Genomic DNA, 121896 nt, shown 5'->3' with positions numbered 1-121896 from the left:
AGGGTAGGAGTGCTTCTCTACCCTGGCTGCACTTTAAAGAACATTGTTATCAGGTCACCTTCCTTAGAGTTTCTCATTTACTTAGGAGATAATTAAGTAGTCAAGTCAGATGGAGTCCAAACATTGGTTTTTTTAAAAAAAATATTTATTTATTTATTTGGCCACACCGGGTCTTAGCTGCGGCATGTGGGCTCTAGTTCCCTGACCAGGGATCGAACCCCCTGCATTGGGAGTGTGGAGTCTTAACCATTGGGCCACCAGGGAAGTCCCAAAACGTTGGTGTTTTCAAAGAAAAGCTTCCCACGGACTTCCCTGGAGGTCCAGTAGTTAAGACTCTGCACTTCCACTGCAGGGGGCAAAGTTTCCGTCCCTGATCAGTGAACTAAGATCCCACATGCTGTGCGGTGCGACCAAAAACCAATATATATATATGTATATGTATAAAATCAAATACAGAAAAGCTTCCCAGGTGATTTGAATGCACAGCCCAGAGGAAAGCCCCAGGACATTTGGTGACATCTGGAGACATTTGGGGTTGTCCCAGCTAGGGAGGGGGCTGCCCCTGGCAGCTGGAGGGAAGAGGCAGGAACGCTGCTAGACACCTACGGTGCACAGGACAGCCGGCCCCAAATGTCAACAGCACCACCACTGGAGGGCGCCCTGGAGGCTGGGGACCTGCCAGGCCCAAGGCAGAGGCCGGGTGGGCCGAGCCGGACGGTCCAGGAGGGAGGTGAGACGTGCCGCAGAGGCCTGTTAGGAGACGGGTCAGAAACAAAAGCAGAGTCCGCAGAAGCTGACCGGGGTCGTGGAGGATGCTTCCTGGGCTTCTGGCTGGGGTGGCCTAAGCGCCGATCGAGCGTGTGTGGTGCCCCTGAGGGTCCGAGAGGCTTCGGGGTGAGATGGCCCAGGGGTCCGCTGGCCTCTGGGCGGACAGGCTCCTTAGTGGGAGCCCCTTCTGTTTGCCAGACAGCCCCGTGGTTGCAGGTCACTTGCTCCCTCTCTGTACAGAAAAGTACTGATTATTACCATCCCCCGGGAACCTTCTCCGGCTCAGAGGAAAATCCCAGCCCGAGATCTCGCACAGGGAGTGACAGCGAGGGGCAGCGTGGGCGTGGAAGGTGGGATGTCGAGGCCTTCGGAGCCGTCGTTCCTGTTCCTTGGTGACACGCCTGCAGTCACGCAGAGGCACGTGGCATCTGACGCCCCCATCCCGCCCCCAGCTCGGCGTCACCCGGGGTTCAGCACCGCCTGGTTACCCCGCCGTCCTCGTGTGGCCCAGGATCGCGGGGAGCTGCGTGTGGGAGACGGGAGGGCGCCTGACGTTTGGGGCGGGGGTGGCCGTACCTCCCTGTCTCTGGGGGGGTGCCCACCAGGCGCGAGGAGGAGGGCGCGAGAGTTGGCAGCAGTTGGGAGCAGAAAGGCAAGGGCTCCTCACCCTCTGGGGACCTGGGGACACAACTCGGGTTGTCCCCTGTCTGTGGTGGGCAGAGGGGCTCCTCTGCTGGAAGCAGGGCTGGAGCCCAGAGCCTGTATGACTGGGCTGGGGCCGCCACGGCAGAGCACCGCCGGCCCGGGCACAGTGTGCGCAGCGTGCTTTCCGGCGGCCTCTGTCCGGGGCCTGCAGACGCCGTCTTCTCCGCGTGTCCCCACGTGCTTGCCCCCCGTGGTGTCTGTGTCCTCATCTCCTCTTCTTCAAAGGACACCAGTCACACTGTCACAGGGCCACCCTAGTGCCCTCCTTTTAACTCAGTTACCTTGTCAAGGACCCTCTCTCCCAGTCCAGTCACATTCTGAGGTCCTGGGGCTTAGGTAGGACCCCAACCTATGAATTTGAGGGGTGGGCACCGTCCAGCCCATAACAGAGACGGAACCAGCAGCCCGAGTCCTACGGTTTCCTTGTTGGGTGCCTGGGGAGACCCCTCAGGGGAATTGACACAAGGAAAGTTCTGAGGAAACTGGATCCAAACCCCAGTGGGCCGAACGCCCTCAGAAAGTTCTCGAGGTCCCTGTGGTGTTCCCTGCTGCCCCCAGCCCTTCTCTTCTGTGAAGGTGACACACCCGCCAGAAAGAAATCTGACTCCCCTCATTGTGTTCCTAAAATAGCTCTCATTATTCCTCCTCTGAAGGTTATTTTCAAACTCTTTATAACTAGATTTTTTTTTTTCTAATGCAGAGAGAAGGAATCAAACCCCCTGACTTTCTATTGGAGAAGCTCAGGTTTCTAACTCAGAGCGGGGGTTTCTCTTTCTTCTCCAATATATGGGCGCCCTGACGCCATGAAATGCTGCTGTTTCAGCTGATAAAAGTTTTGGAGCAAATGTGGACTTTCCTCCGGCAGTTACGCTGAGAAAGGGGAGGCCCGGGCTCCGACGTCAGAATGGCGGGCACTTCTGGGAGGAGCAGGTGAATCCGAGGCTCACGGCCAGCCAAGAATTCCAGAAAAGCATAACGGGAGAGGATGTGCATAAAAAAGAATGTATGCGTGTAACTGAGTCACTTTGCTGCACAGCAGAGACCGGCACAACACCGCAAATCCACTGTGATTCAGTTAGAAAAAACAACTCCAGAAAAGGTGACCCCTGCCGCCCGTGGCCCCTTGGTCCCCGCCCGCGTCCGGGGGAAGCAGCCGCCCTCCGGCCACCTCCTGGGGTGTCCCGCGCCCCCTTCTCCGCTGGGAGCCGCTCGGTGCCCCCGTGGCCCGAGACGCCCCCAGGCCCCGACCTTGCAGGAGGCCAAGCACTGCAGCTCCGAGTGGAGCGGAAACGCGTCATTTCCGTTCCAGAAGGATCCCGCGAGCCGAGAGCGCGTCTGTGCGGACGGGCTCGCGCTGGGTCTTGCACGAGGAGCCCCAGGCGGCCCTGGGCCCCGGCCGGTCCCGCGGGCAGCTGAGGGTCCGGCGCTGGGCCCGGAGCGGCCGTGACCTTTGCCCCTGATCTCGGCCGCTTCTCGGGATTGTGGTTCTGCTGCCGGTGCCGGTTTAGCAGCAGGTGGAAATAGGACAGCCCAGCCCTCGGCGCTGACCTAGGACGTCGTGTGTCACCCCTTCTCCCGCCCTGGGGACTTGGGGGGCCTGCCAGCCTCCGGGGTGGCGGGTGGCGTGTCTCCAGTTCAGGGCTCCCCGCCTGACCTTTCCCCTCCAGCGCAGCCTGGCCATCTCTCTTTCTCTCTCTTTTAAAAAAAATTCTGTTTTATTGTGGTGAGAACACATCACACAAGAAACTACCCTCCTACATTTTTCTAAGTGTATAATTCACAATGTTGTTAATTATAGAAACAATATTGCAGGGCAGGTTTCTAGAACTTACTTCATCTTCTTGACTGTAACCTCATGCCCAGTGATTGCATCTCCCCGTCTCCCCCTCCCCCAGGCCCTGGCAACTGCCCTTCCACTGGTTCCGTGAATTAGCCGATTTTAGGTAGTGGAATCGTGCGGTCCTTCCGAGACCGGCTTACGCACTTAGCATAACGTCCTTCAGGTTCATCCAGGCTGTCGGAGATTCCAGAATTTCCTTCCTTTCTTTAGGGCTAAGTCATAATCCCTGGATGTGCCACATTTTCTTTACCTGTTCACCCACCAGTGGACACTTAGGTGGTTCCACATCTTGGCTGTTGACCACGGTGCTGCTGTGAACCGGGGAGGGTCCATATCTCTTCGCCATCCTGATTTTGATTCTTTTCGATAAATACCCAGAAATAGGATTGTTGGATCATCTGGTAGTTCTGTCACTGACCAGGGTTCTTGGCCTCCTTGAGCAACAGAAATTGAACAGAGACCAGACAAGAGATTCAGGCAAGGCTTTACTGGGGCCGCTGCTGCAGCAGGGGGACTGAGAACAAACAACAGGTCCCCTTGCTGGCTGGCTGGGGGGGGCAGCTGGCTCCTTACGTGGGGTGAGGGTAGGGGTGCGTCCGGGGGTCGGGCGGGAGTGGTGGCTCAGGCGTTCTGCCCACCCCTTGGTGGTGTCGAGTGCAGGGGGCCTGTGCAGCACCCTGCTGTCGCTCCTGGCTCTTCGGAAGTGGCAGCTGGGTTCTTTGGGCCTTTTTGTATCTTGTCCAGAATTTGCCCCAACTGGGCATGCGTGCAGTCTTTTTTCGTCCCTTATAGTTTCTTTGTATTTTGTTGCTTGAGGTGACGTGTGTCCAGGTGTGGGCACTGCAGCAAAGGGCCCCAGGTCCCAGCCTGTCTCAGTTCTATTTTTCATTTTGGGAGGAACCTGCATACATTTTGCATTCCCACCAACCGTGCCCGAGGGTTCCAAATTCAGCCTTTCACTTTCCTGCGTCAGCCAGCGCGGGGCCCCTCGCACCGTCCCTCCCTTGCAGTACGGCGGCCGGCTGGGAAAATCCTTCTCGCTCTGTGTGATGTTTGGGGATCATCTCAGCCATCCTCTCCTCCTCCCGGCTCTTGCTCCCATCCCTGCTTTCCCTGTTTTTTGGTGCATAATTCAGTCTGCAGTTGCTGTCTAATAGATTCTTTGTGCATAGCGTGGTATTAGTGCTTTCGCTGCTTCATCTCCTTTGATCTTCACAACATCCGTCTGACGACGTAGGTACTGTGCTCATCTCTGCTTTACAGAGGATGAGCCTTAGTGAAGTTTAGTGATTCACCTCACCTGCTCATTGGAGGATGATTTGAACTGAACTTTATTCGCACCCAGATCCCTAGTGTTTATCTTAGTTCATTTGTTTATCTTCACACCAATATCTTCCCAACTCTCTGAGGCCCGGGAGGCTGTCTTTTATCTTCCTGTACCAACCCCCCTGCCAGGGCTGGGCACCTAATACCCGCTCAGTAAACATCTATATTTGGAGGATTGGTAGAGCAGGGTTTTTATTCCCAGGCATCTAAAGACAGCTCTGCGTGCACAATTTTAAAGATGCACTGATGATACGAACACTACTGATGTTAATGATTCCAACCCACAAACACTAACAAATCTCTCTCCTTATAAAGTATGTATCTTTTTTTATTATTATGCTGTATTATTTGACCTACATGTTATTTATGATTGTATTGATTAATTTTAAATTCTTTTCCTTTTTTCTTTTTTAAACCCCGCATTTGTTTATTTATTTATTTTTTTGGCTGTGTTGGGTCTTCGTTTCTGTGCGAGGGCTTTCTCTAGTTGCGGCGAGCGGGGGCCACTCTTCATCGCGGTGCACAGGCCTCTCACTATCGCGGCCTCTCCCGTGGTGGAGCACAGGCTCCAGACGCGCAGGCTCAGTAGTTGTGGCTCACGGGCTTAGTTGCTCCGCGGCATGTGGGATCTTCCCAGACCAGGGCTCGAACCCGTGTCCCCTGCATTAGCAGGCAGATTCTCAACCACTGCGCCACCAGGAAAGCCCAAGTATATATCTTTCTGCTTATATATCTTTATATATCTGTCCTTACAAAGCATTTTTACACAATTACTTAGATTCTAAGAGGTAACAAAATGCTATCAATTGTGAATATACTGTCATTTTATGGTAGAGGAAGGGAATTCAGAGAGGTTGAGTGGACTCCTGCAGTTACGAGAGAACCTTGAGGACATGAGAATCTTGGGTTCCTTTTCTTTGGGCCACAAGCACACGCAAACTCTAAAAGGACTTTGGAAATTGTAAAGGGCTGTACAGTGTGAGGATGAGTTATTTTATGAAGCAGCAGGAGAGAAAGGATCATGTAACCAAGCTAGTTAAACCGGGGGAAGAGCGGCACAGTGAGCCATTTTGCTTTGGGTTGTGGTTGGGACGTGGACAGGTTGGGTTTGAGGGGAGACCCTCCGTGAGCATCTGTCCAGCCGTGCGCAGCTGCCCTGACCTCAGGAGAGGGCTTCCAGCCGGAGGAGGACAGGAGAGGTCTTTGTTTCCACTTACTCGTTCGTATTCTGTGTTTCTGCTTTTGCTGCTCACTGAGCCTTAGGGTCCTCACCTGCCATCCTTTGCCCTTTCTGCCTCCTCATTCCTATTCGTCATTTTATGACCACTCCAGGAGTGCCTCTCCCGGCCACCTCCTCCCTGGCACAGGTGTGTTGTCAGGACACCGTGGCCTCACCCTGGTCACTGTACTTCCCGTATCGTCCTGTAATATCCTTGCACTAGACGGTGAACTCCTTAAGCTCAGGGACCAGAGCTCTTTATCTTTGGTTCCCTGAGTCCACCATGGCTGCCTGGTTGTTGAATGACGGACTGATCATTTGCAGGCACCTGGGGGGGCTGGGGGTGTGCACGGTTTTCCCCTCGCGAGGAGTTTCCTGGAGCATGAACTTTGAAGCGTCTGCACGTGAGGCTTTGTCGATGCCTGTCATCAGCGTTGACCAGAGAAGTGCTTGGTGTCTTTTTTCAATTGTGTCAACCCATCCAGTTTGTTTTAAAATATCCTTCAGTTAATTTTACTCCTATTAATTTTTTCAAGTGGAAAAATGTTTTGTATTCATCAATGTTAAAAAAAAAATACTCTGAAGACAATCAGGGCTGTCCTTGTGGGTGTCTCCCTGCAGTTCCAGCTTCCTCCGATGGTTCGTGGATTCTCTCTGGTGTCAACCCTCTCGTCGATGTTCGTGAATCGAGTTCTTATCTCTGACGGTCGTGTCCTTTGAAGTTGGGACATTTCCTTTCCAATCCCCTTCCAGACGTCGTGGCTATCTCAGCAGCCCTTCACAGTCAGCATTCCAAAAGCAGAAGTGTCTGCTCTCTCAAAGCGCTCCTCCTTTTGAAATTTCTATTTTTGTAACTGGCAACTCCGATCGTCTAAGTTATAAACTTTGCCGTTATTCTTTGCCACCCTCACTGCACCAGTCACTTGCACCTACAGTTAATCCTAGGTAATTAGAGTCAGAACGAGGGCTCTAAAAGCCATGCGTTCTTGTTATCTTCTCTGCCCCTGCCTTTATTTATTTATTAATTCATGCGCCGGCTGTTTACTGGGTACTGTCCACGTGCTGGGCACTGTTCCAGGCAGTCAGAATACAGCAGCAGACAGCAACAGACAAAAGATTTGCCCTCGGGACTTCCCTGGCGGCCCAGTGGTCAAGATTCTGTGCTTCCGCTGCACGGGACGCGGGTTCGATCCCTGGTCGGGGAACTAAGAACTCACATGCTGTGCAGCGCGGCCAAAAAATTAAAAAAAAAAAAAAGGAAGATTTGCTCTTGAAGACCTTACTTTCTAGGAGTGAGGGAGACACATGGCAAACGTTATGATCAGCAGGTAGATTATTTCGGACGTTGGAAGGTGAGTGCTATAGGAATGGGGGAGGAAGTTCGAGGTTGCAGCACGAGGTAGGATGCAGCTGGGCGTGGCTTCTGAGCCTATGAGGGGGAGAGTCGGGGGGAAGAGATCCCAGCCACGTAGACCAGTAGGAGAGCTTGGCCGCTGACTGAGTGGAATGGCCCTTGCGGAGTTTCAAGCGGAGGAGAGATACAGCCAAAAATAATTGAAAGTCTCGCACGGGCTGCCCTGCTGAGGACAGACCGAGGGGCGGAAGTGGGAGGGGTGGAAGCTCCATCATCCTGTGCCCGGACGGCCGCAGTGGTGGTGAACAGGCCCCTGCTTTTCCCTGTTGGGGCGGGTTTCTTCGTGCTTCGATGCTTCCTCTCTCAGGTGTGGGCCCGATGACACCGCTCCCCAGCCAGAGCTGCTGGGACAGAGCCCACCCTCTGTGGCCCCCCTGAGACCCGGCCCCTCCCCTACCCCCGTCCCACTCCCACCCTGGGCGCTGTCGTTCTCCCGTGCCTTGTAGCTCTGTCACTTTCTAGCCAACAAAACCCTTTTTTTTGCCAAGTCCCACCTTCTCCTAAAAGCCTCTGCAGCATCTCCTGGGCAGAATGAATCCGTCCGAGCTCTCACACCTGGGGAGGTGTTTGTGCCTCTGACGCGCGCGTTTAGTTCTCAGCTGCGCGCTGCCCACCTAGGCGGTGGGCTCCTGGGTATAAGGGCCCCGTGTTCCTCTTTGCATCTTTTGCTCCCTCGGTGCTGCCAGAAGGGCCTCACTCAGCCTTCGAGATGGTTCTGCTTAGCCAGCTTTGGCGGTTCTGTCTTGCAGATTGAAGCCCTCGTCAAGGACATGCAGGACCCAGAGATGGGGGTCAGAGTGCAGAACCAGAAGGTCGCGGTCATCAGCGTCCCTCACGCCATGACGGGTAATGTATCTTGTGATTTGGTCTTGGCCTGGAACAGACCGTACACAGAGGTTGGCAGACTATAGCTCGTGGGCCAGATGCGCCCCGTGTTCTGTATCTGTGAATAAAGGTTTATTGGAACAGATGCACGTCCTCATTTATGTATTGTCTGCAATGGCAGAGTTAAGTAGCTGTGCAGAGACCGTGACGTGGCCCACAAAGCCGCGTATACTTACTGCTTACTTGCCCATTCGTGCAGGCTCCTTCTGGGCGAGGAGTCAGAAAGGAAAGAGAAAGGAATCCAGTAGGTCCCCTTGTGAAGCCATTCCTCGTCCCCAGGAGGTCATTTTAAAAACTTTTACTGTTGTTTTTTATTTGATTGTCTTGTTTGATTTGTTTTAATAAAATCAAGTAGCAGAAAAAATACTATTTGGCAAAAAAAAAAAAAAAAAGAATTGGCCTTTGTTTTCTCCATCCTTCCCTGTCTTCTAATTAACATTCAGACCCTTCTTGACTCCCCCAAGGGCAGGGCACCTTAGTCTCCTTTCTCTGGGGGCGGGATAAAGGGCGTCATTTCAGGATATCGGCAGAAGGGGCTGGACCCCCAAATAAGAATGCATTTTGATCCGTGCGTTGCGATGGTTTTGTGATTTTGGTAAAATCCGTGCGTTGCGTTTGTTTTGTGATGTTTGCAGTAAGGAGTCCCTTTCCCACCGAGTCGTGTTGTTGGCAGAGGGGGGCAGCTTCTCAGAGCGCGAGCCTGGGACTCGCCGCTGTGCTGAGTCCCCTGTGAGCCCTCGCTCTTGACCCCATCCATGACCTGAGTATTTGTCAGTCAAGGCACTGGGGTCTCTGCAGAGGCAAGCCGGCCGGAAGGAGGCGTGTCCCAGCCAGCACAGCGTCTCTCGGGCTCCCAGAGTGTGAGTGACAGACGGCGGAATGATTGGCATGCGACAGGCTAGCTCACAGAAGAAAAGAAAACTCCAATGGTCTAGACTTGGGAAAGACTAGGACCCAGAGCAGCCTGGGCGCCCCAGGACGTTGCAGGCTGCCTCTGACCCCTGACCCCACCCCCTCCCAGCTCCTGGTTGTCATGAATTCTGGTTGAATTCTCCACTGGATTGGGCAACCCTCGAGGGGAGAGATCTTGTCTAGCTCATCTGAGTAACCCCTGCGCTTAGTGCAGCTGGGGGTCAGGGTGGAAGTTTAACAAAAGTTTATCGAGCGCGTGAATCAATCCTGGTCTCGAACTGTCCAAAGGGCGCTGGACGTTGACTCAGGCACCCTGGGATTGAATCCTTTGGGTGCCTTTCTTTTTTTTTTTTTCCGTGTAGCCCTAGTCTCCATTTCCTCATTTGACAAAGCAGAAGTAGTGATCCCTGCCCCAGGGGGTGCCTGCAGGAACCAGACAAGGCTCTAGTGTGCACTGGCCGGTGCTCAGTGACGCCCCACGGGGCCCATAGTTGGCTGTGTCACCACGATAAGCGTAGGGAGAGATGTGACCCCCCAGCCCTTTCTTGCAGCCGGGGACACGGAGACGCAGAGTTCTAGCATCTTGTCCCCAGGTCTCTAAACGCATCCAGGGCTGAGCGTGGGCTTGAGCCCGGCTCCACCGCTCCGGCGTCCATGCTCTCATCCCCCGTCCGGGATTGCAAGCTGCTTTCCTTCCTGGCAGGTGGGGCCCCTGGTGCCCTGGATTTGGTGGGGGGCCGCCCACCCAGCCACGTTCTGCCTTGTTCATCCTACTCGGGTGAGTCCCAGCTGCGGTCGGAGCCCAGGAGGAGCCCTGTCCTGCAGTATCGGCCCTAATCAAAGCAACCGGGATCAGTGCCACCCGACTCCTCAGAGGGCAGGGGACTCAGGACTTAAGGGGACGACGGTGGCCGACATGGGCTCTGAGAGCCTGTGGTGCTGTCGGCACAGATCACGTGGTGGACACACCGGGGCCCCCGTAACCTCATTCGACCCATTTCAGGAAGCGGTCAAGTGGATGAGAAAACCTTCAGCGCCTTGGTGGGGAGCGCTAACCTGTCTGCTCTCTGCCGGGGGCTCTCTTTCCTGGTCTGCACACCACCATGTAGAGACTTGGGGTGGAGAGTCTAAAACACCCAGTCCTGGGATTTTTAAGTAGGGGTTTAGGTGAAGAATTTTGCTTTTGAATAAGCAAAGCGCTGACTAAAGCCAGGAGCCACAGGGGAGCCTCTGAAAGCCGTCGCGGTGGGCATGTGGGCGTGGAGAGCTGATAGCTGGATATCTGTGGCCCGGGGCGTGCGCAGGAAGGGCAGTGACAGGGGGTCCACCCTCAGCCACACTGCGGGCAGCTCCTTCAGCCCAGAGAGTGGGGGAGGGGCCCTAAGCCCTCCCACCCCCCCGCGGGTGTCAGAAGAAACGCCCCTTGGCCACCCCCAAGTGAGCGAGGAAGTGTCCTTTGCGACAGTCCAGCTACAAGGACACAGGCAGCGGGGTTTCAGACCCTGACCCTCCTCCTTGGTGTGTTTCGTGGGCCGGTTTCCACACAGGCAGGGGACCCAGCTCGGCCTCTGGAAGGAAGGCCGGGGTGGCTGGAAAATATGGTTGTTGGCATTTGCAAGATGACGTCGGAGTTGGGGCACATCTTTCTCCCGAGATGATCCCACCCGCCTCCTGCAAGGAGTGTGTTCTGCCGATGGGGCCAGAGGGCCCGGGCCGAGTGGGAGGCCGCGGCTTCCCTGGGGTCCTGCATCAGCTCTGGACTTGGTGGGACCCGGCTTGCCTTGGCCCTTAGATCAATCTGAACACTTGCTGGGGGCGGAGGGGTGCACATTCCCTCCTGCTCTTGTCCCCGTGTGCCTCTCCTGGTTTCTTCCATGCCGGCCTGCAGTCTGCGTCGCTCCCAGGCCAGCCCCTCGGCCTCGCAGGGCCCAGGGCGAGAGGGCGCACGGAGCCCGCAATCCACGGTCTGAAGTTGTGCATCACCCCACAAAGTGTTCCTAAAAAAGCGGCTCATCTTAACCGCTTCGACAAAAGCGTCATTACAATGACCTGGAAAGCCAGGTTTCGCTTTAGAATTCTCTGACTCCTCAGAGTTCTGCCTGGGAACTTGGGGGTGTGGGAGAACCAGCCCTGCCCTTGGCGCACCCCTTTCCCCTCCCGTCCCTGGCTCCGGGCTCCATTCAGAGTTCCACGGACAGCTTGCTTTGGGTCTGTTTTTTTTTTTTTCATTGTTAAGTCTTAGTCTGTTTACTTCCTACTCGGTGAGTGACAGTCCAGGCACCAATTATTGTAAGGAAAGAGAATAAGTATCACAAGAGAGGTGAAGCCTGAAGGGTGTAGGGGACGTTAGGCTGGAAACCTGGCCAGAGTCGGATCATGGACGGCCCCGAATTATGGGCTGCAGGGTTCGGACTGAACTTTGCTGGGGGGAGGGGAGGAGGGGCATCCCTGAAGCTTTTGAGCAGAAGGACGAGATCACGGCTGAACAGGGAGGAGGCCGGCTGGGCGACCGTGTGGAGGGGGGCGTGGAGGTCGGGGAGGCTCTGACGGTGGCCAAATGCTTCTGCTTTGCAGGGAGTGATGTTCTGCAGTGGATCACCCAGCGGCTGTGGGTCTCCAGTCTGGGTGAGAGCTCGTCTTTTCCTCCGAGACCAAGGGCTGCTGTGTGCGCGTCACCCTGGGGGCATCTCTGGAGGGTAGAAGCTAAACGGGGGTCAGCCCGCGTCTCTGAGAAATTGACATTTTAATTGGAGAGATGAGAACTTCATGGGTAATCAAGAAAGACTTCCTGGAGGGGGTGATGCATACGTACCCTTGGTCACCAAACAAGCGATGCCTGTGAATCCTGGAGGGAAGCTCAGAGGGTCTGTCTTCCCAGCGGGGAAATTAGCAAAGACGTAAACATGGAATGAACCAGGAATGGAGCGGTAACAGGGGAAATGGGGAGTAGTGACTTCAGCTGGGTGTGGAGGGCAGTGGACAGGTGGGGTGCACCTGGTACATTCTTGGATTCCAGATTTTATCTGGGAGAGAGGCAGTGTAACCCACGCAGGGTTTTGCAGCGTGGCGGTGTGTACAGTAATCAGATTTAAGCTGGGATGTTAGGCAGCAGTCTGAAGGATGGATTGGAGCAGAAAGCCTCAGGGACCTGACTTGCCACTAGCGAAAAGGCTGTTGGTACAACGAGGGTCTGGTCTCTGATAGAGGGAGGGAGATATGAAGAGGGAGGGTGGGGAGGAAGCCTCCCCGCTCCTGGGAGGCTGAGCTGTGGGATAGGATGTGGGTTGGGTCATTGGGCCTGCAGGATGGGAGGGCTGGGATTCTGTCTTGATGGTAGAAAGACACCTGCTCTCACTGGTGCCTCTGAGAATGAACCAGGACAGTTATCCTTTAATCACTGCAAATCCAGAACCAAGACTGTGTTTCTGAGCAGACTGGAGGCGGGTGGGAGTTGAAGGGACGTGGGGAGGAGCCTGGGATCTGGACCCAGGGTGCAGACAGAGCTGAGCTTGGGGTAGAAGTTGACCATAAACACAGCCTCACCTTCCTGCCCCTCGGGATGAAGAGGTGTCTGTTGGTCAAGCAGAAGCCTCTGGACTTCTCCAGACCCAAAGGGCCCAGCGATGCTCCTCCAGGATTTCCCCACCTGTCACCCCAAACGCCTGCAGTGGATGACCTGTGGCACCGTCAACACTGGGGTCACTGACTGCCCTCCAGACTTACTTACATTCGGGGGCTGGGCTGGGGGACCCTCCTTTTAGCCGTGGCTACCCAGCTGGTACCTGTCCGCAGCTAAGTTCAGGAGCCACTGTCCCCACTTCTCGGCTGAAGTGCTGTTAGGATGGGGGTACCTGCCCTGAGTTTGGGGTGCTCTGCGGGGGCGGGGCCGTGAGCTTCTGCGCTTGGCCCCTGCTCTTAACTGCCTTGTCTCAACCCCTTCTCCCCAGAGGCACAGAACTTGGGCAACTTTATTGTCAAGTACGGCTACATCTACCCCCTGCAAGACCCCAAGAACCTCGTTCTCAAGCCTGACAACAGCCTCTATCGATTTCAGGTGAGCCTTGGCCTTGACCTTGGGTGTTAACAGGGGATTAGTGTCATCTGAAAAGGTAATTGGTTGGCTTCACATCCTCACAGATCTTCAGAAACAGTGGAGGGGGCTATGGCAGCTTTATGTTTTAAGCTAGAGGGCTGGGGGCCGGGGGTTCACAGCCCAGTGTGTAAGCCTGCTTCCCTGGTTTCTCTTGTAGACACCGTACTTCTGGCCCACCCAGCAGTGGCCGGCTGAAGACACAGACTATGGTAAGGCTCCGCCCCTCCTCCTATGCCTTGGGGAGGGCTTGCCATGCCGCTTACTTACTTGCTGCGTTTTGGTGACACTTGTCTTGCTGTCATCGCGACCTTTATGTCAGTTCTCACCTGTATTGGGAGTGATTCCCAGGGGAGGGACTGGGTCAGCTGAGTGTTCTCTTCACTGAGCTGAGCACGACAGTCTCACGCATAGAGGGGTTTGAAATATGAGGATGATGGGAAATGTCATTGTTTTCTTTTCCAGCCATCTATCTGGCCAAGAGAAATATCAAGAAGAGAGGGATTTTAGAAGAATATGAAAAGGTACAGAGATGCTTTCAAGTATAGGTTCTTATAATTGAGTGGAATATAGTCCTGAGCTGTTTTCCTCTGTTCCCCCCATTAATCGATTCATATGTACCCTCATCCATCCCTCCATCCCTCATCCATCCATCCATCCATCCCTCATCCATCCATCCATCCATCCCTCATCCATCCATCCATCCCTCATCCATCCATCCCTCATCCCTCATCCATCCATCCATCCATCCCTCATCCATCCATCCCTCATCCATCCATCCCTCCATCCCTCATCCATCCATCCATCCATCCCTCATTCATCCATCCATCCATCCATCCCTCATCCCTCCATCCATCCATCCCTCATCCATCCATCCATCCCTCATCCATCCATCCATCCATCCCTCCATCCCTCATCCCTCCATATATTTAGAAGCAGCCGGCTGAAGTAAATTCTCCTCCGTGTTGGGGTTCAGCTTCTCCTGCTGTAACTTAAGGCCTTGCCTCAGTAGCTCCTGGGCGCACAGTAGCCACCACTTTCCTCTTGCTGTCCCGCAATAACAGGACTTCATTAATATGTGTGATGATGCATATTACAGGACGGACACACTTGAACTTGAGTTTGAGACGGGGAGACACGAGTGCAGACTTGTTTTAGGCAGCATGAGTCATACTCTCAAGGAGCACACCCTAACCCTCACAAGGCTAGACTTCTGGGCAGGCGGCGACAATCTTGCTGCTTTTTGCCTTTTACAAACATGTTTGCAGAAAGCCGGCGCCACAGCAGCTTTGTGGGTTTGTTGTGCTCTGTGGCTGAATATTAAGCTCCCATATTCTCCTGCACACTGCCCCCCTCTTCCTTATCAGATTTGGGATACACTTATTAAAAAAAACCAAGCCAACTTGTGGCTTCTGTGGTGAAGGCTTGTGGAGATTCGGTGCCGCCCTGTGAATGACTGCCTCTGCACAGCTGGGCTGGGAGACCGTCTGGCTGGGTCTCGTTGTTGACTTAAGGCTTCCTGCCCTCTGCACGCAGCATAGGTTGTGGGGCTCAGTGTTCTCATTTTGTTTTCCTCCTCTAGGAAAATTATAATTTCTTGAACAAAAAAATCAACTACAAGTGGGACTTTGTCATCATGCAGGCCAAAGAGCAGTACCGGTGAGTCAAAGATCTTGTTGGTCCCCTGGCTGTCTCTCCTCCTCCCTTCCTTCTTTGTTTCTTTTTAATAAAATAAACTTTTATGGAGTGTTTATGTGTTAAACAGTGGGTGAGGCATAGGGAAGGTAGAGGCATCGTCTAGCGAGCCCAGCAGACAAGCAGACAGGCCATGGTGCCTCAGTGAGTTGAGAGCCCCACGTCGGGGTTTGGAGAAGGAGCTGCAGAAACAGCATTGAATCTGGAGGCTGCAGAGGGTGTATCCAGGTGAGGGATGGTGATGGTGGATGGAGGGGAGAGGAGAGGAGAGGTGGGAGGGAGGGTGCTCTAAGCAGACAACCAGAGTCTGGGGGCATGGGAGTGCCCGCCTGATGCCGTCCCTTGGAGCTGGTACAGAGAGTGCAAAGCCCCAAACTGGCGGAACTGAGGCTGGATGTGTTAGCAGGAGCGGATCGGGAGAAGGTTTTGTGCTCAGGGCCGTGGGGAGCCATGGAAGGATCTTAAACATGGGAGAGCTGTCATCAGAGTCACCTGTTAGAGCCCACTCACCGCTCACCCTCATTTGCCGGCTCAAAACTGGGCCTGAAGTTCCCCCTGGGGGCCCTGCCTTGTCTGCAAGGGCCAGCTGTACATGTTGGGGAGCGTGTATCAGTCAGGACGAGGTTAGGCTGTCGTAACAAACGTCACCCAGCAATCAGAGGCATGCAACCACAAGGCTCATTTCTTGCTCGTGTCACGTGCCCACCGTGGGCCAGCTGGGGCCCTGACATGCCTGCAGCCACTCCAGGACTCACGTCACTTCTGCGCACAGTTCACTAGCCAAGGCAGCTCACGTGGTTGTGCCTGCTTCGAAGGAGGGCGCACGGGGCGTGCAGTCCTCCTGTGTGTCCGAGATGCAGGAGGGTCAGGAATACCTGGGGACCAATACCCGTGATCACCAGAGCAGCCGGCCCGGCCTCACTCACCCTGGCAGGTCCAGACCCCAGGAGGTCTAGAGTGGCTGGCACATGGCTGGGCTGGATGGTGGAGACCCCGTCCTCCTGAAGCAGCCCTGGAAGAAGCGTAGTGGTGGGTGAGTCAAGGTTCTCCAGAGAAACAGAATCTCTGTGTATCCATCTAGCTGGAGAGGAGGTGGGGGAGGGGAAGGAGGGGGGAGAGAGAGTAGAGAGATTGAGATTTGTTACAAGGAATTAGGCCACACAGTTATGGAGGCTGAGCCGTCCCCGTACCTGCAGTCGGCCAGCTGGACCCCCAGGAGAGCTGATGTTTCAGCTGGAGCCTGAGGGCAGGAAGAGACCAATGTCCCAGCTCGAGGCCACCAGGCAGAGGGCACATCCCCTTATTTGCAGGAGGATCAACCTTTCTGTTCTATTCAGGTCTTCAACTGAAAGCACCCTCATCCGAGGACATCCTCACAGACACCCCCAGAATAATGCTGACCTATCACCTGGGCACCCCTGGGCCCATAAAATTAACCATACCAAGCAGTGAGCACCGTTACACAGGCTGCCGTCCGGGCAGACAGGAATCCGGAAGGCAGGATGGCTTATTGCTCACGGTGGGGGGGGGGGGGGGGGGGGATTTGTTCTCAGGCCTGAATTCACGCGGAGGCGCATTATGGGGAGAGCTGGCTCTGCCCTTTCGCCGTGAACGTGCCTCTGCCTGGGTGTTTTTCAGACAGAGCGGCGGCGGGAGCGGCGGGGGGGAGGGGGCAGTTTGCTAACCTTTGTCACGTGCACTTGTGTGTGAGGCTCCACTGGGTGGGTTCCGTGCACTGTCTCATCCCACGCTGGGGAGAGGAAATGCCGGGAGCAGTAATTCTTGTCGCCTCTCACATCTGCAACTGGGGAAACGGAGGCTTAGAGGGGTCAGAATACTTGGCCAAGGTCACTTGGTGGGGTCGTGGTCCAGCCTGGCCTAGTGCTACTTCCACTCAGTGGGCGGTTTTTAGTGCCTACTGGGTTCCAGCACTGGGCCGGGCCCCAGGGACACAGAGTTGACTGGGATGTGCCCCCGCCCCACCCCTGACCCCTCTCCATCTTCCTCTGCCTCTCTGCTCCAAGCAGGATGAGCCCATGACCCAGAGGACTGTGGACCCCCGAGCTGCCTTGCAGCACAGAGGTACCCCCAGTGGCCCCCGCAAGCCCCGCCACTCAGGCCTTGGCCTCAGCCTGGGTAGAGCTCTGAGCTGCCCACATCACGGGGCAGCCCCTTGGCCAATTGTTTCTAGACGCCTCGGGATGGGCACTTCCTGAAAGCCACTCTCCTGCTGAGATGCTGGCTCTTCCCCACTGATTCTGTTGCTTCCCTCAAAGGCTGCCTCCGATTTCAGGTTTAGGATCTGTGATGGTTAATTTTGTGTGTCCGCTTGGCTGGGCCAAGAGAGTTGGTCTAGTGCCTAGAGAGTTGGTCCAGTACCCGTCTCAGATGTCACTGTGAAGGTGTTTTTTAGGTGAGATTAGTATTGAATCAATAGACTTTAAGTAGAGCGGATGACTCCCCCCAATGTGGGTGGGCCTCATCCAAACAGTTGAAAGCGTTACGAGACTGAGGTTCCCAGAGGAAGAAGCAATTCTGCCTCTAGACGGGCTTGGACTTGAGCTGCCGCATCAGGTCTTCCCTAGTCCTCCAGCCTGCTGGCGCGTCCTGCAGAATTTGGACTTGCTAACCTCCCCAGTCGTGTGAGCGAATTCCTTGGAATAGATAAATTCTGTCTCTGTCTCTCTCTCTTTATCCTCCTACTGCTTCTGTTTCTCTGGAGAAGCCTAACTAATACAAGTACAGGATCTCACCACAGAATCAGGTGGCCATGTAGTCTGGCTCACGAGGCACCCATTTCGTTCCCCTGAGTCTCTGCGCACAGACCTCTCTCCTGAATCCCAGAGTCAGCATCTCAGCTACAAACTCAACATCTCACGTTGACATCACACCTCAGCCTAACTTTGTCCATACTTGAATGTTTTCCCCTCGCTCCCCAAGCCTTCTCTCCCTTCAGCATTACGCATATCAGTACAACGAACCCCCATTCACCTCTCCCCGACCCGTGTCCTGTGTTCAGTCATCCAGTCCCGCTGGTACTGCTGGCAGAATCCCTTCTGCCACACCCATCCACTTCTGTCGACTTCCATCACCCTGGAGCCAACCTCACTGTCAGCTGGGCCACGGCAGCATCCTCTGCTCCCATATGCCCCCAGTTTTGAAACACAAACAGGATCCAGTCCCACCCTTTCGAGAGAGAACCCTCAGTTCAAATGTCATGTGCTCAAAGAAGCTTTTATTTCTTTTTTCTTGTTTAATTTTTATTGGGGTATAGTTGGTTTACAATGTTTTGTTAGTTTCAGGTGTATAGCAAAGTGAATCAGTTAGACATAGACATATATACAATGTTTTTTAGGTTCTTTTCCCATCTAGGTCATTACGGAGTACTGAGCAGAGTTCCCTGTGCTGTACAGTAGGGCTTTATTAGTTAGCTAGTTTATACACGGAAGTGTGTGTGTATCAATCCCAATCAAATAAGCTTTTCTGATTAGCTGTTATTCTGCACACAATCATCCTGAAACTCCATGGCTCAGAGTGGCAACAGTATTTTATTATCTCTCAAGGGTTCTGTGGGTCTGGAGTTTGGGACGGCTGGGCTGGGCAGTTGTGGATCAGAGCCTCTCAAGTGCTTGCAGCCAGAGGGCTGGAAGGTCTGCCCTGGGCTTCCTCACAGCACCAGGCATATAACACTGCCTACAGGTGGTTGGAAGCCCCAAGGGCAAATACTTCACTGAGGAGGGTGGCAGCTGCCCCACCTTCGATGGCCCAACCTCAGAAATCACACGGTGTCATTTGTCATATACTCAGTTGGTCAACACAGCCACAAACCCCACCTGGTCTCAGTGGGGGAAGACATAGACCCACCTGGCAGTGGAAGGAGGGTCACAGGACTGTAGACATACTATTTAAAAAGTACCACACTGGCCATCCCTGATTCTGCACTATAGTGCACTGAATGTGTCCTCACAGCTCACGACACAATTTGTAATTTTATATTTACTTCTTGACTATTTGTGGAATGTTTAGACCTAAAGGTACTCAAGGAAGGGCAGGAAATATGTCTGTGTGTCAGTCTGCTCAGGCTGCTGTATCAGAGCATCGTAGACTGCGTGTCTTAAACAACAGACATTTATTTTCTCAGAGGTCTGGAGCGGGGGAAGTTCAAGATCAAGGTTGTGGCAGGGTTTGGTTTCTGACGAGGGCTCTCGTCTCAGCTTGCAGACAGCTGCCTTTTTGTTGTGCTCTCACATGGGGGAGAGAGATGGACAGAGAGACTCTTCTGTTATCTCCTATTACCAGGGCACTAATCCTGTCATAAGGGCCCCACTCTCATGACCTCATCTAATTACTTCTAAACCCTAATTCCTTCTTAAAGGCCCCATCTCCAGATACTGTCGCACTGGGAGTTAGGGCTTCAACGTGTGAGTTTTTGGGGGATGCAAACGTTCAGTCCATTACAGTCTATTTGGTTCGCCCGAATTCTCCCAGTGTTTGGAACATAGTGGAGATCAGTAAATACATGATTGCGTCAAAGTGTCATTGACTAAGGGATACTGTTGCTATAAAGATCACAACATGACAAACTAAGATAATTCTTTGTTTACTGGTTCTCTTGAACGCCGTTCATCACCACTCTCCTCCAATAACCTCTGTCACACAAGAGCAAAGCCAGAAAGGGCATTGCAGTAAATTAGCGATCAACTCTATTGCCAAGGTGGTCCAGCATTATGGAAAGTCCACAGTGCCTCAGGCCATCTGCAGCCCACCTTCCTGAGGACACGGGGTAGTCAACCCGGTAGAAAATCCATTTCAGTTGGCAAGGGGGACGTTGGAGTGACAGTGTTTATAGTTAATTTCCAGAGGATGTTGGCAAACACCCCCCTGGAAGAGCACTCCCCACCCACCTGGCTCTCTGGATATTATGTTACTCACAATACATGAGCTGGCACGTAAATCCGCCGACTCTGTCTTGAGGAGGGCGTGTGCGTCATCCTGCGTTGCCTGGGCAAACCAGCATCGCCTAGCGGAGCGCACGTCGCCGTGGCAATGGCGCTGGATGGGGTATGACGATGAACACTCCCTCACCCCTGTCATTTCCTACCTGTGATGGGAAAGAGGGAGACTGAGAGATGAGAGGGAGCATGAATAGCCTTTCACAGAAATCAGCTGGGCTCAGAGAAACCCTGCCTTGCTGCGAACTCTTTGAAGTGACAGAGTGGCACTGACGGCTAGAGAGAAGCCAGAACTCCCCAGGGCCCGCGTTTTCCCCATCCCAGGCTCTGGCATTGCCGTTGCCTCCTGACTCCGGTGTTGATTATGTTGTTTATCAGAGCAGGGAAACATCCGGAAGCCAGGTGGGCCGAGAATGTCGTCCACGCTCACTGCAGTGGAGACGCTGGGGGAGACGGTCTGATCCTCGGGCTGGTCATGGGGGCACGATCGCATCACACGCTGGTGCTCTCGGGGGGAGCTGGACTCGGGGACCAGATCCCTGGTTTGGGTCCCACCTCTGCCCTCTGGTGACAGCACGACCCTCAGTGGGACATTCAACCTCTCTTTGCTTCAGCCCCTGAACTGCAAATTGAGAATTGCTCCCTGGGAGGGTTCGAGTTAATACGTATAAAAGTATGTTGCAGGGTACTTAGCACATAAGGGTGATATTAATGTTCGCTATTTTCATTATTCTCATTATGGCAAAAGCAGAGATTACTTGGGCAGATTGGGAGAGTGGTCCGGAATGGGGCTCAGCAGGAAGGGCGTCCATCCGTGAGCAACAGATGCAAAAGCTTACCGGCCTTTAACGTGGGTTTTGGCTTTTCAGGGCTGGAAAGGAAAGGAATAAAGCGGACAGGTACGCGCTGGATCGCCAGGAGAAGGCGTACTGGCTGGTGCACCGATGCCCCGTGAGTGCCACCTCCCCCCTGGTTTCACCCGTCTCTTCCTGCGCCCGACCACTCCCAACCTTGCTCCCCATCCCCCTTTTGTGGCTCATCTCTGCCTGGAGCTAGAATTGAATCTGCAGGAGCTGTTGCTCGCTGTGGAGTAACATCCACGGGCCTCTGGCTGCAAGAGGAAATTCACCGTCTGGATGGAGTCCGCCCGTGGCCCATCCGTTGCTGTTAGGACTGAGCGCATTTCCGTAGCGGAGGGACCTGAATGAGTCTGCCTCGTGTGAGGGCTAGGACTCGATGCCTTAGAAGAGGAGTGTAAGAAGGAAAAGGTAGGACACGTGTAGGGAACCGGAAGCCGTGCGTCTCTTGCTGCTGTCCTTTTCCTCTCCGGATCCGGTCCCCGGCAGAGGTGGGGGCGGGGATAAATGTGTGCTCGGCCTCAGGGCTTAGAACACGTGGCGTCTCTGGCTTCGGGACGTTAGGTGGCCTAGAGGCACAAGCTGGACATGCGAGATGCGACTTGTAGCGGCTCCTTACTTGGGAGGGAAGCCGCGTCCCCAGCGCGGAGAAGCAGGCTGTAACCGCCGCCCACCGCGGGCGCCTCTGCCGCCTCGGTTCCCTCCCGCATCAGACCCGTGCGCTGCCTGCCGGGCACTGGAGGTGGGAGAAGCGGAAGGAATTCTGCGAAGTGGAGCATTCGGAACACACGTTCCTCGTCTTCCCCCTTTAGTTTTCTTGCCTGACCGGGAACCAAGTTCTCAGAACCGGAGAGCGGACTGCGTCCCTCACGGGGCCAAAGCTTCTGGAGTTTTGAACTTGGAGCCCATCAGACTTGGGCCGTTTCGCTACTTTTCTTTCTGCATCCAAGACAGGCAGCCGTAAGGTGTTCCAGCTGCGAGGACGTTGGTTCCGATACCTTGTTGCCGAGGTTAAGGCCCTGGGGTTGAGGCGTGTTTGCTTTTGCTTGGTTTCAGGGCACCTCCTCCAGTTAGACCACGTGGCCGACGCCCGACGCAGGTCCCCGGGGGCCTGAGCGGAAGGCTGCTTGGCCGAGCACAGGGTCCTGGAGGTCAGAGCCCACACCCGCCGTCCCGCGGGTAGCGCAGGAGCGAGATCTTTGTGTGCGAGGGAGGCAGGCCGTGCTCAGCCCATATTGTCATCACATCCTGAAGCCAGGGGGGACCCTTGGTGAGGAGAATGGCGAATGGTGGATAAGGCTCTCAGGTGGTAAGAGGCGCTGGTGCCCCGTGGCACCCGTGACCGAGGCGGTCCTGCTCCTTGTAGGGTGGAAAACGGCCTCTGTATCACGTGTGGAGACTCCGTGCTGTGGGACGCCCGTGTGCCTGGATCCCTTGCCAGGCGACAGAGTCTGTGCACGCGAGCTGCCCTGGGACCCTCTCCTCCCCTCTGTCCCTGCAGCCAGGAGGTCTACAGGGACACGACGAGAAGCAGATTATCCGCGTTGTTCCCAGGCCTCCCGGGGCAGCTCTCGGCCCCGACGCCGGGCAGGTGGCCGAGTGGCTCTTCCCTGTGTGATACAGAAGCACAGACGTTCAACAGTGTGTCCCTGACAGTGGCTTCTACCACCACCTCCCGCACGATCCCCACTTCCTCCACCTCCATCACCTGCGTTGTCACGGTCACCGTCACCGCAGACCTGAGTGGAGAACTTGCGGTGCCCCGGGCTGTGCGCCAAGCATCGTCCTGCACGCGCTTTCTCGTTCCATCTCTGCGGCCCTACCTGAGAGGCTACGTGATTAGTCCCGTTTTGCTGATGAGGAAGCAGAGGCCCAGGGCTGCTGCTGACTTGCCAGTGACAGCCAGTGAGCGAGCACCGGGCCACCTGGACCCACAGACTGCAGAGCCTTCCCTCCTGGTCTCCATGCTCCTTTGCCTCCGGTGACAGTGTCACGTGATGTTGTTGTGCGTTTAAGGCCTTTTGTCACCTCCTTGGTCACTAGAGCATCACGTGGTTGCTGCCACTCTCACGCACATGGTGCCGGGTTCAGAGGTGCCTGTCCCTCACTGGCGGCACTGGGGGGGGCCACGTGCAGAAGGAAGCCTGCTGTGCTTGGAGCAGACATGAAGCTCCCCGGACACAAAACCTCTCTCCCCGCCCCGGCCCCCTCACTGCCGATCCCCTCGCCCAAAACCGGACCAGGAGTCGGGGCCGGGGCCGGGTGGCCCTGGCTCCTTCTCTCCCTGACTTTCGTAAAGCCTTCAGCCTCTCGGTGGCCCAAGGGCGTCAGGGTGACGGATGCGTCCCGTTTGAAGAGCGTCCGGTTTGAAGTCTGTCTTGGCTGGAAACTGAGCAATCTGACCAACAATGCAGCAGCCCAGGCGCTTGGGGGCCGTCAGACCGTCTCCAGGGGCCCCAGACACACTGTCAGCTGGGTGGGAAGGAGCCAGCCGGGCAGACAAAGCATTTGGCTGGGTGGGGTGACTGTAGCCAGCTGCCGTACTTACCGAGCACATTCATCCCCTGTTCGTTTGTCTGGCCCTGGATCCGCGAAACCTTCCCAGGGCCCTGAGTCTGCACCAGCCGGGGAGCCGGGCGCCGGGCGTGATGTAACAGCCGAAGGCCGCTGAGCACCTGCCACGCGCCCGGGTTAAGCCCTGAGCCTGGCTGATCCCAGGGACCTGACGGAAATGCTGTGACATAGGGGTGTCATTGCCCTGTCGTTCAGGTGGGGAGATCGAGCCTCAGGAAGCCGCAGCGGCCTGGGCAGCGCTGGGACGTGAACACACCTCTGTCTGGCATGCTGCTGCCACGGAAGGTGCGCCCACGGACAGGCCCCTCTCTCAGCTCAGGCAGCTCCAAGTGCAAACTGCTGACACTGGAGAGCCATGTTCCTCTCACACTTTTCCCCAGCGGAACAGGGTACAGATCTGGGCACGAAGCAAACGAAGGTTCATTGTGTAAACGGACAGAAGGAGAAACGGTTCCTTTAGAAAAGTCATCTCGGGGCCCCCCGTGCATTGTTGCTGTGCCATCTGTGGCATCCGTGTCTCCCCAGGATACAGGCCGCTGACACGTGGACCATGGGTACAAGGAGGATGCGGTCCGGGGACAGAGGCGGCCTGTGGCACGTGTGCTCTAAGTCAGGCGGTTGCTGGTCCGAGCGTCGAGCTAAACGGCCTTTGTTTCAACCACAAGTGCAGACACTCACCCGAGAGGATGTCTGTCCTCCACTTCCTGCTGAGGGTGGACTGAATGTCCAGAGAGGGGCAAAGTAAATTAAGTTACAGCTCCGTGACTGGACACTGTGACACTGTGAAAATAATATTTCAAAGGCCATTTATGAACCTAGGAAAGGGGTCTGACATACAACGTTTTACCATTAAAACAGGATGGGAGACTCCATCGACTCTGATCCAGATTAAGAAAAAAAGCCCCAAACATCTGTTTTGTGAATTTCCACTCTGTGCCAGGGGCCCAGGAGGCAGTGGGGGTCTTTCCACTGGGAGCCGAGACAGACGTGGCCCTCAGGGAGCTCACAGTCTGGTGGAGGGGCTGAGACTGGAACACACAGATGAGTGTGCCCTGCACGGGTGCGGGGACAGCTGTGAGGGCTGGGGTCCTGCTTCAGACCAGGGGTCTGGGGCCAGCTGTCCGCGGAAGTAACGTTCACGCCAAGATCAGGCTCCTCCAACCCTTCCCTCGAATTCTGTGTCTCCCTGTGTCAACCTCATCTCTCTCTCTGTCCCCTGTTTTGTTTTGTTTTTAAAACTATCTGGTGTTTTATTCATTCTTTGTTTTCTGTGCCGTGCACCAAAAAGGTCCAAACTGTACGTCAGGGGAGAGAGTAATGGTGAGAAGAGGAGAGAACAAGACAAGGGACGGGAGGGATGCGGTGCAGCCACGTGTCACCGGGACGTGGCACCAGCGCCCACCCCGGCCCTCTCCGGATGCCGGCTCTGGGACTGTCCCCTCCTCGTGGGCAGCCCTTGGGGGTACGAGGGTCCTTTCCTAACCTGAGTTAAGGAGCCGTTAGCAGATTGTCTCTTGGGCTTTTGCGTCGGGGATGTTCTCGGGCACCACGCCTTGGCGTTCAACTTCCTCCAGCTGGAGGGGGTGGTGGTGGGCTTGGCGTCTCTGGGCAGGCGGGGCTTCCTGCACTTGGCCCGGGCTGCACGCGGCTGCGCGGCTCCCTGTCTGCTGACAGCCCACCGCCAGGCCACCGTGGCCCTTGTGTCCTGTGCGCCGACGGTCAGCTCTGCGGTATCTGCGTTCCAGCTGCCTCTTGCATCCCAGAAACTGTGTCAGTGGCGGCTCTGGTGACTGTTGTGGAGAACAGAGACCCCCATGCTGCCTGGTGAATGAGTGGGTGAATGAATGAGTGCGTGAGTGAATGCATGCATGAATGAATGAGTGAATGATGAATGAGTGAGTACATGAGTGAATGAATGAGTGGATAAGGGAAGGAGTGGATGAATGAATGAGTGCGTGAGTGAATGAATGAGTGGATAAGGGAAGGAGTGGATGAATGAATGAGTGCGTGAGCAAATGCAGCCTGGGAGTCTCCCCAAACAGCAGCAGGAGAAAGGCAGCCCTGTGGAGAGTTCTGAAGGCAGGGCCCCGGGGTGGGACCGCAGCTCGATGGGAGCAGCTGAGGGGTGGGGAGGGCCGGCGGGGACCGGCCGCAGGACAAGGCCCGCGGGCGGCTCCAGCTCAGGGTCCTGCGCCGGTTACACAGGTGCACCGTGGAGCAGCTGAATTCACATCAGAGTGTGGATCAAGTGCAGAGCCAAGAGTTGGAGAAGGGGTCCAAGACACGAGCAGACGACTGCACGGAAGCCCCTGAGGCTGGAGGGCCTGCTGGGGGGCAGGGGCCCCGAGGGGGGCAGCGTGTGTGTGTGCGTGTGTGTGTGTGCGTGTGGCTGTGCCGGTACGTATGTATGTGAGCTGCAGATGTGAGCACATGTGGCTGCGTTCGGGTGTGAGTGCATACCTGTGAGAGTGCGAAAGAGTGATGATGTGAGCTGTGAGTGGGAGGGGGTGTGTGCACGTGAGCGAGTCCTTGAGTGTGAGAGTGAGTGTGCGTAGTGTGGGAGTATGCGAGTGTGTGTGTGTGATGTCTGTCTTCCGTCACCCTGGGGGGAGTTCCTTGTACCAGACGGGTGTCCGCACCAAACAGAGGAGGTGGAAGACCCGAATCGCTGGCCTCGAGGGGCTGAGAGACCGAGCGGGGCTGGCTGGGGAGGCCGGATGGAGACAGGCACACTGAGGCCAGCTTTGGGCCAGGTGTTCACACACGCGCCCTTACGATGCACACGGCCGTTGCTTGGTAACGGTGACGCCCTGCTGACAGCTTCGTACTCCATCGTGTGCTAAGCCCTCACGAGAACCCGACAGGCAGGAGGGATCGTCCGCGGTTCCCAGGGTGGGAAGGGCGGCGAGGAGAATAGTTGCCGAGATCTTCCTCCCAGCTGGGAAGTGGCAGAACCGGGATTGGAACCTCTGGGTGCCTGACGGAAGCCTGGACTCTGCAACACAACGAACTGTAGAGCGGGAAGGGAGTCGGGAGTCCCACGTGCCAATCCCAGTGAACTCTGATTGAGTTTGCAGGTTGTTTGTCCATCTGTGCACCCACCCTCCATCCATCCATCCACCTACCCACCCCTCATCCACCCATCTATCCATCCATCACTTATCCATCCATCCATCCATCCATCCGTCCACCTACCCACCCTCCATCCATCCATCCATCCATCCGTCCATCCATCACTTATCCATCCATCCATCCGTCCACCTACCCACTCTCCATCCATCCATCCATCCATCCCTTATCCATCCATCCATCCATCCATCCGTCCACCTACCCACCCTCCCTCCCTCCCTCCATCCATCCATCCATCCATCACCTACCCACTCTCCATCCATCCATCCATCCATCACTTATCCATCCATCCATCCGTCCACCTACCCACCCTCCATCCATCCATCCATCCACCCATCCATCCATCCATCCATCCATCCATCACTTATCCGTCCATCCATCCGTCCACCTACCCACTCTTCCTCCCTCCCTCCCTCCATCCATCCATCCATCACCTACCCACCCCTCATCCACCCATCCATCCATCCATCCATCCATCCATCACTTATCCATCCATCCATCCATCCATCCATCACTTATCCATCCATCCATCCGTCCACCTACCCACCCTCCATCCATCCATCCATCCACCCATCCATCCATCCATCACTTATCCGTCCATCCATCCGTCCACCTACCCACTCTTCCTCCCTCCCTCCCTCCATCCATCCATCCATCACCTACCCACCCCTCATCCACCCATCCATCCATCCATCCATCCATCCATCACTTATCCATCCATCCATCCGTCCACCTACCCACCCTCCCTCCCTCCCTCCCTCCATCCATCCATCCATCCGTCCACCTACCCACCCTCCATCCATCCATCACTTATCCATCTATCCATCCGTCCACCTACCCACCCTTCCTCCCTCCCTCCCTCCCTCCCTCCCTCCATCCATCCATCCATCCGTCCACCTACCCACTCTCCATCCATCCATCCATCACTTATCCATCTATCCATCTGTCCACCTACCCACCCTTCCTCCCTCCATCCATCCATCCATCCATCACTTATCCATCTATCCATCCATCCACCTACCCACCCTCCCTCCCTCCCTCCATCCATCCATCCATCCATCACTTATCCATCCATCCATCTGTCCACCTACCCACCCTCCCTCCATCTATCCATCACTTATCCATCCATCCATCCGTCCACCTACCCACCCTCCCTCCCTCCATCCATCCATCCATCCATCCATCCATCCATCACCTACCCACCCTCCCTCCATCCATCCATCCTCCCTCCCTCCATCCCTCTCTCCATCCCTCTGTTTTAGGTTCTGGGGATGCTGTGGTGGTGGAACAGCCCCATGAAACTCACCAGCTCGCCTGGAGAGTCGTGCACACCCCTGCAGCTCCCCACAGGCTGGGCCACGCCCCTCAGCTTGGCCTCACGATCGGCGGCTTGACCAAGGTCCAGAGTTAGTCAGAAACCGGAGACTCTCCCAGCAGCGGTTCTTATGTCGTTTTTCTTTTTGTTTCCCCACTCAGCCGGGAATGAACGACGTGCTGGACTATGGCCTGGACCGAGTGACCGATCCAAGTGAAGTTCAGGTAAAACAGGTAGGTCTCTGCTGCGTACGCTGGGCGGGGCCTAGGTCAGGGTCTCAGGCTGGGAGGGTGTCCACATGTCTGTTGTCTGTTTGTGTCTGTGGGGCACTGGTACCTCCCCTTTGAGACTGCCAGAGAGGGGAGGCCTATGGGCTGTGTGGTGTCAGAGCAGGGAGGCCATGGCAGGGGTTCTGGTCAAGAGAGACTGGAGTCAGCAGTGTGCAGGTCAGAGCCAATGGGATCTAGATGGCTGGCTTTCAGACTTTTCTGAGTCACTTCCCCCTTTGAAAACCCGATGAAAGTTATGAACCCATTTCACCCAGGGTTGTGCAGACAAGCATTTCAAACACAATTTCTGCCAGTCCCCCCTCCCCCGCCCCAAAGTCTATAGGCCCCAGGCTCACAACCCTTGAATCAACTTTGGGTTTAAACCTTAATCCGCGTGACAGGACCTGGACTGTCCCACTTCCTTTTGCATCTCGTTGGGTGGGATCTTTGCAAAGATTCTCCTGTGCTTTTTATTTTAAAAGGACCCTTTCCCCCCAGTAGGCCACCATTGATGATGGATGGCAGATTTCCTAAGATGGGTTTTTATTTAAAGAAAGCTGGTGCAGAAGCTGCTGAAAGAGTGGGCATCCCGGTTAGGGTTTCCCGACCATAGCACTGTTACTCGGGGCCAGACCGTGCTCTGGGGGCTGTCCTGTGCATTGTGGAGTGTTCAGCAGCATCTCTGGCCTGAACCCCCTGGAAGCCAGTAGCTCCGAGCCTTTCCCTGCCTGCCCCTCAGTCCCAACTATCAAAACTGTCTCCAAACTTTGTCCGGTGCCCCCCGGCGGGGCTGAGAACCACAGATGCCAGTAAACCAGCCTAAGCCCACGTAAACTGGCGGTAGGTGGTTTCCTTGCTTTCTGTCTACCGTTGTCTTTGGGCAGCAAGGGGTCAGGGGCCTTGTTAGCCTAGTGTGTCATCCGTGAGCCAGTGCCTGAAGCCCTGGGCGGGAGCCGGGGGGGTGAGCCCGGAAAGGAGGAGGAAGGACGTCGAGGGGCAAGAGGAGGGCGCAGGCCAAAGCTGGCCCGGAGGCTCTGACTCGTGTGTGCTGCCCACCGGGACCTGGAACTCAGGATGGCTTTGGGGACCCCCCCAGTGTGTGGGCTGGAGGCTTCGGCTGGAGTCCCCCTGGAGGGGACGTCGCGTCCCCAGAGGGCATCCCCCGGGGCCGTTGCTGGGACCCTCATCCGTAATTCAGTCACCCTTCCTTTGATGCACGCTTGGCACTGTCAGCCTTCAGCGGCCTTTCCTACGTTCCTCTCGTCAGATAACAGATCATTGCCAGGGCCTTGTCAGGCTCGGTTACCAAGGAAACAGAGTCATCAAGGAAAATACTGAACCCGGCTGGGAGATTTGCAGTTATTAGGAATCAGGCAGCTGTGGAAACCTCTGTGGTGTGGCGGGGGGGGCGGGGAGGGGGAAGGCCCATCGCTCGCTCGGACCAGGCGCTGCTGTGTGTGTGTGTGTGTGTCTGTGTCTCTGTATGTGTCTGTGTGTCTGCGTGCGTATGTGTGTATATGTATGTGTCTGTGTATGTATTTGTATGTGTCTGTGTATATGTGTGTGTATGTATGTGTCTGTGTGTGTCTGTGTGTGTGTGTATGTATGTGTCTGTTTGTGTACGTGTGTGTCTGTGTGTATGTGTCTGTGCGCGTCTGTGTGTGTATGTCTGTGTGTCTGTGTGTGTGTGTGTGTGTGCACGTCTGTGTGTGTATGTATGTATGTGTATGCGTCTGTGCGCGTGTGTGCATGTGTCGTGTGCGCGTCTGTGTGTGTCTGTGCGTTGTATGCATGTGTCTGTGTGTGCGCCTGTGCACGTGTGTGCGCCTGTGCACGTGTGTGCGCACATGTGCGCGGGGCGGGATCTCTAGCTTCAGCCCTGGCAGGACAGCGCAGATGCTGAGTGAGCTGCTTCCTCTCGGGCACTATCTGGGGTGCCTTCGCAGGAGGGCGCCAGGCCCCGCCACTGAGGAAGTGTATCCAGGCTCCCTGGCGGGCAGGCTCGGGGCCGAGATGCTCTCAGCCCGGAGTCTGCGCAGGGGCGGGGGGTGAGGCTGCGGCCGCGGCACTGTGTGTCCGGGGCGCTGTCACTGCTGTTTACTCTCTGCCTTCTGTGTCTCTCTCCCACCAGCTCTCTCTCTCCTGTCTGCACTCTGGCTGCCCTGGTGCATTAAGAAGAACAAAGAACCGTAATCCTCGTGCGCACGGGGCCCCTCCGTCCTCCCCTCGGCCAGCGCGGGTCACAGCCAGCTGTTAGGGGCTGGGCTTTACCTGTGTGACCCTCCCCACAGTGGGACCCAGTGTCCCCTGTTTATCTGGCCTGAGAGGAGAGGGTCCGGAGGACGGGGCGTGTGTCCAGGAGGCCTTGGGGGTGCAGAGGCGTCGGATGCTGCCTCGTTCAGAGAAGATCTCGGTGCCGCTTTGAAGAGATGACCCATTTCCGAGAATTCGTAAATTCGTGAAAAGATCTCTTTTTCCTTAAACAGGGGAAAATGATCCAAGAGCCACAAACACCATCGAGCACAGGAAGGAGGCTGTGGGGTTGGCAGGTGTCCACGACCCTGGGTGACCCACTTCCTCAAGCTGATGGCCACTGGCCGCTGGGGCACCCAGCCCTGGGAGGAGCCATCCAGAGTCAGGGTGACACACAGGGAGCGTGTCCTCTCTCAGTCCTGATGCCTGGAGGTGGGGGGCCACCTTCCCGTTATCAGAGGATTTGGCCCTGCAGGGAGGGGCTGAGTGGTGGCCGGGCCCCAGCCTGCTGTGGGCAGCAGTGCCCGGGGCCGGCCCTCCCTCCCCGGCCCCGACAGGGTCACCAGGGTCGTTTTGTGACGAGGGCCAGTGCCGTGTGCTCGAGGGAGCTCTGACACCAGAGTGACTACAGCTCCGCCACCCCCTGGAGCTGTGACCTTGGACAAGCTCTTGAGCTCAAGGTCTCAGTTTCCTCATCTATAAAATGGGAATAAGAGTAGTTCCTTCCTCAGGGGCCTCAGCGAGGTCATTTATGTGAAGTGTCTAGAACGGGATCCGACGTGTACACTGCAGCTTTCACTGTCATTACAACTGTCTCCCTGCTGCCAGAGAGCGTTTATGGGGTCTGGAGGCCCTCGACCCTGCCTGGGGGACTGTCCCTCGCCAGTCTCCTTCTTGTCCTTGTCTCTTCTCATCCTGCTGCCCTGGCTGGGGGTGGGGGGAGGCAGGCACACGCCAGTGTCCACACCCCTGCCTGGTGCGTCCAGTATTAAGTACTGTGCTCTGCAGAGCCCCCGCCTGGAGCCCTCCGTGAGCAATAACCCCTCCCGCCATGTATTCCCCCAGCTGGGGACACACGGCTGTCTTCCTGGGGCTCCTGCGTGACCGGTGGTGGCAGGGGCAGGGCTGAGGCTTGCCCACAGCTCCCTGTGTGCCGGCCGCGGGGCCGGCCGCTTCCCCCCGGTCGGGGCTCTGTGCAGGTTCAGCAGCTCACGAGGCAGAAGCTTCAGCATCTCTGCTCCACAGTTGAGACAGGCCGAGGGACCAGGCAACGTACCCGAGTCACACGTCTCGGAGACGGTGAGGCTGGGGTTTGCGCCCCAGCGGACGGGCCCCTGAGCCCACTCCATGTCCTGCTGATGGGCCCTGATGTCCGTCACGCAGCTTCCAGAAGCTTTGCTGGATTTTATGACCTTCTTCCAGCAGCTTGGGAAGTGAGGCTTATATAAGTTCCCTTTTTCAGAGGACAAAACGGAAACAGACAGATTGAGCCGTTTGCCCAGGCTGGGCCAGCCCCGGGGACATTTAGGTCCTCCGGGTACCACCTCTGCTCCCCGACCACACCCTTCGATCCTGCACCCAGGGCCCCTTTCAGGAGCAGACGGCCTGTGCTCAGGCCCCCAGCTCCACGCTCAGCAGCCCCGCACCTGCCTTGATGTTCTGCTGTCTTAGAATTCTTACTACTTTTTCGGACCAGGGGCCGGGCGTTTTCATCTTGCCTTGGGCCCTGGAAGCTGTGTGGTCACCCCCCCGCCCCAGCCTGATCGGGAAGGACATGGCAGGACAGACCTCGTTCGGAGGCTCACAGCCTCGGATTCTCGGCTCCTTGGCCAGCCGGCTGCCCCCATCTCTTTCCTGTGTCTGCTTTGCGTTAACGGCCTCCGTTCCCGGATTTCCTGGTTTCTGGCCTTTGACCCATTCTCTGCTCTCCAGGCCTGTGTTCCCCGGTTCCCTGTGGTTCTCCCCGCCTTGTGTTTCACTCCATGGCTTGCTGGGCTCTCAGCCCTGTTTGCACAGATTCCCGCCTGGCTGCCTGACCCCAGGGTCCCTGCCCAGCCCTGTCTGGGGCTCCCGCGCCACTGTCCACTGTCACCCCAGGGTCTTCCAGGGCACGGCCTTGAGCCCTCCTGCCCTGTGACAGTCGTCTGCAGCCTGCATCTGGGTTTCAGGGCCGGCAAGCTGGCTGCAGAGCTGTGTAAACAAGATCTGGATGCGTCCCTATGTGGGCAGCTCTGCGAGTGAAAAGTCCGAAGTCAGAACCCCAAGACTGCAGAGTATTTGACAGTCCCTTAGGCGAGTGTTCCTGCTGTAGCGACACCTGTCACTGGGATGAAGGATAAAGAAGTGAGTTCATCCCAGGTGGACCAGCTGCCGAGAAAGCCAGGGTTGTGCGTCCTTCCACGGCGCGACCAATGTGTGTGTGTGTGTGTGTATTTTTTTTTTTTTTTTTGCGGTACGTGGACCTCCCACTGCTGTGACCTCTCCCGTTGCGGAGCACAGGCTCCGGACGCGCAGGCTCAGCGGCCATGGCTCACGGGCCCAGCCCCTCCGCGGCATGTGGGATCTTCCCGGACCGGGGCACGCACCCGCGTCCCCTGCATCGGCAGGCGGACTCCCAACCACTGCGCCACCAGGGAAGCCCGTGTATTTTTTAATAACTGCACGTTAATGTTTCTTATGGCCTTTGGCTAGGTGATAATCATATTGAAAGTAGGTTGTGAGGTTTAGCAAGTAAGATACAGGATGCCCAGTTAAATTTAAATTTCACATAAGCAGCGAATAACTTTTGTTGGCGTGAATATGTCCCCAGTATTGCCTGGGCATCCTGTATTTTATCTCGTAATTGGGGCTAATGCCATACCCTGAATCTTCTCAGCAGCAGTATCTGAACCCTGATCAGTAGCCAGGGTACATTGAGTCCCCGCCTTATGCCAGTCACTTAAGGATTCTGTCATTTGATCCCCCCTTTTCTCTTCCCTTTTACGAATGAGAAAACAGAGGCTTTGAGATGCCAAATATGTCATCCAAAGTCAGGTCACCAATTAGTGACAGAACAGGGATTTTGACCTCTCTGACCCCAAAGTCGATACTCTTTCTTATAACAACTCCCACCCCATCAAATTCTCTCTCCGTCTTTCAGAAAAGTCCGGAACCCTCTCCCTCACTTCCCGGATACACGTGCACTCCTAAAAGCACAGAGATACCCTATATGTCAATCCACAGGAGGCAGATCCTATGTACAGCTTTTTTTTTTTTTTAGTATTTATTTGGTTGCATTGCGTCTTTAGTTGTGGCAGGTGGGCTCCTTAGTCATGGCTCACGGGCTCCTTAGTTGTAGCATGCGAACTCTTAGTTGAGGCATGCATGTAGGGATCTAGTTCCCCGACCAGGGATCGAACCCAGGCCCCCTTCATTGGGAGTGCGGAGTCTTAACCACCACACTACCAGGAAAGTCCCTGGATGGCTGTTTTTAGAAATGCTGAAATCCACTCGGACAATCCAGGGTGGAGGTGGGCAAACTCTTAGACTCAATCAAATCCACTGCAGTCTGATTCCCAGGAGATAGCTGGTAATTTGGGGACTCAAGAAAACCCACAGCAAACCACACCTTCGACACAGAGCCCTAAAGGGACAGCAAAGTCCAGAAGGGAATTAAAATATAAAAATTTTAAAACCCTGAAGCTTGAGATAATGACCCCAGAAATAAAGGTATTAAACCAAAGTCAGACCACGCTAAGTGGACTAGAAATGGTGTGCTGGCGACCAGTTTGCAAGGACAGCTCCCCGGGGAGCCCAGAGACCATCGAACAGGCCGAGAGTCTGCCTGTCTTGTCTGTGTTCGTCCACGCAGGGTCCCCGAGGCCAGAGGCCAGTGGCCCACAGGACGGCTCATCCTGGGGCCTGGTCGCTTCAAAGGAGGGTGTTTACGGTGGTACCTGCTTTATAGTACAGTCGCCGTCTTTATACCAGCGCTCGTGTTTCCGGACTCCAGCTTCACGGAAGTATCATTGGCACAAAACACATGTAGGTTTCAGGTGTACAGTGTGTGACTGGATGCATGTAGATATTGCAGGATGGTTACCGCCAATAAGGTGAGGTAACACCTCCACCCCCTGACGTAATTGCGATTTTTGTGGTGATAACGGTTAAGCTCTACTTTCTGACCAACTCACAAGTATCGTTAATTGTAGTCACTGTGCTGTGCTTTAGGTCCCCAGATCTTATTTCCCTTCTAGCTGGGAGTGTGTTTTACCATCACCAGTGTTACTTACAGAGTGTCTTCTGTGTGTGTGCTTCCTCTTGTGATTGGGGCCCTGGCACTCAGTTTTGTTTTAATTTTAAACTAAATGGCCGGACAGAGAAGACATTTCCTTCGGCGGTATCCTCAGCTTCAGGGCAAGGAGGAAGGCATTGGTGAAGAGAGCAGATCATTTTTTGTCTTTCCTGGATCACTCCTTGGCTTTGCAAAGGGCAGATCTGGGTTTGAATCCTGCCTCAGCCGGTTACTGACCAGGAGATCTCAGGGCCTTGGTTTCCTCAGCTGAAAATCAGAAAAATAAAACCTTTCTCCCTCAAACTCTGTAAGGGCTCAGAGAGGTGTAAATTGCTTTGTACTATTGCTTGGTGGTTATTGTTACACAAAAGTCCAGCTCCCCTACTCTGACCCCAGGGTTCTTTTCTACCTGAAACATGTGTCTTCTAAAACAGCCCTATGTTAGGGCTGTTAGAGAATTGGAACAGATAATCAGTGTGATTGCCAAAATATTTGGGGAGGGTTCTCAATTTTTTAAGTGGAAAATTATTCTGTTAACCTTAAAATACATCTCCATTTTTCTAGGCCTCCAAGCACACTGCAGTCATCATTTGTGTGACATTTAATGAGCATCTACTCTGTGCCATACATTATGCTCAGGAAGACAAACATGGTCTTCCTGCTCTTAATGGTGCTTAATGGGTGATACATAGATTAAACAAAGAGTCACACAAACAAATATCTAATTATACTTGTGATCAGTGCTATGAAGAAGGAAGTTTGGGAAGGGGTGGCAGATTAGAGAGGCCTACCTGAGCATTACCTTTCTGAGTTAACTCTCCCTACCCCACCCAGGAAGAAGGATTTCCTGCGAAAAGCAAGCCCATAAAAACAATCTAATGATGCAAAATGAAACCCAGCGTGGATTAGAAAGGAGAGACTTGCGCACGACGTTCCAGCTCAGACCTTCCTTCCTTCCTCGCTAATGGGCTCTGGGCCAGTACTTACTTTACTAACTGGCTGAGGGAGATCGTGTCCTCCTTGGACTTCTGACTCTATTTCAAGCACAAACCTGGCTGCACTGAGCAGCACGGGTTTTAGCAGCCAGCAATTAGATGCTCAGCTTGAAGTGTAAGAGTCAGCTCCAGGCAGCCCCTGGACCAGACCTAGGAATACTGAATTGGCATCACCCACCATGCCCAGCCTCCAAGATTTGCGTGGGGCAGACAAGTGGTACCGGGGAAGCATGTCAGATGGTAGGAGAGTTTAGTAGGAGACGGGTCTGAATGGTTTCCAGGAGCTTCCAAGACCCTAAACATGGCGCCCCTCTTGGAGCCATCCTTCCTCGGTTATGACTCGAGAAGTCCAGAGAGGGGACGCAAACTTGCTTCAGCGGCTTCAGAGAGGACAGGGCCCGGTGTGAGCTCTTCCATGTCACAGCTCAGCTCTTGGACTCAGCTTGCAGCGGAGGCTTCTCTTGAGTCTTTTAATTGTGTGCTTTGTTTTTGACAGCGTGGCTTTCCCCCCGCAACATATGGTATTGGTCAAGTCGCTAGTTTCTCCCCCCCGCCCCCCGTTCCATTTCAGACGTTCTGTAGGCGCTACGCCGGGTTGGGCGCGATCCCGAGCTCTGTCTTGAACTCATCTTGGCTTTTAGGAGAGTAGGATGAAGTTACAGTGGTAAAGCATCCCCTTCCCTCAGCACACCTCTTAGCCGGTCTTACTCTCTAGAAGTTGTGTAGAATAGGGTGGAAGGGCTGGTGATGGGGAAATTCTATCCTTTAAGTCAGAAGAGACGGGCAGTTTTCTCTTGGGGAAGGGTTTTTGTTTTTCAAATGGGTAATTGGGCTGTAATGATTTCATGACATCTGTTTAATGGTTTTTGCTTCTTTCTTTTACAGAAACAAACAGTGGTTTCTGTCAGAAAAGAGGTAATTAGTCTCCCAGTTTCAAGGGAATCTGATTTTTAATCCTCTTACAAATCATATGTACTTTGGCTTCATGCTCTGCACTCAGTGATGAAATGAAAACCATGTGTAACGTTCAAACAGCTGTTTCCCAATTAACGGACGGCACAGAAGCCAAAGCATCTCATGTAAGATCTGGCTGGGGCTGCCGCTGAGGCTCAGGGTGCGAGATGCCCTCCGACGGCACAGAACTGGGGGGCGTGGAGCGGATGCCTCCACCCTGGTCCCTGCTGCTACAGTGACAGGGCCGCTCAGCATCTGTCCAGGGTGACAAGCGACCTGTGTTGGCAAATCTTGTATCCGGGCTGCAAGACAGAGAGCCCTGGGAAGGGTTGGCCGTGAGGTTAGTTAGATCTGCTTCTGTGAGTCAGAGGCATTTGGGGGAAAAGCTAAGCTTCTGTGTCTATCCCATGTCTCACTTTAACGCACCTTAGAACTTTTTTTTTTCCCAGTTGGTGCCTTTTCCGAGACTAACACACGATGAGATGAGTGAAGGAGGCTCCTCATTTGGAGTTGGGGGCCACCCGTCTGCTGCAGACCTGAGCCCTGCTGGTCCCGGGGTGGCCGGCTTGAGGGAACGGAATGGGGTGCTTTGATGGGGACATGGCTTCTGGTCTGGAGCCATACGTACGTGTCGGCGTTGGCGACACCCCCGTGGGGCAGTTGGACATCTAACAACTGTTTCTCTTCCAGATCATGTATTACCGACAGGCCTTACTGAGGTCCACGGTGAAGTCTTCCGTGTCCCTTGGCGGGTACGTCCCTGCTTTGCTGGTCTTGGTGGGGTTTGCACAATAGTTAGGAGGGGGACTGCTTCAAGGCGAACTTGACGAGTCATAGGTTGACGTAAGAACCTGAAGGACTCACGGGGACAAAAGCAGTCTCTTGGGGGTTTAGTTCCTGGTTCTTCGCTCAGTGCTAGTCTTCAGGTCTCGGGCCAGGCAAGATCAGGGTTGGCTGAGGCCCTAGACCAGCCTGTCTGTGTGGATGGGAAAGTGGGAAGAGTCAGAAGTTCACCGGCTGGATTCTGTGTTCAATGTACTGATAAGTATCCGTTGTTAATGTTTGAGTTAAAATTCCGTTGGGAGAAACTGGAAATTTATGTTGGATTCTTGAACGTTCAGGCTACTTGGATCCAGTCTCCCAGAGGGCATTGTTTGGAAGACATGAAAAGGTTTAGTGCCCCCCAAATGTAAGCGATTACCCTTTCAAAATGTGGAATCCCTTGGAGGCGCACCTTTCTAGCTCTGCAATTTTTCTGCACACTTGAAAATGGACTTGGATGATCTCTGGGGACACACGACATGACTAGTCATTTATTCTGCCCACAGGTACCGATCGGGGTGGGAGATACTGTGTTTTGTCCAGTGCCTTTCTTCCAGTGCGGTTAGGGTTAGGCTCTTGTCAAAATCTCCGAATATCTTTTGACATCCTCCCAAGCCCGTAGTTTGCAAAACTACCACGTGCCCGAAAATACGTGCCCTGACCTCACCCACCTTTTGCAGTGACTTCTGTCTGCGGCTGCTGAGTCAGATGGGTCTGCACGCGGGTACTCAGTGGGCGCTCACTTTGGATTCTAATGATGCTTATTGTTCTGTGATAAAGCCAGACCCATCTGCTCTGATGTTCCAGAAACCCAGTTTCATGAAACCAAACAGAAAGTCCATTAGAGGCGGTTCAGAGGCTACACTGGATACCTCGTAGGCCCACTTTCCAATTTTTGTTTGTCTCAGAGCCTCATTACCATAATTTTGGCATCATTATAGTGTTTGGACCTGTGGATGCATTTTCTCCCCTTCCCTTCAGCTGCTCCACTGTAAGGGTCTGATAAGAATAAGAAGGTCGTGGGGGAAATGGAGCCCAGGGGCTTGAGTTCCGCACGGAACTGTAAACCGAGAGCTCTGGTGTGTCTCTCGGGCATGGTCCTGCTCTATCAAACGCTCATGGCTGTGGGCAGACTTCGTGGCAGGTGCCTTACGTGTATACTACGGATGCAATCCCCACCTGTAGGGTGAAGGCATGCCAGGTTTTTTCCAAACTGCCAGATACCAGGACACGTGTTGACTCAGAAGGTCTAACCCGACCAGGAGGAATTAGCTCTTGCCCACGTTTGTCTCAGTGAGACCACGGCTGTGAATACTGGGTCTGAGTTCCCAAATGCAGGCATTATTTGACCAAGGGTGGACCCCAGGGTGGCACGACAGAATCTCACCGAGTCCGTGGCGACCTTGTGCTCCCAAGGTGGCGCCAAGACACCTGTTTGAACACGTGCAAAGAGCCAGCTTTGCATTTTGAAAACTCATGATCCGACGTAAAGAGGCTGTATTTTAATGAACTACGTACGGAGGAGTCACAAAGAACTGGTCTGGGAGACGACGTTTCACTTCACAACTAGAATAGGACAGGTCTTGGTGAGGTTTCATTTCACAACGAGAATAGGACAGATCTTGTTCAACACCTGCCAATCCCGAGGGCTGTTAGAGCGTTTTTCTAAGAAGACAGTAACAAGCATGTAACTAAATCCATCAAGTTGAAGGAGGGCAGGCTGGTCGGTCAACCTGAGTGTTGATTTGGTCTCTGGGGTGTTGAACTTCTAGGGAATCGCTTTCCGTTTGCTTTTCAGGATCGTCAAGTACAGTGAGCAGTTTTCGTCCAACGACGCCATCATGTCGGGCTGCCTTCCTAGCAATCCTTGGGTCACGGATGACACCCAGTTCTGGGATTTAAATGCCAAACTGTATGTATTCGAGATATCGGGGTCCTTTTAAAAGTAACTTTTTGAGTTAGAATTCACACACCGTATAATTCACCCACTTGAAGTGTACAGTCCAACGGTTTTTACTATATTCATAGAATTCTACAGCCATCACCACAATTTTAAAATATTTTCATCACCCAAATAGGAACCCCCTACCCTTTAGCTATTACCCTCCAAATCCCCCTCCCCCCAAACCCTCCAGTCCTAGGCAACCGCTAAACCTTCTTTCTCTACAGGTTGCCTATTATGGACATTCCCATCAACGGAATCACACAATCTGTGGTCTTTTGTGATTAGCTTTTTTCACTTAGCATAATGCCTTCAAAGTTTATCCATGCTGAAGCAGGTATTCATACTCAATCCCGAGTTACGGCTGAAAAATATTAATGTACACGCACGCGCCACATCTCGTTTATCCGTCCATCAGCTGACGGACATTTGGCTTGTCTCTGCCATTTAGCGATTGGGAATAACGCTGCTGTGAACATTCGTGTGCTAGTTTTTATGTGGACATATGTTTTGCTTTTCTCTGGAGTATGGAACTGCTGGGTCAAGTGGTAACTCTGCTTTAACAATACATAGATCGTTTTTTTTGTGGTACGTGGGCCTCTCACTGTTGTGGCCTCTCCCGCTGCGGAGCACAGGCTCCGGACGCGCAGGCTCAGCGGCCATGGCTCACGGGCCCAGCCGCTCCGCGGCACGTGGGATCTTCCTGGACCGGGGCACGAACCCGCGTCCCCTGCATCGGCAGGCGGACTCTCAACCACTGCGCCACCAGGGAAGCCCATAGATCATTTTTGAAAAGAAAACAATCACCTTCATGGCTTCGCACTTTTGACTTCTGACTAGAGTAAAAATAAGTTCCTGGAAGGCAGAGCCCTAAAGCTGCCTTAGGGATTACACCACTCACTCCTCTGCTGTTTATGAAATTTGAACAGTTGTTGCTGCTACCTGTGCCTGCATAAATCTGTCGTCTGGAAGAGGGGGCAGAGGCCAAGATGCAGGGGGGAAAAGCCCAAGCTAACATAGGGGGCAAGAAGAGGGGGACAGCTCAGGGAAAGCTGGAGCAGGAGGGGCAGAAGGGGCTGGAAGGAGCATGTGGGGTGGGGGGGGCTGGAAGAACAGAGAGCGTCAGGTGCATGCCCAGCGGGGTCAACGCCAAGGCCATCACCACCTAAGGCACGAGGATCACCCAGGTGGCACAGATCTGGCCAGGTGAGCAGGCGTAGCAGCGGAGGCCTTTCACCCCTCCGCGTGGCCTGCTATGGGCAGCGGACAGGTGAAGGAGGGCGCTCACCGGGAGTCGGGGGTCAACCGCAGAGCCCAAGACTCTAGAACCATCTTCTGGGGAGTCTTCCGGGGCCTCTAGTTATTAGGACGGTTTTCTGGAGCTTGTGTCTCTCGCGCAGTTATCAGGGAGAGGCAGGCTGCACCTCCCTGTGCACAAGGACGTGCAGAAGTCGGCTCTTGTGGGGGAAAAGGCAGGGCCCCCTGGCCAGGACAGGGACCATCCTGAGAGGGTTTGGGAAGGAGGCGTGGGTGCTGCCGGAGGCTACGTGCAATGGAGAGTATGGAAGCTCGAGGTAGAGATTTGCTGGTGAAGAAAAGAGGTGATGCTTATGTAGGAGCCCTTGATCGGAGGGTGCTGGGCGGATGCCAGATGAGCCCCACCCCCCAAAAGCGGGCGGCCTTCTTCCTAATGGTTTAGATTTTAGAACGATATCAACATTACCTGGGAAGCTTAAAAAAAAACAAAAACAGGGACTTTCTTGGTGGTCCAGTGGTAAAGACTCCACGCTTCTAGTGCTGGGGACGCGGGTTCAAACCTTGGTCTGGGAACTAAGATCCCACATTGCCGTGCAGTGCGGCCAAACAAACAAAACATAGCAGACAGAAACCCAGTACCCAGCCCTTATCTCCAAAGCCTCTGGTTAATTGGCTGGCTTGCCTCCTGAGCCCCATTAGCCCACTGATTTCAGTGAGCAGCGAGGGTTCACAAGACCGGCTCGGAGCGTCCGCTCCCAGGGTTGGCCATGAGCCGGCCGCATCAACGTCGTCCAGGAGCTCGTGGGAGATGCATGCTCTGGGGCCGCACCCGAGCCTGAGTCAGGAAGTTGGGGGGTGGCGCCCAGCAGCCCGTGTTTTAATGAGTCTCCCAGGGGGTTCTGCTGTCCGCTGAACTTGGCACACCCGTTTGATGCCGGGCCCTGCTTCTTACTGTGTGGGCCCGGGCAAGGGTTTACCCTCTCTGAGCCTCCGTCGTCTTGGAAGTGCTATCCAGCTGGCCGTGTTCCCTTAGGGACCCAGCGATGGGTGTGTGTGTAAAGCACAGTGCGTCACAGATGGTGACTCCGTAAGTGGTAGCTGTTATTCCGGGATCCTTATTGTTTCCACGCTGACGTTAGGGAAGCGTAAGCTCGCCTGACCGACTCGAGATCCCACAGACATCACTTGTACCCAGTCACGGTCTCAGCTGTTGCACCAGTGGGCAACGTGGTGTCTGGGACTTGGGAACCTCTGTTTCCCAGGGGCTGTGTTGGGTTACGGAGAATTCCATAAGGAATAGGAGAAAAGCCAACAGTTTTCTGGATTTTCTAGACCGTGAGACCCACACTAGCTGGGCTCGCTAGCTAGTGTTAGCTGGGCTCGCGTGTCCTTCCTGAGATCGAAGCGTGTTCAGAATGAGCGGCGGTGGAGTGGGCCTGGCGTCGTAGGGGAGGCTCTGGGAGAGGGTGCACGGCCGGCAGGGCCTGTGGGGTGTCTGCCTGGAGGCACGGGGCCTGAAGCAGGGCAGGAAGGGTCACCAGATGTTCCCGTGGGAAAGGGGTGTGGAGGGGGTGGCCGTGGCCGCAGCACCCATCACCGGGGCCGTTCTGGGATTCTCTCTGGTCAGGTGTGGCAGGCTGGCCCCCTGGTCTCCACAGGCCTTCGAGGAGGCGTGCATGTCCCTCTGCCCTGAAGGGTTAGCGTGAGGCTCTCTGCTGGGGGCCTCCTTCCCCCCGCTGGGGAGGCCAAATCCTGAGACGAGGCCCAGGGGATGTGTCCGAGGCTGCATTTTCCAAGCAAGGGGTTACTCGGCTTGTTTGTGCGGGTACGGAGGAGGGGAGGGTTGGGTCGCGCCCTGGGCCGGGGGACTCGCGGAGGTTAGCAGGGGCTGAAGCCCCCTCGCCGCACGCAGGCCCCCTGGGTGCGGCCTGAGTATCCGGAGCATTTACAAACTGTGGTCCTTGCAGGGTGGAATTCCCAACCAGGATGCGGGTGGAACGATGGGCTTTCAACTTCAGCGAGCTGATCCGAGACCCCAAGGGTCGACAGAGCTTCCAGTACTTTCTCAAGAAAGAATTCAGTGGTGGGTCTCTGAGTTTTTTAAATAAAACATTTGCTTTTAGAAATACTCCTGAATGTCCAGCCTGGGGCTCCGAGGTCGCTCGGCAGGTGTTTGCATAGCTCTGCGTGGGCCGACTCCATCCTGGACCCGGTCTCTCCACTGGCTCCCGGGGGCCCCGCAGTCGGGGGAATCGCTTTGCTCACAGAATCCACGTGGACACGACTCAGGTTTCCAAGGCTCCACCCCCTCTGGCTGCCCTCACTGGCTCGCCCTGATCCCTGGGTCTCCCACCCCCGAGCTCCCGGGTCTGCTGCCGCCATGTACCTGGTTCTCTTCAGCTCAGGGCTCCTCTGCCGTGGCCGCCCGTGCAGTTCACCTGGATCCCATCCCCAGAGGTTCCTTTTTAATTGGTTTGGGGCGGAATCTCTGAAGTCTTGAAAACCCCCCAGGCGATTCTGACATGCGGCCATGATCGAGAGCCACTGTCTCAGCTCCTGGTCTGCTTCCTTGGAGGATGTGAATGGAATGGATGGGGCCACATTTTATACCCCAGCCGTCCGGAGGCCCCTGCAGCCTCGTAGATACACTGCAGTGGGAGACACCTGGGAAAAGCAAAGGCCAGAACGGGACCAGCTTCCCTATAGGCGGAGCGTTCCATGGGCTTCACCACCCTCCCTGAAAAGTTTACTTTTATGGGGTTCCTTTATTTCTCTCCAAGTCCCCAGTCGTGGGGAGCATCGCATTTGAGCCTTGACACGGCCTGGCTCCCCAGGACCCACTGGCCTGTGAGAGTGCACCTGAAGGTACCCCACGGGACTTGCCATGAGCCTGTTCGACTGCCGGATGCACACATCACATGCTAAGATGGATTCTTGAACATCGCTTTTCTCCGATCAAGCCTAACTGCCGCGAGGTGATAAAGCCCAGAGCAGTTGGATGGGAAAGGGAGCTGCTTTTAGAACAGGCCGGAAGCAACTGGTGAATAAGTGGATCCGCCGCCATCTAGTGGTCGGCTAACAAACTACACTCTGAGCTTATCCCACCCAGGCGTTACTTAGTGTTGGTAAGAATCCATCCCCAAGATTTCCCTGCGTTATTAAAAGAGAGCTATTGGTGATCTCGGGATTAGATTCCCGAGGCTTCCGGTACGAACAGAACACGTAAATAATCAGTTCATTTAATTAAAATTGAAAAAATTGAGATATGCTTCACATGCTAGAAATTCACAGACCGTATCATTCACATGCCCTTTTAAAGTGTGCCGTTCAGTGCTGTGTCGTAGGTTCACAGAGTTGCGCAACGATCACCGCTATATAACTCTAGAACCTTTTCACCACCTCAAAAAGAAACCCCTGACCCATAGAAGTCACTCCCTATTTCTCTGTCTTCCTCTGCTCCCAACTCCCCAGCACACCCCCAGCCCTAGGCAACCACTAATTTACTTTCTATTTTCATGGACTTGCCTGTTCTGGACATTTCCTATGAATGGAATCATACCATATGTGGCTTTCTGTCCTCTTTCACTTAGCGTAGTATTTTCAAAGTCCGGCCACGTTGGAGCATGTAACGATGCTTCATTCCTTTTCATGACCAAATAATACTCCATTCTGTGAAGATACCACATTTTGTTTATCTACTTCTCAGGTGGTGGACATTTGGGTTGTTTCAACTTTTTGGCTATTATGGGTAGTACTGCTATGAACATTCATGTAGACATTTTTCTGTGCTCATTTAATTTTTTTTTTTTTTTACCCTGGTAAAATATTCATAACGTAAGACTTACCATTTTATTTATTTTATTTTATTTATTTATTTATTTTTTTTGCGGTACGCGGGCCTCTCACCGCTGCGGCCTCTCCCGCTGCGGAGCACAGGCTCCGGACGCGCAGGCCCAGCGGCCATGGCCCACGGACCCAGCCGCTCCGCGGCACGTGGGATCCTCCCGGACCGGGGCACGAACCCGTGCCCCCTGCATCGGCAGGCAGACTCCCAACCACTGCGCCACCAGGGAAGCCCAAGACTTACCATTTTAACCATTCTAAGTGTAGAGTTCAGTGACGTTAACATCATTGTGCACCTGTCATCACCATCGGTCTCCGGAACTTTTTTATCTTCCCAAACCGAAACTCTACCCCCATTAAACACTAACTCCCCACTCCTCCACTCCCCGCCAGCTCCTGGGAACCATTCTACTTTCTGTTTCCATGAACTTGACGACTCTGGGAGCCACATATAAATGGAATCAGACTGTAATCGTCCTTCTGTGTCTGGCTTGTTTCACGGTGCACGCTCTCTTCAAGGTTCATCCACATTGTAGCTATGTCAGAACTCCCTTCCTTTTTAAGGCTGAATAATACTCATTGAACGTATGTACCACATTTTGTTTATCCATTCATCTGCTGATGAACGTGTGGGTTGTTTCCGCCTTTTGACTAGTGTGAATAATTGCTCATTTAATTTTGCCCTTCAGCAATTAACCGTCTTGCCATGGGCAAGGTGGTCTACAGGGCACTTGCTGTAAGACCAATGGCTGTCACTTAAGAGCACTGCTGGCCTGTTTACTCATGCTTGCTCGGTCAGGGTGCTCGGTCCCAGGAGCACCCTGAATTTCATGCTGAAGAGGAAGGATCTCTATGGAGTTATGGGACAGAGGTCAACTAGCTTAGGATCGTGCAAACTTTTCCAGTCTAAAATACCTGGGAGCCTTCCAGAGAATACTGGGAATGGAGAGGAGGGGATGGTCTGGTCCATTTCCGCCCACCATGGCATTCTGTGATTCACCTCCCCCCTGCCCCACATGCACACACAGACACACACACACATGCACACACGCGAATACACAGACACGTGTGCACGCACAACGTACACACACACACATGCACACATAAGCTCTTGCTCTCCCACTGGACTGACCCCGTTTATTTTCTCAGGCGAAAACTGGCCACCTGGGATGGCCCACCGAGGCGTTCCCACTACTGGGGGCTGGGAGAATCCCCCTTCCAGTTAGAGAAGGTGGAAGGAAACGGGGTGGGGCAGAAGCTGGCTTTCCCCCTGGGCCCAGAGGCGCAGACTCTCCGGCTCAGGTGACCAGGCCTTCCTGAGAGCCAGCCCGTCAGCATCGCTGCTTCGGCAGCGTCTCCGTGAGGGTCTTTGGCTGGAATACGCCCCGCGAGGAGCCCTAAGAGACGGGCTCTCTGTGCACAAAGGAGGTGGGAGTCACGTGCGTCATCGACCAGGCGCAAAGTCACCAGGACCCTTCACGGAGAAAACCTACAGAGCAGAGACGCATGCGTCCCAGCCTAATCAGATGTCACTTGTCCAAGCAAGGTGTGCGACCTCCTGGATGAAGAGGAACGAGACCGCCTCTGGCGCTTCATCTGAGCTCTGACTCGTGTGCCCCGGGGGAAAGCGCAGGTTCCCGGCAGACACGTGGGCTGCACACACAGGGCATGTGGCCCCCTGGAGCACGTAGGTGTGCTGGCCGGGGTAACAAGCCTCTCGGGGCCCTGGACAGAGGACGTGTGGTCTTGTCCCCGCCGTAGTCGCTGCTCCAGGATGGGATGCACCCCAGCTGACCCGTTTCTCTTCTTTCCTCCCTTCCCCTCCCATCTGGACTCCTGTCCGGCTGTCCCCGTGGACCCTCCCCCCTCCCCCGACCCCCCCCCCCCCCCCCCCCCCCCGCACAGGGGAGAATCTGGGATTCTGGGAAGCCTGTGAGGATCTGAAGTACGGAGATCAGTCCAAGGTCAAGGAGAAAGCGGAGGAGATTTACAAGTGAGGATGAGCCAGATTGGTGGGGAGGTCTCCCCCCGGCACCCCAGCTGCCCCCCCCCCGCGGTTACGCTTGAGGTCGGAGACTGGATAGAGGCCCCCCACGCCTCGCGTGCCCATCAGTCACCTCACCTCGAGCTGTGGACACCTCACCCCTGCTCCGGGAGGCTGGAGGTCCTGGGAGAAAGCTGGGGGAGGGTCAGCCCACCCACTTTTTGCTCTCTTTCTGCCAGAGGTTGGGAATTCCAAAGTCAAACACAAGTTCACATTCCCGATGCTGGCAGGGCTGTTTTCTTGCTTCTAGGAAATGTTGCTTGATGGCCTGTTCAAATGCTTTAGTGTCTCCTAAAAAGACCACTTCCACCCCCCGGGGACCCAACCCACGACTGTCAACCCCTCGCTCCCAAGCAGCTGTGAACTTTTCATTCACTGACCTGGTCTGGCTACTTTTGCTGACGTCTTCCTCCCCGTCTCAGGCTGTTTCTGGCCCCAGGGGCGAGGCGGTGGATAAACATAGACGGCAAAACCATGGACATCACAGTCAAGGGGCTGAAGCATCCCCACCGCTACGTGCTGGACGCCGCGCAGACCCACATCTACATGCTCATGAAGAAGGTAGGCGCGGCCGTGGTGAGGGTGCGCGGAGGCCTGGAAGTGCTTCCCTCCCCAGGTACCGGGAGGGTTCTTTAGATGTGGGGAAAAGGGGGAGAATGCGTGGTTACTGCTTTGCGTTGTTAGATGCAGGGTTGTCAGCTGTCTCTGCCTCCTGCCCGCTGGGCTGGCCCCTCCTTGTGCTCCTGGGCCCTCTGGCCAGGGAGGGCTGCCTGCAGAGGCTGTGTGCCCTGTTTTTTTTTTTAATCTATTTTTTAAATTTATTTATTATTTTTGGCTGTGTTGGGTCTTCGTTACTGCGTGCAGGCTTTCTCTAGTTGCTGCGAGTGGGGGCTGCTCTTCGTTGCGGTGCGCGGGCTTCTCATTGCGGTGCCTTCTCTGTTGCAGAGCACGGGCTCTAGGCACGTGGGCTCAGTAGTTGTGGCACGTGGGCTCAGTAGTTGTGGCTCGCGGGCTCAGTAGTTGTGGCTCGCGGGCTCTAGAGCACAGGCTCAGTAGTTGTGGCAGCACGGGCTTAGTTGCTCCGCGGCATGTGGGATCTTCCCGGACCAGGGCTCGAACATGTGTCCCCTGCATTGGCAGGTGGACTCCCAACCACTGTGCCACCAGGGGAGCCCCTGCGTGCCTTCTTAAGGCTTCTCACTCTGCAGTCGTCGCATAGACCGTCATGACATAGTGGCTGCACCAATGTACATTCCCCCCACCGTGTAGGAGGGTTCCCTTTTCTCCACGACCTCTCCAGCATTTGTTATCTGTAGACTTTTTGAGGATGGCCATTCTGACCGGTGTGAGGTGATACCTCACGGTGGTCCTGATTTGCATTCTCTAATGATTAGCGACGTGGAGCAGCTTTTCATGTCCCTGTGGGCCATCTGTGTGTCTTCTTTGGAGAAATGTCTATTTACGTCTTCTGTCCACAGTTCTCATGACCTTGACTGCTACTACTTAGTCTTTAGAATGGTACCGTTTCAATAAATTTTTTTAAATTCTCAATTGGTCGTTGAGAAATTCTCCTAGATGTTTCTGTGGGCTTTGTCCCATGTATGTTACGACTAGAGTTTGCAGTCGGCTTGTGGGGAGCAGGCGTTCAGGAAGCGGCTTCCCTGGACCTGCCGAGGGTCCCAGCAAACAGCCACACAAGAGGAGTCTGAGCCTGGGGCTGTTTTAGGTTGAGCTGGGTTTGGTATCCTCTTGCCTTTCTACTGAAATTCAGGGGAGAAGGGCTTGTGAGTGGGCTTCAAAGTGGAGGTAGCGGGTGGGCAAGGTTGGAAGCAAGGGTCTGCTGTTTCGTGCGTACTTCGCTGGAGAGCCCTCGAGATTCTTTGGGGGCGGCTGTGGACCAAGGTTCTCTAGCGTGAGGGGCGGCAGCATCTGGCCAAGACCCAGCATGTCCCACTCCCCGGGTCTCCGAGAAGGTGCATTTCTAGCAAGTGGCCAGGGAAATGGTTGCTGCCGGCATGGGGACCACACCTGAGCACCGTGGCTTTAGACACGCATCTGAATGCCTTGCACACAAGGATACACATCCTCTTCACTTTGCAATCTCACTGCTGAGGGAAGGCTGGGGAAACGGCCAGTGGATTCGTTTGATGTGACACTTGATAACTGTGTAACACATGATAACACATGATAACTGTTTTTCTCTTGTTCCCGTTAGGACTCTTACGCCCGCTACTTGAAATCCCCAGTCTATAAGGAAATGCTGGCCAGAGCAGTTGAACCTCAGGAAACGACCAAGAGAAGGCAAGTGGAAGGGGCTGCAGCCACTCATGGCCTGCTGCTTTGTTCACAGGGAAAGGAGGGTCTCTTTCAGCCACACGGCTGTTATCAAGATATTTGCTGGATGAAAATATTGGGGACTGGGAAGTATTTCTCACCATGCTCTGAAATCACGCTGGCAAGATGCAGACAGTAATTACTGCCAGTAACTTCTGTTTCCCTAACACTGGTTTCACAGAGTTTTGATTATGGGCTGGGATAATGACCTTTATTACAGATGGAAGCATCTCATTGGCTTTTTAATTGCTACGCTTCTCCGCCTCCAAACTGATGAGTAGGAATTAACTTAGCTACATCCTGGTAATGTCCTTTGTAATGGCCTAGGACCGTGGAGAGGAGAGCAGACTGCACCCCAGGAAAAATATAGACTCTTAGGGAAAATGTACAGGGAAACGCTAAGTATTCTTGCTGAGCCGGGGGGACGCCCTTCTTTGTTCATTCTCACCTTCCTCATTGGAGATATGGAGCCTATCCCATCTGGCAGAGCCCTTGGGCAAAGGATGAAATGTTCTGAGGGGCAGTTTGAGCTCCTTTTTTTGGGGAAAAAGAAAACTCAACAGGGACTGAAGATTCAAAAGAGTATCCAAACGGCAGCTTGAACAAAGACGCAGGACTTTGGCGGAGGTTTTCCCAGCGCCAGCGCATGTCCTGTCCGCCCCTCCCCCGGCCCCCCCTTAGTAGATGTTCCCCGCCCCGTTTGCCAGCTCAGCCCACGCTGGGCTCTTTTTCCAGAGTCTCCAGTCAATTCAAAAGAGGGGTGGTTGGACCAGAGCCTTTGTCAAAGGAGCTTAAAAAAAAACCCAACTTGGTTTCATTCTTGAGGATAATGGCCCTGTTATGAAAAGGAGAGAAAGGAGGTCTTTGTGGTGCTATTCTTCTAGGTTCACGGGGTAAGGAAGGGAGTTCAGTGTCCCTGGGGACTTGAAAGCTTTTCTTTAAGCCACAAGAAAGGGTCATAATAGCTCCAGAAGTTCTGCCAGGAAGTAGTGGGGAAGGGAGGAGAGCTTCGCATGTCTCTCTCCAGATGCTTTTTAAGTTGGCGGGAAGGGAGGAGAGCTTCGCATGTCTCTCTCCAGATGTTTTTTAAGTTGGCACAGACCTGAGAAATCAGCTGAGATCTTTTGTGGGGCATCCGGGTGCTTGGCTGGGACGGCACTAGACCACAGGTGCAGTGCTCGGCTGTGAGGTCGGGTACCGCTGTCCGGTGATGCTGTCACCGCTACCGCGAGTGAGAACACCCCCGTGGGACGTGGGAAGCCCGGCCTGGAACTCTGTGGGGATGGCAGGGCGGGTATGAGTTTGCCCCGTGACTCTCAGGCGTGAGACAGCGCACAAAACTTAATTTTTCCAGAACAAGTTAAATGGAGCTCCAGGCAGGCAGGGCTGGTGGGAGCCCTGACTTACGGGTAGGGGAGCCCTCTTCCTCCCTAGGGTGGATGCTAGAGTTCCAGGGGCTTACGTGGTCCTGAAATTCGGGGAGGTCCTAGGTTTTAAGTCTCCCCTTGCTGCTGAAATGCTCATTTTCCAAGCCTGCTTTCCATCGCCTGCCTCACTCAGAGCTTTGTCGTGGCTCCCGAGGTCGTGGTGGAGAGTTTGGGGTCGGGGATCCACGATTGGCTTTTGTTGAAGGGGGCTGACGGCTCGCGCATGCGCACAGTGCTTTGGAGGAAGGGTCCGCCGGGTCTGGTGCAGGCGCACATCGCACGCCTGCTCAGCCCTCTTCAGGACCCGTCCCCTTGCTCTGCCCGTGCAGGCTCGCTCTTCGATGGCCCCGCTCTTTCCTTCCTTTTTAGAACCTTGGCTTCTGTGGTTTTTTTTTTTTTTTTTTTTTTTTTTTTTTTTTTTTTTTTGCGGTACGCGGGCCTCTCACTGTTGCGGCCTCTCCCGTTGCGGAGCACAGGCTCCGGACGCGCAGGCTCAGCGGCCATGGCTCACGGGCCCAGCCGCTCCGCGGCACGTGGGACCCTCCCGGACCAGGGCACGAACCCGTGTCCCCCGCATCGGCAGGCGGACTCTCAACCACCGCGCCACCAGGGAAGCCCCAGAACCTTGGCTTTTGAAAACAAGCGTTCCAATTCTCCCTGGGGGCCAGAGCCCCTGGGTTTCCAGTATCCAGACCCTCCTTGTCCGCTTCTTTCTGGAAGGGCCTCCAGGAAGATAAGATGCCTCGTTGATTTCTAAACCTCATGAACGGTAGTCTGTACTTGGCACCATCTGAGTCTTCCTGGCCGCGTCTAAGCCTAAGATATGATGGCAGCTGGTCCTCAGTCTGGTCCCATCCTCCCAGCGGGGAGAAAAGAGCCACGGCTGGATGTGCCTCTGAGGGCCCCCCGTGAGGTTCCCCGCGGGGATAAGGGGCCGATCCGGAGTCCGGCCTCACCTCCCGCCAGGTGTGCCAGTGGCGCTTCGGGGAGCGCGTGGCCCTCCACCAGCCACTGTTCTCTCCTCCCTTTCAGCTCGAGCCTCCGGTTCATGCGGCGTACCCTGCGCTCCAGCCCAAGCCCCGTCATCCTCAGGCAGCTGGAAGAAGAAGCCAAGGCTCGGGAAGCGGCCAACACGGTGGACATCACCCAGGTCATGAGCAAACTGGATCGCAGGAGCCAACTCAGAAAAGAGCTGCCTCCCAAATAAATGCACAGTTACTTATTTATTCGTGGGGGTGGGGGAGGGTCTAGAGGGCTCTGCGCCCCATTCAGGGGGCGGTGGGCCAGTCGGGGTCACCCCCGACTCCTCGGACCCCTGTCTTGGGCTTCCTCCTATCCCTCCAGATCGCCAAGGGGCCGGGCGGGCACGGGGGAGGGGGGGAGAGGGGGGCTGCACCTGACTCCGTTGCTGTGACATCGCCTGTCTTACCCTCCGGAGTCCTTGGGGGTGAGAACCAGAGAGAAAAGCTGCTTCGTGAACCGCCATTGGCGAGAAGGGCGTGGTTAACTACCCCCAGGGCGTCGTTCCGCATGTTTGTTTCCAGTAGCGTCCAGAAGCTCCTCCTCCCTCTCTCCAATTTAGACTCTGCCTCTAGAGCAGCGGGGACGGGGCGCCCCAGCCAGGGGCTGGCTGCAGGGCTCCGCTGTAGATGCCCTTTCCTGGGGCCCCTCTGTCACACCTGCCTGGAGAAGCTCTGCTGAGACATTTCTTTTGAGCTTGTTCTTAGTCCTAAGTTTTGAGGGTTGGCGGGCTCTCTCCTTCGCTTTTGCCTCCCCATCCCCCTTTTACATGATGCCAAGGGAATTAGTAGCTTGTAGGAATGAAGGCCTTAGGCCAGAGGCCTCCAGAGAAGTCCAGGTAAAATGGAGCATCTTTTTGGTTAAAGGACGAAGGGGCCGATGTCTTCATTCATGGGAGGAGGGATGGTTAGAGGCCTGTGACATTTTCAAAATGAGTCAGGGTCAAAGATAGTACTCTTTGGGATATTACCTAGATGTTGGTGCTTCCCTCCTCCATAGCTTTAGGTTAGGCCAGCCTGGGGTCAGGGGTGGGGGGTGGGGTGGTCAGGATAGTTCCAGCTCTGACCTTGGAGGCCTAAAGGTAATTCCTGAAGTTGGGTTTGCTCCTGTACACCTGTGTAAGAATGCAAACGAGATAAAGCAAGTGGATGAGCAGGCACCGACCTTCTACATCAAAAAGACTCACTCAGCAAATTAACTGAGCACCTATTATGTGCCAGGCATTGGTGAATAAAATAGACATGTTCCCTGCCTCATGGAGCTTATAGTCCAGGACTGACACAAAAATAAGGAAGCCAAGTGTATCAGGTAGCTGCTGCTGTGTAACAAACAAACACACAGCTAGAGTGGTATAGAAGAATAAGTGTTCATGGCTTATGCATATAGGATCATCTTTGTGGCTCTGTTGATCTAGGTGGGGCTCCTTCCCACACCTGGTGAGGGTTGATCTGTGGCAGCCTAGGCCGGGATGAGTTGAAGGACTCTGCTCACATGTTTCTTATCCTTCAACAGCCTGGCCTGGGCATGATCCTATGAGGATGGCAAAATTGCAAGGGAGTCGGGGGAAGCACATAAGATTCTTGAGATGAAGGCCTGGAACTGGTGCCTCATCTTAATAACCAAAGCGAGTCACAAATCCAGCCTAGAATCAAGGGCTGGGGAAATCGATTCTACCTCTTCAGTGAGAGAAATTTCAAAGCCTCCTAACAAAAGACAGGGAGATGTGGAGGGCTGAAGAACTGAGGCCATCCTTGTAATCGGCAACTCAAACAAAAATCTGATAAAACCCACAGAATGTGCTTTAATGCACACAGTGCCGTAGTAGGGAGGATGCCGCGTGTGTGGACTCGGGGACTTTCTGAGGTGGTGGCGGATAAGCAGAGGATGAAAAAGATTTGGCCATAGAAGGAGTGCAGGTGAGGCAGGAAGAACTTTCCAGGCAGAGGGAGCTGCATGAGCAAAGGCCCAGAGGTGGGAAATGGCTCAGACTGAAAGGCCAGATGAAAGGAGCCTGGTAGACAAAGGGGCAGTGGTACAAGATGAGGTCCAAGAGGTGGGCAGGCAGGCCATCGCGGGCTTTCCAGGCCATTGTAAGAGGTTTGAGGCTCTTGGTTTCGTGTTAGCAAAGGGATTCTATTACTCTCCCCGTCTTCCCCAGTCATAGCCTAGTTTACACTCTGGAAGAGCAACTACAGAGATGCTTGGTTCATCTCTCTTTTGAAGGATGCTGGAGTCCTCCAACTCAGGGGGAGCACCTCAAGCAGAAATTTCAGGTGATGAACCATTGTAAACTGAGTGACATGAGGGAAGGGACCGTATGTCACTCACTATTTGGAACCTGATGCTTTATACCTAGTGAATTCTGCATAAACATATTACATGCATGGATGGATGGATGGATGGATGGATGGATGGATGGTGGGTGGAAAGAGCCCTGGGTTTGGACAAGGCCTCTTAGGCTCTTGTCCTCATTCTGTCGCTAGCCATGTGGTCTTGAGCAGGTCACTTCACCTCTCTGCTTCATAATTTTTGAAATGAGGGGTTGGGACCAGATCCATGTTTCTCAAACCAGAGTCAGTGAATTCCAGGAGCATACCCAGCCTGGGCCATCAATTTTACTTGAAGATTTGCAACGGGAGGGAAGTTAGATAGTTTTTTAGATTTCACATTAAAATAATCATGAATATATTACGAATTAGACTGCAAGCTGTACATGAATTTTTTAAGATAAAAGCTGAGACATCAAAGATATCTCATGCCTGGCTGTGGCGGACTCGGGCTTTTGCCCTCAGACTCCTGGGAGAGCATGGCTGCCCAGTTCTCCTGCTGTTTGGCCTACTTCCGTGGGAAAGTTGGAGAAGCATGGAACTGGAGGTATTTGCCCTCCATCCTAGTTACCCCGGTATGAGCTGAGGTTACACACCTAGCAAAATGGTGGTAGGGTGGTGGGAGAGTTGAAATGCACCTTGAATTCTTCAGGACACAGAGTATGTCTTGTTCATCTTTGACTCAACGATTCACCAGCCCACTCCTCACTCATGAGACATGTCTGCTTCATGTGCCTGTCATCCTCCTGCAGAGTGCCCAGTGCTCTGTGTCAGACGCATTGATGGAAACCGTCTCAGTGTCAGACACACAAGAATCCCCAGTCAAAGGAGAGGCACAGACATGTCAACAAAGTAGGTCATCGTTCCTTATCAGACGGATGAGTGCTTCCACATTACCCTTCTGAAGGAAGGGAGATGACACATGGCTTCACTTCTGGATGTGTTCCACAAGTGTATTCTATATATTTTTTATTATTAAAGTATAGTTGGTTTACAAAATTATATTATTTTCAGGTATACAACAGTGATTCAATATTTTTATAGATTATACTCCACTTAAACTTATTATAAAACGCTGGCTATATTCCCTGTGCTGTACGTTACATCCTAGTATCATTTCTTTTATACCTAGTAGTTTGTACCTCTTCATCTCCATCCACAAATGTATTTTAAACACCTGTTTTGTGTGAGAGCCCATGGCACAGATGCAAAAATGGACGAGGTGTTCTCTGCCCTCAAGGGGCTGACAAGAGTACACGGAGGCGACATAGGCTGGGTGGTGTGCAACACACTAGCGGAGCACAGAGATGGGGGAGCATTGTCTGGCCTGGGGGGTCGAGGGGGATCCACCAGGAAATTCTCATGTTTGGTAGAAAGAAGCCCTACCCAGTTTTGAGGTTTTGGAAGTGTGTCTGCTTCTAGACTCCAGCCGCTGGTATCTGCTCCTGCCAGCTTTGATGCACTAACAGTAGCCCCACAGGGTCCATCTGAATCTCAAATGGTGTAAAAATAGTATTTATTTGGACAATAGTATTGATACATTTAAATTACTATGATATTCTCTATCCTGCCACGTACTTAGGCACCATCTTAATTCCACTAATGCCGTATTGTAAACAGCTTGAGTTTCTCCACCCATGTGGTGTATATCTGATGCTAGAATGTAAGTTATGCCATAAGGCACCAGGATTCATTTTCAGGCTTGGCTTTTAGAGAAAAGACTGCTTTTGTTGTGAGGGTTGAGTGGAAATACAAGGGCTAGGGAGCAGAGTGCTTAGGAAAATGCCTGGCACATAAGTGCTCAGTAAATGCCAGCTGCCGTGGTCGTCATCACAGCCATCATTATTATTACCATCACCACCATCATCCCCATCATCCTTACCATCACCATCACCAGCATCATCACCACCATCATCATCACCATCATCATCATCACCATCATCACCATCATCATCATCACCATCACCACCATCACCACCATCATCACCATCATCCTTACCATCACCATCATCACCATCATCACCAACATCATCATCACCATCACCACCATCATCATCACTATCACCATCACCATCATCATCACCATCATCACCATCATCACCATCATCATCACCATCATCACCATCACCACCACCATCATCACCATCATCACCATCATCACCATCACCATCACCATCATCATCACCATCACCATCACCACCACCATCATCACCATCATCACTATCACCACCATCATCACCACCATCATCATCACCATCATCACCATCATCATCACCAACACCATCACCATCATCACCATCACCACCACCATCATCACCATCATCATCACCAACACCATCACCATCACCACCATCTTCATCACCATCATCACCATTACCACCATCATCACCATCATCACCACCATCACCATCACCATCATCACCAACACCATCACCATCATCACCGTCATCACCATCACCACCACCATCATCACCATCATCACCATCACCATCGTCACCATCATCAGCATCATCACCATCATAGCCATCACTGTCGTCATTGTTGTCATCAGTATCATCATCACCAACCCTAGTAGCTTCATGGTCTTAAAGTAAGCTTGTTCTTCCTTGCATTTGTCAGTGTTGCCCAGTACAGTGGTTCATTGTTCTTTAGGGCATTTCCTGAGGTGTATTTAAAGGCTTGTTGACCCAAACCATCTTACTTTCTCTTCTCTCTCAGAGTCTAGCTCTCCAGGGACCATTAGGATATATTTGAGGGGAAGAGAGTGGGGAATTGATGTCACATCGTATGTCTGCAGTTCCTAGGAGAGGGCTGACCAGCAGCAGTGTAGTGACTGGTCAGTCCATGGGTCCCCAGTTTTGTCTGTTCAAGATGGGAAGGTCTTGTGCTGGGCGGTGGCAGATGAGCTGACTGGTAGGAGAAATGGGGTGTTCGCCCACATGGATTTTTCCCCACGGGGCCAACTGTGCTCATTCGCTTTTGGGGGCAGCAGGGAAAGGGCGAGTGAGAGGGGCTGGGAAGGGGGGACTGGTGCATGGCATGTGGCCCCCGGAAGGTGGCCCTCTCCGCCTACCTGCTCCCAGGAAGTGGCTACAGGGTCTCCTGCAAATTCTCAGCCAGTTTCTGTACGGAAAGTGAGTCGCGTCTCTGCATCATCTGCTTTGCCTTTCATTGAAAGCCTGTGCTCGTGTTCTCGTGCCACCGAATGCGCTCCGTGTCATGCTCCTTCTGCAGCAGAATAAAACAGCAGCACAAAACAAAGCCAAGCACTGCTTCACTGTGTCTGTGTTGTGTCATTTCTTTGCCACGTGCCTCGCACGCCGCTGCTTTGCTGCTTCACACCCGTGGTGGGTATGGGAGGGGCCAGGGTCGCGGGGAGAGTGGGTAGAAAAAGGCATCTTGCTCAGAGTGTCCAGGGCCAGTCGGGCTGATGCCTGTTTGCCCAGAAGAAGGGACTTTATCAGGCCAGGTAAGTGAAGCAGGACAGTAGCCACCTTCCTAACGTGTCCTGTCATTCATCCTGGAATAAAGCAGGTGCTGGGCAGAGGAGTGGGGTGGAGAGGAAGGGCCAGAATTGGGCGGGGGGATGTGGCGGGGCTTGGCTGTCCTAAGCTGTATCGTCTTGGTCGAGCTGCATCATCTCCATGAGCCTCTGTTTTTTTATCTGTAAAGTGAGGATTATAGCAGGAGTTGCCCACAAATTCTGAGTGAGTGGGATTTAAGGTAATGAACTGGGGGTGGGTGTGTCCTCGCTTAACTCGATGGCTCTCCATCTCTCTGAATAAAGCCTGGTTCCTAGGTTGGCGTTTTGGCCCAGGACCCCAAGTCCCGTACAAAACCCCCAGGCTATGGGCTGGCAGCGTGGATCAGTAGGAAAAGCAAAGCCTTTGGGGTTACACGGACCTGGAGTCAGAGTCTCATTTGGTCACTGTATTAGTTAGCGATCCCTGAGGGACAAATTAGCACCGACAAGCACCATTTCCCAGCTCATAGGTGGCCAGGTGAGACTGGGCAGGTGTCTCTGTTCAGGGTACACAGTCAGGGTGTCGCGAGGCTGTGTGTGTTCTCCTCTGGAGGCTCTTCCATGCAGTTGGAAGGATTCCGTCTCTTGTCACGGGACTGAGGCCCCATTTTTTTTGCCAGCTGTCGGCGGAGAGCTGCTCTCAGCTTCCAGAAGCCGCCCGAACTCCTTGCTGCACGCTCCCCACCCTCCATCTTCCAAGCCAACCATGAACTCCTCCCTTGTTGAATTCCTAATCGTGCTCCGCACCTCTCTGACTTCTGTCTCTCTGGCTTCCAGACTCAGATTTGAAGGGATCAGGTGATGAGATCAGGGTCGCTGGGATAATTCCTTTTAGAGTCACCGATGCCGTATGCCATAGCCTGACCTTGGGGATGACTGCCCCGTGGCATCCACAGCTCACACCCATCCTGAAGGGCAGGGGCGGGCATCTTGGTGCCCCCTTAGAGTTCTGTGTTCCACACTCACGGGTTTGTGGTGGGAGCATGGGGACGGTACTGAACCCCTCTGGTCCTCAGTATTCTGGTCTCTAAAATGGGGTGGTAATAGATGCTTTGCGCACCTGGCACATCGTAAGTGCTTCATAAACTGCAGGGCCGTACACCTGACAGTCACCTCCCAAACCCTTCATCAGGGCCCAGCCACCCCTCTTGTTATTCTCCTTTGCAGACTGTGCCCTGTAGGACACAGGTGTCGGAAGCGCAGTGCACACTGGGTACTTACTTACTGGGTCTTGCTTACTTGCAGAGCATCTCCTTCTCACAAGCAAAGTTTGCGAGACTTTGCTTTCCCTGAGTGCCCCCCATGAAGTTCTCCTCCAGTGGGCTGGGGTGGGCCTGGGATCTGCATTTGTAATGGGCACCCTGCGTGATTCTGACCTTCAGCCTGCACTGAGACATCTGACTGGCGTGACACACGCAAACTACGGAGCCAGTGAGCATGGTTTTGCAAAATCTGCTCACCGTTCCCCGCATTCTTGAGGCTTAGCTTCTGGAAGCCTTGGTTTCCTCATCTGTAAAATGGGCATAATAAGAGGTGCCTGCCTCACCGAGTGGCTCTGGGAGATAAATGCCATAGTCCACATAAAGTGCTCAGCCCAGAAACTCACATTTGCTAAGCTGTCACTGCGTGTTAGCAATAATCACGATGATGATTAGTGTAATAACCCAGTGGCCTCGGCTCCGGCCTCAGCTCTGGTTTGTCGGCTTGTCTGAGCAGTGGAACAGCATCAGTGCCTCCGAGCTGCTGTTTCAGAACCGAGTGTTGCTTGAGCTTCAGGGAGCCGGTGGGAGAGAGTGGAGACCGCCCTCCCCAACCCCGGCGGCAAAGCTCCCTGTGGCCCCCTGGCCTTGCTTTTCCTCTCAGGGCTGTTCTCGGATGTGCCCTTCCCTCTTCAGGTCGGGACCAGCACACTCCTCAGAAGCCAGCAGACTCCAGCTCAGCGCCCGGAGCTGCCCTCCTTGGGCCCCAGGGCAGTGCCCAGGCCCCCGGGGGCAGGTGGCTCCCTCTAAGCGGGACATCTGTGTGGCTGTGACAGTTTCAAAGAGGGTTTTTCTTCCCTGGAGGCATTTCTCTCTTGGAGGCAGTGTCAGTCCAGCTGTCCCAGGAGCCCTCTCCCCGCCAGGACCAGCACAGCCCCCAGCTCCATCCACACTGGGCTTTGATGTGGCACATGGCCAGGGCAGGCCTTCGGGGTGACGGGGGGGACACAAAGCAGGCCGAGGAGAGGTGAGAGCAGAGAGCTTTCCTGCTGAGGATTCGGATTCTCGCTTCTGCCGTTAGCTCAGATGAAGCTCTCGGGCTCCTTCCCGACAGCCTGCCTGACCCCACGCTGCTGCCCCCTGGTCGGCCCCCGTGGCCCAGGGAGGCTGATCTGCTGACCTACTTCCCCTTTCCCCACCGATAACCTCCTTGTCTGTGTTTCCAGGCTCCTTCTCCGCGGAAGGTCCAGGTCCTGCTGCGCTGCCTGCGGGGAAGGGCATGGGAAAGGGTGGGCGCAGTCATCCCCAGGGGTGACCCGCGGACGTGGGTCGGGGCTCAGGACAAGACGGGTGGTCTTAGGCCTGGAAGGATCAGCTCTCCTCCTGGCACCTCCGCTGCTCTGTGAAAAGGGTGTTAGATGCCTCCCGACTTCAGGCGGTCCCGAGGATGGAGCAGGGAGGGCATGATGGACGGTGGGTGCAGGCGTTGCTCGTTGGGGGCGGAGTCCCAGGCCGATTGGAAATCCAGCCTGGCCACACCCCGTGTCCCAGGCCTGGAAGAAGGACCGTCTGTGCCCTGGGATGCAAACCCCAGCCCTGGGGACGTGGCCAGGGCTTGGGGACGGGCAGGCCCCTTGGTGGGAGGTCTGTGTGCGGCGTGCCGTCGGCCCAGGTGGCTGAGTCAGCCGAGCGCGGCCCGCGGGCCGTGGACCGGCCACGCCGCTCACTACGCGCTCTCTCCCTCCTTCTCCGCAGCCGGACCAGCGCGCGGCCCCCAGCCCTCACCTGACCGTGTACACCGGGGCCCCCCTGCCCCCCTCTCCGTCCAGCCCCCGCTCCCCGCGCTGCCGCTCGCCGCGGAGGCCCTTCCCCTCGCCCGGCCGCTTCCTCCGGCGGCCCAGCAGCACCGTCTGCCCCTCGCCCATCAAGGTGGCCTTGGAGGGCTCCCCGGGCGAGGAGCCGAAGCGGGAGGCCGCCCGCGGGCGCTCGGATGCTGAGACCGGCGGGGCCTCCGCGGACCAGCCCCGGCCCCGGGCCCCTCCCAAGGCCCGCGTGGCCCTGTCCCTCGGCCGGTTCCTGAGACGAGGCTGTTTGGCCTCCCCGGTCTTTGCCAGGCTCTCCCCCAGGTGCCCCCCTGTGCCCCACGGGAAGGTGCAGCCGCTGGGGGAGGCGGGCCGGCAGCTGCCACGACCGAGGTCCCGGAGAGCAGCCAAGTAAGGATGGAGGGGTGTGTGTGTGTGTGTGTGTGTGTGTGTGTGTGTGTGTGTGTGTGATGGAGGGGTGTGTATGTGTGTGTGTGTCTGTGTGTGCACGCGCGGGTGTGCGTGGATGTCTGGTGAGGACCGAGGCTCTGTGGTCTGGGGGCTGTGGGGGCTGGGCTAGGGGGACAGTAGGGGGCTGGGTAAGGAGGATTCTGGGAGAACAGATACAACCCACAGGCCCATTAAATCCCTCGGCCTCTGGGTAGTTTCCAGACATTCAGTGCTGCCCTCTCCTGTCTTTCTGAGGAAAAGGAGAAGAGTGTCTTTCTTTTCCATCTTCTTTTCCCCTTTTTATACTCTTCCACCCACCCTGCTCCACCCCTAAAACGTTAATCTAATGAATCCATCGCATTTTTTAAAGGGCCGGAAAGCTCAGTGGCAGCAGTGGGACCCACAGATGGTGCTGGGGCCCCGCACTCCCTCCCCTCCCCCACCCCCTCCTGCACACACCTGCCCGGTGGCTCAGAGGGGCTGCAGGGGTGCTGACAGTGTCCAGTCTCTGCGCAGGGGCAGCCCCTCTAAACCCCATCGTGGGTGCTGCTGTTCCCACCTCTGAGGACCCCCTGCCCCGAAGCAGCTCCTGGGTGCTGAACAGAAGCTCTGAGGGGCGCTTGATCGCTCCCGGACCAGGGCAGAAAGAAAAGTTACAGACAATGCAAAGCAAAGAATCAGCCCCCATCTTTATTTGGTTTTGGGGGGAGACAGCAGGTGGGGGGGCAACCTTGCACCAACCAACAGGCTCCTGCATTGGGCCCTGCCAGGTCTGGTTGAAAGAAGGCGCCTGCTGAGGTCCTAGGTTGCCATGGATACCCAAGTATCCGGCTTCTGCTGTGCACTGTGCATCTGGGGATGGGGGAGGGGAGGGGTCAGGATCCAGGGCGAACATATCTGTTGATTCCTCCCAACTGGCTCTGCTGAGGGAATGTTCTAGCTTTGTGGCCACAGCCAGGCCACACATACAGGCTTGGGGCTTTTAAAACCTCTGTTCTCAGTGGCCACCACTTCATGAGAAGGCAGTTTAAAGGGGCTGAGATTAAGTCCCGGCATGTTCTATAGGAACATCCTGAATTCATCAAAGCCATACAAACTCAAAAGCCCCTTGAAAATGAAAGTAAAGCATTTTCTGAATTATTCTTCATTCAGCAAGAAAATAGGAGTCTCCCTCCTTCCCCAATGAAAGGGATCCGCCCAGCCAGTCCCTGCACACGCAGCCTTTGGCAAATGCACCTGTGTCCACGCCCCTTCAGGGATGTCAGGGTGAGCTGGGGACTTGGTGACCTCCTATCCCCACCCACCTGCTTTCCTCTTGTGCCTGAAGCTTCTTCCAGATCAAAATGGATGTGCCTACGGGGAGCGGGACCTGCCTGGTGGACCCAGAGGACACGAGGACAGGAGAACGGAGTGACCAGGCCATAGAAAAGGAGGTCATCTGCCCCTGGGAGAGCCTGGCCGAGGGCAAAGCTAGCTGAGCCCGGGGCCTCGGGCTAGGCAGTCGCTCCTGCACACTCGGCTGGATGGGGCCGCGGGACATGCTTGCTCTAAACCAAAGTGCATTAAGATCGTATTTGGGGACTGGAGAGACAGGATGGTTGGATGATGGAGAAGAGTGCTCTGGCTGGGCTCCCCCTGGCCAACCCCTTCCCTCGACCCGGACCCTTGGTCAGAAGAAAGGCATGTGGACCAGAGGACTTGACTTGCCGCCTTAAAACCGATAAAAGGTTACCTTGTCAAGTGTTTTTGGATTGGAATGTTAGTGTGTGTCTGGTTTTATTAGCTATTTATGAGATAATCTCAAGTCTTCTTTGGTTTTCTGGAGAAAGGGAACTGAATCACTTCAAAGAACTCCCTCCCTGTCTAAACTGGTTTTTATGTGATGCTCTCATCAACGGACCCCCCCCCCCCCGGGAGGAAGCCCCAGGCTGTGGCATCACACAGGAAGAGGAGGCTGGGGAAAGGCATCCTTCTAGAATGCCAGGTGTGCTCCGATCCCCCCAGAAGCAGAGGCCAAGATGGGATGAGGTGGGCAAGGGGATTGCTGGGGGAGACACCTGTGAAGGATGATGGGTGGAGGCTGGAGAACAGGGTGAGGGCTCTTGGACCGTGGTGCGGGGCTGACCTCTGGGGAGGCGGTGGGCAGGGAGTCTCAGATGGCGGAACATTTCCAAGAAAGTTTTGGCCAGGCTGCCCGGGTGTCCTTGAGCCTGTGTCTTGTGAGAATGGTTCTGCCTTAGGACCCCCACCAAGCAAGGTCATTGGCTGGGAGCCCCTGTGGGCAGCCTGGCCGTGGTGTGGACGTGCTGGGGACCCTCGGTCCATTTGCCTCTTGAGCGCACATTTTCACGTCCGCTGCACGAACATAGGAGGCACTTCTGGAGGTTTGCGCCTCGGTGCGCCCTGCCCACCTCTTCTCCAGTTATTAACTCCACACGCCTTGATGGAGCCCCAACGAGCATTGACGGAGCGCCCCCTATCGGTGCAGTCTGCGCTGAGCCCTTGTGGACTCAGCCGTGACTTCTCAATTCGTGGAATTCATCTAGAGCACCGGTTCTCAGCCAGGGTCCAGCTCTGCCCGCAGGGAACCTTGAGCAGGGCCTGCAGACATTTTCAGACGCCATGACTAGGGCGGGGAGTGATCCCGGCATCGAGTGGGCAGAGGCCAGGGACGCTGCTAAACATCCTACAGTGCACGGGGCAGCCCACACCCCATGACAGAAGACGTTCTGGTCTAAAATGTCAATGCCGCCGTGGAGAAGCCCTGGAATAGGAGTTACGGGTGACGCCCTGTGCTGCTCGACACTGCCATTGGTTTCTGCCCAAAGCCCTGAAATGTTGCCCCAAAGGGTCCCGCTGGGCTCATACTTGGATTGGACAGTGGGTTGAGATTAAGGGTTACATGGTGAATAAAACATTTCTTAAAAGTTGCCTGGAAAGTCCTCATAGGAAAAAAGATAGTAAGTGATTTGCCAAACCCTCATGCTCTCTTCACTTTTAATCGTCAGCTTCATCAGAATCCAATTAGCAGGTAGGAGCCCCTCACTTGCTTTTAACCTCAGACAACTTACCTTATTTAGCCCATAAGTACTGGGGCCGCTGAGCCATCTCTCTGCACGCCTCTAAAGGTGAACGCAGGTAGGTGTGTGCCCAAGACCTCGACTCACTGCCCCTGCAGGGAACACAGATGCTTCACCCCTGAAAGGGTGTCTCATCTTAGATTCTGCAGAATCCACTCTTCGGGGCTTACAAGAGTCCCTCGTCTAAGGGAAAGGAAACATTTCTCCCAGAGAGTAAGTGAAATCGGCCAGATCTTTCTTGGAAGGCGAGCAGGCCAATTAATTTGATGCCTTTACTTGCCAAGCTCGTCTACAGTGAGATTAAAGGCAAGTCCATACCCTACCAGCAGCCAGTGTGTCTCGAAATCAGGAGGATTCCAACCCTGGGCTTGCATACTTGTGTTAGGCGGCTGTACTCCTAGGCCCCCAGGGTCCCACGGAGAAACAAAGCCCACACGCTCCCAGCATCAATGATGGGAGACTGGAGGATTCCTGGGTTGGACTAGGTGAGGTCCGGGCCAAAGAGCAGTAACAAAGAACGCTGGAAGGGAGGCAGTGGTTCACACGTGGAGGAGTTTCTGTCTCTGTCACATCCTTGCTCAAAGGCAGGAGGCGGCCCAGGTGAGTGCGCGCCCAGGAAGAGCGGAAATCCAGGGACCGAGGTGTTTCCACCTTGCTGCTCCACCCCACCCCCACCCCCGGCGCTGGTATGATTATTCTCTGTCTTGTCTGGACATTAGAATCTTCTGGTCCAATCAGGTCAGAATCTGGAAGTGGAGCCCTGGCATCAGAGGGCTGTTTTAGAGCCTTTGCCCAGGTGATCCCAAGGTCCAGACAAGGTGGACAACCACGGCTCTGGGGTAGTGACTGAAGCTGATTCACCACCCCCATGTCCATGGTCATGCCTGGAAGACAGTGGGAAGAGAGGAGGGGAGGGTGTCATTTCCACCCACCTCCCATTGGCCTGTACTTGGTCACGTGGCCACACCTGGGTGCAAAGGAGGCTGGGAATTGTAGTCTTTCGTCAGTCCAGCTTGTGGCCAGCTGAACTTCCGGAGGTTCTAATACTGGGAAGGAAGGTGGGGAGAACGGATATTGGTGGACACATAGGCACTCCCACACTGGAATGGTTACACTGGCTTGGTTGGGGGATGGGAAAATGGGAGGATGCAGGAGGTGGGGCAGGAGAGGATTGGAATGCTATTTAGTTTTTAGGTAGCCAAACAGTTTGTAAATATCTATGAAATGCAGCCATGCTCTGTCCCATGGCTGGGTGGCTTTTCATTCATTCAGATGCAATGCCTGTGAGGTGCCAAACACCACGAAAGGGGGTAGGAAAGCTGCTTACCTATGGAGCTCTGTTTTTGCTCAGGAGAAGGGGGGGAAGTTGGGTCTGTGGGTCCTCGGTGGAGCGTAGGGTTGGAGATGCTTGAGCTCCCCTGCGCCTTTCCAGCTTGGGACGGCTCCTTGATTTCTGTGAACCCAAGGTGATCATTTGACTTTCTTCCTAGGGTTATTTGGAGATACATAAAATGAGGTGAGACACATGTAACTTTTTGACTGTTCAGAACTTTATAGGGTGCAAGAAGAAAACAACTGTATTTCCCCCCCAACACACACACACACCCCATTCTCCCTTTATTTTTATTTTTATTTTTTGCGGTACGCGGGCCTCTCACCGCTGCGGCCTCTACCGTTGCGGAGCACAGGCTCCAGACGACGCAGGCCCAACGGCCACGGCTCACGGGCCCGGCTGCTCCGCGGCACGTAGGACCCTCCGGGACCGGGGCACGAACCCGCGCCCCTCGCATTAGCAGGCAGACTCCCAACCACTGCGCCACCAGGGAAGCCCCCCATTCTCCCTTTAAACCTACACTGTGCATTCTTTCTTTTCCTAACCCTGAATGAAAGCTCTGGGGAGTCCCGTATCTTTTCTGGTCCCTTTCAGAAAACAAATCCTCCAAGCACTGTCGGTGACAAAAACCATCTCGATCTAATTCTGTTTGCAGTTCAAACGTTAGCGTAATGAGCAAACTCAGCACTTCGTCCAGAGGTCCAGCTCCTTCCTTCCTGCAGCCTCTGCGCTGCTCCGGGCTGGGCCGCCTGGGGTGCCCGGGCTGCGGAGACAGGGGTCAGCTTCTTCCCTCTTGTCTGCCCTGCGCTTCTTTTCCTCCTTTCCCGCTCACTGTGGAGCCTCTGGCCCCTGGAGCGGGGAGGTGGGAGAACAGGGAAGCACTTAGTTGACTGACGCAGAAACCACCCGTCCTGCTGACTCTTACTTGGGTGGGGGGTTTCCTCGATGCTTGAGGGCTTTCTGGCTTCGGCTTCCATAGTCAGAAGGGACCACGAGTCCCCTTGCTGGTTGCATGAGGACCTCTCTGGGCCCTTGAGCGTTCCCTGGTCCACATCTTAGTTGTGGTCACGTCTCCGGTTGCCTGGGGCGAGATTCAAACGGCTGCAGCCACTGCCTTCAGTGCAGCCTCTCCAACGCCAGCATCCTTTTGCCCCAATAGGACACCTGGTCCTCCCTCCGTCCCCTCTGCTTCGTGGCCTCAGCTGACCTTCACTTTCCTCCAGTCCTGCCCTTCTCACTCTGGAGCACAGCCAAGCCCCCTGAATGGCCCTGTGATACCCCCTCACTTAACTGAAGAGAGGGCGCAACCGCTCTTCCCCAACAGGCTGGACTGCAAGGATGCCTTTTGGTCCACCAGGTGGGCACACCTGTCCAGCACCTTGTCTGGACCTGGGCGAGTGGTGGGCACCTACCGGTTTATTCTCAGTCTTTGGGGTCACAGCAGAAACAGAGACAGAATCCCGTTACCTTTGTCAGAGTTTTGGGAATGTGCTTATTTTCCTCCTTTTGACAATTGACCACCAGGGCCATTTCTCCAGGAGTCCTCAGGCGTTCGTCCCTTGGCCCTCTGGGGAGGGGACCATCAGTGGCCCCCTGGAGGCTGTGAAATCGTTTATCCTTAGAGGAGACAATGCTGCCCGTTGCTAGTTTTAGGAAACGGAAGACGGACCGTGACGTCTGCGTCAGCCGAGGGCTCTGGGGTCCCAGGGTGCAGAGAAGGCGAGCTGGGGGTCTGTGTGTCTGGGGACACGGGGCCTCCATCCCCTCAGCCTCAGAGGCCCCGCCCTTCGCTCTGGGGACAGTCCCCTCCCCACACTTCACCAGAAGGGGGCGTCCCAGGCTCATGGCTCCCCAAAGAGAGGCGGCTGGGCTTTCCCCTTAGGGATTCAGAGACCTGTTGTGGAGAAAGTCCTTTGCTTGTTGGAAAGCCGGATTGGGGTGGCGTGGGGAGCAGAGGGGACTGGGCTTCCCCACGCACCCCGTCCTCAGCCCCAGAGCCCCCGTAGCCGGCGAGGTGGAAGCTGATGGTGGCTGGGGGGTGGGGGGTGGGTCGCCGCACGGTCTCCTGGCTGCTGTGCCCTGAGGGGATGAGGGGCCTGTGACCTGTTTCTAGAGGCTTCGGATAAGTGTTGAGACTCTGCCGAAAACCTCGTGCAGAAAGAAAACTCCCTCCCTGGCCTGTGGACCACGCCAAGAGAATGCCTCCCTTTGAGGGTCATCTCTCCGTGTCCAGCTCCAACTCCTGGCACCGCAACCTGATTAAGCCCCCTTCATCTCCCCCTCCTCAGCCTGAGTGATTCGTCAGCTCCTCCGTTGAGCAGGTGAGGTTGGAGGCTGGGGCATCCGGAGGCGCCTGCGCGGGGTGATGTACGGGGGTAATAAATGGTGTCAGAAAACAAGCTTTTTCCACTTCTGGTGGGAGGGCGCTGTATGGCCACACGTTGATGACGAATGCCTCTGTCTTCCTTCGATTCTTTCCCTTCCATCCCTCATTATTTAATTAATTTATTATTATTATTATTTTTATTTCTTGTGGCACGCGGGCTCCGTAGGTGTGGTACGTGGGCTCTAGAGTGCAGGCTCAGTAGTTGTGGCGCACAGGCTTAGTTGTTCCGCGGCATGCAGGATCCTCCCGGACCAGGGATCGAACCCGTGTCCCCTGCATTGGCAGACAGATTCTTAACCACTGCCCCACCAGGCAAGTCCCTGCTTCTGTCTTCCTGATACCAAATGTTTAGGGAGAGGGGGCAGTGCGTGTGAGACAGTGTGCTGGGGTCCAGTGAGATTCGACTGACGTGACCAAGCCCATGCTCTGGGCTGGTCCTGGGCAGAATTCCTGCAGGACTCTGCTCAGAACTTTGAGAAAGAAATCCTTTCTCCATCTTCTAACCGGCTCTTCTTCCTCAACCCGTAGGCAGCCGCCAAGCTGTGTTGTCCTGAAGTTCCCTGTCTTGGGGAATTAGGGCTTTGGACAACCACAGCTTCCAGGCTTACCTGAAAGAATCCCTCCATGAATTCTTGCTTCATTTCATTCTCACTACAGCGCTGTGGGGGAGAGCACCTCTACCTTCATTCTGCAGGTGTGATTTCCCCACTTGTAACAGGTAGAAGCACTCCAATGGAATCTAATGCACCTTATTTTCTTTGTGGGTGTGTTCATTAAAATTCAATTTTGGAATTAAAAATCCATAAAAATACAATGAATACCATGACCAATATCCATATGCACATGACCCAGAATTAACTCATGTTAACATTTCGCCCAGATTACTTCTAATACTTAATAAAGAAGCAGAACAATACTTCTATACTCCTCCCTGCATCCATCCTCCCTTCCATCTTCTGTGTCAGCAAAAATGAACAGACAATAAAGATATGAACGGATGCTTAACACCACTAATCTTTATGTAAATGCAAGTTCAAACCACAACGAGGTGCCGCCTCACCTCTGTTAGGAGGGCTACGATCAAAGACCCCAGAAAACAACAAGGGTTGGCAAAGATGAGGAGAAATGGGAGCCCTTGTGTATTGTTGGTGGAAACGTAAAATGGTGCAGCCGCTCTGGAAAACAGTAGGGTTGTTCCTCAAAAAATCAAAAAACAGAATTGCCATATGGTCCAGCAATTCAGTTCCTTGGTCTATACCCCCAAGAATTGAGATCATGGATTTGGACAGATATTTGCATATTCATGCTCATAGCAGCTTTATCTGCAAGACCCAAAAGGTGGAAACAACTCAAGTGTCCATCAGTGGAAGAATGGATAACTGAAATGTGGTCTACCCATACAGTGGAATTTTTTTTTTCTTTTTTTTTTTTCTTTTTGCGGTACGCGGGCCTCTCATTGTTGTGGCCTCTCCCGTTGCAGAGCACAGGCTCTGGACGCGCAGGCTCAGCGGCCATGGCTCACGGGCCCAGCCGCTCCGCGGCATGTGGGATCTTCCCAGACCGGGGCACGAACCCGCGTCCCCTGCATCGGCAGGCGGACTCTCAACCACTGCGCCACCAGGGAAGCCCGATACAGTGGAATATTATTCAGCCTTATGAAGGAAGAAGACGCTGACACAGGCCACAACATGGATGAACCTTAAGGACATTACACTGAGTGAAGTAAGCCAGTCGCAAAAGAACAAATACGATATGATTCCAGTTATATGTGGTCCCTGGAGTCGTCAAATTCATAGAAACAGAAAGCAGAGGGGTGGTTGCCAGGGCCTGAGGGTCAGAGGGGAATGGGATAGAGTTCCAGTGTGGGAAGATGAAGAAAGTTCTGGAGATGGATGGTGGTGAGGGTTGTACAACAACGTGAATATACCTAATGCCACTGAACTGTTAAAATGGGGCTTCCCTGGTGGAGCAGTGGTTGGGAGTCCGCCTGCCGATGCAGGGGACGCAGGTTCGTGCCCCGGTCCGGGAGGATCCCACATGCCGTGGAGTGGCTGGGCCCGTGAGCCATGGCCGCTGGGCCTGCACGTCCTGAGCCTGTGCTCCGCAACGGGAGAGGCCACAACAGTGAGAGGCCCGCGTACTGCAAAAAAAAAAAAAAAAAAAAATTGTTAAAATGGTAATTTTTATGTCATGTATTTTACCACCACACAAAAAAATGGAAAAACCATTTGTACCACAAGGGCCATATGAAAAGAGGCTGTTGGCTGGATTTAGCTCCAAAGTTTGCCAACCTTGATGTTATTATTAGTACCATTACGGTTTTAAACAAATGAGTCACTGTGATTGTTATTATTGTTTATTATAGTCAATGCTGATTTAGCTTCAACTGCATGTTTACCCAGCTCTTTGCTCACCGTCACCCCTAGGATCCCACTTCCTCTTTCCAGGTCCACTTTCTTTTTACTAGAGTGCATCTTTTAGTGATCTTTCATCAATGGCTTTGATTAGGAAACTGAGTTTTTTGTCTGAAAATGTCTCTGTTTTACCCTCATTCTTATTGTACCCTAACACTATTTTTTTCTTTGAGTATTGCTTTAATTTATTTTTTATATTTATTATTATTTTTATTGAAGTATAGTTGATTACAATGTTGTGTTAATTTCTGCTATACAGCAAAGTGATTCAGTTATGCACGTATATATATATATATTCTTTTTTTCATATTCTTTTCCATTATGGTTTATCATAGGATACGGATATAATTCTCTGTGCTATACAGTAGGGCTTTGTTGTTTATCCATTCTATTTGTATAATAAAAGCTTAAATCTGCTCATCCCACCCTCCCACTCCATCCCTCCCCCAACCCCCTCCCCCTTGGCAACAACCAGTCTGTTCTCTATGTCCACGTGTCACGATTTTTATCATTACCATTAAATGATTATTTAGCGGAATAAAGAATAAGTTGAGTAATTTCCTCTCTGCATTTCAGATATTATTTCATCCTTCTGCCCTGTCTTGCTGCTGATGAGAAGTCCAATTGTTGTTATTTTATAGATTTTCTTCCCCCTTTCACTTCCAAGAAGAGGTCTTTATCTTGAGGGTCCTGCAGCTTCCCTGCCGTGTGCCTAGAGGTGGGCACGCTTCTGTGTGTCCTGCTCAGGATGGTGCTTCTTCAAGCTGAGGAGTCATGTCTTGTTTCCATTCTCAAAATTCTCATCCACTGTCCTTTGAGTAAGGTTCCTCTGCCCTCTCTTGGCAGCTCCTATTATATGTTTGTTATATCTTAGGGAGAAGTCCTGTCTTTCATCTGATCCCCCTTTTCCTGTCCTGGGCAGCCCTTCAGGTATTCCAGATTGATGGAGGGGACCTAGGTCTGATCCACCAAGTCTCTGAGCCTCCTGTTGTTCTCCCCCAGGGCCTATGTAATTGTTATCTTCATTTAGTATTATTTCTGCATTTTATAACAGAAGGGAGTCCGTGTTAGCTCAGCTGTCCTGTTGCTGGAACTAGAAGTTCATCCGGGGTCTTCTTTTCCACTGCGGCACAGCTGTCTGACATATATATACACACACACATATAGATAGATATGTATATATACAATATAACATATATAATATATATTATATATATGTATATATACAATATAACATACATAAAATATATTATTATACACATATATTTATAAGTATACATTTCATATAAATTCTCAAATTATACTATTTCCCTCTCTATTGTAGCTCCGTTTAAACAGGGATCTCTGGCTCAAGAAAATGCATCTCCAAACTTAGAACTGTGGTCACCTCAGCGAGCTGTGGATGCGATTTGGTGGCAGGGAGATTTATACGGAACGTCTTGTGAGGCTGACTGTGGCTCTGGCCCTGCTGTAAAATGCCTCTTTACTCTCCACCCCAGATGCACAGATGAGTTTATACCATCCACTTTCATCATTCCATCCACCCATCCATCCACCCACCAATCCACTCATCCATCCATCTATCCAACCATCCATCTGATAGCATCCACTTGGACCCACCAATGTGATATGAAGCCTATTTTAAGCTGAAAATATCTGAACAAACAGCAGTAGCAGCAAAAACCTTACCTGATTTTTTTTTTCTTTCTGACTTAAAGCCTCAAAAATACAGCTGCCATAAATCCCCTCTCTGGGAGGTTTACAGCCAGAAAGGAGATGGACCACTTGCACCTGCCTGAGAAATCACATAAACAAAGCCTTATCAAAACTTTCCATACCCTTTGCTTGTTTCTCCTATTTGTTTCTCGTTCGTTTCCCACCATTTGCTTCCCCTTGAAGTCCTAACCTCCCTTTTGATTAAGATGACATATAGACCCTTAACTAGCTGTTCAGGAGTCATTTCTTTGGGTGCTCTCATGCTCATGAATAAACTTTGTCTTTTCTCTGTCAATCTGAGAATTAACCTCCCTTAATTAATCTGTTAATCTGTTCTTTTGTCAGTTAATTTGCAGGCCCCCAAGCAATGGACATAAATTGGTAGAGGGAAAAGGTTTTTCCTTCCTATCATTTCCATCCATCCATCTATCCAATTTCATAGGCCAACTAGGCATTTGGTATGTTGCCATGAATAAAATTAGGTCCTGCTCTCAAGAATTTATAGTTTAGTTGGGAAACATACTTTCAAACTAAGAATTAGAATACACTCTATTAAGGGGGTGGGGGGCAGAGCATCACAGCTAGAAGCCCACTGCCTGGTGCACAGCACCTCCGGGCAGATCCAGGTTCTACCCTTTCCTAGCTGAGTGACCTTAAACATTTGATAAAACTCTCCAAACTTGGTTCTCTCATCCATAAAATTGGGATCTGTGTGATACCTGCCTCATACAGGGGTATGAAAATTATGGGAAATGTTATGTAAAAAAAAACTCCGTTCAGTGCCTGGTACCTAGTGAATGCTCGATGACTATTTGCAATTTTTACATGCAAGGTTGTACTGACGCAAGGAAGAGCCTTCATAAAGTCTTTCTGACCCCAGAATGTGGCTCTCTGTGAGTTGGGCTTCTGTGGGGAAGGATTTCGTTCCCTTCAGGAACATGTGAAACACATCAAAATAATCTCAGAGCTCTGACCTTCAATAAAATGCAAAACAACGTGGTGAGATGTTATCCATATAAAATGAGAAGGCATGGAATGAAGGAGACACCCATCTCGGTGAGGAGCTGGCATAAAACACCTTCTGGGATCCAGTTTCTAGAAGCCCAGGGAATGAGGACAGACCAGAGCCTATTTCAGCCAGCAGGGAAGCATGGCTCCCTATTCTGGGAGGAGAGCAAGCTTCATTCCCAGTAGGGCGCAAACCTTTGACCCAAGCCGTTAGCTTCTATTATGCATTGATATGCTATTAATTAGACGTTAGAGAGACTTAGGTTATGGGTTTCTACTTGCCTTGCAGCATCCCTGGTGCTGGTCCTTCCCTGTATTAATCCTCTATACGCTCTCATTCTTTGGCTTTGAGGCAAGGAGAACTTGAAGCATTTGTACTGCATATTACTCTCACCTCAATCAGTTTCAACAAAGGGGACTTCTCCAGGGCAGGAGTCATGTCTATAACCTCATCTTTGTACAGCCCCCAAGGCAGTACCACATTTAGTTTGGGGTTTAGGGGGTTGAGGATGTCGGGTCACCTATTAAAATAAAAATCTCCTGATTACACAGCAAATGTCCAGATACGTCACTATGCATTGAGACTAATACTGTGAATTGGTGGCCCTAATATTACCTCACTTTTACATCTCATATTACTTTCTATTATTTTTATTGAAATAGGTGAAAAGTCAATGACTTCACAGCAGTTATGGGTGTCCAAATTTTTATGTCTTTAAAAAAAACAAAAATCCCGTGACTTCTCCGGTGGTCCAGTGGTTAAGACTCCGCGCTTCCAATGCAGGGGGCACTGGTTCGATCCTGGTCAGGGAACTAAGATCCCAAATGCTGTGCCGTGCAGTCAAAAAAACAAAAAAAATCCCTAATGGTGAATTTACTGAAACGTTAGTCATGCTGGATTCGGTTGGGCCCTAAATGCAATGAATGGAATCCTAAGAAGAGGAGATGATACACAGAGGCACACCGAGGGAACTTGAAGACAGAGGCAGAGACTGGAGCTATGCAGCGACAAGCCAGGGGATGCTGTGAGTTGCCAGGGCAATCAGAAACCGGAAGAGGCAAACAAGGACACTCCCCAGAGCCTTCAGAGGGACACTCCGCTCTGAAAACAAGGACGCTGCCCTGCCTGCACCTTGATTCCAGACTTCTAGCCTCCAGAGCTATGAGAGAATGCATTTCTGTTATTTTAAGCCCCCTAGTTTGTAGTACTTTGTCACAGCAGCGCTGGGAAACCAATACATTTAGTTTGTATCATGGTTTGATTATTCTCCTGTAGATGAACTTTAAGTTGTTTCCAAGTTTTCATGAAAACAAACAATGTTGCAACCAACACCCTGGTGCATTCCTCTCTGGGCACATCTGCAAGTACCTCTCCAGGACAGAAACAAAAAAAGAATCCCTGGGTTAAAAAGTATGCATATTTTAAAGACCAGTCCACCATAACAAATTGCCTTTTTAAAAAAAATTTTTTGGCTGCAGTGGGTCTTCGTTGTGGTGCGCGGGCTTCTCATTGTGGTGGCTTCTCTTGTTGTGGAGCACGGGCTCTAGGCGCGCAGGCTTCCGTAGCTGGGGCGCACACGGGCTTAGCTGCTCCGCAGCATGTGGGCTCTTCCTGGACCAGGGATCAAACCTGTGTCCCGTGCATTGGCAGGTGGATTCTTAACCACTGCACCACCAGGGAAGTCCCCAAACTGGCTTCTTAAAACTCTGTACTAATTCAGATTTCTACCGACCTGAAGGTCTGCGGGCAATCATTTCCTTGCACGCTAGCCAGAGCTGATATTGACACTGTTACATTGTCTGTGCTGCACCTACTCAGCGCTGAGACCGCCTGGGCTCCAGCACTGTTTTCTAGAGTCTAGGGCACGAGGCCAAGTGTGCTGGGGCCTCAGTCTCTCTGAGCACCCCGACCCTTGGGGGACAGGACAGTGGGGACGGTCACAGAGACTGAAGGGCATGTGCCTCCCTGCCTCTCCTCTGGGGCATCCCAGCCTCGCTGGGGCTGTGGGTGTTTGTTGTCACTGTCACCCGGGGTCCCAGCCTACAGCTTAACAGGAAGCGGAGGAGCCTTTATTATGACCTCAGTTACAACGCGTTTTGTGTTGTTTCAATATGTGGTTTATTTTCCCTAGAAGCAGCGACGTCCTTGGGATCACGTACAGGTCAGTCATCTTTGCATGGATGCAAAAGACACAGAAAGGTCCGGTTCCTGGAGGGTAGAGGAGTGAGACTCTGTTTCCAGCCTTCTTTTGGGTGTGATTCCCTTGAGGCTGCTGGTGCCTCCACATCTTCCCCAGCAACAAACTCTATGTCTGGAGCCGTAAGTGTGACCCAGACGTCACACTTAACAGGTTTCAGGGTATCAGTTACCAGGTCGGGCCGTCCTGACCCCAGAAAGTGACTCAGGTCCCCCGAGTGCACGCGGCACGCTCATAGTGGGAAGACCCACCCGGGAGAGGCTGGCTCCAGGGTTGCTGAAACAGGAGAGGCGGGTTCTGTGATGACTGCTTAAAATTCATGTTGCCATGGCAGCGTGGCATTAGGCCACAGGTGATCCGGCTGCACAGAGCTTTCATCTCGGGGAAGGCAGGGTTTCTTTTGCTCTCGAGCTGGTTCCGAAGGGACCCTGCCTTGGGGTCAAGCTTTGGCTTTGCTCTTGCGCCTGGGGGTTGTCCCAGAAGTGAAAAGCTGGGGACGAGAAGACAAAGAAAGAGGCCCTAAGAAGTCATCTAAGCCCTGAGACTGAGATTCTAGTCTGGGGGTGTTGGCCGGAAACCCTCAGGGCAAGAGATCTGGGTCTGAAGAGAGAGCAGTTGGGCGGGTCTGTAATGAGGGATGCGTCTGCGCTGCTTGACGCCAGTGAGCTGGTGTGTGTGTGCGCTTAGCAGCAGAGCCAGGGAAGAGTTCTTTATCCACACATGTGTCCTGGCTCGGCAAGTCTCAACAACCTGAGTGATTTAAGGGTTCACTGAACACCCGTTACGAGGATTTACTGCATGGCTGCTGCTGGAAGGTGCAAGAATGGATCGCATGGCCTCAGCCCTCAAGGGCTTTCGGGTAGTCAGAGCGCTAAAACCTGCATTAAAATGATACAAAGCAGAATGTGATCAATTGCCTGGAGAGCCCAGAGCTGCAGAGAAGGGAGAATCACCCCACTGGTACCGTCAGCGTTTCCATAGATGAGCTTAGGTTGAAACTTAAATGATGGGAAGAGGAGAAGGAAAGGGTTCCAGTTCTAGAGGGACCCACAAGGACAATGCGGTGGCCAGAGGGTAGAGGCGGGAAGCATTCCAGAACAGTGAGGAGCTCAGTTTACTGAAGGGCCAGGAGGAGGTGATATTGTAACTTAGTTGGACCCCAGAGCGGAGCTCAGGAGGATGGACTTAACTTGACAGGTGATGGGAGAGTCACAGGAAGCTTTTGAGCCTGACAGTGGCTGATCAGAGCCACACTTTGGAAGAATAAATCTGGGGACAGGGTTTGAGATGGATAGAACCACAGCAAGCTTGTGAAGTCTCCATAGGGCTGGAGAGGCAAGGGGACTGCACAAGGGTGACAGCAATGGGACTAGAAAGGAAAGAGCAGCCCAGAGGTCGAACAGGCGTGAAACGTGACATCAGGGGAAAGGAGAGGGTGAAGGCAAAGGCGCTGAGACTGGGGAACCCTGTGAGTTAGAGAACGGAGCTGCCTTTGATGGAACCAGGAAACCAAGAGGAGGAAGTGGTTTGGGGGAGATACATTCATGACGTTGAGTCTGAAGACGCCGAATGGGTTCCTGGGAGAGGAGACGGGAAGGGTGATGTAGCTTTTGTGGGCTTCCTCAGAGACATGATGGGAGCGTTGAAGGCCTGGTGTTCGAGGAGGATATTGAGGGACAGAGCAGAGGGAGAGAAGAGAAGAGATTCAAGCGCAGAATCTGGAGGAGAATGAAGTGAGAAAGGGCCAGAGGAATGCGGAGGGTGCCTGGCAGCATTGAGGACCCACTGGTGGTTAGAGACCATGAGTGCACGTTGATGGTGCCCAGGGAGGATGTGTCTTGTGTGGCCACTCGATGTCACAAGAGTTTTCATAGGCAAATGCCTCAGCCCCACCACTTACTTATGTGTCTAGATATGTGTTCGTTAGTCCTCTCTCCCTGTAGGCTGACTCTGCATATTTGACCTCATAAGCCACATTTTTGGTGACTTTCAACTCTTTCTTCTTTTTCCCAAGACAAAACTGAAATTCCCTGGTGTTATCACTCCTATGTAGAATACAGAAAAAAATGCTTAGTCCTCAAACAACTTTTTCTTTCACCTTTCTCTTCACCCACGTGACCCACCATGTATGATGAGGGGTATACAGGTCATAATATTATTTTTTCCTTCCCTCATTGGTATTTATGATCATCTACGTTCTGTGTGTATCTCAGTGGTTCTTAAACTTGGCACTAAAGACCTTTTTATTATTCCATCAACATCCTGGTGTCCATCAACAGGAGAATGAATAAACAAACTTTGGTATATTCATACAGTAGAATGCAATAAAAAAGCAATAAAAAGAAATGAACTATTGATATATACAACAGCATTTCTAAATCTTGATATGAATTTAGAGCTTAAAAAAATTTCTTACAAAGTAATTCCACACCTAGGAGTCTAGTTGGAGGAAATTATCTGAAATGCAGTGTTATTTCCTAAAGTAAAAACAAACAAACAAATAAAAATCCCCAAACAAACAAACAAAAACTCCCTAGCACTTTAAGTACTTCTGTAATATTGCCATTAAAATTATTTTCATAGGGCTTCCCTGGTGGCGCAGTGGTTGAGAGTCCGCCTGCCGATGCAGGGGACATGGGTTCGTGCCCCGGTCCGGGAGGATCCCACATGCCACGGAGCGGCTGCGCCCGTGAGCCATGGCCGCTGAGCCTGCGCGTCCGGAGCCTGTGCTCTGCAGCGGGAGAGGCCACGGTGGTGAGAGGCCCACGTACCGCAAAAAAAAAAAAATATATATATATATATATATTATTTTCATAGGTGACATTTAATGGTGTTAGAAAACGCTTGTGATAAATGAAAATAGAAGATAAAGCGGACTGTACAATACGCATTTAGCAATAGACAAATGCAGTGAAAAGGTAAATTGTGCGAGGTAGCTTTTTGGTTGGCTTATTTGAAGAGCATGCCTCATTTTTCCCTTTCTCTGCATTATTTCCCCCCGTAGAACAGTGGTGGCAAATTGTTAGTCATGGGTTGAATTTGGCCCACAATCATATTTGTTTGGCCTGGTGTTTTAAAAACAAAAAAGATTTCCAGTATTTAAAAATTGAGATATTTTACATATAAATTCTGATTTTCAGGTCCTCTTGAAGATCTGGCAACAATGTTCCCACATGGCAGCTCCTCATTGGAGCTGTGTAGTGGCTCCCACAGGAAATGCGCCCTCCGATCATTTTTGTTCTCACTGGTGCCTCGTGTGCACCACCTTGCCTCCACAGGCGTCTGCTTGTGCCATCCCTGATTACATGCTGAATTTAAACCTTGGATTGTATCAGAGCATCTTTTCCTCAGCCATACCACTTCAGCCCTTTGCCTTCAGCTATGGACTTTGTTACTGTAATCACTGCAGGCAGTTGTTGAGAAGGTGGCTGTCTGCAAGTCACAGGGTAAATGTTTCTCTGCACTCAATGCTAGAACATACCTCTGCTTCTTTCCAGCTATGTTTTCTTTTTTTTAATCCCATGGATGCCTTGAATCAGGTGACCAATCATGGCTCTCTCAGCACTGGCTTCTGGGAAGATCAGAGCCAAGTTGTCCGTAAAGTACAGTGTGTCAGAGCCGTGCAACACGTGCTGTATGTATAGAGAAAAGAAGGGAAGGAGGTGCATTTGAGCATCAACAGCAACAACATAGCTGTTTTCCTAAAAGCAGACCCTGAGATGGAGATTCGTGTGCAGGTGATTGACTACGGAAGTGCTTCCAGGAGAACCTGGTCAGGGAGGGGGAAACAGGATAGGGATGGGGAGGAAGCCAAGTCAGAATGCAGTCTCAGTGTAGTTAAGAGTAGCTGCAGTCTCCTCCCACAGGGAAGCTCAGGAGTGTAGATTATGCCTCACCACATGTTCTACTCCTTCGCGTATAGTCTGCCCAGCCACCTCTCCCTCTCTGCACACTCAGGCAAAGCAGCGCCAGGATCCTGAAGGTAGCCCTTCAAAGAGAGTCACAGGTGCTGGTGGTGAGAAGCAAAGCCACACTGGACCCAGGAGAGGAGCTCCAGAAATGGTCGGAGGAATCCGTGGGCTCTCAGTGGAGCACCAGAGTCCACTCCCCAGTGATCATTTCTGAGAGGCAGGCTTATGTGTGATGATTACACTTTCTGTACATTTTAGTAATGTTCAGATTTCTACATGATTAGAATATATTATTTTAGAATTGGAATAAAGACTAAAATAAAATGTTAAACCATCTCTTGATACTATTTTCCTCTGGCTACTGGTCTTTCTTCTTTCCCTCTTTGATAAGCTCCCTTTAAAGAACATTTAAGATAAATTTAAGATAAACTTTATTTTTCATATTAAAAGCATGACAAAAGTACTCCACAGTCATTGTAGAAAAGATAGAAAATCCAGATAAGTAAAAAGAAGAAAATAAGTGTCCCTGATCCTACCACACAGAATAACCACTAGGATCACCTTCAAATATATTCTTCAGTGTGTATGTCAAATATCAGTACAAATAAGACAGTGCTGTAAATATCTGGTTTTTAAGGTATTTAGACAAACTTTTACATTTGAGAATAGTTTTAGATTTACAGAAAAGTTGTGAAGTAGTACAGAGAGTTCCCACGTACCTTTCACCCAGTTTAATACCTACTTTTTTCACTTAATTTGTCATGAACACTTTCCCATGACAATAAATATTCATCTCAACATCATTTTAAATAATCAGATTGTATTCAATTGTAAGGAATATAGCATATTTATTGAACTAATCCCATTTTGTTGGCTATTTGGGATATTTCTAATTTTTCACTTTTACAGGCGTTTCTTACCAAAAAATTCCTAGGAGTATTGCTTGTCAAGTGAGCAGAAAAATTCAAATGCTCTTCATGCCTGTTGGTCATTCGCCTTCCAGGAAAATACTCTCAGCAGAATATGTAAGCACCCATTTCACCTACTGTGGGTACTACAATTTTAAACGTACATTTTTAAAAACACCACTTTAAATAGAGTTTGGTTCCCTAAACCCATCATGCCACTTCCTTCTTCCAGAAATGTTCTCACTCTTTTATCATCCTGCCTGGTAACCACTGATCCACTTTCCCAAGACTCACTTCCAGCAGCACCTTCTCTAGGAAGATCTTAGGTACCCCTCTTCTCTCCCCTTCCACCCCCTACTTGGCCTTCTTCTCCTTTGTGCTCAGCTCTTGAGGTCACCTCAGGCAAGGTCAAGTTCTCAGCTTCCAGTCTGCCAACATGTAACACATGTGCCGTAGGTCCCTAAGGTGGTGGGAAGACAGAGTCTGGTTATGTGTTGAGTGCAGTGATCCAGGTAAGAAGATGGTGTGGAGGGGATGGTGTGGGTGGGAAAGAGGGATTGATTCTGGAGATAATAGAGAGGTGAAAGCAAAGAGTTTGGTGACCGGGTTGTGGGGGGGTGGGGGTGAGTGAAAAGGGAGAATCTAGGTGTCATTAATCAGTGCTCTCCAGAGAAAGAGAACCAAAAGGAGATACACAGATAGGTGTGTAGGTAGGTAGATAGATAGACAGATATCGAGAGAGAGATTTTAAGGAATTGGCTCACATGATAGTGGAGACTTGGTGAGTCTAACATCTGATGGGGGAGGGAGGCCGGGGAGAGCTGCAGTTTGAGTCCAAAAGCTGTCTTCTGGCAGATTTCCTTCTTGCCTGGGGGAGGTCAGCCTGTTTTTCTGAGGTCTTTGATTGGATGAGCCTTACCCATGTGATAGAGGGCAATCTGCTGTACTCAAAATCCACTCGTTGACATGTTCACCTAATCCCCAAACACCTCCACAGAAACATCTAGAATAATGCTTGACCAGATACCCAGGTACCGTGACCCTAAACATCACACAGGGGCAGGTCCCGCTTCCTGACTCGGTCTTTGACCGGCTGCGTGATGTTCTCAGGCTGGCGCCTTTTGCTTCGCCTTGTCTTCTGATCAGATCTTCAGTACCTCGACGCCCTGATTGCCCACAGCACCAAGCGCCACGTCAAGCATCCAGTAGGTGCTCAGTGATCCCCCCGCCCCCGTGGTTCATAAACTGGTTCCAAATTCAACTCACCCTTTGTTGAGTAGCCATTCCAGGCCAGCACTCTGCTGGGCTCATTGACCTACGTGGGCTTCTGCTGTGCCAACGTCACTACCTTGTAAGTGTAGTGAGTCAGGGAATGTAGTTGATACAGAGCTTTGGAGAAAAGTCTAGAAGGCTTAAAGAACACTCCAGGGGTATGGGTGATGGATCTCTGACCTTTATCTTCTAGGGTTCAGTTCAGACTGTTCTGACGGCCATCCATGATACAAAATACATCTTACGTGGTGGAGCAGAGGAGGCTGTGCTCCGTGTACATTCCCTTGGTCTCCCGTAGCGTCATCACAGACAGTTTCTCTCCACTCTGTCCCATCCCTCTGCCTGAAGGGGCTCTCTGGCCACGGGTGCATATCTGGTCTATGTATGGAGCCTCCTAGAAGCGACAGGGCGCTAATATCCAGGCGAGACCCTGACCGATGGAGGACAAGTATTTGTGGACCAAGGTTTCAGCTCCCTCATTTTTGGTGGGACAACTCAGACTGTCCCCAGAGGGACGGAGCTCCAGTGGCCCATGGTGGCAGCCCAGTAATTAACTTGCAGTTCATTGGCTTTCTTCCTTCTTCTCTCACTTACCCCGCCTAGCACAGAACTTTCTGGAATCACCCCCCCCCCCCCAGATAAACCACTTGCCCCCAGATCCTTGTCTCAAGGTTTTTCTGGTGAGGAAGCGGTGGTGGTGATGCTGTATGTTGACCCAGGGCACTCAGATCTGAAATAGAGTTTCAAGGAACAATACTTAGCCTAATACATCCCATGCATTCTGATCTCTCCTTTTCTCTTCTCTTCAGTTCTGCTGGACACAATCCACTACATTGATTAGATGACTCGCTCATGGGTCTCGGCCTGCAGATGGAAACATCACCAACCCAGAGGGCGGGTGTATTCAAAGGAACTAGGTCTTGATCAGAAGGGCGGTTTGATAGCTGACCTCTTCCTTGGGGGGTACAGCGGGCAGCTGAGGTCAGCCAGGGCGGGGGTGTTCTAACAGCCCGGGGACGCCTCCGTTTCATCAGATTTCAAACCAACACTTCTTGTCAAGGGGCTACTTCACTGGCCTCTGCTGACCATCTTGGCACGAAGCCAGATAGAAACAATGCCCCTGTTTTCTCTGCAGTCCTCCGGGTCACCTCGAAGAGGACCAGGGCTCCGAGTGAGGGTGGGGAAGCAATTAGTGAGGAGGAGATGTGACCTTTCAAAGGTCATCAGCTGGGGTATGATTAGCAGACGCTCGGAGGTTTATTCCAAGGGCCTTTCCTGACTGGAAAAACAACAATAAAAGAAAAAAAATGCCCCAATCCCACAAATGGGGTGGAAGTTGAACACTTTAATTCATAAGGAAAAGGACTTGAATAATTGATGCTGCTGCCATGCCAAAGATAATTCCAGCTCGCTCTCTATCTCACAAAGACACTTAGCATTGATTGAGATCAAAGCCCCTAGAACCCCTGCTGCTGGGCTGAACGGCAGAGCTCGCCGCCGCCTTTCTCCGCTCTGATAATGTCGTCTTTATGTACTTAATAAACTGCACACTTCAGTCAAACTACATCATTACAGAAGACTTAGGGAGCTAATAATTTAAAAGCAAAGAATTGCCTCTGTTCCTCACTTTGAACCAAACAACATTCTGTTGAATAAGGAGCACATCAAAGTCTTGTCACTATTACCAGTGTGGATTGAGCAGAAGGCCATACAGAGTGGGTACTTCAGTCATCGAGGGGGAGAGAGAGAGAGAGAGAGAGAGAGAGAGAGAGACCGAGACCGAGACCGAGACCGAGAGAGAAACCGAGACACAGAGAGAGAGAGACAGGGAGAGAGAGACAGAGAGAGACCGAGACCGAGACAGAGAGAGAAACCGAGACAGAGAGAGAGACAGAGAGAGACATAGAGAGAGACAAACACAGAGAGAGAGACACAGAGAGAGAATAAAGATATTGGCTGATCTACCCAAAGGCAGTGCCAGGTGTTTTATTATTATTTTTCCTACCAGGCAAGCATCAGGTGGTTTGCGTATTCAGTGAGCATCTTTGTTGCACGGATGTACTTGAACGAGGTCATGGTGCCCGCTTTTCACCTTGGCCCCATTCTGGACTTCGTCTCAGCTGCCTCCGCCTGCCCACCCCCTCACGCTCCTGGACCCCCAGGTTCTGTCTGCTGGCCGCCTCGGCCTCTCTCCGTGAAGGGCAGCGAAGCTCCCTGCCGCCTTCTCGTAGGGCTGGCTTGTTTGTTACTGCATGGCTTGTCTGTTCCCACTTCGCCCCGAGGCTCACTGGCTCGCTGGGTGAGGGCAGCCCGTGCACGTGTGTTTGGGGAGATGCGTCCATTCAGAGCAGGGTGTCCTGGGATGGAGACCCCCATTCCACCAGCACACACGCTCGTGCTGCCTAGCTGTGTGGTCACGCGCTTTAAAGAGTGACAACCACACAAGGCACCTAAGACCTCCCACCTGACGCCCCCCACTGCTATTGGATGGGTGTTTCAAGATGGATTCTCTGGAAGGGGTTCCCAGGGAAATGATCTACTGATCGAGGAAGGCTCTTAGGAGAAAAGCCTTTAAGGAAGTGAAGGAAGCGGCTAGAGCCACGATGTGGTTCAGCTGAAGTCCGGTCTTAACCTGATCCCGTGCGGAGCTTGGGAGCAGGAATGGAAACACGGGTTGTCCCACCTTGAGGCCGGGGAGCTGGCCTTGGCACCCCGTGTCAGTCAGCCGCTGGCTGCGGCCCGCCCTGGGGACGGGGCTAACCTGCCAGGCGCTTCTCACGTGGGTGGCTCCCATAGGCCAAGGGCGACGCCCCAAATGACGGTGCAGCTGTGAGCCCTTTGCAGTCAACGCGCCCAACAGGCGGGAGACAGGTGCACCGGGCTGGCAACGGGGTTCTGGGCAGGGACCGTGGAGGGTAAATCAAAATAGTTCTCAGAAGATTTTAGAAAATGTACCTATCGTTTAACCCAGCCGTTTTGTTTTCTCGGCCCTTGTTTATCTATTTTACATATAGTAGTGTGTGTCTGCTGATCCCAGACGCCTAATCGATCCCTCCTCCCCTCTCTTTCCCCTTTGGTAACCTGAAGTTTGTTTTCTTTTTGAAAAAATTTATTTATTTATTTATTTTTGGCTGCGTTGGGTCTTCGTTGCTGCGCGTGGGCTTTCTCTAGTTGCGGCGAGCGGGGGCCACTCTTCGTTGCGGAGCACGGGCTCTAGGCGTGCGGGCTTCAGTAGTTGTGGCGCGGGGGCTCAGTAGTTGTGGCTCACAGACTTAGCTGCTCTGCGGCACCTGGGATCTTCCTGGACCAGATATCGAACCCGTGTCCCCTGCATTGGCAGGCGGATTCTCAACCACTGCACCACCAGGGAAGCCCCATAAGTTTGTTTTCTATGTGGATCTATTTCTGTTTTATAAATAAGTTAATTTGTAACATTTTTTTTAGATTCCATGTATAAGTGATATCATATGATATTTGTCTTTCTCTGTCTGACTTACTTCACTTAGTATGATCATCTCTAGGTCCACTCATGTTGCTGCAAAGGTGTTATTTCATTCTTCTTTACGGCTGAGTAATATTCCATTGTATTTATATACTACATCTTTATTCCTCTGTTGATGGACATTTAGGTTGCTTCCATGTCTTGGCTATTGTGAATAGTGCTGCTGTGAACACTGGGATGCATGTATCTTTCTGAATTAGAGTTTTCTATGGATATATGCCCAGGAGTGGGATTGCTGGATCATATGGTAACTCTATTTTTAGTTTTTTAAGGAACCTCTAACCCAGCAGTTTTGTTTTTAGGTTTTTATCCTGCGGAAAATAGAGATGTGTAAGAAGTTGTGTGACTGTCATCATCACCATCTTCACCATCTTCATCATCCTTGAACGAACACGTTTTTGTCGGGTACTTTACATCTTTACATCTACCATCTTATTTAATTCTTCCAATGACTCTGTGAGGTAGTGCCAGTGTTTTATAAATCAAGACACTAAGGCTTAGAGAGATAATGACCCTTGTCTTAGAACCCACAGCTGAGCGTGGCCTGCCCATGGGACGTGCGTGGCAATGTTATTTATGGTAATAAAGATTTGGAGATTCAGACAGTCCCCGACTTACAGTGGTTTGACTTATGATTTCTCAACTTTAAGGTGGTGCGAATTTGGATCTTTTCCTGGGCTGGCGATGTGAGGTCCGATCCTCCCTTTTGAACCTGCGCAGAGGCAGCCCCTGCGACGCCCAGGCAGCCGGGGGATCATGCGGGTAAACAGCCAACACACCGACAACCACACTGGATCCAGACAGCCATTCTGGTTTTTGCTTTCAGTCCAGGATTCAATAAATGACACGAGATATCCAACACTTTATTATAAACTGGCTTTGTGTTAGATGAGTTTGCCCGACTGCAGGCTAACGTTAAGTGCTCCAAGCACTTTTAAGGTGGGCCGGGCTAAGCTATGATGTTTGGTAGGTGAGGTGATTTAAATGCATTTTTGACTTAAGATGTTTTCAATTTACAGTGGGTTTATTGGGATGTAAACCCCTCATGGCTCAAGGAAGATGTGTCATGTATTTCTCCAACGCTGGGTGCACTAAGGTAAGTGACTGCACCCCATTCAATGGCACAGCATGAAGTCAATAAGATGCCATCATGACACAGGCATGGGTCCATACGGCATCGCTAAATGGAAAAATTAGGCCGCAAAGCTGCGTCCTCCTGGGGTGCGTGTGCGCGCGCACGTGTGTGTGCAGACAATGTCTTTTAAGCATTAAGGGATATTTTTGCGTCTCCAGTTCCTTTTACCCTTTGCTGAACCTCCTCGCAGACACTATCTCGGAATTAAAGTTCAGCTCTTTGGTGCTTATTGCCTCGGGGAAGGGATGTAAAACAGGAAGCAGTGGAAAAGGAGAGGCTCAGGGTTTGGGGCTTGAAAAACAGAAGGGTCTTGAGGGCTGCAACAACAGAAGGCATGATGGATAAACTTTCCCCCATCTCCACCCCTGAAAATGTCCCCTGGGGTTAAGATTGGAGTTGGGGAGGGACAGAGGGATGTTGGGGAGGGGGTAGAGGGAGAGAGGCTGAGAGTTTAGAGGCTGGAGGGTTCCTGAGAAAAAGTCTTGGGACTCCCGCAGTGGTCCAGTGGTTAAGACTCCGTGCTTCCCCTGCCATGGGCACGGGTTCGATCCCTGGTGGGGGAACTAAGATCCCGCCCTGAGGCACGGCCAAAAACAAAAAAAGAAAAAGCCCTGAGCCTTGCTTGTCATTTAGGCGGAGGCTGCCGGGGGCTGCAGAGGTGGAGTATCCTTCAAAGGCTCTGAGAACCAAGGGCATCGGAGGCAATTCCTCTGAGGCCTTTGACCCCAGAGAGAGGGTGCTTTGCGGAGAGGATCCTGTGATGGGACCTCAGACCGCCTCTATGGCATGCCCCGGCTTGCCGCCAGCTCTAGGGGACCTGCGGGGCCTGCAGATGGGAGTGAGGGGCAGTGGGCAGCAAAGCACATAGATGGATGCCCAGACCCATGGACCAGATCCCCCGGCCCCCAGTTCTTCCTCATCTCCCTCCTTCTCTCCTCCACCCACCCTGAGAATTTGGATACGACGCCAGGGAAAAGAAGGGGATTGAACTGATGAGGTGAATTCCTGCCTGCAGGGGGATGGGCTCATAACAGAATTCAAGCTGAACTAGAGGAAATCAACATCTATTTCTTGCCCACCTGAAGCTGGGGACCAGGGTGTATGGACAGGAAAGGAGTAAGAGGACACACCACAAAATTACAATTTGGGGGTTATCGCTGAGCGATTTCTGTCTCCTTCTGGGTGCTTTCCTGTGGTTTTCATGTGTTTGGCAACAGAACATCCTTAATTTTGAAATTAGAAAAAAACTTATTTCAGATCCTTCTCCAACAACAACAGTAAGAGTCCACATTTACTCAGGAAGTTCAATATGCCGGGCATGGGGCTGGCTACTTTATATCATCCCATGCGTTCCTCACAACTGCCACGATCACATTTTACAGATGAGCAACCTGAGGCTCAGAGAGGTTAAGCAACTTACCTGAAGCGGCAGAAATGTGTTAATCGTCCAGATCTGGCTCCACGGAAGCAGATCTGGTTCTCTGCTCTTTCCATCGTGCCCTGTTGTCTATCAGACAACTTTTTTCCCTGCTGAACGCAAAATTAGCCAAAGCATCTGGGATGGGGTTAGAGGTTCCAAGAGAGCACAGGTGCTGAGCAGAGCTGGCCTTGCCAATAAACAAGATGAGTCCGCACAAAGGGCCGACCAGCATGGGGCCTGAGGACACAGCTGTCTGTACAGTGTGAAAGGAAAGCTTGCCATGATGAATTATACTGATGCAACAATGAAAGAATCGTTTTTGAAAGAATTGAACTGTTTTTAAAAGACAAAGACACATGAATCACATCAACATTGATCTATTCAGTGTAATTTTTGAACCAGGCAGTCTTTTTCTTTTTTAAGGTACATTCTCATTGAAGTTTGACATAAATAGAGAGGCTCACACGGCGAACCAGGGGACAGCTCGATGGGTTTTCACAGGCATTTCAAGAACCCCAGGAGCCTCCCTGGTTCCCCCTTCCAGTTTCCTTCCCCTCGATAAAGATAATACCCACCTTGACTTCTAACACCTTAGGTTAGTTTTGCCTGATTTAAACTTTGTGTGGGTGGAACTTTCTGAACATCCTATAAATAGATCATACAGTATGGTTATGAGATTTGCCCATGACGTTTCTCTAAAGTTTGTTCAAGCTCATTGACATACAGGATCCACCGAGTAACTACATTTATCGACTGGGAGTCTACGCGGTAGATCTTACCCATCCTCCTGCCGACGGGCATTTGATTGTTTCTAATTCTTTTCGTGTTGTTTGGTGAATGTGTTTCTTTGGGGCATATACCTAGGAGTGGAATTGTTGGGTCATAGGGTCTATGTGTGTTCCGCTTTGGTAGATTCCACCAAACAGTTTTCCAAAGTGGTTGTACCAGGTTACATCCCATCTCACAGTGTGTAAGAGTTTCTCGTTCTCTGCTTCTTTGCCAACACTTGGTATTTTCTATTTCGATGGGCACGTAGTGGTATGTCATTGCCTTATTGAAGCTGAGTACCTGAATGCCTCTTCATGTGTTTATTGGCCATTTGGATATCTTTTGTGTGTGTGTGTGTGAAGTCCTGTTCAAGTCTTTTGTAGAGAGTAGTGCTATTTTAAAGAATAACTACTACAGTCCTTTGTGGTATAATTCTGGTTCTGTCGATTAAGTTGGACACTGCGGTCTGTGTGGTATGATTTTTTTTCCTTACTTAAAATATATCTACCAACGAGTCTTTTCACTAATGCCTGAAATGTCTACATCAAACTTTCTTTTGAGGTAAGACCTGCACATGTTAGGCAGAGAGAAAGGTATGATAGGTTCTTTTAAACTGTATGGAACAGGGGTGTGCTCAGGCTGTGTTAATGGGGTTTATGATAAGGGGACCCGGGGAATCTAGAGAGATAGCAGCTGCATAGCCATGCCCCACAAAGAACGGGAACACCTTATACCATAACAGGAGTTATGGGATTTTGATAGCCAGGTTTTTCAATAGGGCATTTCAAGAGTTAGGGTATTTCCATGGCAACGCCAGTCATCCAGCAGAGTGACCTGGTCCTCCTATTGCCCTTTGAGCAGAAGGCATCTGTTAGCTCCTGGCCAGTAGGTCCCTGCTGCTATTGACATAGTGGCATCAGATTTCTTTCTTCCCATTTCCTGGATGTTGCCATGTGAAGTTTCTAAGTCTCAAACCATCTATGACATCTCCTGTCTTCTTCTCTCTGGGTGTCTTTCAGTGGCTTCCCCCACCCTGTAATCACACCTCTCTCTCCTTTTCTCTACAAACCTCATTTTTCAGTGAGAGAATCTGATTGGACGGCCACTGTAGGTCACTCCTGGTGAGTAGAGCTCTTCCACCAAAGCACCGCAAGGGCCACTGGCCAGCCGAGACCACTGCTCACGTCAGTCGGCTGTGCCAGCATTGGTTGGTTCAAAACACAGCAACACACGCATAAGCACCACTTCCGACCACTCTGCTTGGAAGGCGATGGTGGCGGAAGCTCCGATACACACAGACGCCTCTCCCATAGGCCAAGACATCACGAGGCATGGACGCTGCTCCCGTTAGTCAGATCAGCGGGGCCCACAGGGAGAAAGACATGGCAGAAAGAATTCTTGTGAGGCCCTTGAGGCTGGGAGACTGTTCATATATGTTTGTTATTTCTAATAACAATCACAGGAGGGAAGCAGACAGTGTGTTATTTCCATTTTAAAAAGGAGGGGGTTAAATTCCGGTACATTTCAGTGGCTCCTGTAATTTGCATCTTATAAACAGTAGATCTGGGATTTGAACCCACCTCTGTCGTATTGTCATCATTCATTCTATGGCATCCTTGCAATGGCTCGGGGCACCTCTCTGGGAACTGGACACATCAGTGAACAAAGCTGACCTACTGGTTTTCAAAGAACTGAGTCCTGCGGAGGAGGCCAGGTCTAGACAGGGGGCTGTATTAGTCAGCATTGTAAGTGACAGAAGCCAACTCGAACCAGCTTAAGGGAAAGCGGGTCTTGATTCGAAGGATACCGAGCGGGTAACAGGGCAGCTCTGAGGACCTCAGAGCCACAGACTCTCACTGCTTCTTCCTGGGGGGGCATCTCCTTCCTCTCAAGCAGAGAGCACGGCTGCTGGTAGCTCTGGGGTCCCATTTATCACCATGGTATGGGGTGTATGATTAGACCATCCTAGCAAACGTGTCCATCCCAGCAACCAGGGAACTGGCATTTTTCGTGAGAAGTTGCAGGTAGGGAACAATGCTGAGAAGACAAAAGCTAGTTCCCCAGGTGCCTCGGAGGGGCCCCCCTGAGGAGCCGGGAGTAATAAGAAGATCGGATTCACAAGGGATTTGACTCCAAGATGAACGTGGTCTATATTCAGGCAATATTCATTGAGTTCCTTAAAATATCAGGCCCTGGGTGTGCTGCTCCGAACAAAGGGGTAAATCAGATATCGTTCTTATCCTTGACAAACTCAGTCCGGCCGGAAGATAATGATATTTGTCCCACATTAAGTGATAACAGACAAAAAAACTGCTGTGACCACATGGTCAGGACAGATGGGCCCCTCTCAGACCCAAGGGAGAAACCGTGATTGGACGAAGCCAAGTGTAATCCCCAGTTCTATGGATTGCCTTAGGGGGTGGTCACGTGACCAGATCTGGCCAATGAGACGCTAGGAGAACTCCGTGCGGAGGGCTCGCGCGTCTTTGTGACTTGAGTGAGAATAGCTGTGTGTGGAGACGGCATTGGGAGAGGTCGCAGCTAGATTGGGATCAAACCAAGGATGGAAAGTCAAATGCTGGGTTTCACAACATGGAAAGAGAGAAGCTGATTCCCAGAGGGCCTCGTAGAAATGCTGTGCCAATCCCAGAAGCACCTCGCCCTGGATTTTTTCTCGGGTATGGTGATCAGATCCCTTTGGCCACTGTCAGGCACTGTACACTTGGGAGCAGGACAGATCACGGACAGCTTCTTGGAGAGGAAATTTTTGAGGTGAACCCCGCAGTATAGACAGATGTGTTAGAGAAGTGTGGGGTGGGGGAGGGGAAGAAAGGAGCACCCCAGAGGAGCAACAGGCAGACTGCACGGCATTTCTGTGACTTAGCCTTTGATATCACGTGGCGTCACTCCTATATCCTCTCCTGGTCAGGCAGCCCTCAGGCCCAGCCTGGTTCAAGGGCAGGGGGATGCCAAGGTCCTAGAAGAGCATGTGGGGAAAGAAGACATTATTGGCTTCTTTGACATTATTGGCTTGAAGGCTTCGAGATTTGGCCAGTCACCCCCTTGGTCCATGGTGATCCGGCGTGAACACACCACGCTTGTCAGTCTGGAAAGGGGACGATGTGTCTGGCTGAAACTAACATAACATTGTAAATCAACTGTGCTCCAATATAAAATAAAAATTAAATTAAAATAATAAAATTTAAAAATAAATAGCCGGCAGAAGGTGTTACGAGGGAGAGGCTCGAAGCACTAAGTCCCAGTCAAATAAGCCTTCCGTGCCTGGAGGCTGGGACTCAGGCAGATGCACGCTTTTTCATTAGAAAAATGAGAAAATCTAACTAGATACCTGTTCACATCCCTCTGAGGCTATTCCACGACGATTCAAATGGTTTTCAAAATGGATGATAATTTAGAGTGTTATCTGGCCCGATTTTCTCACGTCTGCGGCGAGAACAACCAAACTTTCGGAACCCAAAGACCTGACACCCACTCCGCTCCCTCAAGACTCCGTCACTTGCTGATGGCTGGTGGGCGGGGAGAGAAGAAAGGCTGTGAAAGAACCGCTGCCGGTTACAGGCAGCAGGGCTGGTTAAAGACCAGCGGTAGCTGCTGTTGTGATGGTGCGGTGAGGGGCGGGGGGAACCCGCTCAGGCAGCAAAAGTGGAAGAAAAGAGCTGGGAGCCACAGAAAAGCTGCTTTGGGGTTGTTTCCCCCAGCAGTTGAAACACAGAGCATCTCTGCCTAGACTGGGAAAGGAAACAGGCCCAGCTGCCTTGCGGGACGCGATTTCTGAGTGGTGGCCCCGGGAGCATGTGAAATGCCACTCCGGGCAGGCTTGCGGGGATGCCAGGCTGCTCTACCCAATAGCTGTTGCCCTGACTCCCCTCCTTCAGAAAGGAAACGGCAGGCTTGTTACTGCTTTGCTCAGGACCGGGGATTATGGAGCTTAAACTCTCTCCTTCAAGCCACGTTCAAGTTTTTGACTTAAAAGGGAAATGTTTCATTTTAGGCCAAATGCATCCCCCTCTTTCCCCCTTCCTGGCCCAAGAACAAAGCAATTCAAATCAGAAAACAGAGGGAACTCCGTGTGCACTGTCCACAGGGACCCGGCTCCCAACTGGATCTGACGGAATTTGATTGAAGTACAACTGAACCCCTCCACGTTTGTTCAAATGTCATTTCAATAGAAACGTTTCAAATCTCTGCCAAGGAACTGCCCAGGGGGTGGCGGGCAGCTTGGGCCGGAGACCGCAGGGGCGGGACACAGGCGAGGCTGACTCAACCCAGCTCAAAAGGGTGGGGGGGGAGGAGTGGGAAACGGGGAGGAGGGGAAGGAAGGAAGGGGGTAGAGGTGGGCTTTCTGGGCAGGTCTTACACTGCAGAGGCAAGATATAAATGAGACACAAGATGCCTGGATTGTGGCAATGTATTTTCCTTTTTTTTTTTTTTTTGACACAGACAGATTCAAAGCCTGGAAGGATTCATGATCAGAAGACGGATGAGGCTTCAAGACTTGGCTGGTCACCCCCTTGGTCCACGGTGATCCTGCGTGAACGCACACGCTTGTCAGTTTGGAAAGGGGACGATGTGTCTGGCTGGCCTGGGCTTGTCAAGGCAACTGAATAGGATTTGGTTTGAGGTTGGGGCGAGGAGGTGGCTCTTGGTTTCTTACCCGCGTTTTTGGTAAAGGCGGCCGAGGTCAGGGGCTTGATGGACAAAACAATCTTTAAAAAGTAGACCTAGGGGCTTCCCTGGTGGCGCACTGGTTAAGGATCCACCTGCCAATGCAGGGGACACGGGTTCCAGCCCTGGTCCGGGAAGATCCCACATACCACGGAGCAACTAAGCCCGTGCGCCACAACTACTGAGCCCACATGCCACAACTACTGAGCCCGTGCGCCACAGCTACTGAGCCCACATGCCACAACTACTGAGCCCGTACGCCACAGCTACTGAGCCCACATGCCACAACTACTGAGCCCGTGCGCCACAGCTACTGAGCCCACATGCCACAGCTACTGAAGCCCGCACGCCTAGAGCCTGTGCTCCGCAACAAGGGAAGCCACTGCAATGAGAAGCCCGCGCACCGCAGCGAAGAGCAACCCCTGCTCCTCGCAACTAGAGAAAGCCCGCGCGCAGCAACGAAGACCCAGTGCAGCCAAAAATAAATAAATAAAATAAATAAATTTAAAAATAAATAAAATAAAATAAAAAATAGACCTAAGTTGGAAGACTCATGCTTTCTCGATTTCAAAACATAGAGTAAGCTACGGTAATCAAAAATGTATACAAAGCTATAGGAATCAGGACTGCTTGGTCCTGGCATGAGGATAGACCTGTGGATCAATGGAATGGAATTGAGAGTCTAGAAATAAATCCATATACTTATGATCAGTTGATTTTAGACAAATGTGTCAAGACAATTTGGTGGGGAACGAATAGTCTTTTCAACCAATGGTGCTGGGACAATGGGACATCCACAAGCAAAACAATGAAGTCGGACCCCTCCCTCATACCATATACGCATATGACCTCAGCATGGGCAAAGACCTCAATGTAAGAGCTAAAACTCTTAGAAGAAAACATAGGTGTAAGTCTTCATGACCTTGGATTGGGCAACAGCTTCTTAGATATAACACCAAAGGCAAAGAAATCCCCCCAAAATTGATCAATTGAACTTCATTGAACTTCAGTTGATCAATTGAAGTTCAATTGAAGTTCAATTGATCAATTGAACTTCAAAATTAATTGCTTCAAAGGACACAATCAAGAAAGTGAGAAGACAGCCCACTGAATGGGAGAAAATATTTGCAAATCATACATCTAATAAGGGCTTCACATCCAGAGCTCTTGTAACTCAGAAACAAAAAGACCACTAACCAATTTTAAAAATGGACAAAGGATTTGGCCATTTCTCCAGAGAAGATGTGCAGCCAATAAACATATGATTGACGCTCAACAGCAGTAGCCTTTAGAGAAATGCAAGTAAAAGCCACAATGAGGTAGCCCTTCACACTCACTAGGACGGCTGCAACAAAAAAGACAGACAGTAACAGATGTTGGCAACGATGTGGACAAATTGATGAATAGATACAAATTATTCCTACAAGGGAATAGTTTTCAGCCATAAAAAGGAAGGAAGTACGGATACATGCTACCACAAGGATGAACTTTGAAAGCGTTATGCTATCTGAAAGAAGCCAGACACAGCAGGCCACACAGGACACGAGTCCATCTGTGAAATGCCCAGAATAGGCAAGTCCACAGAGACAGAAAGTAGACGAGTGATTGGCAAGGCCTGAGGCTTGGAGATGGGGTAGGAAGGACCGTGGGCACAAGGTTTCTTTTAGAGGTGAGGAAATTCCTGATTTTAGAGGAATTATATAGTGATGATGGTTGCACAACTTTGTTAACATACTAAAACCACTGAATTGTCTACTTTTAAAGAGTGAATTTTGTGGTATATGAATTATACCTCAATTTTTTTAGAAGGCCATGGGGATGAATTTGGGGGGCGGCTTAGGAAAGCTAAGAGAGCACGTGAGAGCTTAGGAGGTAACAAGACTCACTTCTCTTGGCCACACTAGGGTTTTTCCTTAACTATCAGATATCAGTGAGACATGCAGGAGGTCACTCATGCGTAGGGACAGCGGCCCAAACTAAGTGACCGAGACATGCATGTTTTGGTCTCATTTCTTCCACTGCTAAGGGACTTTAATCCAGTCATTGGACATCTGATTTTCTCTTATACACGTAGGTGGCTCCGTACAGAAGAAGGAACTAGAGCTTCAAAGCCAGGCAAGGTTGTGTTGCATCTTGGTCCTGCCCTTTGCTCGCTGGGGGACCTTCGGCAGGTTACGTGGCTGCCCTCACGTGCATTTTCTCCTCTCCAATGTGGGTTGCTGGGAAGATGCAATGGCAGCTCCGGGCACCTGGTGCATATACCCAACATGCCTTGCTTGTCCCTCCTCCTTAACTTCCCAGAGTCTTGTTTACACGTGACAGAGCACGAGTACAGGAAGGCTGGGCGAAGGGACAAATTATACTCCCCCCCGACCTCACGCACCCTCTCCAATAGGAGGGGAAGCTGATTACAGCCAAATCCCCCAGGTCTACATTTTGTCTGAGGGCAATGTCCGAATTCAGCTGCCTGTGCTCTCTCTCTAGGGCTGCCCCCAAAGGATGGTGGGCAATCCCATTCCAAATCCCTCAGGTGTAGACTTTGAGGGCAACTCCCCGTGAGTCCTACAAGAATTCAGCTGGACCACAAGGCTCAGGGCTGGATGCAAACCACTATAAACTAGATAACACCCATGAGTTTTCAGGAACCCAAGCTTCTGTTGCCCCCTCTCCCCACGCCCCTGGAGAAATTCAGATTCCTTGTCAGGTTCCCAGGTGCCTGCACCACCGCAATGGCTGCCACGCTGTCACTGGACGTGCCCTCGTGGCCTCCCTGCCGCCCCCTCCTTAACACCAGAGAGAGCCTTCGGTGGACGTGGAAACTGAGTCAGACGCTTCCTTCCAGAAGCCACTTCCGCCTCTCCCCACCCTCCCTCCCCACTCTCTGACACGCAAGCTGATTTTCCTTCTCCATCTCTCTCAAGCTGCGAAGGGTATGTCTTCGTAACACTTGTCAAAAATTAAAGTGAGACCTGCTTTCAAACGTTCTGTCTGTGCTTGCCGCCAGGAAAGCACGTCTGTCTCCAGAGAATTTGCATCTGCGGTTCCAAATATGCACTGGTGCGCAGACGAAAGAATGTCCTCCCGCTTTCAAGCTGGGTTTGGCGTGACCTCCAGGTTTTAATATTTTCAACAAAGTGTCATTTGACAATGCCACCACGCTCAGCAACACCCGAAAAGTGAATGTCCTTTCGTACACGTGTAGCCTGGCTTGAGAGTCAGACGAGAAGAATTAGCCCAGAGCCACCTACTTGATTTTATCTTCTGCTTTCACCCTTTATTTAATTTGAAGAACCTGCACAGAAGCACTATTGTTTTCATTTCTGGGTTTTAACTGCTGTTTTGGTGAAGGGGGTCAACGCGAGTTTTTTTAAGAAGCCCGAGGTGTCTGCAATTCCTAACACAACAGTGGCAAGTCAAGCCCTTTCTCCTGTGTCTCCAACACCACCCTCACACCCAGCCCCCTGCCACGCACCCTCTCCCCAGCTCCAGCAGGAGGGGAAGCCGATCACAGCCAACCCCCCCAGGTCTAGACTGTGTCCAAGGGCAACGTTGCACGAGTCCTGCAAGAATCCGGCTGCCTGAGCTCTCTCTAGCGCTGCCTCTAAAGGATGGTGACCGGGGCGGGGGGAGGGGGGGGGGTTCCCACTCAGAGTGGTCGGCTCTGGCCACCCCCAGACAGGGAGCCCCACAGGGGCTGTGACAGGCGCAGTCCCCCGGGTGGCCAGGAGGAGGCCGTCTTGTGCTTCGGAAGGTCCTCCTTCAGGGCCACGGTCCCCGGCTCTCTAGCTGTTACTCCCTCTGCCCTTCATGCACAGAGGCTCCATCTTGACAGAAGCGCGGCCGCCGCACCGCTCTGCCCGTCCATCAGCTTGTCAAAATAATCAGCGCTGCCCCAGGCCACGCCGCCCAGTTGGACTTAGAAGCCGGCCCAGCGGTGGGTTTCTCAGCTTTATTCAACACCCCGACAGGCCTGGGGGCCCAGGATGGGCAGGTTGACACAGACGTGAGCCTGTCCAGCGCCCGAGCAGGTGTCCGATAACCTCATTCACCACCCTCCCAGTGGAAAGCCCCCTCGTGCTGGACGGAGGAGAGGCCAGTCTTTGGAGAAGACTCGGGGGGCCCATCCGCTGCCTTGTGCTACGGGCTGGCTGTGGGGAGTGGGAACTTGAGCTGAGGCTGGGGGCCATGCGTCCGGTCCAGTTTTGGGAGAGCGCATGCATGCTTTCCGTAAACCCTCCATCGATTCATCTTGGCCGCCCTCGAGATGTTAGTTTTCCCATCTACACCCCCGAAGACAGGCTCAGATTCACGAAGTTCTTCGCCAGAGGTCACAAAACCAGGGGGTCTGGGAGCTGGGCCCGACTGGAGTTCCTCTGAGCTCTCGGCCCAGGCCTGTCCTCCTGCCCCACCTGTACAAACAGACGTGACCCTTCGGAGGCGGAGGAAACAGCCAACCATCACGTGCCTTCAACCCGTAAGAGCCTTTCCACATCTACTTCCGTGATCTTGTGTGCTTCTCCCGGGAGATCTCTGATGCAGTGGTTGGGGGAGACGCCAGTCCTGGCTCTGCCTCTCCTCCCTGCTGACCTGTCCCCCAAGGGACCCCCACACACCGGGTCGGGCAGCCTGTTCCCCGGCGCCCTCTCCTGAGAAGCCCGCTTGGGCGCAGTGGCCTTCGTGGGCCCCATGAACCGAGGGGACCCGCCTCGACCAAAGAGGAAGGAGAGGACATGACTCCCTCAGAACACCTGGGACGGCTACTACGTGACCCTGGATGTGCAGTGCTTGGGGACAGCTTCCGCCCACCTGTGCGTCCTGGACAGCAGAGGAGAGGGAAGACGTCTGAAAGTTCTTTGAAGTGCTCTATCTTCTCTAAAGAAGAAATTTCCCAGAAAATTGCATTCAACTTCATCACCTATCTGCTTCCCTTTTCTCTTTCTTTTTTTAAAAAAATTGTAATAAAACGCATATAACGTACAATTGACCATCTTAGCCGTCACCATCACTCACCTCCAGAACTTTCTTGTCTTCCCAAATTGCAACTCTGTCCCCATCAAACACTAACTCTCCACCTCCCCCGTCCCCCAGGTCCTGACAACCACCTGCTACTTTCTGTCCCCATGAATTTGACCCCTTTAAGTACCTCACATGAGTGGAATCATACGGTATGTGTCCTTCTGTGACTGGATTTTTCACGTAATGTCCTGAAGTTTCATCAATGTTGTGGCACGTGTCAGAATTTCCTTCTTTTTTAAAGTTGAAGAACATTCCAGTGTGTGTGTGTGTGTGTGTGTGTGTGTGTGTACACACTACGTGTTATCCTTTCATCTATATCTGTTTCTTTCAAATAAAATGTCTTAAAATTACTGGTTAAACAGATTATTTGCACCGTAATAAAGCCTGGCAAATAGGGCCAGGGGTGAGCAGACGTTTCCTTGGCCGCCAGATAGTAAATGTTTTAGGCTTTAGAGACCATTATGTTCTCTACCACAATCACGCGACTATGTAACCGCCGTGGTGGTATGACCACCATGGACCAAGCAGAAACGAACGGGGTGGTTTGTGTTCCAATAAAACTTTATTTACAAAGGCAGGCCATAGGGCGGATTTGGCCTGTGGTTTATGGACACCTGTTCTGGGGGTCAATACGGTATCTCATTGAGATCACAGGTTAGTGGGATGATTGAGTTCACACGAAAAGCTTCCCTCCCAGGCTCACATGGCCAAGGCCTGGCCAGCACGCTCCGTCCCAGCCACGCTCAGCCCTCATCTTCAAGTTCTGTGGCCTCGTCTGCCACCCTCTGGCCAAAGTCCTTTTCCCAACGCGACTGATTCTCAGATGACCCAGTCCTTCCCAGCACCACTGCCCCATGTTTGCCAAATACATCTGCCAATGACTGAACGACAGTTGTGTACAAGAAGGTTTTCCCCAAGAGGCCCTCAGTCCCTCAGGTCCCAGATGGAAACAGACACCTGTGGAGTTGGGTGTTGCATCTCCAGATGCCAGGAGAACCTGATGCCCAGCACTGGCCCGAACAAGAGCCCTAAGTCGCTCTGTCCCAGAGACATCTTTGTCGTTTCTTGCCAAGTATCCCTGTCTGTCTTCCCTTCCTGGGAGGGGTTTCACCTGGGATACTCGGCCCCCGGACTGGGCCTCTTAGAGATGCTCTCTCTAAACCAGGAATGTCTCAGGAGCAGAACACAGGAGCCTGGGCACCAGGCTGATCGTGCAGCCGGGAAACAAGATTCCAAGGGGAGACTTTCTCCTCTGCCTTCTGGAAAGCCTTAAGATATATATGTATATATATATATATTTTTGCGGTACACGGGCCTCTCACTGCTGTGGCCTCTCCCGTTGCGGAGCACAGGCTCCGGACGCGCAGGCTCAGCGGCCATGGCTCACGGGCCCAGCCGCTCCGCGGCATGTGGGATCTTCCCGGACCGGGGCACGAACCCACGTCCACTGCATCGGCAGGTGGACTCCCAACCACTGCGCCACCAGGGAAGCCCCTTAAGACATTTTAAACAACAGCTTTCTTAAGGTGTAATGGACATATAATAGGCTGCACATAAAATGTACAACTGGACAAATTTCGACGTACATCTATATCCATGAACCATCATCACAACCAAGAGAGTGAGAAGCTCTCTGTCCCCCTAAAGTTTCTTCATGCCCCTTGTTAATATTCCCTCTCTCTCCTCCCCACACCTTTCTCCTCAAGTAACCACGATCTGCCTTCTGTCTTTATAGATTAATTTGCATTTTCTGGAGCTTTATATAAATGGATTCATGGACTTCTCTGGCGGTCCAGTGGTTAAGACTCTGCACTTCCACTGCAAGGGGCGCGGGTTCGATCCCGAGTCAGAGACCTAAGATCCCACATGCCATGCGGCGTGGCCAAAAGATTTAAAAAGAAAAAGGATTCATAAAGTATGTACTCTTTTTTGGTTCACTTCTTTCGCAAAGCATAATAATTCTGAGGTTCATCCGTTTCATTGACTGATTCATAGTTTGTTCTTTTTGTTGCCGACAGCATTTCACTCCAGGTGTAGAGCACAATTTGGTTTTTCATCCCCTGTGGATGAGCATTTGGGTTACTTCCAGTTAATTAGGTCAAGTTGGTTGATAGTGTTGTCCAAACCTACTACATCTTTGCTGATTTTCTGTCTACATGATTTAGCGATGCTATAGAGAGGAGTGCTGGGATCTCCAGCTATAATGGGAATGTGTCTCCTTCTGCTCTCAGGTCTATCAGGTTTTGCTTCATGGATTTTGAAGCACTGTTATTAGAAGCAAAAATGTTCAGGACCGTTATGTCCTCTTGATTCACTGATCCGTTTATCATTATGAAACGATTTTGTTTATCTCTGGTGCACGGCCCACAAGGCAACATTTTTGTTGCGTAAACTCGGTTTCACCAATCAAGGCTGCAGTGACTGAGTCAGCCCCTGATGGGAGGCTGATTCAGCCTTATACTTGGCCCGCCTGGACGGGCTGTGCGAGGTACCATTTCCAGTTTCCTTCCCGTGTTTCTCCACTGGGAGGGGCTTTGTGAAAGCCAGACCCAGGGTGGGGCTGGGTTAGGGCTGGGGGCCCAGGACTTGGAATTGCTTGGTTTATCGCTGGGCACGATCCCCAACCTGATGACGTATGAAGACCCGGGGGTGGCAAAGAGGTTCTGATGACCCTGTCTAGACTCTGAATTTATTTTTAAGAGACAGTTTTGCTGGAACCAGGTCCCAGACTGTTCCGTGTGTTCTGAGACGGTGCTCAAAGGACCGTCTGTACGGGGGCCATGTCCTAGGTTTACAGTTTCCTGACTAAGTCCGCCATAAACTTAACTGTCTTTTCTTGGGCTTTGAAGCCCTAAGACTCCCCTTTTGGCACGGGGCTCCCACCCCCCGCACACACCCAGATTCCTGGCAGGAAGCACCGGCTGAGGATCCAGTGCCAGGGCGTTGGCACCCTTCCTCTTCAGGAGGTGACGTCAGGGAGAAGCCACGTTGCCAACAACATGCTAGAGCGTTTGGAAGCAAGTGCCCGGGCGTTGCTGCTTCTAGGCCCTGTCCCGAGTGCTGTCTTGGGCAGCAGGGATTCCAGCTCATCATCTCGTCTGCCCAAGCCCACCCTTCCATGGCGTAGGAGCTCTGCCGAGTCTGCCAGGTCTTACCCATGTTGTCTTAGATCTCGTGTTGTTCTCACTACAACTCTGGAAGCCAGGTATTAGTGTACCCATTCTACAGAGGAGGACACTGAGGCCCGGGTGAATGGAAAGGAGTTGAGCGAAGATACACAGCTAGGAGGTGTAGAGCCAGGGCTCAAACCCAGGTCATCTTGTTCTAAATCAGCGTTCGTTCCATTATGCTGCACACCTGTATCTGTTTCCTATGGCCGCCATGAAAATTATCTCGAAACTGGTGGCTGAAAGCAACAGGAATTTATTCTTTCTATGGTCCTGGAAGTCAGAAGTCCAAAATCAAGGTGCTGGCAAGGTAGGTTCCTTCCAGAAGGAGATTCCACGTCTCTCTCCAAGCTTCTGGCGTTCGATGGCTTAGGGGTGCCTCGCTTCGGTCTGTGTTTGTCTTCACACGGGTCTTGACATGACCTTCTTCTTTGGATAACAAGGAAATAAGTTGGAGAGTTGGAGGCCCGGTGGGAAAGGTAGTCCAAGACGGAAGGAGGGTATGGAGTCAGGGACTTCTGGGCCTGGGCAATCAACTCATGCTTTCCATGCCTGAGCCTCCTTCCTCCTCTGTAACATGAGGCTAGTGATCTCACACCTCAGGGGCTCTCGTAAGGGTTAATTGTATGCCAAGTGCTTCGCCCCAGGCCTGGCACCAATGAATTGAGTTGTGAAAAAAATAGGATTGATAAGATGGCTCGTATTTCACTGCAGATAAAGCCCGCAGTCTTTGCCGTGGTCAACAAGACCTTCCAGGATACGGACCCAGTCCTTTCCGACCTCACTTCTGACCCCTCACCCCTCTGTTCTTGGCATTTCAGCTGCTCTGACCTCACGGCTGTCCCCTGCATCTGCCCAGGGGCTTTGCATCTGTAGCTGCTTCTGCCTGGCTTGAGTCTGGTCTCTCTTTAAAGGTCATCTGATCTGAGACCTGTCCTGGTGTCCCTATTTAAAATGCTACCCAATCAATCAATCAATCCATCAATCAAATTCCACCCCGATCCTCCCATGTGTCCCCGTTTCCAGCTCTCTGGCCCCCGTGGGCTGCTCTCTTTCTTCTTAGCACTTAGCATTAATTTATGTATTAAATACTGTTGACCCTTGAACAGCACGGGGTTTAGGGGTGCCACCGTGTATTAACTTTGCAGTCGACTCTCCATATCCTAGGTTCCTTATTTGCTGACTCAGCCGACCGCGGACTGTGTTGTACCATAGTATTGACGGAAAAAAACCCCTGCATGCAAGTGGACCCACGCAGTTCAAACCTGTGTTGTTCAAGGGTCTATCGGATTTATTCATCTGATGATTTATTTCTGTCTCCCTCCATCAGAGTGCAAGCTTTTAGGGATCCTGCTTTGTTCACTACCAAACCCCTAGCGCCCATGACAGTGATCGGCAGCTGGTAGCTCTCAATCTGTCTGTGGCATGCATGCACGAAATCCGACTGGGCGGCCCAGTCGGTAGTGTAATTCACGTATGCAATCTTGCCCCACGAGCCATCTTTTGAAGAGGAAAATGACATTGAGCATCTACCACCTACTCCAGGCACTATACTCGGTGTCTCAATCTACTTTTATAGGTGAAGAAACAGGATCAGAGAGGTTAAGTCAGTTGCCCAAGATCACACAGTTCATCAGTGGAGAGATGGAATTCATGCTCGTGTCTGCCTCTTTCCTGCCCCCGGCCCCTCAAGCTGAGGTGTTCCTCAGCTTTTGATTCTAGAGGAAGAAAATGGGGAGAGATGGAATCTGTCCCTGAGAGGGGGCTCCCTGGGAAACTCTCCAACCTCGGCTCCCAGAAGAGGGTCCTGGCCTGTGGAATTCTTGGCAGGAGGCAGGAGGCAGGAGATGGGCCTGGACCCTCCTGTCACTGACCTTGAAGAACTGTCTTCAGAAACTCTTTTCATCTAAAATCCCCTGCATCTTCCAGCCACCCACATCTTGAGTCATGTCAGCAGAGCCTCTCATATTTGAGATTCTTTCCCCGAGTTCCTGACCCCAGCATTCTCCAGCACTGCTCTCCCCTGCTTTCTCCCCTCCGTGGTTACTGGTGCGTCGGGGAAGGAGGGGGGAAGCCCGGGAGGGACCAGACGTTAGCGCCCCGCCCCCATGGGGGACGGGCGGGGGAGCAGCAGGTCGTCTGGGGCTGTGCCTCAGAAAGCCCGTCTCTAGGAACGTCTCCAGAAGCTGCCATGAGAGGCTGGGGTCCTCCAGGGGATGTCTGGGGTCAGGGGCCATGGGACTGTGGCTCAGCACGTCCTAGTCCAACGTCAGAGGCACGGTCCCACTGCACACGGGCCGGCAGAGTCGTCCTCAGACAGCAGGACCGCGCACCCTGGGCCTCCGAGGCCACCTTGCACGGCTCCCTTCCCGCCACGGTGTCTCCATCCGGACTGAACCGAAAACGCGCACGGAGCCGACGTACAATGTGTTTGGGGCTCTGGGCCTTCCGTGCCCACCTTCCCTCCCCATCCACTGCCTGCTCAAGACCTAGCCCAGATCTCAAAACCATCCCGAAGGCTCCCCAGCTTAACCTGCTCCAGATTTTGACACCGATGCCAGGATGTGGGGTTTTCCCCCAGCCACAACCAAGCAATTCTCTGCGACACCAGCAGGGTGTCCTACAGTTCAACTCAGCTCTGACACGGTCTGCCGGGAAACAGCATCAGATCCCACAGGCGCAGGGCTCGGTCCTACAAGACTGCCCCTTGCCCTTCAGACACCAGCTGCAAGTCCAAATTGTCGCCCGCGTGTCTGACCGAACTGCTACAGATCCGAGGGTCCAACGACCCCCGCCTTGGGTTCCACTAATTTGCTAGGGTGGCTCACAGAACTCAGAGACATTTTACTCACTAGATACCCGTTTATTGTAAAAGGATGTGATTTATGAGCAGACGGATGGAAGAGATGCGTATGGTGCAAGGTATGGGGAAAGCTTGCGCGCCCTTTCCAGGCACGACTCTCTCCTCAGACCTCCACGTGCCCTCCGCACCCGTCCTTTTTGGGGTTTTTACGGAGGTTTCATTACCTAGGCAGGATTGACTAAATCATTGGCCACTGGCGACTGATTCAACCTCCAGCCCCTCTCCTCTTGGGGTAGCGGGTGGAGGGATGGGATTGAAACTTCCAACAGTCTAATAACTCGGTTGGGTCTCCTGGCAACCAGCCCCCATCCTTAGGTGCGGGTCCAAAAGTCATTTCATTAACATAACAAAAGACACCTTGATCGCTCTCATCACTTAGGAAATTCCAAGGGTTTTAGGAGCTCTGGCCAGACAGGGACCAACACCAAATATACATTTCTTATTATAAATCATCACATCACGTTGCTCAACTCAGATCCCTTCAAACTGCGGCCACATGGGGCCCAGGTTCTCTCTAGAGCAAAGTTCTGACGGGAAGGCTCACTCCTGGGTCAGGCTAAGCCCTGGAGGCACGCCGCCGCTCCAGCCGCTTTCTGTGGTCTGGCTTTCCCTTTCTTCTTCCTGCCCTTTGTGCGTGCTGTCCCTCCCGTGGGCAGTGTTCCCCCCAAACTTGTGTCCTTCCCAGAACCGCAGAATGTGAACTTCTTTGGAAGTAGGGTTGTTGCCGACGTAATTGGTTAAGCTGTAGGCCTACTGGAGTAGGGAGGGTCCCGAGGAGACTCAGAAACGTTTGCAGAGGAGAAGCCAGGTTAGACGCAGACAGAGATTGGCGTGAGGCGGCCGCAAGCCCAGGACCTTCAAGGCTCGTCTGCCACCACAAGAAGTGAGGATGGGGCAAGGAAGTCTCCTCCCTTCGAGCCTGGCCCTGCCAGCACCTTGAGTTTGGACTTCAGCACTGTGAGAGAAGAAATTTCTGTTGTTCCCAGCCACCCATTTGTGGTGCTTTGCGACGGTGGCCCTGGGGAACTAGTACTTGCTGCGTGGACACGGCTTCTCCCCTCCCGCATCACACCTCACTTTCCGACCTCACCAGGTGGGGTCCTCCCAAAACGAATCATGTATTTTTCCTATTGGAGCAATTTCCTTGTGGTCCCTGGAGGGTCAGATTCAGGACTGTGGTTCTCTGACTCATTGCAGGCAGGTTGCAGCCTGTTTCCCAGAACACCTACCAAGGGAAGACTCCCCCTGAATGAGCTCCGTGGTTGTCCTTGCCATGAAGCCGTGGGCGCCCTCAGATCCCCTTGCCTGTCTTCATCCCCGCTCTGGGCTGGCGTCCTCGCTCTTCTTGAACACTGAGGCGGAAACTCACACCTCCGGATATGGAATCTGGAATCACTGATGAAGGGTCTGGAGAAATCCTGTGTGCCCAGCAAGCACGCCTGCTGGGCAGCCTCGTGGTCAGGTGGTACCCAGGGAGACGACGCATCGTGTGATGATGCTTTGCACCTCTCCTTGCCCCCTTTCTCCTCCCGTCATCCCTACTGCCTTTATCCCCACAAATAAAGCATCAGCACTTTCTTTTTTGTCTCCTGGAGGGCCCAGTCTAAAACAGTGGTCAAATAAGCTAGGGAAATACTACCTATTTTACCCCACTCCCTGCTTCCGGAGTCAGGAACGCACATAAGCATGTCAAAGACTGAGCAATTCTGCAGTAAAAAAACAAACAAACAAACAAAAAATCTGTTTATCTTACAGGCTAACATTTATTGAACACTTACTCTGTGGTAAACATGATTCGAAGCATTTTACATGTATTGACTTGTTAAAATTCCCATGGCCACCCTCTGAGGTAGGTACTATTATCTTTCCATTTTACAAACAGGGAAACTGAGGCACAGAGCATTTAAGTAATTGTCTAAGGTAGCACAGTGAGCCAGTAGAGAAGCCTGGCCCGAATGCCTATGCATAGTCATAATGTTGTATATACTCTTGCTTTCAGTCAGAATTGCCTTTGTTTTTGGATGATGGATTTAAAAAAATCATATCACCTACGAAGATCTACTGAGCCGGTTCTACCGAAAACGGTTTGCTCCAAGTTTATCTTAATTTCCTGCAGAAATGTCGTTGCAGCCAGCAGTGATCCTTCTGCCTTGATCTGCTCAGAGACCTACCCCAACCCCCATGAGCTCACAACTTTGCCCTATAATAAATGTTTGTAGTGGGGAAGGAAGGAAAAAAGGAGGGAAAGTTGTCCTTATAAAAAAAGCAGGATCCCTGTCTTAAGAGCAGGAACCCTGGAGAGAAATTCAGTGGTACTTTCGATTCTCAACTGTGGCTCCCACATGGAAAGAGAGAGTCTTCTTCTACTGCATACATCATCATCAGTTGCTCTGTTACTTTGTGGCTTCTAAATGTGGGGATGGCAGAGGAGAAAACCAGAAGAGGCTGCTGCAATAATGAGACACAGTTCCCTGGTTTCTGGAAGTGGAGCTGCCTCGTACAGTCGTATAGGTTGCACACTGCACAACTGTAGGGGTGGCCATTCCCATGACTGTCCATCGCACGGTTGCCCTGAGCGGGAAGCACACAATCCAGCAACCACAATGCTGAGGTTTGGGCGCGGTGGGGTGAGGGTAATTGCAGGACTATAGTCATTCCAAACACAATCTGTCTTATCTGAGTGGCTCAGGGTGGAGTCCATGCCATATCACAAAGCACCAGGAAGGCCTGACACTGGCGCCTGGAAGGCTGCCCGGTCTGAGGCGAGGCCTGAGCTCTAGCGGGAGTGTCTGCAGTGGCATCGCCCTGACAACCTGGCCCTGAGTGCCCACTTCCGCCCAGTGTCCGGTGGCCCCTATCAATGGGTTGGGCCGGGTCATTCTTTGCTGTGGGCGTGCTGCCTGGTGCCTTGAAGGATGTTTAGCACATCTTTGGTCTCTACCCCCAGATACAACCAAAACTGTCCCTAGACATTAGCAATGTCCCCTGGGGAAGAAGGTCACCTGGGATTTGCAAAGCAATGCTTTCGAGGTTAACTCAGTGCTGTCTAGAGGTGGCAGCTGTGGCTCTCGAGCGCCTGGAATGGGACTGGTCCACACTGAGATGTGCTCTGCAGGTGAAATACACACCAGATTTCAAAGAGTTGGTATTGGGTTGGCCAAAAAGTTAGTTTGGCTTTTTCTAACACAGCTTACGGACGACCCCGAACGAACTTTTTGGCCAACCCGTTACAAAACAAACCAAACTGAAAAGAGTGTCAAAGATCTCCATAACAATTTTAAAGCCTTGATGACACATTAAAATGACAATATTCTGGATAGGTGGGGTTAAAATATAACACTCTTTTCATCTATTTCTTTTTACTTTTTTTTTTTAACGTGACCCCTAGAAAACTTAAAATTTACATGTGGACTGCGTTTTCTGCTGGAGAGCGTGAGGCTAGCTGCCCCCCCACCCCCGTCATCCAGGACTCAAGGTAACATTATGGAATGAATGTCCTGGGCCTGCCTCTGTCTTACCCTGGCCCCCCTCCTGCCCCAGCCCAGGGAAACTCCTGCTGCATCTGAACACCCAAAGACCGTGCTCAGGCCCAGCCCCTTTAAAAACACCCGATGGATGAAGTGAGAGAGTGACATGGACACTGCCAAACGTAAAACAGACAGCTAGTGGGAAGCAGCCGCATAGCACAGGGAGATCAGCTCAGTGCTTTGTGACCGCCTAGAGGGGTGGGATAGGGAGGGTGGGAGGGAGACGCAAGAGGGAGGGGATATGGGGATATATGTATATATATAGCTGATTCACTTTGTTATAAAGCAGAAACTAACACACCACTGTAAAGCAATTATACTCCAATAAAGATGGTAAAAAAAACCAAAACCAAACCAAACACCCCGTGCTTGAAACTTCACCCTGTCAATAGCTCCAGGGAAGAAAGACCCAATAGACCTGCTCCTCTACCCCAGCTGGGCATGCAGGGACTCCCCCTATCCTCAAAAGCATCTGCATTCTTCTGTCCCCCAGTCATGGGGTTCTACTGTTCTTCCCATTCTGGAACCATTCCATCAGTTTCTTAACGCTTTTCCTGCTGCAGTCGTCCAGATGCATTGCTCTGATCCTACTGGTTCCCCCGTTTAAGAACCTTCAATGGCTGCCTCAGGACCCCGAGAGAGCCCAGACCCCTTAGCTGGCTGTTCAAAACCTGTTGCAAACTGGCTACAATCCACTTCAGGGGTTGGGACTTTCAGTCACAGGGTTTCCTTCCTGTTCCAGACAAATGGGTTTACTTCCTCGTATGTCCTCTGCCCTTGGCATTGTCTCCTCCTGCCAAAGCCTATTCATCCTTTAAGACCCTTTTCAATCTCTCCTCTAAGAAGCCTTCCATGTTTACACAATCCATGGTCACCTTTCCAATTGTCAGACTACATCTGCACCAAGTACTTGGGAACAGTCATCTGACTGTCTTGAGGAAACCCTGGTATCTATTCTTAAGTGACTGTATCACTCCAGCTTTTCCTGGGCTTAGATCTTCTTTAAGCACAGAGTGTGTAAATTCCTCGGACTTGCCTTCTAGGAATATACTCATGAGAATAACTAGACCCGATATTTAAGTATGAAGGCTCTCCCTCTTACACTGGAGAAGGATGGTGATCACATTTAAGCCTCTTGCCATTTCCTAAAACCCCAATACTGTGCAAGGTGCCTCTGGATATTCACAAATGTTGGCTGGAGAATGAGGTCCCCATTCAGAAGGACAAGTCAGCTGGGACGGGTTCAGGCAGGAGAGAACCTTGGCGATGCTTTGGGTGCATGTGTCGCCACCTCTTTGCTGGGACTTAGATATGCGTGTGTATTCGCCCCACCTCTCATGTTCTTCTCTGAACAGGGGGAGGGTCGGGGGGCATGGCTGGGAGCGGCGTCCCGCGTTCTTTGACACAACATCTGAGGTGCAACCTCCCTGGCTGTCTTCTCAGTCACTGATTTCCTTGGAAGTGGCCATGCTCTCTCCTTACAGCCACCTTACAGCTCAATATCTGAACAGGCAAATTATGGCAATTAACCAGAATGGTGGTCTCTTCTCTCTGCATCAAATAGTGCCGGACCCTGGAGATGGGGTTGTAAACCCTGACTCAAAGGGAGACGGCCAGCCGAGGAGGACGGTCCTTCCTGAATAACACACTTCATGTACAATCGACCTGCAAGAGCTGTTACTGTCCCTCCATTTATATGACGGAAAAACCACCCCTTGTTTATCTGGCTCTAAATGGCTCTGTGCCGTCTTCTTTCTGACACCTAAGCTGTGAGCAGCCTCTCATCATCGGGGGCTGATGCTTCGCCATAAAAGTGACCCCTTCCCTTTGGCTTTGTCCTCAGAGCAGGACAAGAGGAAGAGAGCTGGGTCTTCCCGGGCCTTCTCGGGGAGTCTAGCCTGGCCCGGGAAGGGGCAGAACAGACGGAAAACGCTGCCAAGTAACTGTGTCCATCTGCCGTCTCAGGCCTGAGCCTGTTCCAGGGCCTGTTCTCAGAGCCGCCGGTAGGTGGCTCTGTGACACACTGATCACGTCCCCTCGGGTCCTGCAGGAGGATGGGCACCAGAAAGCAGATGCTGAGAGGCCTTCCTCCCCCTTGGCCCAAACGGCATCACCCACCTTGCCCAGGGACGTTCTGGGGGCTCCTCAGGTCCTCTCTTCTTGGCAGGAAGCAGGAGAGGGCATTTTAGGGACTAAGAGAAGGCTGGGAGGACCAGAGCAAGTGTGACTCGATGGGGAGACCGGGGAGAGTGAGGTTTGTGCAGAGTGGAGGAGAAGCTGGGGGCGGTGGGCGCACCCTCAGTGCCAGGTGGGCAGGAAGTGGGGGAGGAGGGGAGGGGCCCGGTGGGAGCGGGGTGCTGTCACAGAGGCGTTAATTGCACAGCCCCTGGAGGAAGGGCTGAGTCTGGGTTCGTCTCTGCTCGAACTCCTACATGCTGTGTGGCTTTAGGTAAATGACTCAACCTCTCTGTTTCCATGGATTCATCCGTCAATTTAAGAACGCTACCTCATAGTGTTCTCGAGATAAGAGCCCACATGAACAGTGCCTGCCACATAGTAAAGCACTCAGTGGATCTTAACTATTGCTTTTTTTTCTTATTTTTTTTCTTTTTGGCCACACCACGCAGCTTGTGTTCAATCCACAACCAGGGATTGAACCCACGGCCCCCTGCATTGGAAGCGCAGAGTCTTAACCACTGGACAGCCAGGGAAGTCCCTTAGCTATTTCTTATTAAATAGAATAGGCAGGCTGGAGAGGCTGGTGCAAACTTACCCTCCCCCCACCTCACACACACACACACACACACACACACACACACACACACACACACTCCCTTTAAAGACAGGAAGGGGAAGCAAGAAAATAGGGCAGTGAACAGGAATGGTCCTTTCCCTTTGGCGGTACAGAGAGCTGATACCACCAGGGGATTAGACGAAGTCTCCGTGATGAAGGAAGGCTCCCTTGGAGACGGGAGAAAACAGTGGAGAACTTGGAGGCCAGATTTATTCAAACCAGCAGGACCTGTGGAGGTGCACCTGAGGGATCCCCGAGGGACTGGTGCATGCCTGGGTGGGCCTGTTATCCTAGTGGCATCACAGAGGACGAGGGGGCCCCAAGAGTGGGACGTGGCAAATGACTACTCACCTCTGAAGAAGGAAAAGAGCAGAGAAGCCCCGTTACCCAGTGAGCCGCAGGCTGAAGCTTTCCTGGGAAGATGCTAGAACGGATCAACAACCATCTGGGGGGGAGGAATGGGGTGGTACGGCTTAGTGACAAGAGCAGGGGCCCTAGGTTTCAAATCCTAATTCCCGCACTGATTACGTGGCCACCGGGCAAGTGCATTAACCCCTCCAGTTCCTTCTACCTGCCCTAAGGACCCAGTGAGCTAATCTATGGAGTGCTAAATAAAGGATGCCCGTTACCGTGAGACGGAGGAAATAGCCAGGTGACGCTGTGACACACTGATCATGTGCTGTGAGGAGCACATGATCCCAGACCGATTCAACTTAATTCATCTTCACTTTAAGGCAAAAACAGGGCATGTTGGGGTTAACAGGGAAATCCAAGCATTTTGCTAAACCAAGGCTCAGACAAAAGTAACTTATCCAAGGTCATAAGCTCATTAAAGGCAAAGGTGGGATCTGGTCTCCTGACTTTAAGTCAAGTGCTTTAAAGATGTACTATTGGGATTCCCTGGTGGCGCAGTGGTTGAGAGTCCGCCTGCTGTTGCAGGGGACACGGGTTCGTGCCCCGGTCTGGGAAGATCTCACATGCCGTGGAGCGGCTGGGCCCGTGAGCCATGGCCGCTGAGCCTGCGCGTCCGGAGCCTGTGCTCCGCAACGGGAGAGGCCACAACAGTGAGAGACCCGCGTACTGCAAAAAAAAAAAAAAAAATTATTATTACTCTTTGTCCTGATGTCAAGACTTACTTGATAACAGCATTTCTACAAATGTTTCTTGAAGAAATAGTAATAGGTGTGTCTAGAAACAGGGTTTTATAGATAATTAAATTTGGGGAATGCTGAGTTTGAAAAAATTACATAGGATTTTTCTTTTTTTTTTTTTACTGCAGGACTTCTCAGAGCCTTTACTATGTGTACACACATTGGGAATCTCCTAGAGGCCAGTATAGTGAAAAGCCTTTCTCAAAGGAATTAACAGTGCTACCGTTGTTTTCTTGGACCATTTCATGGAGGTATTCATGGAGTATACAGTTAACTCTTGAACAAGGCAGGGGTTACGGGGTGCCAACCCACCACGCAGTTAAAAATCTGAGTATAATTTATAGTTCATCCTCCCTATCTGTGTCTCCTCCGTGTCGACGGCTCCTCTGCATCCCGGGGTCCTCCCATCCACAGATTCAACCAACCACAGATCATGTAGTACTGTAATGTTTACTACTGAACAAAATCCTTGTCTAAGTGGACCCATGCAGTTCAAACCCGTGTTGTTCAGGGGTCAGCTGTAGCTTGGGTTGCACTCGCATGTGTGCTTGTGTGTACACATTACATATAAAAGCCTTTGATTTGGGCATGTCCGTGTAGTAGCTGAGTATGAAGAGTAACTAGCTCTCAAGTCACACTATACGTTCAAGTTCACAAATAAACAGAAATGTGTATTGTTTAATCGCCGTTGATTAATGTGCGTGTGTGTGTACGTATATCTAAAACAAGAAGGACTCACACCAAAAGACAGCACTTACACCTGCATGGTGGGATTACAGGTTATTTTTATTTCCTTCTTATGCTTACCTGCACTTTGTAAATGTTCTACAATGAACGCACTTTCTAGGGCCAGCAAGGAAAGCCACGCTTTATTGCATAATCAGTACTAGGGCATCGGCTTGAAAGGATGCCGCCCCTCTGGGGATTAAGTGCCGGGCCTCTCTTTACTAATGACTTAAACAAAAGGATGGAGGCTGTACTCATCAAATCCTCACATGATGCTAAACTTGGTGGAGTGGCTCCCGCTCAGAAAGCCAAGAATAAAGTTCAAAACAACCACGACAAATTGAAAACACGACCCTACAAAAACCGGATGAAACTCAACAGTTCAATTAGACAGGGATCTATTTCGGGCTGAAAGCGGCCACCATATGTGGAGGATGAAGACGGGACCAGCTCCCAGTGGGTGACCGGCACCAGGTGAGCACCCACTAGGTGCTTTACCCTGAGCTACGGATCAGGGCCAGACACGGAGATGGAGAAGAAGGCCCACTGGGGATTGCTGTCCAAGGGACCACAGTTTCTGAATACAGACTCCCAACAGAGTGGTCTGGCATGAAGAATAACTCCCGGTTTGCTACAGGGAAGGGTCTTTGAAATCTAGTACCGCCACCACGTGACCTCCCCACGTGGGGATGTCATCTGTCCCCTGCCAGGTTGGGGGACACTTCAGTGTCCCATCCCTGTGTAGGAGGCACTCTGGGGCCTGCAGTGTGGAAGCAGAAAAGTTAGACGTTCTGGGACGTTTTACAGGTTTATGGGGACCATCAAATAGAATATTTGAAACCTGAACCATCTCCAAAAAGCCCGTCCTGGAGACTCCGGGGCATCTGGTCGTAGTCAACCGAGCACCTTGCCTTCTTCAAAGCCGGCTGGATTCCACACGCATAAAAGGCCCGTGACATGCCCCGGCCCTCAAGTTCTCCAGCTTCTCGGGTCCGCATTCGTCAGCTCCTCATTAGGCCGCTGCGTTGGGTCTGTGTCGCCCTCCTGAAAGGGCTTTGGGGAGGTTGGAGAGTGTCCAGCAGGAGCCACAGAAGTGATCAAAGCAGTGGAAACAAGGGCCTGTGAGGCAAGCTTAAAGGAATTGGAACCATTTCTCTTGGAAAAAGCCAGGGAGTGCCTGAATAACTCAACTCCAGAAACAAACCGCACCAACCCCACGTTAGCCTGACTGTCTTCCATCGATGGCTTTCATCCGAGGGCCCGACCGGAAGCAATCCCAAGAGCTCCTAATCCCAAGTAATCCCATGCCTAGGGCTCCTGGTCATGCACGTAGGACGCTCCGAGCTTTCTGCTAAGAGCTCTGCATAGCCATCATCTCATTTCATCATCGCGACAGTCCTCTGACAGCCCTGCCTGCAAACGAGGTCCAGCACAGAAGGTACGGAACTTGCTTCAGTTCTTGCTGGGATCCAGCTCCAGCAGTCAGTCTCATGCTGTTTCAGATGATCTTCCAACAGCAAGGGTTCTTTCTGGTGCCCTTTACGAGAACATCCTCATCTCACGTTGTATGGCATGAAACGTGTGGGTGACTGCTAGCAAGGAAAACGTGCGAAATGACAGAAGGTACTGGGCTGTCAGCAGATTCGGTTCCAACAATGCGTGCTATACAACCACGTGGTAAATACAACCACATCCCCCTACGCTACATCTGGAGTTACAGGCCGAATTGTGCCCCTGTCCCCCCGCCCGCAATTCATATGTTGAGGTCCTAACCCCCAGGACCTCAGATCATGACTGTATTTGGAGACGGCTCCTTTAAAAAGGTCATTAAGGTAAAAGGAGGTCATCAGTGTGGGTCCTAATCCAACATGACTGGTGTCCTTCTAAGAAGAGGAGATTGGGGCACAGACACAGAGGGACGACCACGTGAGGACGCAGGGAGAAAATGACCGTCCGCAAGGCACGGAGAGGCCTCAGAACAACCCTGGTGACACCTTGATCTCGGATCTCCAGCCTCCAGAACTGCGAGCAAATAGATTTTTATTGTTTAACCCCCCCCCAGCCTGTGGTACCCTGTGACGGCAGCCTCAGCAAACGAATACACCGAGAAATTCTCAGCCAACCCCCTTTTCAGAAGGGGAAACCGTGTCTTGGAGGATCCGTGTCCACTGTGATGGAGGGAGCCTGCAGGGGAAAGAGATTCAAGCCCCTTTCTGTGACCTGGGTCCCGTATTCTCTCCAGCACCCCCAGGAACACGGAGGAGAGAAAGAAAGCACGCGAATACCACACAGCACACACCAGGTGTGGGTGGGGGAGGGGGTCAAACCTCGACTGGTCCAGGCTGTATTTCGATTCCACATTTCAGTGGATTCGCACAGAGTTTTTTTTTAATCAGTATATATCTTTAATTGAAGTATAGTTGATTTACTATGTTAATTTCTGCTGTCCAGCAAAGTGATTCAGTTACACACATATATGCATTCTTTCTTTTATATTCTTTTCCATATGGTTTATCACAGGATATTGAATATAGTTCCCTGTGCTCTACAGTAGGACCTTGTTGTTTATCCATCCTGTATATAAAAGCTTACATCAATTCGCAGAGAGTTTTAATAGCGAAGTTAAACATGGGATGGGGCAACCCTGTTTACTGAAAAAAAAAAAACCAAAAAACAAACAGGGGCCAAGGACCTGGCAAGGCACACTTACAATGTAAGTCTGAAAAAGCTTCCCCGGCTCCTCTGGGGGGGATAATACAACAGATCAGAGTGTGGAAACACAAACCTGGCCCATCTCAAACTCCAGCAAAGTTCTTGCAGATCAAAGAAGGACGCGCTGGCTATCGTCCTGCCAGGGAAAATGTGAATTAGGTGCTGGTAATTAGGCCTCCACTTAAGTGCAGGGCAACGATGACCACTGAGTAAAGAGCAATAGAGGATTAATCCGCAGACCCCAGCTTGGGCTCCCGGGGCCAACGTGGGAGATGGGGCTGGTGGGGGACAGGGGCCCAGAGGGCTGGGGGCTCCGAAGGGACCAAAAGGCAACCAGGATCTGGCTGCCCCGGGAGGAATCTGGTTTCTGAATGGGTGTTGGGAGGCGGCTGGGGGATTTGCTCACAGACCCTGGACCAGAGCAGCCGAGTCCTCTGATTTCTGCCCGCCGAGGGTGCGGCCTATACATGACACAGTGATGGCTACCACCTATGGTACATGTGTGAGTACCAAGTACTTTGTATCTGTTTTATCTTGAGGCATCCCTGATGTTCCAAGATATCCTTACTTTACGCGGAAAGAAATGGAAGCACAGAGAGGTCAAGTAACTAGTCAGAGGTCACACAGCTCATAAATAGCAAACCCAGGTCTTGAACCCTGGTCCACCTTGTTCCAAGGGCCCTGTCCTCTCCGATTCGCTGTGGTTTCTCTTTCCCTACCGTCTCTTTGCTTTTCGGTCTTCCCAGTGTTCAGCCTGGTGCTCGGTACTGAGTGTGGGGCTCCATTCTGCCGGATCAGGTAATAGCCACGGTGAAACGCGAACCAAAGCACCCAACTGCCCTTTGGACCAAAGTATTACTGAGTGTTCCTCAAAGTATCTGTTTCGGCACACTGCTCCTCAAAGAAAGGTTTCTGTGGTCAGATAGGAGCCGGGACGACGCCTTTGAAGCCACCCTCTTTGAGAACCACAAAGCACTTTGAAGGTAAAAGGCACGGAGGATGCCTGCCGTCCCGGGTCCCAGGGCCCAGCCAGGCCCCTGACTCCGGAGGAGCTCAGCCAATACTATACAAGTGAAAGAACGAGCGACCGTCCTACTGGAAACGTCCACGAGGTTTAACACGGTAGGTTAGTCTGCTCAGGCTGCCGTAGCAAGACATCACAAACTGGGCGGCTTAAACAACAAAAATTTCTTTTCTCCCTGTTCTGGAGGCTGGAAGTGCAAGGTCAAGGTGCCGGCAGTTTCGGTGTCTGGCGAGGGCAGATGGTCAGGTGGCGGTGGGAGGGGGAGGTGGGGGACAGTGGAGAGAGAGAGAAGGACAGAGACAGGGACAGAGAGACAAAGAGAGACAGAGGGGGAGGGAGCAAGCCCTGTCACGCCCCTTCTCCTAAGGGCACCAATCCCATCACGAGGGCGCCCCCTTCATGTCCTAATTCCCTCCCAAAGGGGCATCTCCAAGTGCCTTCACACTCCAAGTGCCTTGGACATGAATTTGGGGGAGACACAGATATGTGGTCTATAACACAGATTGAAAAGGATTCTGTTTCTTTCCCCCTTCCCCGCCCTTGGAAATTGAGAAGAAGGGGAGTGAAAGAGAGAGAGAGAGAGATTGATGGAAGACTGAATCAGCTCAACCTGCACACCGAGGGTAGCACAAAATGACCTGACAAGGTGGCCACCTCCGAAGATGAGGGCAGGAACGAGGGAAAGCCCGTGAGTCCCTGTAAGGAACGAATCCCGCTGTGGCCCCGTGCCGAGCCCACGGAGGGATGGCGGGTCCCTCTGCGGCGAACTTGGTGCCCCTTGTGCCCACAGAGGTTGGCAGGATGGGGGCTTAGGTCGTGGAGGTGCCCACAGCGCCCTGGGTGACGAGAGCTACAGGGTCCCCGGCGAACCCCCATCTCTGACTGCTGTTTCCCGGGGTGGGGAAAGCCTGGGGTGCCTCCCCCCAGGAAGTGCACTCAGGCGAGAGGAGCAGGGTTCTCATCCCGCTTCCGGTGGGGAAAGCCTGGGATCCTCCCCCCAGGAAGTGCACTCAGGCGAGAGGAACAGGGTTCTCATACCGCTTCCATGAACTTGACGCATCACGGATGCTCTGTCCTCAGAATTTCATCTGCTAAGTGACCCCCCCATAAGTTCCCTTCAACAGCAGCATACGATTCCATGATTCAGCATGGATCTAGGGGGGCTTGGAGCCCATCTGCCTGGAAGCCAAAAGGTCTGGCTCAGTGGGAAGGAGAAGCCCACCTGGCCTCGCCTCCCCTCTGCGAAGCAGGAGCCCCATCCCGGTGGGCCCACGGCCTCACGGCAGAGCCCGTTTGGAATACTTTTGCTCCATTCATGGGCTTCTAATGGAACCAAGACCGGGCTATTTATATTTACCGATGGTGCAAACTTCAGTGGAACGTCAAATGCGCCAGACTTTGTCAGGACAGAGCAACGTGAGGGAACTTGGCTGAGAGAAATCAGAGCCCCCCGCTCAAGACGTCTTTCTGGACCCAAGATGCACAGGACCCTGAACAGGCAGGTGACGAGAAACGCCAGGAGGCTGGACCCCTTGGACGGAGGGCGACCCCTGCGACCTGGGAGGAGAGTTGGTCCGGGCTTGTCTTGCTGGAGGACAAAATGGAATCATTGTCTCTTCCATCGTTCCTTCCGAGACAACTCGGGGGACCAGGCAGCAGGCGTTTCATCTCCAATCATTTTCAGCCAAGGGAAAAAAACAGATGGTAAATAGCACTGGAAAAAAAACTTTTTTGGAATTAATATTAATAAAAGATATGTGGGCGGCTCTGGCTGAATCCCAGGGAACCAGGGGATGAAGGGAGAAGGAGGCAAGGGGTAGGGCCGAGCCGACCGCTCCCCGAGGGATCCCCAGGGGGCCAGAGGGCAGGGTGGGTGGCGGGGCACCCTTGGGAGCCCAGCATCTGGCGGGGGCTGGAGCCCTCCAGCCATGAGGCGCCTGTCGAGGCCCTGAGCTCCGAGGGGGGGGGGACAGGACTGCCCGGTGCTCACAAGGAGCACTGGCATACCTGGGCCCCGCTTCCAGGGCGCAGAGGGGGCACGCGGGGGTCCTCACCTCCCCGGCCCTCGCCAGCTCCTCTCGGCCAGTCCCCGCATCCACCTGTCAGCAACTCCTATCGGCTGTCCGCTGGCTGTCCAACTGTCTGTCCTCTGAGAGTCTGGATTCCACGTTCAAGCAGAGACACTGATCGGGCTCCTTCAGGATTTGTAGGTTTCGTGGGGGAGGAAAGAGTGACAGGCAGTGGGTCCTGGGTGCGGAGGGGGAAGGGCAGGTTCCTGGGGACACTCGTTTATTCCACGAAAGCTCTGGAGTGCGGTTAGGTGCTTGGGATTGTTCTAAGGAACAGAAGAGATGAGGGCCCGACCCTGCAGGATCTTCCAATCCAGCCAGAGAGAAGCAATCGTCAAGCAGTGCACACTCACGTGTATGTCAACGACTGTCAAGTTCAGTTAAACCATAGGAAGTGACAAATGATGACAGTGTCGTGAAAGAAAGAACAAGAATGCGAGGACAGCTTCCTGGGGGTGAGTCTGCATCGTGTTGATTAACAGTGTCTCCAAGCTTCCTTCTCCCCTTCATCCCAGGGTGGTGTAAACTTGGAGAAGAAGCCGGAAGAGGGTAGGCACCATAGGCATTAACACTGAAAAAATAAAGTTACCCAGCAAGACAGAAACCTCCACCTGGGACCACCGCCTGCTGTCTTGTCTCTCTGATCTTGTTTCTTTCTTTGTTTTGGCCTATAGAAAGCTCAAGATGGAAGCATGGTTCACCTCCAGCGACAACCATGGAGGGTTTCACGCGATGTCTCTTTCTGAAGTAATCTCGTTCCCAGCTCTAGCGTTTCTTCCCTTCTGTGTCATTTCCCTCGTGGGATATTTTTAATTTGTATTTTATCTTATTATACACGTGTGCCCCCCTTTTGGTATGCTGTTTGAAATCCTTTCTGAAACCCAGCAGAGAAAATATAAACAAAACAGGATGCAAATTGATGGGGTTCAATTAAGACCAAAAAATCATCCTTGTTTTCTGTGATTCGAGATGGATCATAAACCAGAAGGTAAACGTTGCCAGAAAGGACATTATTGGGAGAATTGATGACATCAGAATATGGACTATGGACTGTAGATTAGGGAAAAGCCTTGTCTGAATGGAAATTTCCCAAATTTGGTAATTTACTGTGGTTACAGAAGAGAATGTCCTTGCTCTTGGGAAATGCACCCTAAAAAGGGTAAAGAAGTATGATATCTGCCACCTCCTCTCAAATGGCCCAGAAACGGGGAGGAAAAAACGTATATGTATTTATATACATTTATATACAGACGTCTTTTTGTATGTATATATAAATGTATATTTATATATAGTGAGAGAGAGAGAAAACAGGGCAAGAGGAAAGATTACAATCTCATCCCTGAAAAATGAAAGCATTTGTACATCTAAGTGGATTTGCCTCGCAATTTTAATTACAGTGGGTGTCCTTTTAAAAGGGGATCTCAAAAAACAGATTTCTTCTTGCTTTCAACGCTGCCTGTCTCCTTCTGCCCTCTCCCTGAGGACTCTCACCGCCCCTACCCACAAAACGCTAAAAGAAGACTGCATTTTGGAGCGATTCCGGGAAGAATTGTTTTCAGATAATTAGGCATGGGCTGCAGTTGCCTCTGGCATCGGTGTAGATACAAAAATCCCATCTGGAGGATCAGCAAGTGTTTAAGCTTTGAAACTTTTTCTTCTGGAGGCTTTTATTAATCCACTGGGGAAACGCCTCCACCTTTCTCTCCCAGCCCCCACTTCTCGTCATTTGCAATCCAGCCACTTTGGGCTTCAGAAGAGAGAGTGTTGCCAGCGAGGGTCAGAGCAGGCTTTCTCGAATCGGAAATCAACCCTTTCCACTGACTCAGCTGCACTCCAGCCCAGCACCCCCCCTCCCCCCACCCCTCTCCCCGCCCCCGCACTCCAGGCAAGATGCGCTTGGGTGGAAAGCTCTGGCAGACACTGCTGAGAGCCCACCTGTACCTGTTATTCAGGAACGCTCAGAGCAGGATGCTGTGGACCTTCTCTTCACCCCCTGCCCCTACTCCTGAGCCATCAAGACTCCAAGACAAGGAAACGACCCTTCTAAGAAGACCTTCCGGGGCTTCCCTGGTGGCGCAGTGGTTGGGAGTCTGCCCGCCAATGCAGGGGACGCGGGTTCGAGACCTGGTCTGGGAGGATCCCACACGCCGCGGAGCAACTGGGCCCGTGAGCCACAACTACTGAGCCTGCGCGTCTGGAGCCTATGCTCCGCAACAAGAGAGGCCGCGACAGTGAGAGGCCCGCGTACCGCGATGAAGAGTGGCCCCCGCTCGCCGCAACTAGAGAAAGCCCTCGCACAGACACGAAGACCCAACACAGCCAAAAATAAATAAATAAATAAATAAATAAATAAATAAATAAATTTATAAGAAGACCTTCCGCTCTGGCGATGTCCCTGCCATCCTATCCTGTCTTCAGACCACGGGGCGGACACCCAGCTCCCCCCAGCGGGGCTCAAGCCCAGTGCAGGGACTTCAGCCTGCATCCAGCCAGTGGAAGTGGTCACGCTGGCCCCTCTCCTTGGTCAAGGCTCGGCACAGCGGCCTCCTTACGTACCTGCCTTCCTCTGACCACGGACCCTCTCACCCTCCTGCAGGCCCTGCTGCACTGCACTTGCCGGGTGGACGGTGGGGTGGCCCCCATTCAGTGACCGTCCTTCTCTCCGAGTCTCCAAGTTATGGGCAAGCTGTGAACCTGACTTGTTTAGTCCGCAGCCATGCCCGTGTGATCTGATCAGGGGTCAGTATAGTCCATGTCTATGGGTAGGAGAGGCAGAGAAAACATGGTGATGGCAGGACGGCCTCCAGTGAGTAAAAACCGTGATGCGAGCGCAGAGACACAAAGCGATTTTTCTCTCAGCGCCCAGCAGCGCCTCTTTATCCCCGTGGCCCATTCGTTTGCTCTTTTCAGCTCTCTCCTTCAAACCCTCTCTTTCCCACAGCTCAAAGTGGCTTTCGAAACCGGAGCTCTTTAACCCTGACAATCAGGCCCCCGACGATGACCGTGATCACCCCCAGAGCAGAGGAGCTGAGCCCGGCCAAACCAGGGGCTTGAGCCTGGGACACGTGGGCCCCCCGCCCTACAGGAGCTCCCGGCAGGGGTGGGAGGGAAGCCCGGAAGCCCGGCTTCCGGTTCGGGTGGAGAAACTGGGGCGGAGCCGGTGGGTCACCGGGGCTCGGGGGCTCTCCAGCCAGGAGCAGCGATGGCCGTGGGCCAGGGTTGAGACCTTGAGCTTTGCTCCATCTCCCGGCCCAGCCCCTGGCTCTGTCCTCTCCCCACCCACCCTGCCCCTGACACCCTCACGTGGCCCTCAAACTGCCCAGGCCCTCCAGCAGGGAACAGAGGCCCGGGTTCAAGTCCCCTCGTAACCACCTTCCAGCTGGGCTTACCTGGATGTCTCTGGGCAGGTGGGGTGTCTGACCTCGTAACGTGGTCCTTCCTTCACCTGCCCAAGCTGGTCCCGCTCTTACGCTTAAGCCAGTGGGTGTTTATTTTCCCTGCAGCCTCTCTGCTCTCAACCTACAACCTAGCTTGTACTGAGGTTTGTGTAGGCAAAGGGTGACTGTGGTCCCCCTTCCAGGGAAAATGTTTTCTTTTAATTTAGACCTTGTGGCGGTATGTAAGGGGCTAAGGGGATGACAGTCGGCGTTTAGGAAGGGGGTTGAAGGATGTGTTAGGACAATCCACTTCCCCACCCCATCATCACAATGGCGACCAGGCCCACCAGAGTAATTACAGTTCACTGCTGGGCGCCAGGCTCATCCTGACCGATACCATTTAAGACAGGTTGGCATTTCCCATGTTGTAAATGACGAGTCTGAGACCTGAGATGTTGTAGTAACTCACCCAAGCCCCCGTCGCTGGTAAGCAGCCCAGCAGCCTTTGCAACCTCAGTGCCTCAAACCTGCCCTGATCCTCCATCCTGAATTCAAGGAGCTCCCACAAAACAGTCCAGGGGCAGCATCTTATCCATCCATTAAAAAATGTATATGTGCATATGTCAACAGGTGCCGTGTCCCGTCCTGGGACTTGGGGGAAAGGAGGGTGTCAGATGGACGCAGCTCTTGGGGAGTTTGCAGTGCAGATGGTGGAAAAGGCCCAGAGTGAAGAGAGAAGAATCTGGCAGGGGAGAGGCCACGTTGGATCAGGTGGTCCAGGAGGGCTCCTCAGAGGAGGTGACTTTGGGTAGAGATCTGGAGGGTCGAAGGAGCTGAGAGAAGCAGAATCCGGGTGGAGGGGACCACGAGGGCAAAGGCTCAGAGGCAGGACCCAGCCCGGCAAGTCAGAGGATCTGAAAGTGGCCTGTTGTGGGTCGGAGAGACATGAGCATCGAGGTGGGCTCTGCAGGCTGTAGGAACGTGTTGGGACTGTATCTTATTGGAGGGGCTCCAGCCGGGGTGGGATGCTCTGACTGGTGCTCTGAATAGACGGCTCTGGCTTCGGTTGAAGGGTGGACCCCGGTGGGGGCCGTGGGAGCTGGGAGACCCTCCAGGAGCACCTGGGAGGAGGCCAGCATGTCTCACACCGGGGAGAAAGGAGCCTGGAGCCACAGACTCAGGAAAAAGAAATAGTGAGACCCCAGCACGGGCGCTGCCGCTTTGCTGAGGCCGAGAGAGGATGGAGCGGAGGTATGAAGGCCCTTGGGGTGGGGCTCCCCCTGGGGGGTGTAACTCGAGGACGAGGCGCCTTAGAGGC

At 52.5% G+C, this 121896-nt stretch overlaps 1 protein-coding gene across 1 annotated transcript; it reads left to right on the top strand.

Moving 5' to 3' along the window:
- The first annotated feature begins 9466 nt into the window (after positions 1-9466).
- On the top strand, positions 9467-62009 carry RGS9 (regulator of G protein signaling 9). The gene is made up of 18 exons (XM_059998104.1): positions 9467-9847; positions 11644-11694; positions 13017-13123; positions 13320-13371; positions 13625-13683; positions 14742-14818; positions 20676-20757; positions 27843-27905; positions 36357-36386; positions 37116-37177; positions 39046-39159; positions 42414-42529; positions 46195-46282; positions 46756-46894; positions 48549-48634; positions 51127-51244; positions 59919-60376; positions 61743-62009. The coding sequence occupies exons 1-18, from the start codon at positions 9724-9726 to the stop codon at positions 61891-61893; spliced, it is 1977 nt and encodes a 658-aa protein (XP_059854087.1). The 5' UTR covers positions 9467-9723; the 3' UTR covers positions 61894-62009.
- The last annotated feature ends 59887 nt before the right edge of the window (positions 62010-121896 follow it).

Source organism: Delphinus delphis, chromosome 19 (genome assembly GCF_949987515.2).
Source record: "Delphinus delphis chromosome 19, mDelDel1.2, whole genome shotgun sequence".
Lineage (NCBI taxonomy): Eukaryota > Metazoa > Chordata > Mammalia > Artiodactyla > Delphinidae > Delphinus > Delphinus delphis.
This window is presented reverse-complemented; position numbering and strand designations above follow the sequence as displayed.

Bases quoted from the DNA above. Each gene is read 5' to 3' on its own strand.
- RGS9 (XM_059998104.1), top strand. From the start codon at position 9,724: ATGCTCTCATCCCCCGTCCGGGATTGCAAGCTGCTTTCCTTCCTGGCA. The intron at 39,160-42,413 runs GTATGTATTCGA...TGGTCCTTGCAG, and splicing joins TGGGATTTAAATGCCAAACT to GGTGGAATTCCCAACCAGGA. The intron at 51,245-59,918 runs GTCATGAGCAAA...CCTTCTCCGCAG, and splicing joins ACACGGTGGACATCACCCAG to CCGGACCAGCGCGCGGCCCC.